Source organism: Armigeres subalbatus, chromosome 3 (genome assembly GCF_024139115.2).
Source record: "Armigeres subalbatus isolate Guangzhou_Male chromosome 3, GZ_Asu_2, whole genome shotgun sequence".
NCBI lineage: Eukaryota > Metazoa > Arthropoda > Insecta > Diptera > Culicidae > Armigeres > Armigeres subalbatus.
In genome coordinates, this window is record NC_085141.1 from 32,235,008 (window position 1) to 32,379,186 (window position 144,179).

General features: G+C 42.0%; 4 protein-coding genes across 10 annotated transcripts in view; all 4 read right to left on the reverse strand.

The window, feature by feature from the left end:
• LOC134227521 (cdc42 homolog) overlaps positions 1-20,408 on the reverse strand; it is a 56,082-nt gene extending 35,674 nt beyond the window's left edge. Inside the window, exons 1-2 of one of the 2 annotated variants that reach the window (XM_062709077.1) lie at positions 20,199-20,408; positions 5,965-6,242 (exon numbers count right to left, since the gene is read on the reverse strand). In XM_062709077.1, the coding sequence (XP_062565061.1) occupies positions 5,965-6,142 (178 nt within the window). In that variant the 5' untranslated portion in view covers positions 6,143-6,242; positions 20,199-20,408. Of the gene's footprint in view, positions 1-5,964; positions 6,248-20,198 lie in introns of both variants that reach the window. The other variant, XM_062709076.1, reaches the window with a different exon arrangement.
• Positions 20,409-31,139: 10,731 nt separating this feature from the next.
• Positions 31,140-40,513, reverse strand: LOC134219777 (neprilysin-4-like). The gene is made up of 10 exons (XM_062698646.1): positions 40,374-40,513; positions 33,976-34,021; positions 33,187-33,904; positions 32,903-33,125; positions 32,269-32,850; positions 32,051-32,210; positions 31,943-31,991; positions 31,684-31,882; positions 31,457-31,621; positions 31,140-31,400 (listed from the first exon to the last, which is right to left on the reverse strand). Exons 1-10 carry the CDS (start codon positions 40,374-40,376, stop codon positions 31,227-31,229), a joined length of 2,319 nt encoding a protein of 772 aa, XP_062554630.1. The 5' UTR covers positions 40,377-40,513; the 3' UTR covers positions 31,140-31,226.
• A 362-nt stretch (positions 40,514-40,875) lies between these two features.
• On the reverse strand, positions 40,876-66,303 carry LOC134227559 (endothelin-converting enzyme 1-like). Of its 6 annotated transcripts, none has more exons than XM_062709138.1 (11): positions 66,107-66,303; positions 44,471-44,650; positions 43,748-43,817; positions 43,036-43,686; positions 42,688-42,973; positions 42,050-42,634; positions 41,828-41,987; positions 41,723-41,771; positions 41,466-41,664; positions 41,236-41,400; positions 40,876-41,172 (listed from the first exon to the last, which is right to left on the reverse strand). In XM_062709138.1, the coding sequence occupies exons 2-11, from the start codon at positions 44,565-44,567 to the stop codon at positions 40,999-41,001; spliced, it is 2,436 nt and encodes an 811-aa protein (XP_062565122.1). In that variant the 5' UTR covers positions 44,568-44,650; positions 66,107-66,303; the 3' UTR covers positions 40,876-40,998. The 6 variants fall into 6 exon arrangements, with proteins under 6 accessions (XP_062565122.1, XP_062565120.1, XP_062565121.1 ...); XM_062709136.1 differs by having other exon boundaries at positions 44,465-44,650; XM_062709137.1 differs by lacking the exon at positions 66,107-66,303 and adding an exon at positions 55,624-55,826 and having other exon boundaries at positions 44,465-44,650.
• A 1,002-nt stretch (positions 66,304-67,305) lies between these two features.
• On the reverse strand, positions 67,306-120,007 carry LOC134220894 (neprilysin-like). Its single transcript, XM_062700057.1, has 11 exons — positions 119,753-120,007; positions 103,745-103,844; positions 103,376-103,470; positions 85,857-86,409; positions 84,869-85,796; positions 84,654-84,813; positions 84,526-84,574; positions 84,230-84,297; positions 84,038-84,168; positions 67,628-67,792; positions 67,306-67,554 (listed from the first exon to the last, which is right to left on the reverse strand). The coding sequence occupies exons 1-11, from the start codon at positions 119,796-119,798 to the stop codon at positions 67,378-67,380; spliced, it is 2,472 nt and encodes an 823-aa protein (XP_062556041.1). The 5' UTR covers positions 119,799-120,007; the 3' UTR covers positions 67,306-67,377.
• Positions 120,008-144,179: the final 24,172 nt, after the last annotated feature.

The window sequence follows — 144,179 nt, forward strand, 5'->3', positions numbered from 1 at the left end:
CACCGGCTGAAGAACGAAAACGGCCTACGACTAATTGATTTCGCCGCCTCCAAGAATATGGCCATTCTCAGCACCTACTTCCAACGCAGCCTCCCGTATCGGTACACCTGGAGATCACCACTGCAGACAAAATCACAAATCGACCGATTGATGGACGGCACTTCTCCGACATTATCGACGTCAGGACATATCGTGGCACTAACATCGACCACTATCTGGTGATGGTTAAACTGCGCCCAAAACTATCCGTCATCAACAATGTTCGGTACCGACGACCGCCGCGGTACGACCTAGAGCGACTGAAGCAACCTGATGTCGCCACTGCATACGCGCAGCATCTCGAGGCAGCGTTGCCGGAAGAGGGTGAGCTCAATGGGGCCCCTTTTGAGGACTGGGTCGAAGTCGACGGAACGATTGGTTCGACGAAGAGTGCAGACAGATTCTGGAGGAGAAGGACGCAGCGCGGGCGGTCGCGCTGCAGCAAGGTACCCGGCAGAACGTGGAACGTTATAGACGAAAGCGGAGACAGCAGACCCGCCTTTTTCAGGAGAAGAAACGCCGCCTGGAAGAAGCGGAGTGCGAGGAGATGGAACAGCTGTGCCGTTCTCAAGATACACGCAAGTTCTATCAGAAGCTCAACGCATCCCGCAAAGGCTTCGTGCCGCGAGCCGAAATGTGCCGGGATAAGGATGGGAGCATCTTGACGGACGAACGTGTGGTAATCGAAAGGTGGAAGCAGCACTACGAGGAACATCTGAATGGCGCTGAGAGTAAAAGCAGTGAAAGTCAAGGCAGCGGAGGAGATGACTACGTCAGTTCAGCGGACGATGGAAGCCAACCAGCCCCCACCTTGAGGGAAGTTAAGGATGCCATTCAACAGCTAAAGACCAATAAAGCAGCTGGTAAGGATGGTATCGGAGCTGAGCTCATCAAGATGGGCCCGGAAAAGCTGGCCACTTGCCTGCACAAACTGATAGTCAGAATCTGGGAAACCGAACAGCTTCCGGAGGAGTGGAAGGAAGGGGTTATATGCCCCATCTACAAAAAAGGCGACAAACTGGAGTGTGAGAACTTTCGAGCGATCACCATCCTTAATGCCGCCTACAAAGTGATATCCCAGATCATCTTCCGTCGTCTGTCACCATTAGTGAACGAGTTCGTGGGAAGTTATCAAGCCGGCTTCGTTGACGGCCGCTCGACAACGGACCAGATCTTTACTGTAAGGTAAATCCTTCAAAAATGCCGTGAATACCAGGTCCCAACGCACCATCTGTTCGTTGATTTCAAGGCGGCATACGACAGTATAGACCGCTTAGAGCTATGGAAAATTATGGACAAGAACAGCTTCCCTGGGATGCTTACCAGGCTGATCAAAGCAAGAAGGATGGTGTGCAAAACTGTGTGAAGATTTCGGGCGAACACTCCAGTTCGTTCGAATCGCGCCGAGGACTAAGACAAGGTGATGGATTTTCGTGCCTGTTGTTCAACATTGCGCTAGAAGGTGTCGTGCGGAGAGCCGGGTGTAACAGCCGGGGTACGATTTTCAACAGATCCAGTCAATTTATTTGCTTCGCGGATGACATGGACATTGTCGGCCGAACATTTGCAAAGGTGGCAGAACTGTACACCCGCCTGAAACGTGAAGCAACAAAAGTTGGACTGGTGATGAATGCGTCAAAGACAAAGTACATGCTTGTGGGCGGAACCGAGCGCGACAGGGCCCGCCTGGGAAGCAGTGTTACGATAGACGGGGATACCTTCGAGGTGGTCGAGGAATTCGTCTACCTCGGATCCTTGCTAACGGCTGACAACAACGTTAGTCGTGAAATACGAAGGCGCATCATCTGTGGAAGTCGGGCCTACTACGGGCTCCAGAGGAAACTGCGGTCGAAAAAGATTCGCCACCGCACCAAATGTGTCATGTACAAGACGCTTATAAGACCGGTTGTCCTCTACGGACATGAAACATGGACAATGCTCGAGGAGGACTTGCAAGCACTCGGAGTATTCGAGAGACGGGTGCTTAGAACCATCTTTGGCAGTGTGCAAGAAGACGGTGTGTGGCGGCGAAGAAAGAACCACGAGCTCGCCTAACTCTACGGCGAACCCAGTATCCAGAAGGTAGCTAAAGCCGGAAGGGTACGATGGGCAGGGCATGTTGCAAGAATGCCGGACAGCAACCCTGCAAAGATGGTGTTCGCTTCCGATCCGGCAGGTACGAGACGGTGTGGAACGCAGCGAGCGAGGTGGGCAGACCAGGTGCAAAACGACTTGGCGAGCGTGGGGCGTATCCGAGGATGGAGAGATGCGGCCTCGAACCGTGTATTGTGGCGTCAAATTGTTGATTCAGTGTTATCCGTTTAGATGTAAACTAAATAAATGAATGAACCAGAGCTCATATTTAACATGAATTTTACCATACCATAGTTTCAAGTTTCGTAAAATGTGATCCAAAATCTTGAATTTGAAAAAAATTTGCGAAAATTTTAGCGGAAGTTGACTTTCTGTGGAAAACTTTGTAAAAATTTCTAGGAACTGCACGTCAATTATTGTAAAAACTTCTCTGCGATATATTGGATAATGGTAGATATTGTTTGGCGAATTCTTAAGAAAAACCTTCCGAAAATTATTTCCCAAACTCAAGGCGGACTTTTTATGGAATTTTACAAAAAGATTTATGCGGTCAATGCTACAGAAATTACAGTGAAAGTTCCTCCAAGAGAAACAAAGTTAGGGAGCTTTTCATAACGAAGGTGGATTTTTCTCCAGATACAGCCAACTTACCCAACTCAGGAAGTAGTGCGCTGGGTTCGCCTAAAGATGCGCTGAACAACGCATCTATTAGTTTGTCAGATAAAACTTCGGAAGAAAGTTCGGTTCGGAAGTCCCGACTTCCGAATTCTAATGTGGTGCTGCGCTGACAATATCATGATGTGTGGTTCGCCGTAGAGAGGTTAATTAATCAGAAACTAAGAAGTATCTCGGAATTATGTCAAAATTGACGTGACAAAAATGGATATTCAGAATCGATGAAAAATGACAACAAGTGAAGTTCTTACCCTTATAATGCTTGTTAAACGAGTGCTCAAGAGTGTAATGCATTTAATAATGACTTGGAAATATCCAAAAAATTGGGTAAGCATAGACATCAAATGTGGAATCCCTTCTCAACGACATTTTGCTATCGAAAACAAAGCCCTTCGCTCCTTATTTATTAAATTTCCACCCAAAACTAAATCCGCGTGAAGCCTCAAAAACGGATCAAATCCGCGAGTACAGCAAAACCACGAAAATTGCGAAAACCGTGTAGTCGTAACAATCCTGCGCTTTGCTGTGTAGTCTGCATACAGGCCTCTCGATCCCGAAGTCCATGGTTCGAACCCACTCTACCTTTCATAAAACGGTCTTAAAGCAATTTCTCGAACATTATATATTTTGCTAACAGATTTACATTTCATTTGGTTGATGATAATGGTAGGTAAGGTACAAATGATTTTTATTTTGAACTTTTTTTAAAAAAAAAGGCAGGGCGAAAATAGTGACTTTAGTGAACGCAGCTTCACAGTTTTCTAAAATATGACCCTTGGATTTCAGGAACTCGACTCGACTCGACCCCAAACTTCTCCCTTTTTGCTTTTCTCGTACAACAAAGCTGTACCAAATCATTTCACTCCAAAATTGAACTTTTTATAGAAGTCTCAGTGACCCATAATGTTCTTCTTCTTCTTCTTATTGCATTTGCTCTGCACTTCTCCGGGCCAACGAAAGGGACTCCACCCCACCCCTTGGAAGAGCCGTTCAGATCCCAACTACGAATCGCACTCTACGGTCTTGAAGGAAATCCTCTCCGGATATACAAGATCCCGAGCACACCAGGTAACCCCACGTCGAAACCACTTGTACGCCGAGTGATGACCCGCGAGTTGTGACGTTTCATATTTCCCTGTCGAGGAAACCGCCTGGTGGCGAAACGCTGAGTGAGTCGAGACACCGATATTTCGACGAGAACCGGTGTGTAACGATTGGGCCACGGCTCGACAAATGAAGGGAACGCTACGAATCGGAAAGACACAAATCGTTGGGGGCCCCTAGAAGCCAAATCGACTAACATCGTAAGGAATTCCAGGTGCCGCTATCCAAAAGCAAAAGCAGGACAGACGAGTCAAGTACGAGACACTGAAGACGACCTTACTGTTGAGGTCGAAATACGTATCTGTCAAGGTACAATCAAGTGGTGGAATTAAATAGGATGGTACAAACTCGTCTTATGACAAGTGACATTGTATATTTAGCCGCATTTGGCCCCGTGACGCTAATTACCGTTACAACTTTTTCCAAAGATTTCAAATAGTAAAGAATCATCTTTGAGATAAATGCTCGAGCAAAAGTTATTATTTTTAATACAACATGACAATCACACGCGACTTTATATAATACGCATTGATTTTACTGATGTTAGATCTTAAAATTCTTTAATTTAATCTTTTTGCGAATCGACGTTTGTAGAATTTTCTATTTTTGATGTCTCACTGTTACATACGTCGCTTCAACATATGGGAACTAAGAGCGACCTATGTACCAAAAAAGTAAAACAAAACAAAAATGCAGTTGCGTCAATCGTGCACTATGGAAAACCGATCAATGTACAGCGACGTATGTACAGCATACCGGTGTACGTATAATTTTATCGTTTTTCACAGGGAATTCGAATTAACTGAGCTATGACGTGAAGCACGCTTATTAAGTGCCATGTATTGATGCATGCCAGCGGAAAAAAAATATTGAAAAAAGATTTAGTTTTTAAACAATTTTAGAAAAAGTTTTGTCAACTTTCTGCAAAGGATTTCTCGAATCCTCTTAATTGTTACATACGTCGTTATGAAAAAATATGCTTGAATTGATTGTTTTCGATAGTTTAACTATTTCTACTCAAAATTGATTATATTTGCACTTTAATGGTACTATAAAGATGTGCCAAATATTGCTTTTTTTTGTTGAAACAATTCGATGAAGGTTAGAAGGTGCAAAATTTGATGGTGCTCTACAGACAACCAAGGGTTAAAGAAGGTATCATCTCTGTTCGCCTTATATCGGGCAGAGGATTTTTTTTATTAACATGCGTGCCCACAAGAAAAAACAAACAAATCAAATTATTTTTTCTTTAGGTAAACATAGAAGCTATGAGATGAAGTGCCGAATAGTTCCCCTAATTAAACAGTTAACCGTTCCCTTTGTTAAAAAAAAACATCTAACGGTGATGGTGCTTTTCTCGAGCATTATAAAATGTAAACGAGAAAAGCACATAAAAGAGGTCCAAATTGCACTTTTCATAACTACGGAATGCATTGGCTGATTTGGTCCATTTTCAATAGCAAAAAATTAGGCAGGATTCCGCGTCGAAAGTAACCTGTTGTAAATCGGTTAAGACTAAGTACAAAAAAGTGCCTCACATTTTTTTTTGTACACGCACATACATACATCAGCTCAATTCGTCGAGCTGAGACGATTGGTATATAACACTATGGTCTTCGAGCCTTCTATAAAAAGTTCGGTTTTGAAGTGATCCTACAGCCTTTATGTATTACTTAAGTATTTTATAAAAAATATAAAATGTTTTTTATAAGTTGCGTTTAGAGCATTGTTAATACAAATTCAACTTTGCCATAACAATTTTATTTTTTTCTATTCCTGCGAAAATGATATCGCGATATTTTTAGCTTGAATGAATACCTTCTGATTCATGATTCACCACGATCGGCGCGATAATAATTTCTCAAAACAACAGACTGTAGACTGGCATGACCACTTTTGTTTACAATTCCACTCCCAGTTCCGCCGCCGATCCGTGGTAAATGCCATTTGCAAATGTTTTGACTTAACTTATATGATAGAGTTTTCCCAATATTTAGAACACCTGAAAACCAATCACCCGATAATGAAGAGCAAAAAATGTGGAATACTCACCGGCAGTATCGAACAGTCCCAGCGTGTAGGGCTCTCCGCCGATCATGACCGTGACGGCATAGTTGTCGAACACGGTTGGCACGTACTCCGAGGGGAACTTGTTGGTCGTGTAGGAGATCAGCAGGCAGGTCTTACCGACGGCACCGTCGCCCACCACGACGCACTTTATCGTTTGCATTCCGGACGACAATGGTTATGATGATGATGATGACGATGGCTGTGCTCCTTCTGTTGAATTTATCTACCCGGCAGTCACACCGAACGGATTCAAAGTGGTTCTGCACTGGTAATGGAGAGAACGGTTTGAGGTTGTTTTGTCACAAAAAAAAAAAACTTGGAATCGATTCCGCTGATCGGATAATAATTTTGGGCGAGCGACGAAAGGTTTGCCGACGACGCGAACGTTGTTGCGACCTGGTCTGACAAGCAGAACAACCACCGACGACGGACGATGGCTGATACGGCTGATGAGTCATCAGACTGGCGGTCGACTCGCGTTGCACTTTCTGATGGCGAATGTGCGGAATCCGATGTATGGGGAAGCGAGCGAGAGTGCGGTGCACACGATTTGCATTTTATTATGATGCATTCGCACGGTTTATGTGCACTGATAAAAACTTCGAAGGGTTGAATCCAGAAGACATGTTTTGTTTTATAATATGATGTATTAAATGTTAAGTAGGTAGGCATTTAGTACAATCTAATTTCATAAAAACTATGTGAAGGGACCTTGGGATCTGAGACTTGGGATCAACTAAAGTATAAGATTCAAGAAGATCGGTATGACAGAGATCGGTTTGCTACAGTAGCTTATGGAACATTTTCAAATAACCGAAACTACCGTGGCGAATCATTGCATTAATTTAATTCGCAGAATTGTCAGCGATTTATTAGGGTCTGTTTCAGCTACGAGGTCCTAGGAATGGCTGGTGCTTCCCAGTAATTCTAATAATTCTTCTTCTTCTTCTTATTGGCATTACATCCCCACACTGGGATAAAGCCGCCTCGTAGCTTAGTGTTCATTAAGCACTTCAACAGTTATTAACTGCGAGGTTTCTAAGGGAAGATCCATTAATTACGTAACGCAAAAATTGGGCATTTTCAACCCCCCCTCCCCCCTATGTCACACTTTTTGTATGAAACATCTGAAATTTTTGTATGGACCGTCACACTTTGCTCAACCCCCCCTCCCCCCTCTGAGCGTTACGTAATTTGTGGACGTTCCCTAAGGCAAGTTAGCATTTTAGCATTCGTATATCATGAGGCTAACACGATGATACTTTAATGCCCAGGGAAGTCGAGACAATTTCCAATCCGAAAATTGCCTAGACCGGTACCGGGAATCGAACCCAGCCACCCTCAGCATGGTCTTGCTTCGTAGCTGCGCGTCTTACCGCACGGCTAAGGAGGGCTAATTTTAATAATACATCGATTAAAAGTGATTCAATATCTGTCAAACGTAATCTTGCTGTGCGAGAAGGGTTATTCGATGATAATTATTGAAATGTCACTTTAAATCTTGCCTTTAATGTCACTTTTAATCTGACGTCTGTTCGTAAGGGCTTTTAAAATTAAAACAGCTGTAAAAACCATTCCAATTTTTTAGCGAAATTGATTCACTGGCAACCGAAATCTAGAGCTCCAAAGCTCAGCTCAATGATGCCTAATGGGCAAAAGAATTTTTTAAATAGATAACAATTGAATAAAGCAAACAGTTTGTTGAATTAACAAATTGATCATTTTGCGATTCTGGATTGCCGCAACGCCAAATTGTGTTTAGAACTTGGTCTATGTTTTTGATAGTGGTTCAAAAATGTAGTTGCGAAAATCGTGGATTATCATTACGAACGACACTTCGCTGATCTTGCTCTCCAAAGAACTCAACAGTCGGGTTTTATCAACTCTGTCCACTTGGTAGAGCGATAGAGAGGGTCTTCAACACTCAGACCAGGCCTTGCGCTGTCGATTATTCACATCATATCTTTGTTAGGCTAGATGTACCAGTTGTGGCTATAGCACCAGTTGTCGCACTAGTGCTTCATATGCCAAATGGCCAATTAAACCACCGCAAACCAAGTTCATATCGATAAAGCATATTCATATGATACGATAAAACCTTTGATCTCCTCCAAAACAAGCAAAGCATAAATGTAAAAAATGATTTTGCTTAATTTTGGACGTCCTTTGCGCCAGTTGTCGCACGAGTGGTCCCTATTTGGCCAGTCCCATAACAAAACAATGGGATTTGCCAAATAAGGAACCAAAATTAAGAATAGTGCCACAACTGGTGCATGCGTTCCTATTATGGATTAATAAATTTTGATGATTATAACAAATTTTATTGTGGTTTTCACAGCTGTTCTAAGGAGCAGGAAGTAAAACCTTTCGCTTGATATATAAAGTCGACCTGCATGCCTCTTACTTATTAAAAAAAACAGTTGTTCTTATGTATGACGACAATTGGTACACCCACCCTAGCTATTTTCATCTGTTCTTAACGTCTCTGCCATTTCATGGCTCAAAATTTCACAATTTTTTTTCATTTGCTCGTTCCTGGTGGGACATCACATCCGACGATGCACTGCTCGCGATAGACGATTACCACACTACAGGATTTCTATGATTTCCAAGATATTATTTAATATGTTAAGCCCTTGTAAAATCAAAACCAGAGGCAATTTTGTTGAACCAGCGCTCCACGTTGTCCGTAATTCGTTCTACAAAAAGGTATCCCCAGCGTTCCGTTATTCCGCAGTGCCCTAGGTTGAACGTTCAAGTTTACTGATTCCAGAAGTTCAAAGCAGTCAATGCTGCCTTGGAGAGTATCAGCAACAACCATTGCCCGTGCAATGTACCTCCGCAGTTGTAGACTTTCGAGATTAATCAATTGACAACGTATGCTGTAACTGAGAGTCCGGAATGGGTCTCGTCCAGGCATTGAAAAAAATCAGATCATGAGTAAAAATCGGCTAAATTCATGCCAACATGATGCTCTACTGCGGACTAATCGCTGATGCTTTCTAAAATTTGGTGTTCGTTGATTCAATGTTTAAAAATCTTCATCGCTCACCAATGGGAGACAACTGAGCGAGGCTAATCACTTGGTAACCTAACAATGAGTGTTGTTACCACACGCTGTTAGAAAAATCTTTTCAGCCATTAGGAAAATTAAGTCCGATACGAGAATGGAACTCTTATACACTGCATGGGAGACTTTGATACTTTCTCTCCTCCATCCCAGCTACTTGAAAGCAGAGTGAAAAAAGCAGAACACCTGATGTGTTTTGGTTTTATTCTAGTAGAGCGAGCGTAACACAAAAGCTCCAATCGTAGCTTCCCTGGATACCATACCATGTTTGGCTTGGCGAACTCTGTTGCTCGTTGTTTAAACAGCAACGATCGCTCATAATCGTTGTTTGGTATCCATCTGAGCAAGGCTGTTCACTCACTGGCATAGGAAGCTATGATTCAATTAGATCAATGCTCGTCCACTTCACTCACGCTTTCAATGCCTGGTCTCGTCATGGAAGCAACCGAAGAGCAAAACGAATGAAGCGGCGTTGAACGGATTCAATTCTGGTGACTAGGATGCCAGATAGCGGAACAATATTCAACTGTAGATCGAACCAGCGAACAGTACAGTGACTTCGGTGAAGCCCTTGGCGATGCGAAAGATGAATCCCAATGTTCTAGAGGCCTTCTCAATCGCATAAGAGACATGATGTTTGAATGTTAGCTGCGTATCCAGAATAACGCCAAGATTCTTTATGCAGCCCACACGTTGCATCACAGTTCCGTTGAGCTCGTAGTTGTAAATTATTGACTGACGAACTCGAGTAGAAGAGATCACTGAGCATTTGCTAGGATTGACAATTACCCGGTTCAATTGGCACCTAGCGGCAAATGAATTAATATCTTGTTGTAGGTCCATTGCGTCAGAGATTGACCGGAGCTTCAAATCATCCGCATAAGATAGTCGCGATTTTCGGAGCACATTGTTGACATCGTTGAAATACCTACAAGAGGAATATCAAGGGACCAAGATGGTTTCCTTGAGGAATGCCTGAGCAGGGACGGGAACGGTTGACATTTCTTTTTATCATTCGTTCTGCCACGCATTCAAAAAAAAAAACAAAACCACGGCAGCCGCAGCAGCAGCCACGACCAAGCAGACGACAGTCAGAACATGATTTTATTATTTTCTCTCCCCACAATTAATGTTTCTGTACGCTCATTTCACGACGTATGACCGTTTTTGGTGGTAAATGATTATTTTATTACTCCTTGCTCATTTTAGAGGCTAGAACTGATGAATTAGTACCAACGGCTAACATTCTTTCTAGGCTTTGCGCCACAGGCAATTTCACTCGATTCTGTTCTGTTTGCGCTGTGCACGAACCGAAACAAGAAATCTCATGCAAATGCTGACCGCACCGACGGCTCGACTCTCACGCAGCAGCAGGCAGCAGCAAACAAACAGTTTGCCTCATCAGCAAAAAAAATGTCACAATTAGGCGTACATTTTTTTTTGAAATCTATTTCGGTTTGTGCGGTGCGTGAAATTTGACCGGATAAAATGTAAACATTTGCATAATCACAGTGTTTTACTGTACGTTTCCCAACACTGTGCCTGAGGTTGGCAAAAATTCGGTGGATTGGAAATCACCCACCGCAACAGAGAGTTTGCGTCCAGTAAGATATGAATGGAATCAGCGCAAAAGATAACCTGCAATACCAAGTCTTTTCAATTTCGCAACCATTATTACATATTGATGATGTTATTAGAGTAACGCATTTAAACGACTTGCTCGTATGGTGGTTGATAACAGAATGAATTGAGTCTATTATTTATCATTAGTGTCACAAATTAACGGTTTACAATGATTAATTTCACAACACTCCTCCTTAAGCCGATTATTGGGAAACTCCCATAGCTTGTCGATTTCCATTCAGTCCATTCAGTTGTAAAGCTTTCGTCAATCCATCTTCCACCTGTTCGTCAGTTTTAACATAGTTGATGCTAACTATCTTTTGATCCAGAGCATTATGAACATAATGCTGTTGAATGTCGATGTGCTTTGTTCTTGGAGTGTATTTCTTGCAATACATATAATAGTACCTTGATTATCGCAAAACAAATATATTGACTGTTTTGGGGCCGAACTGTGATATGAGTCCTTGCCACCATGATGCTTCCTGTACCGCTGCAGACAACGCCATATACTCTGCTTCGCAAGTTGATAATGCTACGGTTGACTGCCTTTTACAAGACCAAGACACCGCTCCACCTTGTAGCAGGAAAATATATCCCCCCAGTTCAGCGGTTCTCAACCTTTTTCTGGAGAGGTACCCCTTCGAACTTTTTTATGATTTGAGGTACCCCCTCTTGAAAGTAGGTTTTCAATCCTCTTAAAAACATAATTCCGAGCCCTTTTGAAGGGAAGCTCCTTTAAGCTTTTGAGTCCCTTTAGAGGAGAATTCCGCGCCTCTTTATTAGAGGCTTCTGAACCTCTTGTAGAGAGGCTTCCGATCCTCTTGAAGGCGGTTTTCGAGCCACTTAAAAGGAAGCTTCCGTTGCATCTTGAAAGAACGCTTCTGATTCTTCCAAGCGTTCCAAGGCTTCCAAGTCTATTGAAAGAAGAATTCTGAGCTTCTTGAAACGATGCTTCCGAGCCTCTTGAAAGGAGGCTTCCGAGCATCTTGAAAGGATTCCGAACCACTTGAAAGTAGACTTCCGAGTCTCTTGAAAGCAGGCTTACGAGCCTCTTGAAAGGAAGCAACCTAACCACTTCAAAGGAGGCTTCCGAACGTCTTGGAAAGAGGCTTCGGAGCCTCTTGAAAGGAGGCTTTTGAGCCTCTTGAAAAAAGGCTTTCAAGCCTCTAGAAAGGTTCTTGAAAGGAGGCTTCCGAGCCTCTTGAAAGAAGGCAGCCTAACCACTTGAAACGAGGCTTCCGAGCCTCTGAAAGCCTGCTTGGAAGAATGCTTCCGAGAGGCGTAAAAGGATGCTTCTAATCCTCTTGCAACGAAGCAACCGAGTTTAAGTGAAAAAAAAAATCATTTTGTTCATTCGGGTCTGGGTCATTTGGCATAACGTCATTTGGCATAACGGACATTTGGCATAATTTCGAACTGTGAAAGTGAATGGGATATTTCATGTATTATTTACCGTAAATAAAGTAGGTCGACGCTGTTTTCTGATAAATTTAGACTTATGGTAGACATTTTCCGGAAGAACGAAATAACAAAACAGCAGAATCACTTCCGAGAGAGTGATCACATCCATCATTGACTTATTCCGGCCACATTCCTACTTTTAAAGTAGGGATTACATCCTCCATTGCCATAATCCATGCAAGCGCCTTCTTTTAAAGAAGGGATCGCATCCACCATGACCTTAGTCGCGGCGAGCGCCTTCTTTTAAAGAAGGAATCACATCCACCATTGTCATAATCCGGGCAAGCGCCTACTCTTATAGAAGCGATCACATCCTCCATTTCCATAATCCATGCAAGCGCCTACATTTAAACAAGGAATCGCATCCCAAATGGTCTTAATCGGGCATGCGCCTACTTTTAAAGAAGGGGTCACATCCACCATAGTCTCAATCCGGGCAAGCGACTTCTTTTAACCCTTAAAGGCGCAAGGCGATTTTTTTAGAAATCGTCGGAAATATTTTTAACGTAAATAACCATTGAAATTATTAACATTAAACGTATTTTCGGTTTGTTGTTTTAAAACAACATTGCGCATTTAAGGGTTAAAGAAGGAATCACATCCGCCATTGTCATTATCCGGGCATGCGCCTAATTTTAAATAAGGGGTCACATCCTCCATTGCCAAATCCATGCAAGCGCCTACTTTTAAAGAAGGGATTGCATCCACCATGGCCTTAATCCGGGCATGCGCCTAATTTTGAAGAAGGGATCACATCCACCCTAGCCTCAATCCGGGCAAGTACCCACTTTTAAAGAGGGATCACATCCACCATTGCCATAATAAGCCACACGCCTACTTTAAAGAAGGTATCATATCTTCCATTACCATAATTCGGCATTACCATAATTGCTCTAATCCGGGCATGCGCTTACTTTAGCATTGCATTGCAAATGCATCATTTCCACGACGGATAATGTCTTTTTAATAGCGTTATCGACGGATGTCATATTTACTATTCCGGGGTGTTCCCCGCACCACTTAGTCACCATTTAGCCAACGCAAAGAAAAATTATGCCAAATGTCCGTTATGCCAAAAGACCCTCACTTTTGACACTGGTCACAATTATGCCAAATGTCCGTTATGCCAAATGACCGATATGCCAAATGGCCTTTATGCCAAATGACGTTATGACAAATGGCCCGTTCCGGTTCATTCGACGTTTTGTTCGTTTGATCTTTTGATCCGCAGCCGTTCATACATTGTGCTTGTTGTGTCAATTGGGATTTATTGATCGCATTACATATTATGTACAATATAAATTTTTGAAATAGAAAATACACAATTATCAAAACTTTATCAATGAATTTTGATTGAAATTGTAATATGTCCGCCATTACGCATTTTTGTCCGAGGTACCCCCCAGGGCCAGCGAAGATACCCCCAGGGGTACATATACCTCAGGTTGAGAACTGCTGCCCTAGTTGAATTCCGGTCATCTGTGTCGGCGGCCAAATCTGCGTCAGAAAAACCAATGATCTTCTTGTTTCCTGATGCTGAATACTGAAGTTTCATCTTTTAAGTTCCTCTGAGGTAGCGTATCAAGTGTTTCACCGACTACCAATGATTAGGTCCAGGATTTATATTGTATCTGTTGTGGTGACTTTTGAATCTTGCATGTTGAAACAGCGCAGCGTCTCTTGAAGATGGCTGGAGAGATATTCGATCCGCCCTTGGTAGCACAGCAACCGCTGCACTTGGCACAGTGCCCCCGGATCAGAGAAACGACTGGTATGACGGCGATTGTGAGCAGTTAGTAGAAGAGAAGAATGCAGCATGGGCGAGATTGCTGCAACACCGCACGAGGGCGAGCGAGGCACGATATAAACGCGGAACGGCCAAAACTCGATTTTCAGGAGGAAAAAGCGTAAGAAGATCGAGACCGTGAAGAGACGGAGCAATTGTACCGCGAAAGTTCTATGAGAAGTTGAACCGTTCACGTAAGGGCCACGTGTCACAGCCTGATATGTGTAAGGACATAAACGGGAACCTTCTTACGAACGAGCGTGAGGTGATCCAAAGGTGGCGGCAGCACTACGAAGAGCACCTGAATGGCGATGTGGCAGACGAAGATGGCGGTATGGTGATGGACCTGGGGGAACGCGTGCAGGACACAATTCTACCGGCTCTGGATCTCCAGGAAATCCAGGAGGAGATTGGCCGGCTGAAGAACAACAAAGCCCCTGGGGTCGACCAACTACCAGGAGAGCTATTTAAACACGGTGATGAGGCACTGGCTAGAGCGCTGCACTGGGTCATTACCAACATTTGGGAGGAGGAAGTTTTGTCGCAGGAGTGGATGGAAGGTGTCGTGTGTCCATCTACAAAAAGGGCGATAAGCTGGATTGTAGCAACTACCGCGCAATCACATTGCTGAACGACGCCTACAAGGTACTCTTCCAAATTTTATGCCGTCGACTAGCACCAATTGCAAGGGAGTTACTGGGGCAGTAACAGGCGAGTTTTATGGGCAAACGCTCCACCACGGACCAGGTGTTCGCTATTCGCCAAGTACTGCAGAAATGTCCCAAATACAACGTGCCAACACATTACCTATTCATCGACTTCAAAGCCGCATATGATACAATCGATCGGGACCAGCTATGGCAGCTAATGCACGAACACGGATTTCCGGATAAACTGACACAATGCGACGATGGATCGGGTGATGTGCGTAGTTCGAGTTTCAGGGGCATTCTCGAGTCCCTTCGAAACCCGCAGAGGGTTACGACAAGGTGATGGTTTTTCGTGTCTGCTATTCAACATCGCTTTGGAAGGGGTAATACGAAGAGCAGGGAATAACACTAGTGGTACAATTTTCAATAAGTCCATCCAGCTATTTGGTTTCGCCGACAACATAGATATTATGGCATGTAACTTTGAGAAGATGGAGGAAGCCTACATCAGACTGAAGAGGGAAGCCAAGCGGATCGGACTAGTCATCAACGCGTCGAAGACGAAGTACATGATAGGAAGAGGTTAAGGAAAAGACAATGTGAGCCACCCACCGCGAGTTTGTATCGGTGGTGACGAAATCGAGGTGGTAGAAGAATTTGTGTACTTGGGCTCACTGGTGACCGCCGAAAATGATACCAGCAGAGAAATTCGGAGACGCATAGTGGCTGGAAATCATACATACTTTGGACTCCGCAAGACGCTCCGATCGAATAGAGTTCGCCGCCGTACCAAACTGACAATCTACAAAACGCTAATTAGCCCGGTCACGAGACCTGGACGATGCTCATGGAGGACTAACGCGCACTTGAAGTTTTCGAAAGGAAAGTGCTGCGTACCATCTATGGTGGGGTGCAGATTGCGGACGGTACGTGGAGGAGGCGAATGAACCACGAGTTGCATCAGCTGTTGGGAGAACCATCCATCGTTCACACCGCGAAAATCGGACGACTGCGGTGGGCCGGGCACGTAACCAGAATGTCGGACAGTAACCCGGTAAAAATGGTTCTCGATAACGATCCGACGGGCACAAGAAGGCGAGATTCGCAGCGGGAAAGGTGGATCGATCAGGTGGAAGATGACTTGCGGACCCTCCGTAGACTGCGTGGTTGGCGACGTGTAGCCATGGACCGAGCTGAATGGAGAAGACTTTTATGTGCAGCCCAGACCACTCCGGCCTTAGTCTGGTAATCAGTGGTGCGAAGTCTCAATCTCAGTGACTGAAATTTGTAGGATATTGATACCATTGCCTCTTCACATTCACTTTCTAGCAGTGAAAACTGAAAATGGTTAGCAACAACAATCAAAGATAAAGTAAACAAAAGACCTCTTCTCATTGCACACGCAGCCCGCAGTGACAGTCCATTCAGTTCACTCGCTGCTGCGTGAATGTGTCGGCCCTATATAAATGCATGGGTGAATACTATCACTTGAAAGACAAAGACAGGAAATTTGTACCGAATGATCATCAACTTCAGCCTGCTGTTGGCAAACCGAATTGGCTAAGCTACTCCTGCTTTGTCTTTCTGACAGAAAGGCACCATCCTAGGAGAAGAGGAGCAGAGAAAAATACAAAACAAAAGAATCACATTCAGTAGGTGTGTGGTATGGATCACCTGTAACATGAATCAGTCTATTGAAGTGTTAACTTGCATACACTGCAGGCACGGTACGTCGGTACATCCACTCATATCGTCAGTCGCTACAGAGATTCCAAGGTGTTAGGTCGAGTGGCGAGGCATCGACGTGTTGGGTGATTCTCTGTGGGAGTCCGGACTACACAGTAGGCATTGTTGATAAATTGCACCACTGCTGGTAATAAATAAATAAATACGTCCGATGGTTGCTACGATGTAATTGTGTTGGCTGAAACCTGGCTTGATTCCCATACCGTATCTAGCCAGATCTTTGGACCTGATAAGGAGGTTTTTGAATGAACAAAGGAAACAAGGACGAGGACGAGGAAGTGGCCTCAACGCACCAATCCATCTCTGATGTCATAATCGCGGAGGCTGCCAACAACGTTCCTCCAGCCGGGATCACTTAGGCCACGCTTTTCGTAGATGCAGATATGATCCGAAGAGCCAACTCACAATGAATCCTGGTCCGGACGGCATTCCGTCCGCGTTTTTGGACAGAAACATTGAACTTCTGCTCGCTCCCGTTCAACTGATTCAACTGACAGTGAGCTAGTGATAACAGCACCATTCATATCTCAATGTAAGCAACATCTGAGTGCCGATCAACATGGGCTTATTTCAGGCAGATCGACGACTACTAATCTCTTGTGCCTAACTTCGAGCATTCCCGACAGCTTTGTGCAGAAATCACAAACGGATGTTGCTTATACGGACCTATCTGCAGCTTTCGATAAAATTAACCACGCTATAGTGAGCGTAGGTAAAGGCTTCTGCTACAGCTGTTGATGATTTTGCGTGGGAGTGCTATCAGATTCGTCAAATCGTTGTTTGAATCTTTGTTTACAAAAGCAGATAAGTCGTTTTGATAATTTGGCATTGAAATTATGCGTTCTGTCTGTTTTGGTTTTGAAATGTGTTATGCCAAATGGCATTGGGCAATATGGGCTTCTTTCTCCACGGTTCTATTCTTGAAATTATTTAAACAACTTTAAGCAGGCCTATGCTAAGAGCTCATGTTTAGCGTAGCCAACACCAACGCCGAGCAACGTACGTCAAATCTAAAAAAGCTTAACATCATAAAACATCCAAATTCAGCTTTCTTCAATATGCAACTTTAATCGGGAATATTCATTAAATATGACTAATGAGTTTAATTGATTCAAAACTTATCTACATGATCAATTTTGATTTTACTCATGGAGAACAACAATTTGTCTTTTATTTCACCGTAAAAAGCTTGAGCAGAATTTAAAAATAAATCCTGCTCTTTTATTGTTGTGGATATTTTTAATTATCAAGCTACAATCATTGGTGTTGTTGACGATTGTTGACATCTCATGCAACTGACAGCGGTCTATCTGCACACTGTGCCCGGGACATGGTGGCTATTTTTAGGCTAAGGGAGTTAGATAGGGATGTCTATAACCTGACTTTAAGGGTACAGCATTGGCTGAACAGAAGTATGCTGTTTTAGAACATATTAACAGGGCTTTAAAACCCGATATGGTCTACATTAAAAAAAATTTAATTATCAATTCAATATGGCTCCTTTGGATTTTATATTGAAGCGGTAAGGTAAAAGCTAATATATACCAGGAAATACCTGTTTCTAAAGTTCATAAGTTATGGTCATAATTAAATTTGCTAGAATGGAAACAAAACAACCAAAATTGTAATTTTGGTGACTTCACCTCATCATTCTAGGAGATGATTGCCCGTAACGCTGGGTAGACACCTTTACGTGGTGTGTTACGGGGTAAGATCTACCACGGTTACATTGCCAGCTACAGGCAAATCCTGACCCAACGAATACCTTCCTCATTATCCAACTCCGTGGTATTTATGAGGGTGTCGCTAAGTCGGTGGCCTCTCGTTAAGTAAGTACCACATCAACACTTCCTTCCTGTCCCTAGTTACGGTGAAGATGGGCGTGGCCAGGAGTAGTAATCCTCATGCTTTTGTTATTTTTGTTTAAGACTGGAATCAAGGACCACTCCCCTTCTTGATTTCTGATAGCATTCTAGATAAGGATCTCAAAAGTAAAACATGAGTATCGCTAGTGTCCAATCTACGAATTACACCGTAACAATGCTAATGCTAATGCTTCACCTCATCATTCTAGGAGACCGTCCGACCATCGTGCTATCTTGTTATCTGGCTGTTCGGCAGACGAACCCAACTACATACGAAGACCAGCGCACCGAGCAAAACTGGTTATCAACGCTGCGTCATCTTCCAGCAGACTTCTACACTGAGCCCCAGAGCACGCAGTACGCAGCTAAGCAAACGCAGATAACGGTGAATCTGGTAATGCGGTTGTTTTTCATGCATTTGGCATAATGTGGGTAAAATAATTTTGAAGCAAATGAATGCGACAGCTACAAATCAAAAAGGTTTGCTGTTTTGTCAGCGATTGACTGCTGATTATTGATAGTAAACAATGAAGTAGCGCATTAATAGGCATCACGATATATGAACAGGATATACATTAAAATACAAATAATTTTTTGTTCAAAATTTAAACAATAGGCGAGTTTGTTGATTGGAATTTGATAGTATTTCGTGCTTACTATCATAGCGGCCCAACTGCATTGATATTAATAGTCGTCGCTTTGTCGATGTTTTCATTTCATCAATGCGACGAAATGCGGCAGATTGCCGAAGATTTTAAGCTTTGGGGCAATTCAAATATGATGTCCACTACTTTTTGGGATTTTTAGACCCCCCTCACGCTTTTTTGAATATCTAGTATATGTTCTGTCACAAAAACTTAGACCTCTCTCCCTAAAACCTGTGACGTCATTTTTGAATGGCCCCTTTGGTGAATGATTGCATCTTAAGTTAGAAACAACAATCACAGTTATAATTGATTGATCTGGTCTCTCATAGTTGAGTCTTAAAGGAAAAAATGAAAAGATATTGATTGTAGTTAGGTTACATGGTACTAACGCAAGATAGATTTTAAGACCCCGTGACCCTTTTTTAAATGTCATATTTACAAAGTCTTGCTCAGTCCTACATTTGCCAACGATTAGAAACAATAGCTTAGATAACACAATAAAAACGTTTTCATGATTACGATTCGACTAAGAGAACGATACTATTCAATGGATTACTGTTGACCAAAAAGGAATAAAGTTGAAAAGCATTAAATACAATCATTTCATTTAAATCTCGCTGGTTCAACCAGTTTTTGATTAATAATCAATAACGTCGCAGTCTTAGTAGCCATTGACCTTTCTGCGTATGTTTTCTTCTCATTTTGCCAAATTTAACTGCGGCTTTGATTGTTGTGTCTTTGTTTTTGTTGATGCTGCATATTTTCCAGGAACCGAAGGATTCAGTAGGGAAGATAATTCCCAGCAGACGAAGAGAACTCATTCCAGACGATTGATTGCTTACATAACAACGCTGATGCTGTTCCGATCGGCAATCTAGGTACCTCAATTCGACACGGGGAAACGACGTCAGGCAGGAAAGAGAAATTGGTGTCCTGCCACGGAAGCAGCTGGTCCGATTTCTCCCGAATTGACCATCCGAAATAATCAAATTGCAGCCGGAAACCGGTTCCAGCTTCCCATCCCTCCAAACAGACGTCACAAAACTGCATAAACTCCCGATTCTCAGGTTTCACTTCGAAAAAGAAAAACATTCATAAAAATTCATCAAATTCCACAAACGCCATTTTGCTCGGTGCCTTCTCGCTCACTCCCACACGAATTGCGGTCACTTTGTCACGACGGACCACTAATTTGCCTGGCGCCATCTCGCTCACTCCCACACACGAGATATCCGTTCACAATCGTCTTCGTCGGCTGCGATTTGGTCATCGTCTCTTTCGTCGTCGTCGTTCGGCAAGGAATTTCATTCCCGTTGCACCCAGAACCAGACCGAATCGGAATTATATCCTTCCATCTGCACTTACGCCACTTGTTTATTCCTATATTTTCACACTCCCGATCGTATCCGCCCTTGTTTTACGTTATTTTCAGATTTTTGTCACGTCCGAGTATTTAATTTCCACAAAAATGCAAATTTCCTGGGTAGGGCTGCAAGCACAAAAACAGCGAGCCGCGCGACGAACGACCAATCCGAAACTCGCTTTCCTCGCACAAACGATTCGACTGACTGACTTCTTGCGGGGTGACGGATCACGAAACCGACCTAAACCGACGAATGCGACCGACGATGATGACGTTTGGTGACGATGATGATCATTCGCTGTCATCGCCTGCACAGTTACAAAAAAGTATCTAGTTTTAGGTATTTTTTTTGTCTTTCCTTTACACACCCGTTTCAAACTATTCAGAGACTGAGTGAAATTGAATACAGTACACTGACAAAAATCCAATCATATCCATTATGTGTGGCACACATAAATTTTGACTATAGCATTTCCCACATAACGGCTATGTGAATTCGCATAGCATGTATGTGGAAACACACATAACCGTTATTAACTAATAACCTTTATGTGGATTCACCTATAGCGGGTGGTTATTAACGCACACATAAAATTTATTTGTAAATTTCTTTAGATTTTTGCCATTAAAAATGTGTGGATTTTTATTAGTGTAGACGTTCGATAACTGCAAGTCATTTAACTGCAATGCTTTTTTAACTGCAATTCGATAGTTGCAACAGTTTTGCAGTTATCGGACCGCTAAACTTCAAACTGGTGTCAAACTCAGTGACAGCTGCATTCCCAAGTAACCACTAGGCCGTTAAAAATGGCATTAATAATAATGGCATAATAATTAATTATTCGATTCTATAGTCGCATTAACGACATGGCAACATTGCTGATAAGATCTAAATTGCACTTGAGTGCTGCTCAAAAGCCGCTTTTGGCGAATTATTCGGCTGATATAGACGAATCCAAGTAAAAATAAGAAGAAGGCACACGACGGTGTTAACTTTGACAGATCCTACAGCGCAGCATAGGAAGATCATTTTAAAATGCTTATAATAAATTCTAGACAAATTGTAATTAAAATCTGATTGATGTAGGGTACGGAAAAAGTTCTGAATTACATATTTGGAAGCTTATCTCAATTTTTTGTATATTTTCCAAAAATGTATCTATCATACAGTTCGGAACTTTTTCCGTATCATACATCAATCAGATTTTAATTAAATTTTGTCTAGAATTTATTATAAGCATTTTAAAATGATCTTCCTATGCTGTGCTGTAGGATCTGTCAAAGTTAACACCGTCGTTTGTCTTCTTCTTATTTTTACTTGGATTCGTCTATAGTGCATGCCCCTACTATTTTTCCACGCTTATGCGAAAATGTCAAAATATTTATACGAGTTGGAAAACGAGAAAAAAAATGAAACGTAAAATCTAGACCAACATTTGAAAAGGGCGGAATTCCATTAACATGAAACCGAGTAAATCGCTTGCCAAGTTTTAAACTTATAATTCAATTCCTATTTAGTGAATATTCAACAAAAAATGAATTTTTTGCATATTATAGATGAAAACCACCTTTCTCTTCGATGTGCTGTGCCAAAATATGCAGCTAAGTGTACACGCAAAAAAATATTGCAGTCGAAACTACTATTCCGAGGGTTATTTTAAAAATATGCACCGACGATTTTCAGCAGATAACAAACCCGTTTGATTTTACCATGCGCGCAGTAAAAATCAACTGTGGCCCATGCGGTATGTTGTCACATGAACTGAAACAGTGGTGAGTTTCTCTGAAACCATGGTAATATTTACTGAAATTTGATGGTAGTTTTAAAAACAGAGCGTAGTCTACAAAATAGTAGTTTTTACAACGGATTTTTTTTCTGTGTACACTCAGGAATAAAACTAATCCGAGAATGGTTTTAAATTAAACTTTTCCGTCATTTCTGAAAGTTATACTAAGCTAGTGTGAAAATGTATACTATCAATGATTATAATTTAAACTGAGCGGGATTAACGTAGAAATATATGTTGCTTGTATTCTGTCTTTTGCAGAATCTAATATTTTCTTCTAGCGCGTGGTCCCCATCATTCGTACCGTACAATTTTCAATTAATTACTTATTTAATTTAACAGCATTTGAGGCCGTCAAAGAGGTGAGAAAGTGAGCAATATTGTAAAATATGTGTATACTCATTTAAATTGACTTTTTCTTTTAGATCGGCTGTGAAAAATGAAATACCAAATCACGCATTTCCAGAGGACGCTTTACGGCTGCAATTCACGACGCTCGACACTGTAGCTTACCATCAGCTTGGATGCTGCTTTCCACCGGGACGATATAACCTGTTTCATCGCCCGCTTCCCCCCTCAAGTGACTCAACCCTCAAACATGTTCCAGGCAAAGCTTCCGCCGAGTTACAAAGTGCTGGAGTACCAAATTAAGTATGAGCGTGGCGCTTGTGCTGCGTCATCTGTTCTCAAGCGATCCGGAATCATGTACGCAAAGTGCAGAACACACGAAAGTTCCACACTCAACAGGATCTCAAATCAACTTCATGGGGCAGCTGGCGTTACACCGAAAACATGGGTGGCAGCCTAAGACAGGCGCAAAACGACCACGCATTTTCGGAAATCATCAATACGGATTCGGAGAACGCACCGGAGGTGAGCTGCCAAATAGATGCGGTTAAGCTGGGGAGTGACGGTAACAAAAGGATGGTAACGAAATTAATGATCCGGTCGAACGCATTTGGGCTTCCAGTGATGACGTGCTTGGAGTATGCTGCGATGGTTCTGCTGAAACGGTGAAGGATTCTGGTAAGCTTGATGTCGTACAACAACGCCTAAATTTCCACGATAAAGAGACGGCTCTAAAGCTAGCCAGAGAATGGCTCGAAATATGTACCTATTGTATATTACATTACCGAAAATGAATAAAAAGATAAATATATTTTTTTGCTTTGATTTTTATTTAAATCATTTTATAAGTGAATTAAGAACAACAACATAACCTATAAATTTTGGATCTAAAACTATACGGCAGTATAATCTTTATAACAATAAATCCTATTTATACTAATTCACGATTTTTTCAAAGTTATACTATCCCGGTATTGTTGAATCAAATACGAGTATGGGGTCAACCAGGCGAATAGCCATTTAGTATGACTTTTAACCTATTTAGTTTAAATATATTTCTGAGTGTATATTGGCTTCCACTGTTAGATGACTTTACTCATTAATGGGTACTATGTTATTGTTGATATTATTCCCACCGTGAAAAATTCACCCATTTTCTTTAAAAAGCGCCACTACTCATTAAAATGGGTAGTGGCACTTTTTCAAGAAAATGGGTGAAATTTTCACGGTTGGAATAATATCAACAATAACATAGTACCCATTAATGGGTAAAGTCATCTAACCGTGTCAGAAATAGAAATTACATGCACTACGCCCAAAATCAAATACACACTGGAAATACGCCATGGAAATTAGTCTTGTTACCAACTGCCTGTGTTGTTCCGCCCAACGTTTCACCGATAAATTGCCTACTTTTAGGTATTTTCTGTACCGCTCGAATTGCGTGGCAAGTTATTCTCATGAAATAAACTAATTAATTTCACAGCTTTTCATCAAAGATCAGAAGAAAACAGTTTTGATTTGGGACCACGTCTGTATTTTCTATATTGGGGTACATTTTACGAGTGCGAAAAATCGAAAAACTTCACGAAAATATGATAGACTTGAACGTTAATATCTCAGCCGATTCTCGATGGATTTTCTATTTTCTTGGACCATTCGATCAAGGAAGAGTTAATGCTTTGTATCCAATGCATTAAATAATATCTATTCATAATTATTTACAATTGATAATTTTCTAAAAGTTTCGCAGTTGGTTTCGGTGAATCGACCAAACCTTGAAGTCAAATTAATTCAACAAGTTTAGTTCTAATCCTCAGTTTGCAGCCGTAAACCTTCAGCATCGATTACGGTTGTTCAAAGTGGTTGCTGTAGAAAATTCAAACGCAACGATACCGGGGGATTATACTGAGATTTTGAGAAGAGTAAAATATCATTGTACTAAAGACACACAAACTAAAATTACAAATACATAATATCCATTACATATAACTACGTGGTTCTGCACACCCTTTGCGTATAACTTTGAGTTTTTATATCGTTATACAATCGATTTTACTAATTCAAATAAACAAAAACAAAAACCATATGATGATTCACTTCTGAGGGTGACTGATTCTTAACGTCTCTCAAATAATTGATCGTAAAGCATGCCTTAACTCGGTATAGGTACTGATCCACTCACTGAAAGGCATTAATGATGTTAATGTTCCATTTTACCTGTTCTTCCTGAAGTAGATCTGTTTCCAAATAATTTCATGTCACGTGTGCGCAAAACAGCTATTAATATACATTTTTAAGGTTTCATAACGAAAATGCGCTTTTGTTAGGTTTCCAGTAAGGAACCAAAAAGAAAATAATAAAATCTATTTTATTATGATTTTTATGCATTATTAAAGTTTAATAGAAACAAACGTGGTATCTAATCACTTCTATGCTATTCCAGTGTACACATTGAACAAAAATTTATGCATCTGATTATTTTCGAAAGGCGTATTTCCACTATAAACCTTTCAACGGGCTGATGTACGTGCCGTAACAGCAACAGCTCCAGTAAAAGGTAGGAAATCCTTGTTTCGTATTTCTCATAAAAATTAAATTTAATATGCATTATTACAGCAAATATCAGTGAAAATGCAATACATATTGACTCAATATGAAGGATAAAGTGAAAACTACCTTATCCACGCAAATTTCGTTAAGTTCCTATGCTTCCGAAAGAATAGCGTAAGAACCACGTTTGGTGAATAGAACCAGGGTGGAAATACGCCATTTTTTCAAGTATCTCAAAATAACTTTTACTGATAGAAAATATTATTTTTTTCATTACTATGGGCTAGTTTACACCATATTCTATGCATTCAAACGAAAAACTGCTATGTTTACATTTTGGTTGTTCCGCCCTTTTCAAATGTTGGTCTAGAAATATTCATTTACATTCTGATGCGTTCTATCCTTTTTGCTCCAGTTGGGACTCGATGATTTTTTGTTAATTTTATTAAACTCCGGTCTTGAACTGTGTTCATTACAATGGATTTGGTTTTAGTTGGTCGCTGAGTTAGCCATCTGATCCATCTCCGATCTGAGTAGGTAGATCTATTGCTGGAAGAGGTTAATGAACAGAAAGATTCTGTCTTCTTCCATATCGATGAAGGCCATGGCGAGAAAAATGCACAAAAAATATAATCCGTATACGAATCATTTATTATTATTCATAATAATCCACACGACACTTTTAGAAAGTCTACTTGAAAGGTTCCTTTCAGCGAGTCTTTCAGGCGATTAATATCGCTAAATATAGAATTAATTCACAGCTCATGAGGCATGATCATCATGCATTTTATATACAAATGTTTAACATTATCCATAATATTATTACTGCAGGTTCCAAAAGCATCTCTTTCAAATACGAGTGAAAGAGATAGCTTCAAAATTATGAGTGTTATTGATTATGATTTCACGCAAATGTCATAGCTGATAGCCACATAACATATAGGCATCTTTGCCGTGAAATGTGGTCCTTCTCTGATTTTGAAACGCTAGCGAACCTAGCGGTGGAAGTCAAGCTTTACTCAAGAACGAGCATAAGGCAGAGCAGCAGCGCATGCTTTTCTGTTTCTTTCTATCGCCTTGGATACACGGGAGGGCCGTTCGTTGTTTGTTGATACACAAAGAGTTCACTTTGAATTTTGCTGTTTGTTCTATGATGTCTATCTGTTTTGTGTGATAGCTCTAAATTGACAATGAAGGTTACCTTATTCGGCTTGTATCCACAGAGCTGATCAGCTTTACATCCAAGCGTTATATACCGATATACGGCTTCTTTCGCTGCTTGAGGTTTATACTGCCAATAAGCATTTGAAAAACATATATAGAACTTATAAGCACTGAAAAGCTGTTATATGGTATAAATAAGGCTTATTGCAGTGCTTAATGGTTTCCTGGGTTGCGCTGCACATTTAGATGCACTTTTATTGCATCTGACGTCGATTGACACCCGTTTGACGTCTAGAATGCGTTGCAGTTATCGAACGGCATTCGTTAACTGAAAAGTAAACATTTTGCAGTTATCGAACGACTACTGTAGTTCCACTTTTTACGAAAAATGAGTGAGATTTCCGTGAGAAAAAAAGAAACGGCAATACAATTTCGCTCAATCTCTGAGTGATTTGAAACGAGCGTGTATACGAGAAGATCTATCCAGTTTTCCGCGAGCGGTAATGGCCGCCAGCTTGCCTGCGGGTTAGTCTCTGATTTGACGTTTCTGGAGGTCAACTGCACCCACCGCTCCGAACATTCTGACCAATGTTGCATATAAGAAGGTGCTGATTCAGTGAATTCAAGCCTTCTTATATACCACATTGATCAAAATGCTGGAATGGTGGGTGCAGTTGACCTCCAGAAACGTCAAATCAGAGACTAACCCGCAGGCAAGCTGGCGGCCATTACCGCTCGCGGAAAACTGGATTAAACTATCCAGTTTTCCGCGAGCGGTAATGGCCGCCAGCTTGCCTGCGGGTCAGTCTCTGATTTGACGTTTCTAGAGGTCAACTGCACCCACCGCTCCGAGCATTTTGACCAATGTTGCATATAAGAAGGTGCTGATTCAGTGAATTCAAGCCTTCTTATATACCACATTGATCAAAATGATCGAATGGTGGGTGCAGTTGACCTCCAGAAACGTCAAATCAGAGACTGACCCGCAGGCAAGCTGGAGGCTATTACACTACTAAAAATCCACACATATTTATTGGCAAAAATCCATAGATTTAACTTATGATCTATATCAGCGCACACATAACCATTCTCCACGCGAACTACTAATAAAATATATATCCAAATACATTTTATGTGTGGTCTCGAATTAGCAATTATTTAATTTATGTGTGGCTCTGTATCGATTATATTAGGGTGGAGCTATTGCAAAAATTTATAACGGCGACACATATATCTTATATAGTTATTTTTGGCAGTGTAAGGCTACCTCACACCTCGGGAAAATTTTCCAGCGGATTTTGAGCCCCGTGTATTTTAAATGGGGCCGGGATTTTGATTTTCCGTGTCCAAATTCCGAAAACATCGCATATGCAAAAATGCATGGGGAAAAAATCCGCGAACCAAATTCCCGAGGTGTGAGGCTACCTTTACCGCTCGCGGAAAACTGGATACAGTTGGAATTCGCTGGTTGGGATCTTAATAAATACTTGGGTCACTTTTTAGCTGGGCCTCCGCTGGTTGGGCCATGGCCCAACTAAAAAGCAACCGTACGTCAAAATTCAATGTAAACACGAAAAACGGGATTGGGCGTCACTGGACATCATTTGTGATGTTCAAGTCGAAATACACGTGTTCAAATGGCTGTCAGTTGGTCCAACTAAAAAACCGAATTCGTTTCAGTTCAGTTTCAGTTTCAGTTCAGTTTCAGTTCAGTTTCAGTTCAGTTTCAGTTCAGTTTCAGTTCAGTTTCAGTTCAGTTTCAGTTCAGTTCAGTTTCAGTTCAGTTTCAGTTCAGTTTCAGTTCAGTTTCAGTTCAGTTTCAGTTCAGTTTCAGTTCAGTTTCAGTTCAGTTTCAGTTCAGTTTCAGTTCAGTTTCAGTTCAGTTTCAGTTCAGTTTCAGCTCAGTTTCAGTTCAGTTTCAGTTCAGTTTCAGTTCAGTTTCAGTTCAGTTTCAGTTCAGTTTCAGTTCAGTTTCAGTTCAGTTTCAGTTCAGTTTCAGTTCAGTTTCAGTTCAGTTTCAGTTCGTTTTCAGTTCGGTTTCAGTTTCAGTTCAGTTTCAGTTCAGTTTCAGTTCAGTTTCAGTTCAGTTTCAGTTCAGTTTCAGTTCAGTTTCAGTTCAGTTTCAGTTCAGTTTCAGTTCAGTTTTAGTTCAGTTTCAGTTCAGTTTCAGTTCAGTTTCAGTTCAGTTTCAGTTCAGTTCAGTTTCAGTTCAGTTTCAGTTCAGTTTCAGTTCAGATTCAGTTCAGATTCAGTTCAGTTTCAGTTCAGTTTCAGTTCAGTTTCAGTTCAGTTTCAGTTCAGTTTCAGTTCAGTTTCTGTTCAGTTTCAGTACAGTTTCAGTTTCAGTTCAGTTTCAGTACAGTTTCAGTTCAGTTCAGTTTCTACGATGAATTACATCCCCGCAACTTCCACGTCGTAGCGCTGCAGGAAATCTGCTGGACATTACAAAAAGTGTGGAAAAACGGGCATCGAGCATCTACCAAAGCTGTGGCACCACCAACGAGCTGGGAACCGACTTCATAGTGCTGGAAAAGAAGCGCCAACGCGTGATTGGGCGGCAGCCAATCAACGCAAGAATGTGCAAGCTGAGGATAAAAGGCCGTTTCCTCAACTATAGCATCATCAACGTGCACTGCCCATACGAAGGGAGACCCGACGACGAGAAAGAAGCGTTCTACGCACAGCTGGAGCAGACATACGATGGATGCCCACAGCAGGACGTCAAAATCATCATCGGTGACATGAACGCTCAGGTAGGAAGGGAGGAATTGTATAGACCGGTCATCGGACCGGATAGTCTGCATACCGTATCGACAACGGCCAACGATGCATAAACTTTGCAGCCTCCCGCGAAATGGTAGTCCGAAGCACTTTCTTCCCCCGCAAGAATATCCACAAGGCCACATGGAAATCACCTAATCAAGTAACGGAAAACCAAATCGACCACGTTCTAATCGACGGTAAATTCTTCTCCGACATCACGAACATCCGCACTTACCGCAGTGCGAATAATTAATCCAACCACTACCTCGTTGCAGTACGTCTGCGCTCAAAACTCTCGACGGTGTACAACACGCATCGGAGTCGTCCGCCACGGTTAAACATTGGGCGGCTACAACACGGTAGACTAGCCCAAGACTACGCGCAGCAGCTGGAAGTGGCACTCCCAACGGAAGAGCAGCTAGGCGCAGCATCTCTTGAAGATGGCTGAAGAGATATTCGATCCACCATTGGAAGCACCGCAACCGCTGCACTAGGCACGGTGGCTCCGGATCAGAGAAACGACTGGTATGACGGCGAATGTAAGCAGTTAGATGAGGAGAAGAATGCAGCATGGGCGAGATTTCAGCAACACCGCACGGAACAGACAAAACTCGATTTTCCGGAGGAAAAAGCGCCAGCAGAAAGATCGCGACCGTGAAGAGACGGAGGAACTGTACCACGCTAATAACGCACGAAAGTTCTATGAGAAGTTGAACCGTTCACGTAAGGGCCACGTAAGGGTCAAGCTCCTGGAGTTGACCAACTATCAGGAGAGCTATTTAAACACGGTGGTGAGGCACTGGCTAGAGCGCTGCACTGGGTGATTACCAAGGTTTGGGAGGATGAGGTTCCGCCGCAGGAGTGGATGGAAGATGTCGTGTATCCCATCTACAAAAAGGACGATAAGCTGGATTGTAGCAACTTCCGCGCAATCACAATGCTCCCAAATTTTATGCCGTCGACTAACACCAATTGCAAGAGAGTTCGTGGGGCAGTACCAGGCGGGATTTATAGGTGAACGCTCTACCACAGACCAGGTGTTCGCCATACGTCAGGTATTGCAGAAAGGCCGCGAATACAACGTGTCCATACATCATCTATTTATCAACTTCAAAGCCGCATATGATACAATCGATCGGGACCAGCTATGGCAACTAATGCACGAAAACGTATTACTGATACGGATAAACTAATACGGTTGATCAAGGCGACGATGGATCGGGTGATGTGCGTAGTTCGAGTTTCAGGGGCATTCTCGAGTCCCTTCGAAACGCGTAGAGGATTACGGCCTCGATTACGGCAAGGTGGTGGTCTTTCTTGTCTGCTATTCAACATCGCTTTGAAGGGAGTAATACGAAGAGCAGGGATTGACACGAGTGGTACAATTTTCATGAAGTCCGTCCAGTTATTTGGTTTCGTCGACGAAATTGATATCATGGCACGTAACTTTGAGAGGAAGCCTACATCAGACTGAAAAGCGAAGCTAAACGGATTGGACTAGTCATCAACACGTCGAAGACGAAGTACATGGTAGGAAGAGGCTCAAGAGAGGTCAATGTAAGCCATCCACCACGAGTGTCTATCGGTGGTGACGAAATCGAGGTGGTTGAAGAAATTGTGCACTTGGGCTCACTGGTGACCGCCGAAAGCGATACCAGCAGAGAAATTCGGAGACGCGTAGTGGCTGCAAATCGTACGTACCATGGACTCCGCAAGACGCTACCAAACTGACTATCTACAAAACGCTTATTAGACTGGTAGTTCGCTACAGACACGAGACCTGGACGATGCTCGTGGAGAACCAACGCGCACTGGGAGTTTTCGAAAGGAAAGTGCTGCGTACCATCTTATGGTGGGGTGCAGATGGCGGACGGTACGTGGAGAAGGCGAATGAACCACGAGTTGCATCAGCTGTTGAGAGAACCATCAATCGTTCACACCGCGAAAATCTGAAGACTGCGGTGGGCCGGGCACGTAGCCAGAATATCGGACAGTAATCCGGTGAAAATAATAGTTTTCGACAACGATCCGACGGGAACAAGAAGGCGAGGTTCACAGCGGGCAAGGTGGATCGATCAGGTGGAGGACGATTTGCGGACCCTCCGCAGACTGCGTGGTTGGCAAAGTGCAGCCATTGACCGAGCTGAATGGAGAAGACTTTTATGTATTTATGATCTGTGATGCAATAAATAATGCTTGGTGGTTATTTGAGGAGCTATATTCTTTATACTATATTTGCCTGAACTCAGGCAGTCGTTAAAGTGAGACTTGTTTAACGTTTTTTCGTTCAATATTTGATATATGTATGTATTTATGAAATGTCTGTTTTCTGAGGTAAAACATCAATTGAATATTCTGTTTTATTCATGGTTAATAAATATAACAATATAATGCAAAAAACACGTTTCCGATAATTCACCAAACCCGACACTTCTGTACTGGGTTCATTTTGCTACCGGCTGGACAGTGGAATGCTTCACTGAATTCCACCAAATTACTTAGAACCCCCAGGACTCGGAATTTGGAAGGGCAGTGTTCGTCAGCAAGTAGGGATTTGGCAACCGATGGTCTAATACTTTCGCAGTATTGCTAGGAAAAATAGCGGAATAGACAATCTCGTACTTTTTCGTAATCAATCAACTCACGTTCCCATAGGAGATGAACAGTAACTGCTTATGTGTGAAATCTTCGAATCCTGGCAACACTGCTTCAGGACCATTGCGAGCAACGTGCATCCGATAGGCCCTCAATGCTTCCCGGAGTCCACCATGGTCGGCAATGTTCTCTCCTAGGGTTAATGTCCCGTTGATCTGTTAGCAGAAAAATTAGAGTTTGTAAACACCCATATGAGGTTATTACAGCACTTAAATACAAAAGCCTTAGCCTCCGGAACATAGTATGAACTGTATAGATCTACTAAGCATTGAGCACGTTTATCATACTCCAGTATCGTATCATTGGACCACCAGTGCTTTTCGTCTCCGTATTTGTCGTAGAAACGACCCGAGTTGTCAAATCCATGGGTGATCTCGTGACCCACGGTCTCACCCAGAGCACCGTAGTTGAGAGCCCTGGAAATTTTAGAATAAGAATGTTGACAGGGGTGAGCACACGTATAGGCATAGGCTTACTCCAAACCAAGATGGTAGAACGGGTATTGGATGATGGCGACTGGGATAACTGAAAGAAACTCTTTGGTTTATTCCTAATGTGCAATGTTTAAAGTACCGATAGCAAACCGATTACGTTGCGCTCCATAAAATTGAAAGCATTGACATCCGAAGGATCAGTGTCCCACATAATGCTGCTGTTCAGTTGCCACGATCGTAGCGTTGCTTCCGTCAGAAACTGTAGACCGTTGATCCAATTCTGAAGATGATCGGTTCGGCTAATCTGCAACTATTCAATCAATGATTAGGAGAAGGTTTAAATGTTATTCCAAAATATCTATCATTACTCCTTTATAGTGCTCTTCCAGTTTTTGAACATTCAGAATCCATTCCGGAAATCCAATCAGTGACTTTATGGCCTTGGACTTCTCTAGAGATGCGTACTTGGTGTAGGCATCCATCCAGTCCGTTTCCAGCACCATCTGATCGAACTCCAACCGTATGTTGGTGACCATCTGCTCTATGCGCGGTTTAGTCTGCTCCAGGAAGCTTCTATCTGCAATTGTGTAGCTCACGGCTAGCCCCATCAGTTTGTGGCAGATTTTAGCGCAGTCCTCTTCCGTGTCTACATTGTTGAACTCATGATCTATCAGAAACGAGACAACAACTGTCCAAATGTATAGTTCGACTAAAAGCGGGGGTTGAGACGAGACTACGCCGATTAGTTTCCCAAGGAATTCCACATTTTCCGGAGTTTGTTGAAGTTGCTCACTGAGGGATGGCTTCACATCGGGCAGGTTGGCAAACAGGACATCCATGTAGTGTTGCCAGATGGGGCACGGTTTCCTCGGTTTGATGTAGTTGTCCGTGAAGTTTTGCAACTCTTGGACAGTATAGTATACGAAATCATCGTCCTCCGACTCTGAAAACTGAATTATAGCCTAGTGGTTGATTCTTGTTGCTAACCTATTTGTTACAAACCTCAGGTAGAGATTGTTTTATATTTTCATAATGCTCTACTAGCTTTAAAGTTTTGTCATTCATTTCTGCATTTTCCATATTTGGGTTGAACAAAGCCAATAGTTTCGAAAAATGTTTAGCCAACTTTCGTGTATCGTTATTATCCGTATTTCCATTGACTTTATCGGATAGCAATATTTTTCTACTGTAAACTGGGTTCTTCGTCTTGGCCCACTGGTAGGCTCTGTTGAGAAAAAAAACTGATTGAGGAGCGTCCGCGTGCGATAAATAACACATCAACTAACGCAAACGTAAACTCATCTGGGCTGTAGTCGTACTCCAAGGTAATGCGATTTCGACTCTTGTCACGATGATCCGGCTCAATTGACAAACCTATAATAACGTTCAATCCCAATGTGCGTTGTATTTTGGCAACTGAAGTGATCCAATCGAAGGTGTGATTCCGGTCTAAGGATGTATTGGAGATCAACGTTGGAGTCAATGGAAGGTCGAACTCCTTCAGGAGAAGTTTGATGGCCGTGTAATCGCGACGTTTACCCTTGGTTTTGATTAAACACGCTTTGTACATGGACTTGGCCTGAGCGACCGGTCTGGGATCCGATTCGGTAACATTGGTTTCCAGATGGTTTCGGATGATTCGGTAGATTTTGGTTTGCCGTTCGTGAAACCAACTGTAGGTACCGTGTCGGGATGGTCGCGGATGATCGTCGGCCCAACGGCCGCAAGCATAAGCGTAGAAGTCATCGCAGGGGTCTACGCTGATGTCCATGTTCTGCTTGAAGGCTGCCGCTGAACGGAGACACTGTTCACTGTTGCAGACGTCCGGTAGCTGGGACGCATAGTGGTAGATGGCATAGATGATCGAGGACAGGATGATTACGGCAATAGTCAGAATGCAGATGAAGAATCGGCTGCAGAAGACTTGACAGGAGCTTTGAGTAGTGGAATCTGTGAATCTTGGAACGGATATCTTGCCATTGCTGGTTGCCTCTATGTTGTCAGCTTGAAGTAATGACAGAAATCATAATCGGATTTAGGATGTGGTCAAATTTATTGAATTGTAATGATCCTACCTACGAACTTATCGTCTGTCTGTTTATTCATTATTCCTCTGAATATCTGGGAAAGCAGAACTCATATATTAAGCAAAGCCACAAAGTATTGGTAGCAATGAACTATTTTGAGGAATGCTTCAACACAATATTTATGATTTATTTTTGCTGCGTACAAAATGTAGAGAACTAATGGAAGTCTATATACGAGATATATTATCGTCATTTAATTTTATGGCAGATAATAAATGCAAATTATTTTTGCATGACAATGTTGCGATGTCTTGCCATTTAGATCTGGAAGAAGGAAATCACTGGATATATATATTTTGTGAGAATTTCTTATTAGGAAAATTATTTACAGCTTTTTAGCGGAAGTGGAGTAAGCGCATAAAAATGTTTCTGTGAGTCGGGTAAATTCAAATTTCCGCTCACCTCACAGCCACAGTTTAAGCTTAATTTGAGGTTTAGTTTAAGCTCAGCTTCAGATCAGTTCAGTTTCAGTTCAGTTTCAGTTCAGTTTTAGTTCAGTTTCAGTTTCAGTTCAGTTTCAGTTCAGTTTCAGTTCAATTTCAGTTTCAGTTCAGTTTCAGTTCAGTTTCAGTTCAGTTTCAGTTCAGTTTCAGTTCAGTTTCAGTTCAGTTTCAGTTCAGTTTCAGTTTCAGTTCAGTTTCAGTTCAGTTTCAGTTCTGTTTCAGTTCAGTTTCAGTTTAGTTTCAGTTCAGTTTCAGTTCAGTTCCAGTTCAGTTTCAGTTCAGTTTCAGTTCAGTTTCAGTTCAGTTTCAGTTCAATTTCAGTTTCAGTTTCAGTTCAATTTCATTTCAGTTTAGTTTCAGTTCAGTTTCAGTTTAGTTTCAGTTCTGTTTCAGTTCAGTTTCAGTTCAGTTTCAGTTCAGTTTCAGTTCAGTTTCAGTTCAGTTTCAGTTCAGTTTCAGTTCAAATTCAGTTCAGTTTCAGTTCAGTTTCAGTTCAGTTTCAGTTCAGTTTCTGTTCAGTTTCAGTTCAGTTTAGTTTTAGTTCAGTTTCAGTTCAGTTCAGTTTCAGTTTAATTTCAGTTTCAGTTCAATTTCATTTCAGTTTAGTTTCAGTTCAGTTTCAGTTCAGTTTCAGTTCAGTTTCAGTTCAGTTTCAGTTCAGTTTCAGTTCAGTTTCAGTTCAGTTCAGTTTCAGCTCAGTTTCAGTTCAGTTTCAGTTCAGTATCAGCCCAGTTTCAGCTCATTTTCAGTTCATTTTCAGTTCAGTTTCAGTTCAGTTTCAGTTCAGTTTCAGTTCAGTTTCAGTTCAGTTTCAGTTCAGTTTCAGTTCAGTTTCAGTTCAGTTCAGTTTCAATTCAGTTCAGTTTTAGTTCAGTTCAGTTTCAGTTCAGTTTCAGTTCAGTTTCAGTTCAGTTTCAGTTCAGTTCAGTTTCAGCTCAGTTTCAGTTCAGTTTCAGTTCAGTTTCAGTTCAGTTTCAGTTCAGTTTCAGTTCAGTTTCAGTTCAGTTTTAGTTCAGTTTCAGTTCAGTTCAGTTTCAGTTTCAGTACAGTTTCAGTTCAGTTTCAGTTCAGTTTCAGCTCAGTTTCAGCTCATTTTCAGTTCAGTTTCAGTTTAGTTTCAGTTCAGTTTCATATCAGTTTCAGTTCAGTTTCAGTTCGGTTTCAGATCGGTTTCAGTTCGGTTTCAGTTCGGTTTGGTTCGGTTTCAGTTCGGTTTCGGTTTCAGATTCAGTACGGTTTCAGTTCGGTTTCAGTTCGGTTTCAGTTCGGTTTCGGTTCGGTTTCAGTTCGGTTTCAGTTCGGTTTCAGTTCGGTTTCAGTTCGGTTTCAAATCGGTTTCAGTTCGGTTTCAGTTCAGTTCGGTTTCGGTTTAGTTTCAGTTCGGTTTCAGTTCGGTTTCAGTTCAGTTTCAGTTCAGTTTCAGTTCGGTTTCAGTTCGGTTTCAGTTCGGTTTCAGTTCAGTTTCAGTTCGGTTTCAGTTCAGTTTCAGTTCAGTTTCAGTTCGGTTTCAGTTCGGTTTCAGTTCGGTTTCAGTTCAGTTTCAGTTCGGTTTCAGTTCGGTTTCGGTTCAGTTCAGTTTCAGTTCGGTTTCAGTTCGGTTTCAGTTCAGTTTCAGTTCAGTTTCAGTTCAGTTTCAGTTCAGTTTCAGTTCAGTTTTAGTTCAGTTTCAGTTCTGTTTCAGTTCAGTTTCAGTTCAGTTTCAGTTCAGTTTCAGTTCAGTTTCAGTTCAGTTTCAGTTCAGTTTCAGTTCAGTTTCAGTTCAGTTCAGTTCAGTTTCAGCCCAGTTTCAGCTCATTTTCAGCTCATTTTCAGTTCAGTTTCAGTTCAGTTTCAGTTCTGTTTCAGTCCAGTTTCAATTCAGTTTCAGTTCAGTTTCAGTTCAGTTTCAGTTCAGTTTAGTTTCAGTTCAGTTTCAGCCCAGTTTCAGCTCATTTTCAGCTCATTTTCAGTTCAGTTTCAGTTCAGTTTCAGTTTAGTTTCAGCTCTGTTTCAGTTCAGTTTCAGTTCAGTTTCAGTTTCAGTTCAGTTCAGTTTCAGTTCAGTTCAGTTTCAGTTCAGTTCAGTTTCAGTTCAGTTTCAGTTCAGTTCAGTTTCAGCTCATTTTCAGCTCATTTTCAGTTCAGTTTCAGTTCAGTTTCAGTTCAGTTTCAGTTTCAGTTCAGTTTCAGTTCAGTTTTAGTTCAGTTTCAGTTCAGTTTCAGCTTATTTTCAGTTCAGTTTCAGTTCAGTTTCAGTTCAGTTTTGGTTCAGTTTCAGTTCAGTTCAGTTTCAGTTTCAGTACAGTTTCAGTTCAGTTTCAGCTCAGTTTCAGCTCATTTTCAGTTCAGTTTCAGCTCAGTTTCAGTTCAGTTTCAGTTCAGATTCAGTTCAGTTTCAGTTCAGTTTTAGTTCAGTTTCATTTCAGTTTCAGTTCAGTTTCAGTTCAGTTTCAGTTCAGTTTCAGTTCAGTTTCAGTTCAGTTTCAGTTCAGTTTCAGTTCAGTTTCAGTTCAGTTTCAGTTCAGTTTCAGTTCAGTTTCAGTTCGGTTTCAGTTCGGTTTCAGTTCGGTTTCAGCTCGGTTTCAGTTCAGTTTCGGTTCAGTTACAGTTCGGTTTCAGTTCGGTTTCAGTTCAGTTTCAGTTCAGTTTCAGTTCGGTTTTGGTTCGGTTTCAGTTCAGTTCGGTTTCGGTTTCGGTACGGTTTCAGTTCAGTTTGGTTTCAGCTCAGTTTCGGCTTATTTTCGGTTCAGTTTCAGTTCGGTTTCAGTTCGGTTTCAGTTCGGTTTCAGTTCGGTTTCGGTTTCGGTTTCAGCTCGGTTTCAGTTTGGTTTCAGTTCGGTTTCAGTTCGGTTTCAGTTCGGTTTCGGTTCGGTTTCAGTTCAGTTTCAGTTCGGTTTCAGTTCGGTTTCAGTTCGGTTTCGGTTCGGTTTCAGTGCAGTTTCAGTTCAGTTTCAGTTCAGTTTCAGTTCAGTTTCAGTTCAGTTTCAGTTCAGTTTCAGTTCAGTTTCAGTTCAGTTTCAGTTCAATTTCAGTTCAGTTTCAGTTCAGTTTCAGTTCAGTTTCAGTTCAGTTTCAGTTCAGTTCAGTTCAGTTTCAGCCCAGTTTCAGCTCATTTTCAGTTCAGTTTCAGTTCTGTTTCAGTTCAGTTTCTATTCAGTTTCAGTTCATTTTCAGTTCAGTTTCAGTTCAGTTTAGTTTCAGTTCAGTTTCAGTTCAGTTTCAGCCCAGTTTCAGCTCATTTTCAGTTCAGTTTCAGCTCAGTTTCAGTTCAGTTTCAGTTCAGATTCAGTTCAGTTTCAGTTCAGTTTTAGTTCAGTTTCAATTCAGTTTCAGTTCAGTTTCAGTTCAGTTTCAGTTCAGTTTCAGTTCAGTTTCAGCTCAGTTTCAGTTCAGTTTCAGTTCAGTTACAGTTCAGTTTCAGTTCAGTTTCAGTTCAGTTTCAGTTCAGTTTCAGTTCAGTTTTAGTTCGGTTTCAGTTCAGTTCGGTTTCGGTTTCAGTTCACGGTTTCGGTTCGAGTTTCAGTTCGGTTTCAGCTCAGTTTCAGCTTATTTTCAGTTCGGTTTCGGTTCAGTTTCGGTTCGGTTTCAGTTCGGTTTCAGTTCAGTTTCGGTTCAGTTTCAGTTCAGTTCAGTTCGGTTTCAGTTCAGTTTCAGTTCGGTTTCAGTTCGGTTTCAGTTCAGTTTCAGTTCAGTTTCAGTTCGGTTTCAGTTCGGTTTCGGTTCGGTTTCAGTTCAGTTTCAGTTCAGTTTCAGTTCAGTTTCAGTTCAGTTTCAGTTCAGTTTCAGTTCAATTTCAGTTCAGTTTCAGTTCAGTTTCAGCTCAGTTTCAGTTCAGTTTCAGTTCAGTTACAGTTCAGTTTCAGTTCAGTTACAGTTCAGTTTCAGTTCAGTTTCAGTTCAGTTTTAGTTCAGTTTCAGTTCAGTTCAGTTTCAGTTTCAGTACAGTTTCAGTTCAGTTTCAGTTCAGTTTCAGCTCAGTTTCAGCTTATTTTCAGTTCAGTTTCAGCTCAGTTTCAGTTCAGTTTCAGTTCAGTTTCAGTTTCAGTTCAGTTTCAGTTCATTTTCAGTTCAGTTCAGTTCAGTTTCAGCCCAGTTTCAGCTCATTTTCATTTCAGTTTCAGTTCTGTTTCAGTTCAGTTTCAATTCAGTTTCAGTTCATTTTCAGTTCAGTTTCAGTTCAGTTTAGTTTCAGTTCAGTTTCAGTTCAGTTTCAGCCCAGTTTCAGCTCATTTTCAGCTCATTTTCAGTTCAGTTTCAGTTTAGTTTCAGTTCAGTTTCAGTTCAGTTTCAGTTCAGTTCAGTTTCAGTTTCAGTTCAGTTCAGTTTCAGTTCAGTTCAGTTTCAGTTCAGTTTTAGTTCAGTTTCAGTTCAGTTTCAGTTCAGTTCAGTTCAGTTCAGTTTCAGCTCATTTTCAGCTCATTTTCAGTTCAGTTTCAATTCAGTTTCAGTTCAGTTTCAGTTCAGTTTCAGTTCAGTTTCAGTTCAGTTTCAGTTCAGTTCAGTTCAGTTTCAGCCCAGTTTCAGCTCATTTTCAGTTCAGTTTCAGTTCTGTTTCAGTTCAGTTTCAATTCAGTTTCAGTTCATTTTCAGTTCAGTTTCAGTTCAGTTTAGTTTCAGTTCAGTTTCAGTTCAGTTTCAGCCCAGTTTCAGCTCATTTTCAGCTCATTTTCAGTTCAGTTCAGTTTCAGTTCAGTTTCAGTTCAGTTCAGTTTAAGTTTCAGTTCAGTTCAGTTTCAGTTCAGTTCAGTTTCAGTTCAGTTTCAGTTCAGTTTCAGTTCAGTTCAGTTCAGTTCAGTTTCAGCTCATTTTCAGCTCATTTTCAGTTCAGTTTCAATTCAGTTTCAGTTCAGTTTCAGTTCAGTTTCAGTTCAGTTTCAGTTCAGTTTCAGTTCAGTTTTAGTTCAGTTTCAGTTCAGTTCAGTTTCAGTTTCAGTACAGTTTCAGTTCAGTTTCAGTTCAGTTTCAGCTCAGTTTCAGCTCAGTTTCAGTTCAGTTTCAGTTCAGTTTCAGTTCAGTTTCAGTTCAGTTTCAGTTCAGTTTCAGTTCAGTTTCAGTTCAGTTTCAGTTCAGTTTCAGTTCAGTTTCAGTTCAGTTTCAGTTCAGTTTCAGTTCAGTTTCAGTTCAGTTTCAGCTCAGTTTCAGTTCAGTTTCAGTTCAGTTACAGTTCAGTTTCAGTTCAGTTTCAGTTCAGTTTCAGTTCAGTTTCAGTTCAGTTTCAGTTCAGTTTTAGTTCAGTTTCAGTTCAGTTCAGTTTCAGTTTCAGTACAGTTTCAGTTCAGTTTCAGTTCAGTTTCAGCTCAGTTTCAGCTTATTTTCAGTTCAGTTTCAGTTCAGTTTCAGTTCAGTTTCAGTTCAGTTTCAGCCCAGTTTCAGCTCATTTTCAGCTCATTTTCAGTTCAGTTTCAGTTCAGTTTCAGTTCAGTTTCAGTTCAGTTTCAGTTTCAGTTCAGTTTCAGTTCAGTTTCAGTTCAGTTTCAGCCCAATTTCAGCTCATTTTCAGCTCATTTGTAGTTCAGTTTCAGTTCAGTTTCAGTTCAGTTTCAGTTCAGTTTCAGTTCAGTTTCAGTTCAGTTTCAGTTCAGTTTCAGTCCAGTTTCAGTCCAGTTTCAGTTCAGTTTTAGCTTAGTTTCAGCTCAGTTTCAGCTCAGTTTCAGCTCAGTTTCAGTTCAGTTTCAGTTCTGTTGCAGTTTCAGCTAGGTAGAACGATCAAGTGGAAGACGATTTGCGGATAAAGATAAGGGCGGTTTGCCTCCATAAAGCCTGAGTAAATAATAATAATTCATCGCCCAATTCTCGTTGGATGTTCGCTTCGAAGTATCCAGATCGTAGGCTTACGGAGTGGGTAAAAGTCCTGCCATAATTATCTGCGAAAACTTTCCCGGTTCTTTTGGCATGACAGTTGTATAGAATTGATCTCTGATATTTTGTTAGTTTTTAAAGGACGAACGGAATAGTTGTGACTCACCATAGAAATCTTTTCAATCTTACTAGCACGGACCAGACAAGTGTTATCCCTTACTCATAAAGATCCAAGAAATTCACTGTTGCCACTACCTTTAGTTCAATCTATAACTGGTACGACCATTCTGACCCGGTGGCAGTTAGTCGCCTATGCAAATAACAACGGCATTCAGCAATTCTGGTACGTGTCGAATTAATTTCATACTCTAGAGCAATTTGTTTACTGGTAATTAAAGTTGTTTTCCGTTTGACTAAAACCATGGCGATATTACGGCTTGTTATTATTGAGACAAGAAAGTAGCAAGTGAGTAAAGGCATTGTTAAGCGTAATACCAGAGGAATCTGGGAAGACAAACATACATTTGCAATAACGACGAACTGTGAATGCGGTGCGAAATATTTCCTCAGATTGTAGAATGCAAAGTAATCCACTTCTGCTTGTAATATTATCCGTATTTTAATTAAAATAACTTCCAATGACATTTGCTGAAATCATCTAAGACATTATCTACGCCTAGAGCTGTAATGGAGGTTTTCGTATCTATTTCCGGCACTAACGACATTCTTTAAGCATGAAACATTTATTTCATATTTTCACTGTTAGGGCTGAAGAACTTAGTTCTAACGTCTTACCACACTCGACATTTTTGCTTCGGATTCATCCTGCTACCAGCCGGACATTGGAATGCCTCACTGAATTCCGGCATATTACTCAGAACTCCCAGAACACGGAACTTGGACGGGCTGTGTTCGTCTTCTACCAGATACTTGGCTACCGCTGGACTAACAGTTTCGCAGTATTGCTGAAAGAGAGCATCCGTTTTGACCTCCTTCAAATATAACATCACCCGTAACCCAACACTCACATTCCCAAACGATATGAACAACAACTGCTCGTGTGTAAAGTCGTCGAATCCTGGCAGCACTTCTTCAGGACCATTGCGTCTGACATACGCCCGATAGGCACGAAAAGCTTCCCGAAGTCCCCCGTTATCGGCAATGTTCTCACCCAGTGTCAGTGTTCCATTGATCTAAGAAAAAAGGGAAATCTATCACCAATGTTTGCTTTTGCAGATCATTATCGAAGGAATCATACGAAGGCCTTCGCCTCTTGAACGTAGTACGAGCTGTATTGATCCTCCAGACAGCGAGCCCGCTTGTCGTATTCTTGCAGGGTATGGTTGGACCACCATCGCTTTTCGTTGCCGTATTTGTCATAGTGGCGGCCTGCGTTATCAAATCCATGGGTAAGCTCATGACCCAAAACCTCTCCAAGAGCTCCATAGTTTAATGCACTGTGAGTAAAGAGATGTGTTAATCAGGTTCCCAAATATTTTCGTAAGCAGTACTTACTCTAACCCAAGGTAGTAGAATGGGTACTGAATTATAGCTACAGGAATATCTGCGAAAACATCAAAAATTGTAATGAGCAATAAAATCAGATCACCATTGACTCACTAATAGCATTCCGATCGAAAATATTGTACGCATTGACCACCGTGGGATCCATGTCCCACACTTTATTATTTTTGACCCGCCATGACCGCAGCCACCCCATATTCATGAACTCCAAAGCGGTAACCCAATTCTCCAAATGATGAGCTGGACTGATCCGCAACTGCAATTGTAATTACTCAGATCAATATTAGTACACAGGTGCCCAAACCATCGCAGTCTCACCCCACGATAGTGTTCCTCCAGTTTCTCGACATCCAAAATCCACTCCGGAAAGCCGATCAGCGACTTCATGGCCATGGATTTCTCCAGCGATGCGTATTTGGTGTAAGCGTCCATCCAATCCGTTTCCAGCACCATCTGGTCGAACTCGTTTCGTATGTCAGCCAACATCTGCTCTATACGGGGCTTGGTTTGTTCCAGGAAACTCTTATCCGCTATCGCATAGCTGACGGCCAATCCCATCAGCTTGTGGACGACCTGGGCGCAGTCCTCCTCCAGTCTGGCGTCGTTAAACTCGTGCTCCACCAGAAACGAAGCTACCGTTCCCCAAATGTACAGTTCGATCAGAACCGGAGGCTGCTCGGAGACTACGTCGATCAGCTTTCCGAGGAATTCAACGTTCTCCGGAGTCAGTTGCAAATGTTCATCGATAGCAGGTTTGGCGTCGCTTTCATTGGCAAACAGTTCGTCCAAATAGTGTTGCCAAACTGGATAGGGTTTCTTGGGTTTTATGAGTGTATCTGTCAACGTTTGAAGCTGTTTAACAGTATAGTACTTGGGTTTGCTCTCATCTTCTGAATCTAGGGGCTATAAATGAATGTGAATGCACTGTATTCCAGTAGATTAAAATTTGTTCAAACCTTAGGCAGTGATCGATGAAACTCTGTAAATTGTTCTGCCAAAATGTTCATCTTATCGTCCATCTCGCTGGTGTCGATACTTGGATTGATGGCTGCAATAATTTTTGCGAAGGACTCTGCCAGATCGCTGATATCTATTCCATCTTCATCGTCCGCATCATCATCTTCGTCTTCATCTTCATCCTCGGTGGATTCGTTATCCGATTCGTCTGTATCTTCAGAGCTAGAATGCTGCGCTGTACGTCGATTGTGAGCCGGTGTCTTCAGCTTGGACCATTCGTAGGCGCTATTAAAATACATCAAGAAATATGAACTTTCAAGCGATTATAAACATTGCTCGAAACTCACGGAAATCGCAATTCATTAGGTCTGTAGTGGTATTCCAAAGTCAATCGGTTCCGATTCTTGTCCTGATGGTCCTGCTCAATATCAAAACCCACTATCACGTTCAGACCCAGTTTTCGCTGGATCTTCGCAACCGAGCTGATCCAATCGAATTTATATTTCCGAAAGGAGGTCTTGGTCCGGTTCAGCAACGTCGGAGTCAACGGAAGATCGAACTCGCGCAGATATCGCTGAACGGCGGTGTAACCGTAGCGTTCCCGATTTGCTTCGCTGAGGCATGCCTTGTACATAGATTTGGCTTGTGCGACCGGTTTCGGATCCGAACGGCTGATGTTGGTCTCCAGCTGGGTTCGAATGTTTCGGTAGATTTTGGTTTGCCGCTCGTCATACCAGCTGTACGCCCCGTGCCGTTCCGGGCGTGGATGATCGTCGGCCCAATTTCCGCAGACATAGGAGTAGAAGTCATCGCACGGATCAACGCTGAGGTCCATGTTCTGCTTGAAGGCGGCTGCCGAACGGAGGCATTCTTTACTGTGACAGACGTCCGCCACATTAGACGCATAGCTGTAGATGGCGTATACGATCGACGACAAGACAACTACGGCGATGATAAGAATACAGATGAAGAACCGCCTGCAGAAGACCTGACAGGAGCTAAAATTGAGGGTCGTTTTTGATAAATGTGGTAATAGTCTTTTGAACAGTTAATACGCACCTCTGTTTAGTTATGGTCATTACCGCTGGACGGATGGTATTAAACTGAGCGGCAGCTTGGACATTGACGGCTATAAAGAATAAAGTTAACAAAGGTATTCAATGATCACGTTACGCGATGTTGAAATCGGTTTAATCTCGTTTGATCCTACCCATAAACTTATCCTCAAATTGTGTTGCCATTTTATGTTTGAGAAGCTTTTCAGTAACATGCAGCAAAGTTCCGTTAGGACTGGAGATTTTCAGCAGCTATTGAAGCTTCAGCGTTATACTGGCTTACATCAAGATTGTTAGAATAAACTGTGAAAGGTAAACAGATCTGCATAGCGTTAGTGAGCACATTAAATAGATAAACACAATAAAATAGATAAGTGATTGAAAACATTGAACAAATGGAAAACCATTTTAAGAAAACAGGAAAGAATGTCGACATATCGAAATAATATAGAGAAATTGTTTAATCAGCGCTGGTAGTAACAATTAGTAAACAATAATCACAAATTTAAGTCATTTAAAAGCTGCATAAGTTTGAAATAGCAAGATAAGTTATTCAAATATAGAGAACAAAGCTGAAATTGCGATTGAATAAACGAATATTTAAATAGTTTAAGCAAACGCAAATGGTCACGCGTGTAAACAGATCTGTTTTTATTATCAATAAAAGCGTCATTAAGTATTTGCAACATTAAATAGATAGATAGCGGATCATGGCCTTTACCTCTACCTTTACGATCCGGCCGGCACACCATATGTGACCATATGGGAGACATAGTAAACGTTGAAAGCGTGGTCTTGGTTTTCTTCGGAGAGTGCCACATCATTCTGGTGTCCGGTAAAATTCCTTATAATGTCTATACACTATGGTAAATCAGTAGGACAGGAGTTTGGTGATCTAATAAATGACCTGTAAAATAAAAATCATTGCAAACAATGTCAAAGGAAATCCTGAATAATGTTAGAAAGAACTGACGGCTTTGGTAGGTCTAGTTTTGCCACTGACGAGGGGGTTTTAGAAATCAACAAAATCTTGTACTACTCGAAACAATTGGTACAGACTCATACTGTATCGTTTTAGATTTATTTTAGTATTAGTTTGATAGAAAAAAAAATAATGAGAGTCGCGGGTTCGAGTCCAATCGAAGAGAAAGTGGTTACTGTCCGATCACGGACGGGTAGCGGGGAACTGTCGGTATCTTAACCTCGACAGCGGCACCTTCCCTCTGAAGGATGCCTGGAATGAGCCACCCAGTTGGCTCGATTGGGGATGTGGACTGTATCAACGCCCTTCGGCTGAAGGGCCTCCAAATCCGTACGATAGCGACAAACGAAAATTATCCTTTAACTCTAGAAGCCTTGAGAAAGGCTGTTTGGTTCGGCTTGTCCAAGAAAAAATAAAGCGGTTAAATCAAAAACAAAGATTACGACTGAGTCAGAACCAGGAAGAACTTTCATGATTCGACCTAACTTCCAGGTTTGCGGAGGAACATTATCTTCCTTGAGCAGAACAACAACTCCAGGCATAGCTTCGATTTGCGTCAGTACTGTGTAATACTCCTCGAATGCTAGAGAAGCATCACGAAGAATCTTTTTAAGGTGCAATATACAACAATTCCTTATGCATTGCTCTTATTATCGACTCAATTACAGGATTTTTAATTGGTATCAAAATTTGGTGTTTTGCACCGTATGGTAGAGAAGTATTGCGTAGTCTTCCACCAACTCTCAGAATACCGTCCTTCGTCATAACATCCTAAGACGGCGCAATGGTTCGTTTGATTCGAGACGTGCGATTTTATCGGCAAACTCAGATCTTTGAACATATTTGATAATGGTATTCAAAGATTCATGCATCTCCTGCACTGTCAGATACTTCGAAGTAATACGTTGTGATTTGGATCCCGAATTTTTAATAAATAGTCGAACATATCCAATTACACGTTGCAGCTTCCAAAAGGAACAGAAAGCAGTCATCACAGGGAGAGGCTCTGGCACCAAAACAGCAAAGGTAGAAGCAATTGGTTTCCATTCCGGTAGTTCCTCATCGGAGACAGGCTCGGGTTCGTCAATTTGAAAGGTACAACCTCGCAAAAACAATGGTCCCCTCCACCAGAGGTCATTTGAGACTAGTAATTGGGTTGTTTGTCCGCGGCTGACGACGTCAGCTGGATTTTCGGCTGATTTGACATAGTTCCAAGTAACGTTCGATGAATTTTCAACGATTTCTGATACACGATTACGGACAAACAGTGTCATCTGAGCTAGAGGTTCCTTTAACCATGCAAGAACAATCTGAATGTCGGACCAAAGATGAATGGACCGAAAATCCATCTTAGGTGCCGGTAGAACCTTCAACAATAATCTTATTAGCAATAAGGCGGCACAAAGTTCGCTCGTGGAATAGTCAGTTCTTTGATCGGAGTGACCTTAGACTTACTGCATACAAGCACAAAATACAAGTGACACCTTCTCTCCATCCTGAGTGATAGCACCACCCTACTGTCATCGCCTATCTCTTCAATGCACCCTACTGTCATCGCCTATCTCTTCAATGGGAAAAAATGGTGGCTAACATCTCTGGGGTTAGCGCGCGGTGGGCCCCACTGACAATTCAAAATTAGTAAACAAAAACATCATTTCAGGACTAGTTTTTTGTGATGGAGTAATTGTTGTTAAGCGATTTGAATGAATATTTATTACTATTATCGTTATGTACCATGTATTCGTGCCGTGAAAAATGTGTTCGATTTTCAATTTAATTGTAATAAGACCGTCATTCAACACAACACGGTTAGTACGGTGCAAAACAAATTTGAATATTTGGTAACAATATTGTATCAGAAAATAACGTCCACAGCAAAAAAATAACGTGAATTTTATGCTGGAGACAGAAGCATAGCTGTGTGTCATCCGGCTGCTTCAATGGGAAAAAATGGTGGCTAACATCTCTGGGGTTAGCGCGCGGTGGGCCCCACTGACAATTCAAAATTAGTAAACAAAAACATCATTTCAGGACTAGTTTTTTGTGATGGAGTAATTGTTGTTAAGCGATTTGAATGAATATTTATTACTATTATCGTTATGTACCATGTATTCGTGCCGTGAAAAATGTGTTCGATTTTCAATTTAATTGTAATAAGACCGTCATTCAACACAACACGGTTAGTACGGTGCAAAACAAATTTGAATATTTGGTAACAATATTGTATCAGAAAATAACGTCCACAGCAAAAAAATAACGTGAATTTTATGCTGGAGACAGAAGCATAGCTGTGTGTCATCCGGCTGGATAGCACAGATATATAGACATGCTCCATAAGCAGAAATAGACGCATCGGCAAAACCATGTATCTCGTAATACTCCGCATTAAGCGCAGCAAAGAATCTTGGAATCTCGATCTCATTAATGAATTTCAGGGTGTCACGAAACATGGTCCAAGACTGCAGTAGTTTATCCTCCAAAACATCATCCCAATTCAGCTTGTTCACCCAAATTTGTTGCATAATAATCTTTGCGGAAACGACAACAGGTGACACCAGTCCAAGAAGGTCAAAGATTTTTGCTATTTGGGACAGAACATTTCGTTTGGTTGGTGGAGAGTTGTCTATATTTGGAAGTTCCAAGTAGAAACGATACACATCCTCTGAAGGATCCCATAGTAAACCCAAGGTTTTGATAACTTGGTTGATATCTGAATCTTCGAACGTCAAAAATCCCTCTCTATCCTTTTCTGGAACTGTCTCCAGAATGGCAGCTTCATTGGCTCACCATTTATGGATTGGAAATCCTTCAGAAGCGAGCAGCTGAAGGGCTCTCGTTGCCAAAAATGGAGCCGAAGATGTACCGTAAGTAACAGTCGTTAGTTCGAGAACTTCTAATGGATCGGCGGGGGTTTCTCTCCAGAAAATGTAGAGCAAAGGAGTATGGGTTCGATCTACTCTAATTTGTCTGTACATATTACTAACATCAGTTGCAAACACATCAGACCGCATCGTGCTTTCGTGCTGTGCGGTTTTTTCTCTCTTTGCGGAAGGAAGTTTTTAATACTACCCGAAGCTATTTTAATTTCAACGGTGCTTCTTAGCGCTATTTGTACCCACTGATCCCGTTACGATCTTTGCAAGGACCCGTGCCTTCGTTTTACGTTGGACCCGTTTGCGGAAGTAAAATTCCGACAAGCGGTGGTAATCCTGCAGGGACACCGTTCTGGGAAAAAACCTCTTAGAAGGTCACGTCTCCACGCTCAGCCATGAGCATTAATAAAACAAGAGGAAGGGGAGTCTCTGAATTCTCCACTTCCTTCAAAGAAACAAGGTTTCAAGACCGTCCTGCCTAAGCGCGGAAAAAATAGAAGGAAGCTGGAGAATTCAGATATTCCTTCTAACTCTAATATCGGAAATAATTCTTCTCCAATCGAACTGAGCAATCAGTTCGATTTGATTAATGATGAAATTGAGCAAATCGAATATACCTCTAGCCCAGGTGATTCGATTCATGCGAAAAAGCAAAGGATACCGCCAATTGTGGTATCTGTTGCCGAGTTTTCTGACTTCCGGAATGAGATTTTAAGTAACCTTCAGGGGATCAAGGTTTCATTTCAGATTGCTAGGAAGGGTGACTGCCGCGTTTTGCCGGGATCCTTTGACGATCGCAAACGTCTTCTTCAATATTTAACTGAGAAGCGCCATAAATTCTTCACATACGACGACAAAACTGAGCGATTGTTCAAAGTCGTCTTGAAAGGTCTCCCCAGTGATGATAAATCACTGGATGAGATTAAAATTGAAATTTCTCAATTACTTGGATTTTCACCAGTCCAAATAAATTAAGATGAAAAAGAAATCCCACTCTGGTACTTCCCAGAGGGCATTTCCAAGAATTTTATTTAGTTCATTTTAACAAAAGTGAACTAAATAATATGAAAAGTTTGGAAAAGGCCTGTATTATGTCCCATGTCCATGTTACATGGGAACATTTCCGCAGGCCTGGGGGAAATTTCCAAAACCCCACCCAGTGCCGTAAGTGCCAAAAGTGGGGTCATGGAACCAAACATTGTCACATGGATGCTAAATGCATGATTTGTGGTGGAACCTCTCACGCCAAGGACGCATGTCCTGTGAGAGAAGATTCCAATAAATTGAAATGTGCAAATTGTGGGGGCAATCATAAATCCAATTTCTAGGAATGCCCTTCACGCAAAAAAGTTTTGAATTCCCGTGCAAAATTGATGACGGGAAATTCCAATCGGATCCCAGATTCGACGGGTAGAAATTTTTCAAACGCTCAAATTTCAAAACCGGTTACCGGTCGAGCAATTCATACCCACCACAATTCACAAACAAATTTTGCCGCTCGTCAACGGGTAGCAAGCACTTCAGTAAATTCCAATTTTTCCAATGTACCTACGTATGCAAACATCGCTGCTGGTAGACAAAATTTCTCTTCTCAAAATGAGGTTTATACCCATGTCCCAACGGAAAATAACGGTCATATTGCCGATTCAGGTAGCATGACTGCTTCCGATTTTGATTTTTTAACTGAACAATTGCATCACATGATTGATGCAATGTTCAAAGCAAATACCATTCCAGAAGCTGTTCAGGTTGGTATAAAGTACACACAAAAAATTGTTATCGGACTCCGTTTTAATGGATCTAAATAATTTTGTGAAAGTTCTAAATTGGAATGCCCGCTCTCTAAAGGGTAAGGAAGATGAATTATTCAACTTCCTAACAGTTCATAATGTGCATATTGCCATTATAACTGAAACTTATTTAAAGCCCGGTCTCTCCATTAAAAGAGATCCAAATTATTTTATTTACAGAAATGATCGTCTTGACAGCGCCTGTGGTGGGGTCGCCATTGTCATTAATAGACGTATCAAACATAAATTATTTTCTTCGTTTGAAACCAAAGTTTTTAAAACCTTGGGAGTTTCTGTTGAAACAAATTTTGGACAATTTTCCTTCATTGCATCCTACTTGTCTTTTCAATACAATGGGCAGCAAAAGAATTTGTTGAAAGCTGATCTTCAAATACTGACTCGCAACAAATCAAAATTCTTTGTAATTGGTGACTTCAATGCCAAACACCGTTCATGGAATAATGCTCAAAGCAATTCCAACGGCAAAATTTTATTTGAAGATTGTTCTGCGGGATATTATACTATTCATTATCCCAATGGCCCTACTTGTTTTTCTTCCAGTCGAAATCCTTCTACAATTGATTTAGTTTTAACGGATTCAAGTCAGCTGTGTGGCCAATTGGTAACTCATGCTGACTTTGACTCTGATCACCTTCCTGTGACATTTGAAATCTCACAAGAAGCCATTTATAATCCAATCAGCTCTACTTTTAATTATCATAGAGCTGATTGGGATTTATATAAAGCATATATCGATAGGAATTTTGATGTTAATATTCCGTTGGATACCAATGATATGATATTGACAATGCGCTCGTATCTTTGACAAATTTAATTGTCGAAGCCAGAGGCATTGCAATTCCTAAATGTGAAACTAAATTCAACTCCATTATTATTGACGACGATCTTCAGCTACTGATCCGTCTTAAAAATGTGAGGCGAAGGCAATACCAAACAACTCGCGATCCCGCGTTGAAAGTTATTTGGCGAGATTTGCAAAATAAAATTTAAAACGTTTCGCTATTCTGAGAAATACCAACTTTGAGAATAATGTCTCGCAGTTGGATCCCAGTTCGAAACCCTTTGGAAATTAACAAAATTCTTAAAAACCTCAAAAGCCAATTCCAGCGCTTAAAGAGGGAAATAAAATTTTATTAACAAATGGCGAAAAGGCTCAAAAACTTGCTCAGCAGTTCGAGAGTGCCCATAATTTTAGTCTAGGTCTCACTAGTCCAATTGAGGATCAGGTTACACGGAGCTTCGAAGACATTCTCAACCAAGATAATGTTTTTGACCCTTCGTTGGGAACTAATTTGGATGAAGTGAGATCTATTACTAGAAAATTTAAAAATATGAAAGCCCCGGGTGATGATGGTATTTTCTACATACTTATCAAAAAAATCCTGAGAGCTCTTTATCCTTTTTGGTTAATTTATTTAACAAATGTTTTCAATTGGCATACTTCCCAGATAAATGGAAAACGCCAAAGTTGTTCCAATTTTGAAGCCGGACAAAAATCCAGCTGAGGCTTCTAGTTATCGCCCAATCAGTTTGCTTTCTTCAATAAGCAAACTGTTTGAAAAGATTATTTTAAATAGAATGATGGTTCATATTAATGACAATTCTATTTTTGCTGATGAGCAATTTGGTTTTCGCCTTGGGCATTCAACCACTCATCAGTTATTAAGAGTTACGAACTTAATTCGGCTCAACAAATCTGAAGGATATTCGACTGGAGTTGCTCTTCTTGATATAGAGAAAGCATTTGACAGTGTTTGGCATGAAGGTTTGATTGTAAAATTGATGAATTTCAATTTTCCTCTGTACATTATTAAACTGATCCAAAATTATTTATCAGATCGCTCACTGCAGGTAAACTATCAGAATTCTAAATCTGATAGATTACCTGTAAGGGCTGGTGTCCCCCAAGGCAGCATACTGGGGCCCATATTAGTGCTGTCCAATGAGCAGCTCGAAGTAGCTCGAAGTTGTTCCCGTGCTGCTCGTTCTTTTTTGTCAACAAATGGGCATGAGCAGGACAGGGAGAAACTTCGAGCTACTTCAAGCTCTCATTGGACAGCACTATTGTATAACATTTTTACTTCTGACTTACCTGATTTACCACCAGGGTGTCAAAAATCTTTGTTTGCAGATGACACAGGTCTCTCAGCCAAAGGGCGTAGCCTTCGTGTCATTTGTAGTAGATTGCAAAAAAGTTTGGATATCTTCTCCACTTACTTGCAAAAATGGAAAATTTCCCCGAATGCTTCCAAAACTCAGCTTATAATTTTCCCACATAAGCCGAGAGCTTCTTATTTGAAACCTTCTAGCAGACATATTGTCACTATGAATGGGGTTCCAATTAATTGGTCTAGCGAAGCTAAATATTTAGGACTTCTGCTAGATCAAAAATTAACTTTTAAAAATCACATTGAAGGCCTTAAAGCCAAATGTAACAAATATATTAAGTGTCTATATCCACTTATAAACAGAAAATCAAAACATTGTCTTAAGAACAAACTTTTGATTTACAAACAAATTTTTAGACCTGCCATGTTGTATGCTGTGCCAATATGGATTAGTTGCTGCAATACCAGAAAGAAGGCACTTCAGAGGATTCAAAACAAAATTCTGAAAATGATTCTGAAGTTGTAACCTGTGGTTTCATTTTTTGTATTTGCTGGCTCCACCACAAGTAATATTTTCCCTCCACCAAGCCTGTACATCTCACCTTTCAATCGGTAATGGGTGTCACCTTGCCGATGAGAAAAGTGAATACCAATTTGTCACTCACACCACCGACACGAATGTGTTTACAGCGGTTTGAGTGCAAGGAAAAAACAGTAAAACTTGCCAGACGTTAAATGCTTGCCCACAGGGACCGCCAGTTGGAAGGGTTGCCAAACTGAATAGGAACCATTAGGGTTCGGTTATTGTCGGGTTGGTCGGATTCCAGATAAAATGGCTTAGCTACACGATCAAGCGGTTTATTCGTTTCTTGATTTCACCAAGAATAGAAGTGCGCGACGGAATAAAGTTAAAGTTAACTGTAACCAAAAATTTGTACATTAAAATAGTGAAAGTGACTAGTTGATTTATCTAGATCGAGAGGTGCACCAAGTAGAAGAAGTTGCCCTAAAAGTAAGAATCCGCAGTGCGGTTAATAGTGAAACAGTAGTGTTCTTTGTATAATTTATTGTACTTATTGTATGTAGATCCATTGTGTAAGTGTAACAAGCATCTCGAGGAACAAAGAAACAATTGTAGTTCATTAAGAAGAACAAGAAGAAAAAAGGTAAATTATTATTTGTACTTGCGGTTGTGGAGTTAAGATAATACAAGTGACGTCACCAGGGAACTAATGCTAGGGGTAGGTCCAGCAAGTGGGCCTTTTTTCTGTGTTTTTTTGCTTTTCTCGAATAGCAGAGCCGGGGCAAGGTAGTACGGTGGTGCGTAAGGCCGATTCCCAGTGGTTCCCGAACTAGTTACAGTCCGGCATCAACTCGTTTGTCGAGCAGTGCTTTTGGTGAATGCCAGCGTAATCGGTGGATATTGTTTGGAGTCAGGGACCGCCCCGCATTCCCGACGGAATCGTCAAGCCATCTGACGTCTTTCGGCCATCGCCATAGTCGCCGGAGACGCGAAGTTAAGCACGCCATCGCCACGCCATCGCCATCGTCGCCGAAGACGCGTTTGCAAACCACGCCATCGCCCACCTTTCTGCCACCACCATCGTCGCCGAAGACGCTATCGCGAGCAAGCACGTCACCGGTCGAGCCCTAGAACAGCCATCGCCACCTGAGACGAGACCTGCAAAGACGGCTTCTTTTTCCTTGTTTTGACAATTGTTCTTCTTTTCATCACAGTTGATCATCGATTCTCAACTGTTTCCTTGAGTGTTTCACCTAAATCCCGGGTAGAATCTTCTGAGCACAATAAAAGTGTTTATGATTTACGGATTTGTAAACTTATTTTTATAAAGATTTTCCTATCGGATATAATACACGTATTCATAACAGTTCAATATTAAGCTGTCCGGCTTTTCTAGAATACTTTTCAAAGTGAAAAAGTACTCGTAAAACAAAATCATTCGGAATACTTTTTGAGGGATACCAATACTTTTACACAAAAAGGTGCTGGTTGCATCTGACAATTCGTGACAGCGCTTGCTGGTTGCAGATGAAGTTACATTTTTTCCTCTTTGCAAGTCCCGTCCCAGATCGCCACCACACCACCATCTATCGCTAACATCGCATGTACCGAGATCGCACCCGTGTCAACGTCCTGAACCTCGAGTGGCCATCGCTATTGTTCATCTGAGTTCAACCACTGACATCGCCAAGTGGGTTCACGATTCCGCCAGTGCCGGCGGTTAGCTTTCAGCAGTCATCGTGGGTCAAGTCCACGCAACGTCGATCATCGCACGCTCATCAAGAACCGGTGGCGAACGGTGGTTCTCAACTACCATCAGACGGCCCGCAACGAACCGCACGGTAGGACCTCCGTCGATGCATCGTGGCACTGAGAGAAAATCATCCGGACTGAGAGAGAATGTCAAGAAAAACCGCAAGTACCCTACCCCTAAATGACGTCACTATGAAAACTTTAAATAAATTAGCATGCTAAGATGAAGTACGGTGTCGAGTACATTAATTGAGAGCTAGGCCTTGATTGATTAGTCTTTTTCACTATATTTTGTAATTTCACCTCGTTTTCGGGCTCACAAAGGAGCCGCCAGTCCTCGCTTGTTGGGGTCCAGGGTGAATACACTGCTTGATCAGCTTTTGAGCATATTGAATACGACCCAGTTTGCCGATCGTCCCACCATAGCACGCCGGTGGGCACGTGTCGTGATACACACGTGCGTGTATAACTCCTGCTGCAGGTAAGTTCGGTCGTGGGTGTGTAGTGGCAAGAGAAGGTAAACGACCCTGTTTTTGTCTCCCCATCCTAGCTTCAGTGTAGCTAGCGGGTAACAAAGTTGCCTCCGTGGTATAGTACCAATGAACTTCATAGAATTTCTAATATTGAGACATTGCAACAAATGTTCAACAAAATAATTTCCAATTTTAGACAAAAATCGTTGCAATCTTCTATTGCAACGATTAACTCCTTGTACCCTTAATATAAAATAGGTTAAGATTAGTTTAAGTTGAAAACATTGTAATTCCTACATGGTTCAATTCAACCAGAGGAAAAATTCTTACTGCCAGAGGCAATTAAAATGTATTAATAATAACTAAAAATATAACATAGCAAATAAGGATGATAGTGTTAAGAAAACACGGAACACCTAGTCTAAGAGATGAATGCATGTATTAGATAATTAGCAAATAAAATCAGTTAAAAAAAAAAAAAAAAAGTTGCAAACACATAACGATGCTTGCGGAAGCGAAGGTTTATTGAAAATAGGTAATTTTGTACCACTGGACCTATCATCAGAGAGTCATTCAGGGATGGTCCTCTACCCTTCGAAGAAGCATTGAAAACGATTCTCAGCTTCGTTGAAGAACTGCTTGGCTTCAAAACCGCATGGTGAGGAAGATAATATTTCAGAAGATTGGGAGGATCACTGGATTCGTCAATCTGTTCGCAATGATTGAGTGTCTTATATTCATTAATGAACGCTACATAAATTCTGGGTCCTTTCGGAACCGCTGTTCCAGCATCAGAAAACGACGTAGGGCGGTAGAACGATTGCTTTCCATTTCAAATACCATATTCTTCAAGGGTAATTGATCAACATAACGGCCGCTTAGATCGCGACGCGTAGTAGAAGAGAACCTTTCTTCACATAGCTATTCCTCACTGGTGAGTGGATTGCAATACTCCACTGATTCAAGGGCCCAAAACTTTTCCATAGTGTTAGTAAGGCCTTGCAGACCTACAGCGTAACAATGTTGTATATGTTGGGGTTGATAACTTCAACGGAACCGGCGACAACCCATCCTAGACGCGTCTCTTGTAGAACAGGGAAATTTTCCTGCAATCAGGCATTGTAACTGTCCCCGGAAATCAGCATAACTTGAACGCATTTCGAGAGTGACCATTTCCGAAATAGTAGACTGCTGACCATTAGCTCCAACCACGTCCACTTTGGTAGAAAAACGAGGTAGATTCGAAAATTCAACCAGACGAGTTTAGCTTGGCATTTGGAACACGTATACGCCGAAGAACATGCACTACTCTGGTGGCCCACCCTAGGACAATTGAAACAAGCTTTGATATTTCTTACCTTGGCTTGGCGTTGAGCGATGGTCATCTTCCGGAAGGCGTCGCACTTGAATACTGGATGGATTCCGGATCCGCAGAGCTTGCATGTACGTTCCTTGGTGGTGATAGCACAGGCCTTCGCTACATTCTTCGGTTGTTGTCCGGGGCCCCTCATCGGCAACGATGTTTTCACTATAGATGCTGGCTTGTGTAACGATTCTTTCCAACGTTCCAAAACTGCGCACCGTTTCCTCAGGAACTCGACAGTGTCTTTATATGTAGGCAATTGCTTGTGGGGAAGCCTCCCACTGAAGTCGGATGTCCTTGTCAAGAGCCGTCTCTAATAGGTTGACGACGAACCATTCAGAAAAACCTAACACGTCAGATTAGCGACAGGGAACGGTGGTGTGGGCTGGCCGCAATCATCAGATTGCCAGCACTCAGCCTGTTGCGGGTGTAACACACAGGATGCGGATCGCTCGTGGATCCGGTTCGAAGGACCAAAATGTCCAATCACGGACGGGTAGCGGGGAACTGTCGGTATCTTAACCTCGACAGCGGCACCTTCCCTCTGAAGGATGCCTGGAATGAGCCACCCAGTTGGCTCGATTGGGGATGTGGACTGAAGGGCCTCCAAATCCGTACGATAGCGACAAACGAAAATTATCCTTTAACTCTAGAAGCCTTGAGAAAGGCTGTTTGGTTCGGCTTGTCCAAGAAAAAATAAAGCGGTTAAATAAAAAACAACGATGTATTTCGCGGAATGGTTTACAAGGAATTGAATGCTCTTGAGCGAATGCACATTTCTTATATACCAGATATTGAATCCTATCTGCCTCCTGATTGGTCGGCCAATCAGCGAGCGGCATGTTGCCAAGTCGTCATTGCTGTCGGTGCTCTCGTCTTAGGCTTCTTCTTTTTTTCTTCCTCGCTGCTGGCGTCCAATTCATAACGGTACTTTTCACTCGGCACACAGCAGCAAGCCAAGAAAGTAAGTTCAATTATCATTCGAGTTGGAAGTGCGTGTTCATTTAGATAATGTTATTGTGGATTTACTCGCTATCAAGATTTTCCCGATTACTTTTACGGCTGCACAGAGTAAGCGCAAAAAATCGAGGGGAACGGCAATGGTAATGTCTTATAAAACTTATTTTAATGATTACAAATATTTCTAAATTCTTCGATATTACAGTCGCAGAACTTTATGAAATAATGTAGGTATTTTTTTCGCGGTTTTTTGGGGCAAGTATTATAAATTCAGTAGAAAACCGAATTATAGCCGCTATCGAAATTGGATTTTTCTCATAATCCATACGTTAAACCTAAATTCGGAAGTAGTGCGCTGTATAGCACAACACCAAATGAAAACAGCGCACCACTTCCGAAGTTAGGTTTAACGTGTGAATTGTGAGAAAAATCCATCTTCATTAGCGGCTATATTTCGGATTTGCACTGAATTGATAATATTAAGCATTTTATATCTCACGATCAAGTTATAAATATCATATACATCTAACTACCTTTCACCTACTGGGACACGTGCTCATTCTTTTGTCCGCCAAAAATGCAAATGCCAAAAAGCACGTGGTTTCCGGTAAACAAATATTCGCTCTTTCACTCAGATTGCTATAGTTGAAATTTTTTTGACGTTTACTTTGTCTCGCTCAAACCAACAGCGAATACTCTAGCCAGAGTGTATGTATTTAAGAGTGGCGACACTGTCAGAATTGGAACAGAATTCATCTGTCATTCCCATACAAATTCGTGTTCCAAACGAGCAGGAGACCTGTCAAATGCGGCACATGTCGCCACTCTTAATTACATACACTCTGACTCTAGCGACTACTTTAACGAACACTTGGTGGAACGGCTACTCTAAGCGACCGTGTCCACCTAGCAAGTAAACGTACAATAGCAAAACTAGCAGGAGGGCGACTTAAAAACCAGCGGCCGACTCGGGGTTAGTAGGATGGGAAATGGGATTTTGGGTTTATAATTTGTAGGAAATGGTTAGTTAGGAAAAAACATTTAACTACATTCGCCTTGTGCGCGAACAGTTACTTCCCATACACTTTTCAAATCAAAATCTTCCACATAATGTACATATTCACATCTGAGTTTTCAGAGCATTGTAAATTAATGTCCAAGTCGGGTGGTTTAATATTCTGAACAAAAGCAATAAATTAATAAAACAAAATAATAATTTATTCAGTAAAATATCTATTATATAAACGACCCAGCAAGTACATACACTGAACGAAATAAAAATAGTAACGCCAAATTTTTTTTCACTAATGTTTTCTTAAATTATGAACAGATGATGATAATTTCAGTTCAGAATGTAACTAAATTCTGTTTTCAATGAGTTGACTTTTCTGTTGAAACCATTGAAATTCCTACACGGCGCAATTCAGCCAGTGGCCTCAGCCTAACTGCCAGAGGCAATTGATTAAGACTCCTCCGACCGAGATAGGTTTTACTTACACGAACGACCAAGCCTCGAAAAAAAGTCGTAACGCTATTTTCAAATCGCTGTATCTCAGTCGTTAGTGAATCGATTAAGAGACTCACAGGTTTTGTCAATTGCTGGACAGGACAGAAAGTGTGGAAAAGCGGGCATCAAGCGGCTACCTTCTACCAAAGCTGTAGCACGAGCACCACCAACGAGCTGGGAACCGGCTGGTTAAGATGCGCCAACGCGTGATTGGGTGGCAGCCAATCAACGCAAGGATGTGCAAGCTGAGGATTAAAGGCCGTTTCTTCAACTATAGCATCATCAACGTGCACTGTCCACACGAAGGGAGACCCGACGACGAGAAAGAAGCGTTCTACGCACAGCTGGAGCAGACATACGATGGATGCCCACTGCGGGACGTCAAAATCGTCATCGGTGACATGAACGCACAGCTAGGAAGGGAGGAAATATATAGACCGGTCATCGGACCGGATAGTCTGCACACCGTATCAAATGACAACGGCCAACGATGCATAAACTTCGCAGCCTCCCGCGGAATGGTAGTCCGAAGCACCTTCTATCCCCGCAAAAATATCCACAAGGCCACATGGAGATCACCTAACCAAGAAACGGAAAACCAAATGGACCACGTTCTAATCGACGATAAATTCTTCTCCGACATCACGAACGTCCGCACTTACCGCAGTGCGAATATTGAATCCGACCACTACCTCGTTGCAGTATGCCTGCGGTCAAAACTCTCGATGGTGTACAACACGCGTCGAAGTGGGACGCCGCGGCTTAACATTGGGCGGCTACAAGACGGTAGACTAGCCCATGAATACGCGCAGCAGCTGGAAGTGGCACTCCCAACGGAAGAGCAGCTAGGCGCAGCGTCTCTTGAAGATGGCTGGAGAGATACTCGATCCGCCATTGGTAGCACAGCAACCACTGCAGTTGGCACGGTGCCCCGGATCAGAGAAACGACTGGTATGACGGCGAATGTGAGTAGTTAGTAGAAGAGAAGAATGCAGCATGGGTGAGATTGCTGCAAGACCGCACGAGGGCGAACGAGGCACGTTATAAACAGGCGCGGAACAGACAAAACTCGATTTTCCGGAGGAAAAAGCGTCAGCAGAAGATCGAGACCGTGAAGAGACGGAGCAACTGTACCGCGCTAATAACACACGAAAGTTCTATGAGAAGTTAAACCGTTCACGTAAGGGCCACGTGCTACAGCCTGATATGTGTAAGGACATAAACGGGAACCTTCTTACGAACGAGCGTGAGGTGATCCAAAGGTGGCGGCAGCACTACGAAGAGCACCTGAATGGCGATGTGGCAGACGAAGATGGCGGTATGGTGATGGACCTGGTGGTGAGGCGATGGACGATGGTGAGGCACTGGCTAGAGCGCTGCATTGGGTCATTACAAAGGTTTGGGAGGATGAAGTTTTGCCGCAGGAGTGGATGGAAGGTGTCGTATGTACCATCTACAAAAAGGGCGATAAGCTGGATTGTAGCAACTTACTACCGCGCAATCACATTGCTGAACGCCGCCTACAAGGTACGAGGGAGTTCGTGGGGCAGTAGCCGGCGGGTTTTATGGGCGAACGCTCCACCACGGATCAGGTGTTCGCCATTCGCCAAGTAGGGGAGAACGGTCCAAAATGCACCCCTTTTTTCGATGTTTTCGTCCATATAAACAAAAATACCCAACGATTTCAACGCATAGGTGCAAAATTTACAAACCCAGCTACATTTCACAATGATCTTCTATTCAAAACAATGAGGTTTTCATGACTTTCTAACGCATTTAAAAAATGTTTTAAAAATAGACCTGGGGCAAAACGCCCGAATGGTGGTCTAAAATGACTCAATTGCATGTAAAATGATGGTGAACGTATGGTTGTTTGTTTTTTCTTAATGCATTGAACTAAAATCTTACGGATGTGGTTATTATTACCGGCACATGAAATATAAATGCGAACAATGAAAAACTTATTTTGTCAGATATCAAAATGGCTGCCTGGAGCCGGCTCGAAAAAACGGTCGATCCGTGGAAAAAAACAAGGTAAGCTGGATAGTTTCATCATTAATAATATCATGGCCTTTCGCTTTCATTTTTAATTGAATTTCTTCAACAGAAGTGTATTTACCGAGGCTATCTTCAAAACGTTGAATGCCATTCAGATCCAGTAAAAAGATACACGAGAAAGCGCTATTCAAATGGTTAACCGGGTGGCGAACATTTTCCCTTGCTTCGTATGCGTATCGGAAGTAGATCGGTTTCCAATTTCGCTGCTTTATTAGGCGGAGATCTGTTGCCGGGAACGTCTTTGGACTTATCTGGGAATCATCTTCCAGTTTCAACGCAATGTACAGACGCCCAAAGCAGCTCCGCACAACAACAGTGCCGCACCTTGAAGTGCATACAAATGTTTCTCGGATCGGACAGTTGCACTGTACTGAAGGACGTGCGTAAGTTTAGCTCGAGTTTTCGCATTCTTATTTTTTTTTATCCAGAATTATGTTTAAACCATTAAATAAATGTAATATGAGTGATAGCAAATTTATGTGTTTTTTTATTCGCGGTTAAACAAGAAAATCAATAAACGAAATCCATCTAGATAATAAAAGGAAGGCATTTATATAATATCTGTAGCCGCGCAAATAAAATATATTGGAAGGATCATTCATTTTGTATGAATATTGCATATATAATTGAAAGGTTAAATCATTTCTAGTTTTAGGTGCAGAACTAATAAATATCATTTGCAAAGCTTGATTACAAAACTACATGTACATTGCACATACAATTTAGATGGATAATCAGCTCAGTGCACACGCGGTTATTTTGGTTACCCCCATCCGATGCAGGTTATCTCGCTGGTTGTGCTTTGAAATAATGATGACATCAAACCCGGGAGATTACATTGAAAGCGGCGTGTGTGCAGTATCGCATAGGGAAGATCCATTAATTACGTAACGCAAAAATTAGCAATTTTCAACCCCCTCCCCTTATGTCACACTTTTTGTATGAATCATTTAATTTTTTGTATGGATTGTCACACCTCGGGCAACCCCCATCCCCATCTAAGCGTTACGTAATTTATGGATGCTCCCATATTCGTATCTTCGTATACGTTTTTCAGGATCAAATTATATAATAATTATTTTATTATAATTATAATTTATATATAGAATAAATGTAATATGTGTAACAGCAAGTTTTTGTTTGCAAATGATGTTTTATTTTTGTCTAATTTCCAGTTTAAAACAAATAATCAGTATCCATTTAGGTTAAATAAATGCATATAAATAATATCTGCAGCCGCACATAAAAAGTATTGAAGGAACTCATTTGAAATACATTAACTGTACAATTATTTTGTGTGTGCATTGCACATGAATTCAAGAGGAAAAATAATATCCAGTTTTATGTGCAGAATCAATAAAAAATATGTGCAAAGCTTGATTGCAAAAATATATGTGCATTGCACATAAAATTTAGATGGTTAATCAGTTTAGTGTACTTTAGTGTACTAATCAGCATGAATTCATAAGCAGATCCCATACGAGGCATATATTGACAATACTTGTCTCATCAAACTTTTCTTCAATATTTTCACTAACTAGCCGACATGGCTGTAGCTGAAGAAAAACTCATTTTTTCTTGAACTAATGCGAATCAAATAGCGGTATAACGCACAAAACACGCACACACTTCAATATTTTGGGTTTGCACTCCCACCATCAATCTTTTTCTTCAATATGTAAGAGTTTGTCAAACTTTTTCCGTCGTATGGGGTCGGCTATACGACTACTTTCGCCTGTCAGGGCAGGGCAAGACTGAAAACTGTGTCCCATCCCAAGACGTCTAGGACTCAAGAAGTGACTATTAATCATCTTAGCTAAGTCACTCCCAACGATTCAATAACCATCACCTCATAATGCAAACGGAACGGTCGGTACGAGATGTCCCCGTTATATGGCTTACATGTGAAATCAAGTTGAGAATTGATTTTCACAGTTATATTAAACAACGCTGCACAGTAGGCCTGGCCGCCTTTATGTTTGAACTACATTTACGATGTGCCCAAACGTAAATAATGACAAGAAAAGTGATAGACGTAGTCGAGTCTAATGCAACGTACACACCAGTCAAGCAGTTTGACGAACATTGACTCCGGCCCCAAGATAACGCTTCGGTTGTTGCTTTGTTTGAACGTGTGTGAAGTTGTTCGAACAACTATTTGACAGTTGGCGGCTCGGTTGGAAAAAATTAAAACGGTTTGATTTTGGTTTGAGTTGTCGGGGGTGGAGTCAAAGTTCGCCGAACATGTTTGAGCATTTGTAGTGAAGTTGCACAAACCCCCATATATTTTGTGATGGTTGGTGCTCAAGTTGGCGCTTCGGTCGTTCGTGTGTGATATTGTTGGTCGAATAAATTGATTGTTCGTGTCGCTGTTGGTGAAACTTGACGAATGTTTGAATAAACGAGAGGTGGAGTCAATGTTGGTCAAACTGCTTGACCGTGTGTACGTTCCATAATGCAACGTACACACCAGTCAAGCAGTTCGACGAACATTGACTCCGCCCCCACGAAAACGCTTCGGTTGCTGCTTTGTTTGAACGTGTGTGAAGTTGTTCGAACAACCATTTGACAGTTGGCGGCTCGGTTGGAAAAAATTAAAACGGTTTGATTTTGGTTTGAGTTGTCGGGGGTGGAGTCAAGGTTCGCCGAACATGTATGAGCATTTGTAGTGAAGTTGCACAAACCCCCATATATTTTTTGATGGTTGGTGCTCGAGCTGGTGCTTCAGTCGTTCGTGTGTGATAGGTAATAGGGTAATAGGTGTGATAGGGTAAGGGAGGTATTTTGGACCACTTTAGGAGATGCCCGAACAATTTTGTCGAATAAAAGTTAGATTTTGTAATAATGTTTGATCAATTTCCTATGCAACTAAAAAGTGGTGAATGCTAAGTAGGATTTGTAGGTAAAAATGTTGGAAATCCCACCGAAAGAACCAAACTATCATAAATTCTGAAGATATGTAAGATTTAATTTTGGACCACCTGTTTTTATTTTGGACCACCTGTTGAACATATTTTGGACCACTCGAACAATTTTGTATTGCTTGCAAAGTTATGTTTCTATTGGATTAAATTAGTGATCTCCAGCATTTTCGGCGTTTTCATCCTGAAAGTACTTGTTAAGCAATACATTTTTATAGGCATTCAAAGCTTAGAACAATATATACAAGCTTAGGGTATTGAAACTAATATCAATTTTAGTACCACTCGGTACAGCATCATCAAAGCAAAACAAACTTGTGGCCCAATGCCGTGATGTATGCACCTGCATACATACCCTGCATATTTTTTATGTAGTTTGTTAGATCTGTTCCATTTGCGCCATTGATAGTAGTAGGTTGCCCGGTTCTTCCTTGCTCCTTGCATATTTTTTTTTTCAAAACGAAACATAATCGTAAAACGCGGAACTCTGTTGCATTGGCAAACAGCACGGATGGAGAGCTCTAGCAAAGATTGGTTCTTGTCGAAGAGATTTCTCAACTATTTTGCTCAAAATCGCATATTTGTCCCATATGGATAGGAATTACAGCAAATGTGGCACTGATATGCGATCATAGGCAGTATTTTTGTATGGAAATAATAAAAACAGTTACATGCTGGGTTAATAGACATTTTTCTAGGGCTTACATCAATAAACGGTAATTTATAAATGCGGTATGAACAGTAATTTATGAATGGTTTGATACTAGAGAAACAAATGGTTGGTAAAAACAAAAGTTAAGAGATCTAGAACTTAAAAAGAAGATATGTCGAAAATATGTTCGGTTTAATAAAAAATGAACCTATTTTGGACATGCCTCAGAATACTGTTTTTAAACTTACAATGTTTCGCTCGAGATATGAAACTGCTTCAATTAGGTTTTAATGAGGCAACAACATCATTCACGTGTTTTAAATCTATGTACAAATAAACTTACAGCTTTTGAAAGTTGACTTCAATTTTACAATGTCGTCTTAATTTTGGTCTAATCCAGCCGGCATGGGTAAATACGTGAAAACATTCTTAATAATTGCAATATTTTATAAGAAACAAATGTAGGAAATACCTTATGGATAGTTTCTTTGTGCAATAAAATTTAAATATTGCATGTTTTATTTAGTTTTGTGTGCTATAAATACAAAATTCAGCTAGGTGGTCCAAAATAAGAACCCGGTCCAAAATACAGCCGTTACCCTATTGTTGGTCGAATAAATTGATTGTTCGTGTCGCTGTTGGTAAAACTGGATGGATGTTTGAATAAACGAGAGGTGGAGTTAATGTTAGTCAAACTGCTTGACCGTGTGTACGTTCCATAACACTTTCCAGGATTCTTTCACGAACTGGCTGTGTATGTGTAGACTAGACTAGACTAGACTGGGTGGTTTAGACTGTGTATGTTTGCAATTGTTGCCAGAAAATTATTTGTGAATGCTTTTTACGTGCAACTGGATTGAAAAATACATATATTGTTATACTCGAATTGTATGAGGTAATTGATGAATTTATTTGGTGTCTTAAATCTCCTTGACGCAGTGTAATACCTCTGTGATTTGAAGATGATAATCAATTCCACTTATGAAGACACCTGCGTCTTGTTTTATACATTCAGTATTTTTTTCAATTGCAAGCAGGTTTTCACAGCAGGTGGCTTTCTCACGTAACGTAGTTTTCAAATCTTCTGCGAAAACTTTAACTCTTCACCATGCTTTACGACAAACTAATACTACAGAAGGAGGCTTTCCCTAAGACAGACGATATCATCAACAGACGAGATGCATTTCCTAACAAGTTCTCTGTCATGGAAAGGTATATCCGTATTGCCAAAATCTCATTAACAGCAAAACTGGCCGTATTGCATTATCCGACTTCATGCTTGCCAAGATTTATTTTTCAATCAGTAGTAACCTACAGAATTTATTAATCTAGCTTACCCCGTCGAACTTCGCCTTGCTCAAAATGAATTAGCACAACCCTTGGCACAAACATTTATTTTGTATTTACAAATTATGCAAACGCTTCTCTGCGTTTCAATTTTATTTGGCAGAGCAACGTCAAAACTTTTTTCACAAGCCAAATTGGGTTCCATTTGCTTGATCAGTTATCGAGTTATGCAGAAGTGTGTTTCATTTGTATGGTAGCCCCCCCTTCAAGAACCGGGTGGGGTCTCGAATCATCTTCCCCGGCTCCTAAGCCCCCTGCATATGAATTTTCACGCCGATCGGTTCAGTTGCTTCCGAGTCTTTACTGCCCATAATCGCATATTTGTAACATTTGCATTTTGGTTGATTTTGTAAATCGTTTGTAAATCCTCCTCACAAACTAATAAAGCAAGATATTAAAGACTATTTTACCATTGTGGAATTAGATGCAGTAAATTGATCTTTCTAGACCATAGGCTTTTTTACAAAATGACCAAAAATACGAGTGTTACAAATATGCGATCATGGGCAGTATAGCTATCCGGCCCGCGGGCCATACGTTGGGCAGTCGTGAGTAGATAGTCGAAAGATAATTGAAAATCAACCGATTGAAATCCGTTCACTAGGGCGCGAACGCGTATGAAGCGATAAAGGGTGAAAGGGAGGCATGAAGACCATCTATTGATCAGCATATAATCGAAGAGTGAATCTTCTAGCCTAACTAACGTCCTGGTTCTTGATATGGAAACCACCGTGCCAAGACAGGCAAAAAGATCCAGGCAAGGATCTCCCCATGTGCTGTTCTATTTTACAGAACTGTAATCGTAGTAGGGTAACGACTTTTATTACAAGATGTGATATTCTACGAATATGTCAAGGATACTCCGACCTTCTATCACTTCACACATATCGGCACCAAGCACTACTTCAGCCCTCCTAGAGCATACATTTCACTGAGCTTCCCCAGTTTCTGCATGTTACCATGTATATCTTGGGTAATTCCACTGTTGTTAACTGTAAAGTCATCTACATAATGAAACACAGAGCTTCCTCACATGTGTGTATGCAGCTATCACCAACTGACGCCAAGAAGACTCCGCCTGGATGTTTTCTAAACTTCGGTTCACAAGTTACTTGCACCAAATCGGCATTCCAAGCGTAGAGCAAACGACAAACGATATCACAATTGATCACCGAAAACTGCGGCAAATCTCGACGATCGAATCTTTCGGCGGCTACTCCGAACGCGCCTCCACGGGTGACTGATTCCGATGAATTGCAATAACTGACACCGGAACACAAGTTATCGACAAGTGTGACGATTATGGGCATATTTAAATTGCAAAGCGACTCGCTTTGTCAATATTATTCTGGATGTGTTGAGATTGAGTTACGCGCGCACACCTTCCATATGTTCAGATCAGGCATGGAATTCTACGGAAAGCAACGGATATGGATCGGATCTCGGCGATGCGGGGAGGCTGATAACGCGATACGTAGTGGATGTCGCCGCCGGCACTGACAAATAACAACCTGCGGCGGCTAGGGAAACCGGTTTCGGATGGGTAATTTGGCAAATCTGGTCGCACGGTGCCTTATCGCGCAAAGGTTTTGTGGGGTTTTCCTCTGGAATCTCATCGACATAGCGAGCATGATTAAATGAAAGAATGAAAGGTCGAATTTCCGTTTAAGCTTTAAGAGAAATAGGCCTTGCTTCGGTACGTCGAGAGGTGAAAAATGCTTTCAAAGGAATCTGGTTGCTACCTGAGAGTTGCTACCACGCGCTTGTATCACTTTGGTTTCGATAGATGCTTGACCGAAAGTAAACATCATAAAACGGACATTTATCTTTCACTTAGCAGTTAAAATTCCACCGTATATAATACTGACGACAATGAGAACATGGTTTGCTTTGAATCACACCGCTGGACTGTTCGAGTACGGTGCAAAGCGTGCCGCTCCGGTCGATCGTGACATAACCCTAAAATTACGAACCAATTATTCAAAGAGAATGCGACGATTGTTTGCAAGGCGCAGGTGATGCTGGCATGAGCCTAAACCTGTTTGAGTTGAGCTTCATGATTTCATTTTGCGGTAGTTTTTTACAAACACGTGATAACCGAACGATTGCATTGATGATGGAAATAATGAAGACACCGAAGAACATAAATGTAAACCGTGAACAGCTGGGAACAAACAATTTATTGCACTTCAATATATCACACCTGTTGCAAGATTAAAATTGGTCAGAAAATTCACCTATATCTAAAATCACACAGTTTGATTGCTCTGCTATCGAGAACGGGAAGAACCGTTCCCTTTGAATTCACCAAATTCTACATTTTTCAGTGGTCGGGTTCATACCACTCCCCGCTTTGCAGCCAAACGTTTGACTGAATTCCGGCGAATTGCTCAGCACACCTTTGAGCCTAATCCAGCCCGGGCAGTGGGTGTCGTCTAAGGCGGCCTTGGCTGAGGACGCCGTATGTGATTCGCACCATAGCTACGGAAGGAGAGTTTAGTTTTATTGTTAGGCAATGATATGGGCGGGTATCACAGAAGTCGGTAACACTCACATTGCCATAGGAAATGAAGAACAGTTGCTCGTGAGTGAAGTCTTCGAACCCTGGCAAAAGCGGCTCCTTTCCATTGTGCTTCTGGTAGATTTTGTATGCTTCGAATGCCTCTCGGACGCCTCCATTATCGGCGATGTTCTCCCCTAGAGTTTGCAGGCCATCGATCTGTGAGTAGAATAATAGAATAGGTGCATGAGTATTTTCTAAATGGGTTAATAGCGTTATAAAACGAAATAGGTATTTTTAAGTGATATTTATAAGACGTTAGAGATATTTTTGCAATTCCTGATCATAATACCTGGTTTACAGTTGGCGTTTGAGTGATAAAACGGCCTACTTTTCTATACCAACGAAATAAGTGCTTTAATGAACATTATGCAACTCAAATGGGTTGCATAATATTCATTATAATACTCATCAGAACATCAGAAAAGTAGTTACATGACCACATTTTGCTGAATTAGCTTGGATGAGTGTTCAAATAGTCTCTTCTCTTCTCTGTGTCGCGTAATAAATGTAATAGTTTAAGGGACATGACATCAAAAAATCCAACGGCAAGTACATCTATCGCTTCACGGCATATCGAACTATGTAATGTGGCACGGTAACATGGAATCTGATTATTCTCTGCAGTAACATAATTTATTGGCAAGAATGATCATGTGGAGTAAATAAGTCTGTACAATATTGGTACAGGTTTATCAAATTGAAGTTCATTTTTCGTCATTGCAAAAAATAGCGTTAGCAATTCGTTGCCAAACTTGATTTTTCCAGCACTCTTAGTATTTATCCAACTCGGCAAGCCTCGATGGATAAACGTACAACTCGTGCTTAAAAAATATCTTTTTGCAACTTGTTGCAAAAACTACTATTATGCAACTCATTTGAATGCTATAATGGTTATTAAAGCAATCATTTTATTGATATGGGAAAGTAGGCGTATTTTCACTTAAAAATGAACTATAAAACCAGATATTATGATCCGGAATTGCAAAACTTCTTTTTACAATTTGCAGTGAATCGTGAATAACTTTTAAACGGATAGAGATAGAAGATTGCTATTTTAGCGAAATTTTTGTTAAGAAATTCCTCATCTTTCTATGTATATTTAGTTTTAAATGCATTATTATGGATTCCCATTTTGGATGCATTAATAGAAAAATATGATGAAAAATTCATCATTTCAAGGCATTCAAAGCATCAGTGAAAAATATATAGACCTGAAAGAAGACGTATCAATGTTTTACCATAAAGTTAAATGTAAAAAAAAAAAATAAATATGAAGAACAGCTTGAAGGCAATGGAATGTATAATAATATGTGATTTTTCTGAGAACTTTTCTAGACCAACATTTGAAAAGGGCGTAACAGCCAAAATTTATTCCTTCTGATTCCTCGTCTATATATATAGCTGTATATATATTCATAAGTAAACGAATAACGAACCCATTAACCGCTTTTCACAAAATTGGGAATGTCAACCTTCCGCGCTTCTTGAAAGGAGGCGTCCAGGCCACTTAAAACGAAGCTTCCGCGTTTCTTGAAAGGAGGCTTTCGAACTTCTTGAAAGGAGGCTTCCGAACCTCTTGGAAGGAGTCTTCCGGGCCTCTTGAAAGCAGTCTTCCGAGCCTCTTGAAAGAGGTTTCCAAGCCTCTTCAAAGGAAGCTTCCAAGCCTCTTGAATAGGCTTCCAGGCTTCTTAGAAGGAGGCTTCCGGGCCTCTTGACTGGAGGCTACCGGGCCTCTTGAAAGGAGGCTTCCGGACCTTTTGAAAGGAGGCTTCCGGGCCTCTTGTAAGGAGGCTTCCGGGCCTCTTGAAAGGAGGCTTCCGGGCCTCTTGAAAGGAGGCTTCCGGGCCTCTTGAAAGGAGGCTTCCGGGCCTCTTGAAAGGAGGCTTCCGGGCCTCTTGAAAGGAGGCTTCCGGGCCTCTTGAAAGGAGGCTTCCGGGCCTCTTGTAAGGAGGTTTCCGGGCCTCTTGTAAGGAGGCTTCCGGGCCTCTTGTAAGGAGGCTTCCGGGCCTCTTGTAAGGAGGCTTCCGGGCCTCTTGTAAGGAGGCTTCCGCGCTTCTTGAAAGAAGGCGTCCAGGCCACTTAAAACCAGGGCTTCCAGGCCTCTTAGAAGGAGGCTTCCGGGCCTCTTGACTGGAGGCTACCGGGCCTCTTGAAAGGAGGCTCCCGGTGCTTTTGAAAGGAGGCTTCCGGACCTTTTGAAAGGAGGCTTCCGGGCCTCTTGAAAGGAGGCTTCCGGGCTTCTTGAAAGGAGGCGTCCAGGCCACTTAAAACGAAGCTTCCGCGCTTCTTGAAAGGAGGCTTCCGAACTTCTTGAAAGGAGGCTTCCGGGCCTCTTGAAAGCAGTCCTCCAGGCCTCTTGAAAGGAGGCTTCCGAGCAACTTCAAGAAGGCTTCCGAGCAACTTCAAGAAGGCTTTCGAGCCTCTTGAAGGGAGGCTTCTGAGCCTCTTCAAAGGAAGCTTCCAAGCCTCATGAAAGGGCTTTCGGGCCTCTTGAAAGGAGGCTTCCGGGCCTCTTGAAAGGAGGCTTCCGGTCCTCTTGAAAGGAGGCTTCCGGACCTCTTGAAAGGAGGCTTCCGGGCCTCCTGAAAGGAGGCTTCCCACGCCTCTTAGAAGGAGGCTTCCGGGCCACTTGACTGGAGGCTACCGGGCCTCTTGAAAGGAGGCTTCCGGGCCTCTTGTAAGGAGGCTTCCGCGCTTCTTGAAAGGAGGCTTCCGAACTTCTTGAAAGGAGGCTTCCGGGCCTGTTGGAAGGAGTCTCCCGGGCCTATTGAAAGCAGTCTTCTGAGCCTCTTGAAAGAGGTTTCCAAGCCTCTTCAAAGGAAGCTTCCAAGCCTCTTGAAAAGGCTTCCAGGCTTCTTAGAAGGAGGCTTCCGGGCCTTTTGACTGTAGGCTACCTGGCCTTTTTAAAGAGGCTTCCGGACCTTTTGAAAGGAGGTTTCCGGGCCTCTTGTAAGGAGGCTTCCGGGCCTCTTGAAAGCAGGTTTCCGGGCTTCTTGAAAGGAAGTTTCCGGGCCTCAAGAAAGGAGGCTTCCGGGCCTCTTGTAAGGAGGCTTCCGGGCCTCTTGTAAGGAGGCTCCCGGGCCTCTTGTAAGGAGGCGTCCAGGCCACTTAAAACCAGGGCTTCCAGGCCTCTTAGAAGGAGGCTTCCGGGCCTCTTGACTGGAGGCTACCGGGCCTCTTGAAAGGAGGCTCCCGGTGCTTTTGAAAGGAGGCTTCCGGACCTTTTGAAAGGAGGCTTCCGGGCCTCTTGAAAGGAGGCTTCCGGGCTTCTTGAAAGGAGGCGTCCAGGCCACTTAAAACGAGGCTTCCGCGCTTCTTGAAAGGAGGCTTCCGGGCCTCTTGAAAGCAGTCCTCCAGGCCTCTTGAAAGGAGGCTTCCGAGCAACTTCAAGAAGGCTTCCGAGCAACTTCAAGAAGGCTTTCGAGCCTCTTGAAGGGAGGCTTCTGAGCCTCTTCAAAGGAAGCTTCCAAGCCTCATGAAAGGGCTTTCGGGCCTCTTGAAAGGAGGCTTCCGGGCCTCTTGAAAGGAGGCTTCCGGTCCTCTTGAAAGGAGGCTTCCGGACCTCTTGAAAGGAGGCTTCCGGGCCTCCTGAAAGGAGGCTTCCCAGGCCTCTTAGAAGGAGGCTTCCGGGCCACTTGACTGGAGGCTACCGGGCCTCTTGAAAGGAGGCTTCCGGGCCTCTTGTAAGAAGGCTTCCGGGCCTTTTGTAAAGAGGCTTCCGGGTCTCTTGTAAGGAGGCTTCCGGGCCTCTTGTAAGGAGGCTTCCGGGCCTCTTGTAAGGAGGCTTCCGCGCTTCTTGAAAGGAGGCTTCCGAACTTCTTGAAAGGAGGCTTCCGGGCCTGTTGGAAGGAGTCTCCCGGGCCTATTGAAAGCAGTCTTCTGAGCCTCTTGAAAGAGGTTTCCAAGCCTCTTCAAAGGAAGCTTCCAAGCCTCTTGAAAAGGCTTCCAGGCTTCTTAGAAGGAGGCTTCCGGGCCTTTTGACTGTAGGCTACCTGGCCTTTTTAAAGAGGCTTCCGGACCTTTTGAAAGGAGGTTTCCGGGCCTCTTGTAAGGAGGCTTCCGGGCCTCTTGAAAGCAGGTTTCCGGGCTTCTTGAAAGGAAGTTTCCGGGCCTCAAGAAAGGAGGCTTCCGGGCCTCTTGTAAGGAGGCTTCCGGGCCTCTTGTAAGGAGGCTCCCGGGCCTCTTGTAAGGAGGCTTCCGGGCATCTTGTAAGGAGGCTTCCGGGCCTCTTGTAAGGAGGCTTCCGCGCTTCTTGAAAGGAGGCGTCCAGGCCACTTAAAACCAGGGCTTCCATGCCTCTTAGAAGGAGGCTTCCGGACCTTTTGAAAGGAGGCTTCCGGACCTTTTGAAAGAAGGCTTTCGGGCCCCTTGAAAGGAGGCTTCAAAGCTTCTTGAAAGGAGGCGTCCAGGCCACTTCAAACGAAGCTTCCGCGCTTCTTGAAAGGAGGCTTCCGAACTTCTTGAAAGGAGGCTTCCGAGCCTCTTGGAAGGAGTCTTCCGGGCCTCTTGGAAGCAGTCTTCCGCGTTTCTTGAAAGGAGGCTCCCGGGCCACTTTAAGAAGGCTTCCGAGCATCTTGAAGGGAGGCTTCTGAGCCTCTTGAAGGAAGCCTTGCGAGCCTCTTGAAAGAGGTTTCCAAGCCTATTCAAAGGAAGCTTCCAAACCTCTTGAAAGGGCTTTCGGGCCTCTTGAAAGGAGGCTTCCGAGCCTCTTGAAAGGAGGCTTCCGAGGCCTTTTAGAAGGAGGCTCTGAGGGCCTCTTAGAAGGAGGCTTCCGGGTCACTTGACTGGAGGCTATCGGGCCTCTTGAAAGGCGGCTTCCGGGCCTCTTGAAAGGAGGCTTCCGGGCCTCTTGTAAGGGGGCTTCCGGGCCTTTTGTAAAGAGGCTTCCGGGCCTCTTGTAAGGAGGCTTCCGGGCCCCTTGTAAGGAGGCTTCCGGGCCTCTTGTAAGAAGGCTTCCGAGCCTTTTGTAAGGAGGCTTCCGGGCCTCTTGTAAGGAGGCTTTCGCGCTTCTTGAAAGGAGGCTTGTGGGCCTCTTGGAAGGAGTCTTCCGGGCCTCTTGGAAGCAGTCTTCTGAGCCTTTTGAAAGAGGTTTCCAAGCCTCTTCAAAGGAAGCTTCCAAGTCTCTTGAAAATGCTTCCAGGCTTCTTAGAAGGAGGCTTCCGGGCCTTTTGACTGGAGGCTACCGGGCCACTTTAAAGAGGCTTTCGGACCTTTTGAAAGGAGGCTTCCGGGCCTCTTGAAAGGAGGCTTCCGGGCCTCTTGAAGGCAGGCTTCCGGGCCTCATGAAAGGAGGCTTCCGGGCCTCTTGTAAGGAAACTTCCGGGCCTCTTGTAAGGAGGCTTCCGGGCCTCTTGTAAGGAGGCTTCCGCGCTTCTTGAAAGGAGGCGCCCAGGCCACGTAACCAGGGCTTCCATGCCTCTTAGAAGGAGGCTTCCGTGCTTCTTGACTGGAGGCTACCGGGCCTCTTGAAAGGAGGCTTCCGGACCACTTTAAGAAGGCTTCCGAGCATCTTGAAGGGAGGCTTCTGAGCCTCTTGAAGGAAGCCTTGCGAGCCTCTTGAAAGAGGTTTCCAAGCCTATTCAAAGGAAGCTTCCAAACCTCTTGAAAGGGCTTTCGGGCCTCTTGAAAGGAGGCTTCCGAGCCTCTTGAAAGGAGGCTTCCGAGGCCTTTTAGAAGGAGGCTTCCGAGGCCTCTTAGAAGGAGGCTTCCGGGTCACTTGACTGGAGGCTATCGGGCCTCTTGAAAGGCGGCTTCCGGGCCTCTTGAAAGGAGGCTTCCGGGCCTCTTGTAAGGGGGCTTCCGGGCCTTTTGTAAAGAGGCTTCCGGGCCTCTTGTAAGGAGGCTTCCGGGCCCCTTGTAAGGAGGCTTCCGGGCCCCTTGTAAGGGGGCTTCCGGGCCTCTTGTAAGAAGGCTTCCGAGCCTTTTGTAAGGAGGCTTTCGCGCTTCTTGAAAGGAGGCTTGTGGGCCTCTTGGAAGGAGTCTTCCGGGCCTCTTGGAAGCAGTCTTCTGAGCCTTTTGAAAGAGGTTTTCAAGCCTCTTCAAAGGAAGCTTCCAAGCCTCTTGAAAATGCTTCCAGGCTTCTTTTAAGGAGGCTTCCGGGCCTTTTGACTGGAGGCTACCGGGCCACTTTAAAGAGGCTTTCGGACCTTTTGAAAGGAGGCTTCCGGGCCTCTTGAAGGCAGGCTTCCGGGCCTCATGAAAGGAGGCTTCCGGGCCTCTTGTAAGGAAACTTCCGGGCCTCTTGTAAGGAGGCTTCCGGGCCTCTTGTAAGGAGGCTTCCGCGCTTCTTGAAAGGAGGCGCCCAGGCCACGTAACCAGGGCTTCCATGCCTCTTAGAAGGAGGCTTCCGTGCTTCTTGACTGGAGGCTACCGGGCCTCTTGAAAGGAGGCTTCCGGACCACTTTAAGAAGGCTTCCGAGCCTCTTGAAGGAAGGCTTCTGAGCCTCTTGAAGGAAGCCTTGCGAGCCTCTTGAAAGAGGTTTCCAAGCCTATTCAAAGGAAGCTTCCAAGCCTCTTGAAAGGGCTTCCGGTCCTCTTGAAAGGAGGCTGACGGGCCTCTTGAAGGCAGGCTTTCGGGCCTCATGAAAGGAGGCTTCCGGGCCTCTTGTAAGGAAACTTCCGGGCCTCTTGTAAGGAGGCTTCCGGGCCTCTTGTAAGGAGGCTTCCGCGCTTCTTGAAAGGAGGCGTCCAGGCCACTTAAAACCAGGGCTTCCATGCCTCTTAGAAGGAGGCTTCCGGGCTTCTTGACTGGAGGCTACCGGGCCTCTTGAAAGGAGGCTTCCGGACCACTTTAAGAAGGCTTCCGAGCCTCTTGAAGGGAGGCTTCTGAGCCTCTTGAAGGAAGCCTTGCGAGCCTCTTGAAAGAGGTTTCCAAGCCTATTCAAAGGAAGCTTCCAAGCCTCTTGAAAGAGCTTCCGGTCCTCTTGAAAGGAGGCTTCCGGGCCTCTTGAAAGGAGGCTTCCGAGGCCTCTTAGAAGGAGGCTTACGGGTCACTTGACTGGAGGCTACCGGGCCTCTTGAAAGGAGGCTTCCGGGCATCTTGTAAGGAGGCTTCCGGGCCTCTTGAAGGCAGGCTTCCGGGCCTCATGAAAGGAGGCTTCCGGGCCTCTTGTAAGGAGGCTTACGGGCCTCTTGTAGAGCGGCTTACGGGCCTCTTGTAAGGAGGCTTCCGGACCTCTTGGAAGGAGGCTTCCGGGCCTTTTGAAAGAAGGCTCTTAGATGTAGACTTAAGTACGCGTTTCTTAAAAGTGGCCTTCCGAGCCGAATTTTAATACGTCCACCATTACGCTTTTTTTGGTCGAGGTACCACCTGGAGCCAGCGAAGGTACCCTTAGGGGTACATGTACCCCAGGCTGAGAACCGCTGTCTTATCTCCTTAATAATTGAGAGGATGTGATGATGGGAGAGCCACTGGAAGAGGGAGGAGCATACAGGGAGGCAGTGGCGTAGCCACGGGGGTGGTTTTGGACATAAAACCTCCCCCAGGGACAACATTTTTAGAAGAAAGTTTTTTTTTCGAACTTTCTCGAATTGAAAAAATGTTCAGAAACCCGCCCCAGAGTGATTTTTTGGCTACGCCACTGGAGGGAGGGGTATTGATTAGTTATCGATCAACTTAGTAAGAGTAACTTTTAAACCTGTTTAGAACACACATTCTTTAACTTAAGGAATGGGGTGTTATTAAAAAACAACAATGTAGTTTGACTTTTCAACCCGTTGACCGATTTCAACCAAACTAAGAACACTTATTCTCTGTATTAAAGAGATGATTTTAGTGGATATGGGATATTTCCTGTCTTGAGAAGATATTTGTAGGGGGATGTGAGCGTCATTGGAAAAGAGAGAATAAGGGGTATTGATTAGTTATCGATCAACTTAGAGTAACTTTTGAACCTGCTGACCGATTTCAATCAAATTTGGAATACATGTTCAACACGGGAAATATTGTTGTATTTGTTGTACAAGACGATGTTCGAGGATTTCATTGGGCAAACGCACAGTGCACTATTCACCCATTTGCTATTTATTATAAGGATGGTCATTAGACCTCTTCATGTTTTAAAAAAGTATCCAAAATTCAACCGGTCAGCCCAGAATCACAATTCTTGTGCTAAAATAAGCCCCCTTTCAAATTTTCAGCTAATTCGGATAAAATTTCGAGGTGGCTCAAGTCGATTTAGTTGGGCTATTTTCAATTTTGAAAAAAATCTAACGAGAGATATAAACGCTGAAAACCATCGTAACAACCTCTATATGGAAGATTTTGGTGTGCTCTACAAGTCTTGTGAACATTGCGATTTTTTTCCGTTCATGTCTTGACCATGTTAAAGTGATTTTTAAGCTTATAAGTGCATAAAAACACTGTTTCCATTAAAAGCCGTTGTTCTACAAAATTCTTGAATTTATAACAATTCATTGCTAATTTAAAATATTTATTTTCCTCTTTTTTCCCTGGACATTTGAGTAATATAACTTCTAATGTCCGATTTACCGTTAAATTCTTAAAAATCAGAAGCTGAACATTAATCATAAATTTGCACGTTGAGATTTCTTCAAACAAGTTGTTCGAACAAAGAAGCTTCAATTTCACTTGTTACTACGACGCACTAAATGGTAAAAGCAAACAGACATATGGTGAAATGAACCAAATTTGGAAGTCGTTTGTTGCAAGCATCAAATATCATATGATTTGATTTAAGTTTTGTCGAATAATTTGTTTAAGGAAATACTAGCGTGCAAATTTATGACAAATGTTCAGCTTCTGATTTTTAAGAATTTAACGGTAAATCGAACATTAGCAATTTATAATACTCAAATGTCCAGGGAAAAAAGAGCAAAATAAATATAATAAATTAGCAATGATTTGTCATAAATTCAAGAATTTTATAGAACAACGACTTTAAGGGGGAGGAGTGTTTTTATGTACTTTAAAGCTTGAAAATCACTTTAAAATGGCCAGAACATGAACAGAACGAAACGCAATATTCACACGACTTGTAGAGCACACCAAAAGCTTCCATATAGAGGTTGTTACGATGGTTTTCGGCGTTTATATCTGTCGTTGGATTTTTTTCAAAACTGAAAATAGTCCAAAAACACTAAATCGACTTGAGCCACCTCGAAATTTTATGCGAATTAGCTGAAAATTTGACAGGAGGCTTATTTTAGCATAAGAATTGTAATTCTGGGCTGACCGGTTGAGTTTTTGATACTTTTTGAAAACATGAAGAGGTCTAATGGTCATACTTCAGATTTAAAACTTAGGGGAAGGTAGTCGGTTGCCGGCACTGGTCGGTTGTCGACACCCCTACCTAACTTTTGACAGACAATAGATATGTACATTTTACCATACACTGAAAATATTCCAAACGTTTAAATGATGTTCAATTTCACGTGAATCTAACGTGTTTAACAAATCTGCAATTTCTCTAACAAATCACGTTAAATCGACAAGGAATAAACTTAAATTGACACCAGTTGAAAAAAATGGTGATTATAACGTGTTTTCCACATTATTCGATAGAGCACTCATTTGTGACGGTAGCAACATGGCGCTCGGATTGAAAGTAAGCCAACAAGTTATCAATGTTTCTGCATTTTTTATTTTGCATTACACAGTGAAACACGAAATCATCGGATTGAAAAGGTGAGTCCATGCTTATAATTTATATAAAAATAATATAAGTGCAATAAACAGTTTTCAGATGATCTACATAATGAAAACGTTCGCCGTTCAAAAAAATATGGATCCGCTAGCCGATACTGTATTTGTGTGGTTCAACGGTTATGATCGATTCCTCCACTTTCGCTTCCCCGCTGGAAGAAATACCCGGCGCTCTGCATCCCTCGAGCCTCAACTCCGGCCGATAATTACCTAAACTATGGAAACTGTTATTTACTTTAATATTTTCAATTTATTATTTGCAAAATTGATGACAATATGAATAAACATATTTCAATCAGTAGTTTGTATGACTTCGTTAATAAATTGTTTATTTATTATTATATACAATATAATCAATAATCCGGTTAAATACATTCTAGCGTAATTCACTCGAAAAAGAATATCAATCCTTGACAATTCAACGTGTTTTTCCTTTTCATTTGCCGTGCATTTCGATTTTTTCGAACGTGTTGTATTGTGACACTTGAGACTGGATTTACACGTTATTTTGATATTCTTATCAACTAGTGAAAAATCACGTGTAAAACCAATAGCATGATCGTGTAGAATATTGTCAGTGTATGTCTTGAATGCGCTATATAGGCACGATCTGTTTGAAAGCTTAATAAAATATGTATAATGTATTTTAATGTTATTATTTTCATTACCATTTACATAGTAAATCTTGATATTTTCAGCCATAATGGCCACAGTTAATATTTTTTCGATTTTTGGGGGTGCCGACAACCGACCACCTTTTTATAAACGGCATAAAATCAACTCATAACGAAACTATTTTTTTTAGATTTTCTGAAAGATCAAATTAATCAAATTTCTTCACCAAATATCACCACTTTGTTGAATTGGACGAAAGTCATGAACCAAAAACAAAAGGGTGCCGACAACCGACCACCTGCCCCTACTAGTTTCACTGCAATCGCCGAGTTTACCAAACAATACCACGTTGCAGTTCGTTTATTCGCAGTTAATTGTGTAAACCTTAAGAAAGTTTACTTTTTTTATGGATCAGGCAGTTAGTAGAGTAGGGGGTGGTGTGATCTTTGGAAAAGGTAGAGGGGGCGGGGGAGGTGTATGCATAACTAAACGAACAATTTAGCTCAACTGTTGAATCCCTTAACCGATTTTCACCGAATTTGGAATACATATTCCCTGTTTTAAGGAGATAGTTGGGAGGATGTGAGAGTCATTGGAAGAAGGAGGGACGTGGGAGAGGGGTATTGATAAGTTATTGATCAATTTAGAGTAACTTTTAAACCTGTTGACCTATTTCAACCAAATTTGGAACACACATTCTCTATCTTAAGAAGGGGGATGTTTGGGGAGGGGGAGTTTGCGGGAGGAAGAGCTATTTATTAAAAAACCAACAATTTAGTTTGAATTTACAGTTCCTTGACCGATTTCCACTAAACTCGGAACAATTACTCTCTGTATCAAGGAGATGATTTTAGTGGACATGGGAAATTTCTCGTCTTGAGGAGACATTTGTAGGGGGATAGGAGAGTCATTGGAAAAGATAGAGAGAGGCGTGGAAAGAGGGGTATTGATTAGTTACCGATCAACTTAGAGTAACTTTTGAACCTGTTGACCGATTTCATTCAAATTTGGAATGCTTATTCGATGTCCAGTGGCGATGATTATGGTAAGGATGGAAGGGTCATTGGAAAGGGGGAGAAGTTTTTTTGTTGTTGTCGATCAATGCAGTGTAGCTTCTGAACCGCTTGACTGATTTCCACCAAATTCGGAACACATATTCTCTGTCTACAGAAGACGATATCAAACTGGGTGGCAGGATCAAAGATGAAATTGAGGGGATAGCGGGTGTGGGAGGGTCATTTGGAATGCTGGAGGTTGTTGTTTAGAAAAGAACAATTCAATTTTCACCTAAATTGATGCACACATCCTAAGCAGATGCTTATAGCGGAAGTTTCTCAAAAATAGCATATAGGGGAAATGACGGCTTTGGCAGATTTTGTTCTTCAAATTTGGCCTAAACATTCTTTACATATCAAAGAATATTGTGGCCCAATTTCATAAAATTTGATCAACAAAAACCCCCCTGACGCCAGAAAAGAACATTTCTCCGAAAACAACATTTACTTAATTAATGTATTCTAAAGCGCACTTTGCCTTCTTTTAATAATTGGGTGTTCTTCAACCTATCTTTTGCCCTTCTTTATTTTGCGGAATTATTGCATTTAAAAGTGAAATCTTCTTTCTTTCTACCACTATCTGATCTTTAAACTATATGTGGTGCTTTCATTCTCATGTGTTGAAATATTAGTAACGCAATAACCACGTTAACCAATCAGTTTCATCATTTTCCAATTGACCTTTCCTGTCAAAAAGTTTTATTCGCTCAATCGATTCTTTGGCTTATTTAAGGTCAACTTTCCCAAAGAACCCATATCGGGACTGATTTGCGATTTGGGCGTAACTTATTTTGTAAACAAACATTGCTTTATGAATTCCGAAGAATGCAAGCGTTTTCATCCTAAACTAATTCCCTTATCTGGTAGAGGAATGCCTAATCTGGCGGATCCATACCGTGGTTTCCTCATGAAATGCTTGTTTTAGCAGGAATTCGCCTTCCAATGTTTGTTTACAAAATAAGTTACGCCCAAATCGCAAAGCGGTCCTGATATTTTTGACGTCTCTAACTATTTTTAAAATCGAAAACAAAAACCTAAAAAGTGCTGCACGTGTGAACCGGCCTGAAAAATTCACCCGATGTACGTTTAAAATCGGGCAATCTAATAAAAAACACCACATTTTTGATTTTTGTTTGAAATTTTAAAAATACTTAGAGGCGTTGACCTAAAATAAGCCAAAGAATCGATTAAGCGAAAAAAAAAAAATTGACGGGAAAGGTCAATTGTATCAGCAACTACCAAATCAACCCGGCAACTCCGTGCAAGGCCGGGTACATACAGCTAGTGAACACCTGAGATGTGAACACTAAACTGCAAGGTGGCAATGTTCCAGCGAGAACTGTGATGCCAATAAGAAGAAGAAGAATGTAAAAATCGCCAATATTCTAAAAAGACTAAAAACCAAACTGAGTTTTTGCTTGCCACGACTCAACCTGCGTCTTGACTCGTCTCGCTTCAATCACTGGCTGCCGACGGGGGGCACGCCGGCCGGCAAAGTCCGCAGCGTCGTCTTGCTTCGCTCAAGTCACACAGTGGTGCCAACAGAAAGAAGTTGACGTAGTGTTACATTGACGAGGGCAAAGAAACTGGTGAAATAAGTTTGGTATGCACCTCACATTCCCCTTCTTCTCTAAAAAAATGATAAATCACTTTACCTTGCTGCTCAGCAATGACACAATCAAGCTAACACACTAACACACTATTGTTGTTGTTTTATCAGTATACTTTTAGTCAGTTTCCAGAGACTCAATAATTTCCGTACACTTTGAGAATGCATTTTGTTGGTTCTACTCATCGTGATTTGAATCGTTAGAGTCTCGAAACTTTTTTGTGCATGGTGCTAAGTAGAGGAATTCTTTCACCTTTCGTCAAATGGAGGCAAATTCATTCCATATATCAATAAGGAATTAAGCAACAATTTATTCTGTTTGTTTCGCTAACATGCATGCTCGCTTGGCTGTGGGGATGTTCTGTAGCCTGAATCAGTGATTATGAACCGGGACAATTAATCTTTACGTAACTTTGCATATTTTCCCACGTAGTAAACTGCCAAAGCTGCATCCATGTTATTAACTGACGTCTTTTTGAGATTTGGAGATTTCGTATTTGCCCGTTCTCTCTTGGGTGAATAGGTGAGATAGGTGATTAAAATGCGGTTCACATTTTTCCTTTTTTTTGTTTCACCGTTTCGTTTGCTCTCGACTTTTTCCGACTATATTTGCGACACTAAAACCAAAATTTTCAAAGAAAAATGCTGTCGCACTGGCAACATAATAGATATGAAAATTTTATTTGCATCACTTGAACTTTTTACATGTTTTCAATACATAAAAACTTAAGCATTGTTAGAATGGAACCACTTTTGTTAGATCAATGCTGATATTGACGGTTCATTTCGAATCAAAATGTCGCCTTTGCCTATCCCTTATTCTTAAGAAAAATATTAAGTTTTTTTGTGGAATGTCTTCATAAGATTGTCTCCTTTTTTTGTTTTGTGCACACTGCACTATCTTGGAAGAACCAGTATCTCAAACTACACGCACAACAACGTTTTCAGCAACGACAATATCACTACATCATTAATGCATTATTGTCTCACTGCGCTCTTTGACACGCTATCATGACAGAAAATAATGCAATGTCGAACGTGTCATTTCTCACCCTTTTTTGCTGATTGTCACGGATGACACGCTAGGAGCAGATTCGTTTGTCACGACAATCGCTCACAGCTGCTTGTAGAGAAATCTGCACTCTGCATTTGGAAAACATATAGTGTGCGTCTAAATTTCCTATAGGTAATGCGCATTTGTTTTGCATCATTCCAGCAATGTACACATTGCATCACACTTGTGCTAGAGAAAACCTAGAACGGTGTGTAGAAAAAAGGGTTTCCTTTTTTTTTGTGGAAGGGTATCAATGTAGTCGGAAGGTAATCTTGAACTGGCAAGTTGCAGCGGGTTAAGTCTCCCAGTACTTACACGATTTATATATTGATGACTTAGTTGGAATACAGGCTAAACATGACAAGTATACAGTCATAATTCGTAAGCAAAAACTCAATTCAACATATAAATTCAATTAATCAATTAGAGTTATTTACAGCGTTGCCCAATACTCCACTTCAACGCCCAATTTGTGGAATGAGTTGAATGAGAATGTTAGAGAATATTAGAGTGCATTTTAATTGAACTTTGTTACAAACAAAGCATCAATTCGGAGGCTCAATGAATGTTCTTTTACCGGACGCCTTACTCATATGGGTTTTTCTTTGGCTCTTCTTCACTCTGTCTGCTTATGCCAAGGCATATATACGTCAGGTCAAACTACTTCGTCAGTACATGGAAAAAACTAGCGTAGGTGCAAAAAGTTCATTTTCAGTGTAAAACGTAAACAAGCTCGGTATTCGTTCATTCCATACAATCCAAGACGGCTAAAATTGACAGATCAGAACACCTATTTGTATATATAAAAACTAGATGGGCTGTGTTCGTATCCGCATAATTTGAGAACGGCTGAATGGATTTGCGTTATTCCTTGAGTAAATATGTTGCACATAATCTCCAACCGATTTATAGAAGAGTAAATCTTAAGAAACTGACATTGAGATTTGTGTGGGGTTTTAGCACAGTCATTTCACAATGCATATTCATGCCTTCTATGTAGAACAACGTCTGCCGGGTCAACTAGTATATAATATATGTATTCGCCTTGGTTTAGGCCACTGCTTTCTTTATACGTTCCACACATTCGTGAGGATGCGAACGCAGCATTTCGCTGATGATGATTTTATTTAACTATAGCGAGCTTGAGGAGTTCTGTCAAGGCTACCAATGATTTGTTTTTTTTACATATTTTTCACAAAAAAACGTTAATTCAAATCGTTCTTTCCTTGGCATCAATGCTGCCCGACTTTCCGATTGACAGCCTTTGATACGCCTTTTACCATACAACGCGACAAATACGATGTCGAAAATCTACCCAATACCTACAGGAAAACCAACTATCGGAAAACCTTTTCGCTGTTAGGCGATGTTCACTTGGTTGGCCCCAACGTTGGTGCCAAATCTATTGTTGCGAATGGACTCTACAGGATGAGAAACCAGCAAGTGGTAACCATGGTCCTATATCACGTTATGACGGCTCCAGATCTTAACAAAACGAACTACTAAGCTTTACAGAATACCGTCTGGTAGGACCCTCCACCTGCACCATAGTACTCTCGCAGCAAGCAGCACACTTGTCATAAAGAAGTTGCTGTCACTTATGTACGACCAAATCCGGTCATATTTGAGTTGTTGCAACCCAATCGGTCTAGATTGTGCTACTCGGGTGAGCTTCTCAAATAGATGAAAAAACATGTTTGATCAACAATCGGTTGTAATTGCCAAATGAGGTTTTCACTACCTCACAAATGGTTTCATTTTCATTTAATGTGTTCTTGCATCGGTTTTCTTTACCGATCGAGAGGTTTTCTTTACCCCATGAATGGTTTTCATTACCACTTAATGTGTTCTTGCATCGGTTTTCTTTACCGATCAAGAGGTGTTCTTTATCTCATAAATGGTTTTCATTACCATTTAATCAGTTCTTGCATCGGTTTTCCTTACCGATCGAGAGGTTTTCCTTACCCCTTAAATGGTTTTCATTACCATTTGAAACAATTTTTGTGTCGGTTTTCATTACCGAACGTGAGATTTTCTTTACCTCACAAATTATTCACACTTTTCCGGGATCTTACCTTATCCTTTGAATGCATCCTGCCTTTTATTTTATTAAACTGGCAGTGATCGCCAATGTAAAAATCGCCAATATTCTAAAAAGACTAAAAACCAAACTGAGTTTTTGCTTGCCACGACTCAACCTGCGTCTTGACTCGTCTCGCTTCAATCACTGGCTGCCGACGGAGGGCACGCCGGCCGGCAAAGTCCCCAGCGTCGTCTTGCTTCGCTCAAGTCACACAGTGGTGCCAACAGAAAGAAGTTGACGTAGTGTTACATTGACGAGGGCAAAGAAACTGGTGAAATAAGTTTGGTATGCACCTCACAAAGAAGTATACATTTTACTTACGTAGTCGTCAGCTTCCTTGACGTAGTAACCGCTGTACTGCCGGACAAAGCACGCTGTCCGGTTAATGTACTCTCGTACTGTATTGTTTGTCCACCACTGTTTCAGATTTCCGTTTTTATCAAACTGCCGACCTGCAACAAGCACATACACGCATTTACTCAGCATACTATCCGAAAGTCCAGCAAAACTCACCGCTATCATCGAACCCGTGGGTTAACTCGTGTCCTAGCACCGTTCCAATCGCACCATAGTTCAGCGCCCTGAAATTTAAAACATTCCTTCAGCAGCGCATCCTTTCGAGTCCGTAATCAAACCGGCAATGAAAGCGTTCAGCAGTGACATTCGTGCTCACAGCGCGGCAATCTCGAAGCGCAGTGCTTGTGCTTGGCTCACTCTCGTTTTAGTGCCGTGGAGAAAAAAAAACAGTGTTTGTTCAAGACCAGAAAAATGCAATCCAATACCCAAAACAAACCAACAAACTCGCTTACTCTAGACCCAGGTGGTAAAACGGAAATTGCAGGATGGCAATCGGTATCGCTGCATTCCATGGTTTGGATATATGATGGTCACGTGAGCATACAAAACAAACACAGCGAATCGCAAGGCGCATACTTACTGATTGCATTGTCCTGAAAGGCGTGGAAGGCATTCACGTTCGTCGGGTAGGTGTCCCAGCTCAAAACGTTCTTTAACCTCCATCGACGAAGGTATTTCACATTCCGCAGTTCAATTAACTGAACCATGTTCTGCAAATGCCGTGTATCACTCAAGTCAATCTGAAATTTTAAAACCAGCGTTTCAATCTTCTCTAATTTCTTTACATTCACTTACCGGAGCGTAGACTTGTTCCAACTTTCCATCCTCGAGTATCCACTCGGGGAATCCGATCAAACTGCGCATCGCTTGCGACTTTTCCAGTGTCGAACTTTTCGTTGTCCAGTCCATCCAGTTGGTGTCTCTAACCAATCGTTCGAACGCGCTTCTTATGTACCACAGCATTTGCTGCACTTTGGGTTTGGTATTTTTGAGAAAATCGTGATCAGTGATAGCGTAGCTAACCGCCATTCCCATCAGCTTGTTCACTGCGCCGGTGCAGTACAGCGATCGGGGTGTGTAGCCCTTCGTCACAATCATCGCCTTGTAGTACTCGTAGTGCAGCTTTCTAATTTCGGTTGTTGTGTGGAGTATCAGTTCCTCTACAACCGTCCACCAGATGAACAATTCTATATGGACCAGGGGCGTTTGTGAGAGGTAGTCCGCAAGCAAGCGCAAATATAGAATATCTGCGTTGCTGGTTAGAATTTGGTCAAGGTTCAAATCGAGGTGCGCTTCTGGAATACCTTCGAAGACTTCGTTCAGATAGCTTTCCCAAACAGGGAACGGCTCCTTGGGGAAGATGTACTGATCGGTCATGTTCTGCAGCTCGACAACGGTGACGTAAACTGTATCTTGTAGATTGAGTCGATCTTCAGTGTTGTTGGATTTGGAAGCATTTTCCGCTTGTTTTTCCATCTTCATGATTGCCTTGGACATCTTGATGTAAATGTCCGCTGCTTTTTGGAAGTTATCCGCATAAGATTCGATCTCAATGTTCGGATTTGTATTGTTTACCAGAATCTTCATAGCACCGATCATAAAGTTTTTGTACGCATTCATGTGCTTGGAATCTACTGGATCATCTGCGTATTCCTCATCCTCATCATCGTAAACTATAATTTTGTGCTTTGCTTTTGAAATATGCTTTAGGATGTCGATGTTGCTAAAAAAATGTCCACCATTATTCAATGTTTTTGTACAACTCCTACGTATCACAACTTACAATGGCAAGTCCGAACCTAGCTCCGGTGTTCCTAGGACCAGCCGATTTGAGTCTCGGTTCTTGGGATCAGGAAACACGTCGAAACCGATCAAAATGTCCAAACCTAGCATTTGTTTTATCTTCGCCAACGTTCGGATCCACTCGAATTTGTAGCTTTCGTAGTCCACCTGTGTCACGTTCAGCACAGTCGGGTAGTTCGGTAGGAAATACTCACCCAGCAGTTTGAATAGCGGTGCGTACCCCAATGCGTCCATGGCCGTCACATTCATGCAACCGCGGTACATGGCCCGCGCTTGCTTGACTGGGTTCGGTTCGTCGGAGCTGTCGTTCCGCTGCAGATATTGGCGGATGTTCCGCAGGATGCGTGCCTGTCGTTCGCTGAACCAGTCGTAGCTGGTGTAGCTGTCCGGCCGAGGATGGTCATCGGCCCAGTTGCCACAGCTGAACGCGTAGAAATCCTCGCAAGGGTCAACTCGTAGGTCCATGCTCTGCTGCAGGGTGCTGGCCGCACGGAGACAATCCGGGCTGTGACACACATCCGGCGGGAAGTGGACTGTTGAGAAAAATGTTAGGAAATGCTTGATAGGTAAAACATATTGGTGTTGCTCAGAGCTCAAAGGTCTCATACATGATGTGTGCACCGAAGTCGAACATCATAAACTGTATCGGTCATCATCAATCCATTTAATCGTTATTTCGGTGCGTTTTAATCGTAAACTTTTTTGAATTTCCGCGAGGAATTGTTTCGAATTTTGAAGAGAAATTCCTCATTTCGAGAATTTTAAGGCTTGTTGACTGTTTAAGATGACTCGGGGAGGATAAACGAGAAACGCAACTCATAGGGCAATGGAAACGCATGGTATATGGTACCTCGAATCCTTCATTTCGGGGACAAAAAGATTTGTGCGGTAGAAGAACGAAGCGACTTGTGCGGTAGAAGAACGAAGGTCGATGGTCAGTTTGGCCACTCTTGTGACACCCGGAATGCCCCCAGGGAACCTGTAAAGGGGACAATTTCGATTTTGCTCCGAAACATGTCGTGTGACGGCTCTTTTTTCACAATTTTTCATGAATATACTCGCTGTTGTTATAAAAGTGGTCTATCATTTTTACGAACTTTGGAAAGTCGCTTTGTTGACCACTTAAAATCTCCTGATTTGTTAAAAAATGTCGTTTCATCCTCTTCGTATGCAAACGGATGCTCTTCAAAAAGCTCTTCGTCGCTGTTCAGATCACGAAATTCGTCGCTGTTCAGATCACGAATTCGTCGACATCAGAATGCACGTTGACTAGATCCAACTCCGATGAGCTCTACATATTTACAACAGGTCAATCTCAATATCGCTTGACAACTGGATTTGAAAATTTTATCGATACGAAGAAAAGTAAGATTTAAAATTCAGATAAAAACAAGACCTTTTTGCATCTAAATACTGTCGCAACCGGCTTATATTTGCAAAAGGCTGTAAATGATGTATCACCGAATACTTTGTGTTTCATCGATGCCCACATAATATAATACAATGGGATTATAGAATTCCAAGAATTTTTACGATGACAGTCATTGATTTTGATGCGGCACCAGTCAAAAGAGGAACAAAAAGAAACAGGCTTCGCCATAATTCACGCTTGACATCATGAACATAGGGTAAGGGAGGTATTTTGGACCACTTTAGGAGATAGCTAAACAATTTTTCGAATAAAAGTTGGATTTTGTAATAATGCTTGATCATTTCCCTATGCAACTAAAAAGTGGTGAATGCTAAGTAAGATTTGTAGGTAAAAATGTTGTAAATCCCACCGAAAGAACCAAACTATCATAAATTCTGAAGATATGTAAGATTTAATTTTGGACCACCTGTTTTTATTTTCGACCACCTATTGAACATATTTTGGACCACTCGAATAATGTTGTATTGCTTGCAAAGTTATGTAACTATTAGATTAAATAAGTGATCTCCAGCATTTTCGGCGATTTCACCCTTAAAGTTCTTGTAAGAAATGCATTTTTTAAGCACTTGAAGGATTAGAACAATATCTGCCAGCTAAGGGTATTGAAGCTAATATCAAATTCAGTACCACTCGGTGCAGCATCATCGAAGCAAAACAAACGTGTGGCCCATGGCCGTGATGTATGCACCTGATCACTCTAACCCTGCCATATCTTTTTATATAGTTTCCCAGATTTGTTCCATTTGCGTCATTGATAGTTTGTTACCCGGTTCTTCCTTGCTCATTGCACATTCTTATTATTATAATTATTATAATCTTTATTAAAGAGGTTTTTAGCCCAAGGCTAGTTCACCTCCAAGATTGCACATTCTTTTGCAAAGGATCGTATGGAAATAATGAAAACAGTTACATGTTGGTTTGATAGACATTTTTCTAGGGCTTACATCAATTATCGGTAATTTATAAATGCGGTATGAACAGTAATTTATGAATGTTTTGATACTAGAGAAACAAATGGTTGGTAAAAACAAAAGTTTAAGAGATCTAGATCTTAAAAAGAAGATATGTCGAAAATATGTTCAGTTCAATTAAAATGAACCTATTTTGGACATGCCTCAGAATACTGTTTTAAACTTATAATGTTTTGTTCGAGATATGAAACTGCTTCAATAAGGTTTTAATAAGTCAACAACATCATTGCCATGTTTTAAATCTATGTACAAATAAATTTACAGCTTTCGAAAGGTGACTTCAATTTTACAATGTCGTCTTGATTTTGGTCTAATCCAGCAGGAATGATTAAATTCTTGACAATATTTTTCATAATTGCTATATTTTATATAAAACAAATGTAGGAGATACCTTATGGATAGTTTCTTTTTGCAATAAAATGTATATGTTGCATGTTTTATTAAGTTTTGTGTGATATAAATGCAAAATTTAGCAAGGTGGTCCAAAATATAAGCCCGGTCCAAAATACAGCCGTTACCTTATATGAAAGCATTCGGTATTCGTTAGAATTTTTAGCTCTATTGCTGGGAGGTTCGAATAAAATCGATTTGTCGAGTAAGGTACACCGGGGCAAGTTGAAATGCGGGGTAAGTTGAAACGGGAGCTGCAATTTGGATCGGAAATGACCGAATGCCCTGATTATTTTTTACAACAAACTACTCGCCTGAACGCACCTTCTGACTGTCATTCCCAGAAAATTGCAGCTACAAAAAGCAATCCCTGCCCATGTTTATTTTTCCCCCTTTGCAAAATTTTAACCAACTTTTTGACGTGCCAATAAAACAGCTCTCAAAATGATGTTTGGAAGATTGTTTTCATCAAATTTTCACGGTAGGTAATCATTCAATGTTGAACAAACATAATGATTATGAACAATCGATGGGAGATCCGTTTTAATTTTTGTATTCCGATCGTTTGAAATTGCTCCGCAATTCAAACCCATCGGGGCAAATAGAAATGTGTGGTGCGGGGCAAGTTGAAACAACGATTCAAAACGTCACTCTCGCATTTTTTTTTTCTAAAATTCAATATGGTCCGTAAATACATACAACATAAATTTATAAAAAGGTCCAAACTGCTAAAAATAAATTTAATAAGTTTCCGCCCATCCCGTCATGAGTGCAACCCTCCTACAATCTCGACTGAAGAATAAAATGAAAAGGGGTCAGGTTTAAACTACATGGTCTAGTTTTGAGATTCTTAATCTACTTTTCCTCGTAGTGAGCACTGGCTCTCAAAAAATAAAACAAAGAGTATGTAAACCTTTCGTTAACTCCACCTTTCACTTCTTCAGCCCCCTCTTTCTCCAATCGAGGAGTTTATGAGAGATCCGCTGGTTAATTACTGTGAATTTATTAAGAAGCCACAACCGAATTTATCAAGCGCACAATTCAAGTGAACCAAATAATGAACTATCCTGAAAAGTAATCCGAGTGGTCACTAGTAGGAGGTAATCAATATGATAAATTTCCAGCGTAGTGCGTTCTCTAGAATTTGGTCCCTGAGAATTACCCTTGTGACTTTGTTGTATACTGCCCTTATTCGCAAAAGAGTCTCATGTCAGTTTTCTCCGCTTGACTAATTTGCCGTTGAATTTTCCAAACATGTTTTGCATGAAGTAATACAAAAAAATCTAATAAATTGAAAAACGAAATGCAATCTTTCCATAAATTTTACATAATATTCTTTATTTGTATATATTGATATGAGACAATTAAATTGACCATATTTATGTTTATTTTTTGAGTGAAAGAGTATCAATATCTGGAATGTGACTTTTATGCGAGTAAATATTAAAATGAGGCAACACAATTTGGGATTTGATTTTAAAGTTTTTAGATCAAAGCCTACTATTTTATCAGTTTTTCTTAAACAGGCGACAATTATTAGCTAATTCCTAGAAAAAAAAATTAAAAAAAAATTACATTGGACTCTTATGCGAATTTAGTCACCTTTACAACCTCGTGCATCTCGAGTCTCACTTAGAACATATATTGTGATTTTAATACGGAAAAATTAGCTTATGTCTGTATGTAGCGCAGTGTTTCAACTTGCCCCGATACACGGGGCAAGTTGAAACGATGCATGTAAAAAAGTAATTTCAGTATACAAAATATTTATGAAAAAGTTTAATGAGGTTGCTTATTTTGTATGTATAATCTTTGGCCCGAACTAGCAAACACCGCAAGCGGATTCAAAATTTATCAAAAGGCGATTTTTTAATAGCACTTCAAAGTTCAACTTTGAAAAAACCGTTTCAACTTGCCCCGGTGTACCTTATCGCGCACTCATGCAGCATGACAAGATAAATCTTAAGAGCGAGAAATTTTTGACAACTAAGTAACTGCAAAATATTTTTGCTCATGGGAATATTTTCAAAATACCCCTTCACTCGCTTGAGATCAAAAAGACGACTCTTTCAGCAGCACCCAGGTCTATAGTACATTTTTTGCAGTAGCAGACTTGACACGAGAAATTGTTTTTTTCGCCATAGCACCTTTCGCCTCAGTTGATCATATGCTGACCGATTCTGTAGTTTCGATCTTATGTTTTTATGCTCGAGGCTTAGTGAACAATAACTTGTCGTAAAAAATTACGGTGAAGTTCTGAGAAAAACCCTATTGGGATCCTGATTAGCATCGACTCTAGATTCTAAGAAGCATCCACTCAGGATTATGAGCAAAATTCGTTCGAAATTCTAAACTAAATCCGTCTGGAATTCTAAACAGACTCTATTTGAGATTCTGAAATGAATCTGTTCGAGATTCAAAATTTCAAACAGAATCCGTTTGGATTGGAGTTCTAAAGAGAATACGTTCGTAATTCTGAACATAATTTCGGTTGAGATTTGGAGAGGAATTACAGAATTCTGAACAGAGTCCGTTTAGGATTCTGAAAAGAATTTGTTTGAGATTCGGAACATAATTTGTTTGGAATTCGGATCCCAATCCGTTTGAGATTCTGACTAGAGCCCGTTGAAGGTTCCAAACAGAATCAAATGGTTTTCTGGAACAGAATTTATTTAGGATTCTGAAAAGAATACGTTAGCGATTCTGAACAAAGTGGCAAACTGACCAATGGCCACTTTTATATGAATTGCGAATCTATTTATAACATATTGTGAAGAAAGAGCCATCACACGACATGTTTCAGAGCAAGATCGATATTGTCCCATTTAAATGTTCCTTGGGAGCATTCCGGGTGTCCCAAGAGTGGCCAAACTGTCCAATGACCATTTTTGTAAGAACAGCGAGTTTATTCATAACAAATTGTGAAGAAAGAGCCGTCGCGTGTTATGTTTAGGAGAAAATCGAAATTGTCCCCTTTACAGGTTCCCTGGGGGCATTCCGGGTGTCACAAGAGTGGCCAAACTGACCATCGACCCCCTTTATAACAACAGCGAGTATATTCATGAAAAATTGTGAAGAATGAGCCGTCACACGACATGTTTCGGAGCAAAATCGAAATCGTCCCCTTTACAGGTTCCCTGGGGGCATTCCGGGCGTCACGAGAGCGGCCAAACTGACCAATGACCACTTTTATAACAACAGCGAGTATACTCATGAAAAATTGTAAAGAAAGAGACGTCGCACGACATTTTTCGGAGCAAAATCGAAATTGTCCCCTTTACAGGTTCCCTGAGGGCATTCCGGGCGTCACAAGAGTGGCCAAACAGACCAATGACCACTTTTATAACAACGGCGAGTATATTCATGAAAAATTGTGAAAAAAGAGCAGTCACACGACATGTTTCGGAGTAAAATCGAAATTGTCCCCTCTACAGGTTCCCTGGGGGCATTCCGGGCGTCACGAGAGCGGCCAAACTGACCAATGACCACTTTTATAACAACAGCGAGTATACTCATGAAAAATTATAAAAAAGAGACGTCGCACGACATGTTTCGGAGCAAAATCGAAATTGTCCCCTTTACAGGTTCCCTGGGGGCATTTGGAAGCTTCCTGGGGATGTCCGTATGGAAGACTAACTTTCGGAAAAATCGCTATGAAACTCGTTATTAGTGTGGCAATATTGTTTTATACTGTTTGATATGGGTTCCATGGAGAAAAATTGAGTAACTGGCGAAATACCCCAAACACCAGTTTGCTGGTACCCCAAGGAAATCTGGAATAATTCCGGAACCATCCAGAAATTCCGAAAAACTCAATGTGCAGCCAAAATTAGAATAAAAATTGGTCCTTGTGTCAAAATTTCATCAATATTGGACAAAAAATAAAAAAGTTATGATTTTTTCAAAATCAAAAATCGCTTTCTGAAATAGCTTGGCCTTTTGGGTGTTAATATTCTGCGATTCCATGAAAAAAGAATAGAGTCGAAAAAAAAGTTCTCTAATTTTACTCAAAATATGTATGAATGATCTCTACTGAAAATAATTAAACCCGTATTTTTTTTGTTTCGCTCTTAGGGTGGCCATTTTCAGAATCGGGTAGTTTTTTGCTTGTATACGCATGGAATGGCTTGTTTCTCCATCACTTCAAAATGCCTATCAGTTAATTAAAAGTTGTCGAGCTTGTAACTGACCAAACATAATAAAATACTTCAAGAATGGATGATTGGTCTCATGTTCAAGTCGAGTCAAGTACGAGACACTGATGACGGCCTTACTGTTGGGGTCGAAATACGTATTTGTCAAGGTACAATTAAGTGGTGGAATTCAATGGGATTGTACAAACTCGTCTTATGACAACTCATGTTCAATGTTCATTTTATGATAATGTGTCCGTTGAAAGTATGTTGAGATGTTGGATATTTAATCTCTGAGCAAAACTTTTACAAGTTCATTTTCTTAGTTCCCCGTAAAATATATTTACCCGCAGCGTAGATGCACATTCAACTAATGCTCTGCGATACGAGATTTTCCTACAAGGCACGAAACAAACCGAAATATTGATTTTTTGTCGAATACCTTAACGAAACATAATAAATAAATCGATATAAATCGAAACATAATTGTAGTAAATCTTGTATATGTTTAATGAGCCATCTTTATCTGCAGAAGATAGCTTATTATTTAAACTGTCTCTATTAATCATCAAAACTAAAATAAAATGCTTTTTATGGGTTAGAAATTTAATTTATGGGCTATTTTAAAAATATATTCCGAAATAAACTTTAATCTTTTCTCGGAAAAAGATTATAAATCGAAGGAAAAAAATAACCCGTTATACTAAGCTAAAGCAAACACTTGGGACACAATCATTTCATCTCTTTAAACCTCTGAATGAGCATTTACATTATCGTGAAACGGTTTTCGTTTCCGGATGAAGAAAAGTGCGTTAAATTTGAAGAACTTTTTTGTACGAATAAAATTATTGACAAAACCAAATATTGACCATTATTTCATGGAAAACTGAGAAAATCTGGACTTGTAAAAGTATAGCTTAGAGATAAAATATCCAACTCCTCGACGTATTTTTGACGGTCATTTTATCATAAAATCAACAGTGAAAACTTTATTATGTTTGGTCAGTTACAACCCTAGCAGTTCCACATGGGTTACGACAACTCATATGTGACCAGATTAAGTCACTATAAAGCTGCTGCTACATTTTTTCCCTGATATGTGGTGCTCGGGAAGGTCAACAACTTTAATAAATTGATTCAGTTTCACCATTTTGAAATGATGGAGACGCATGACTGAGATCGTAGTGGGCCGTGCGCCAATAAAGACGTCAATTTTAGGTGCTTGATTTTTGGCTCAGCTCGTTTGCATCTTTAAAAAAGTTTCGGCTGGTGGTAAGTCGGCGCCACCCGGTGTTAAAAAATGTGGTGTGGTAATTAACTTCATTCGCGAGTGCTTCATTTTTCCCTTCCATATGAGCCAATCAAAAAAACGTTTTGCTATATTTTGGGTTGAGTGTTGTGTTTTTCAGCAGTTTAGTGAGGATCTTCCATGGAGGCGTAGAAGGATAAAATCCGGTGAGAGCTTTCCTTTTACTTACTTTTATATGAAGTTTCTATGTATTTATGCGAATTCTCGAACAATTGATTAATATATTCACATCAATTTAAACCAATTCATTTTGAATTCACACTCAAGATTGTAAATATTGCCTAGCCTAGCAAAAAATCCTGCCCTTTGATTTTGCACCATCTAAACGGTTTCATGATCCTAATTTAGTAAGTGCAGTTAATAGAAGGATATTTGAGCAAACGTGAAAAATAAAATCTCGTGTCATGTTACCGTGATTTTTTTTCCTCCACCGAAAAACTCAATAGACGCTTGGATCAAATTCTTTGGTCTGTTTCATCAAAATTGAAGTAAGAGTAGATGAAAATTTTATACAATGAATCACCTTTGGAATCTATAAGTAAATGACAATATTATTTTGACAAATTGTGTAACAGCAAATTTGTCGATTTAGAATGATGCACCGATGCAATATTTAGTGTATTCTTGTTCAGAAAATTCACCAAACATAATTTTCGTATACTCAAACTTTTTGTACATGACTTCTATATTTAATGACACTCCTCGAGTATGCCATAACTTGTTTGCAAAAATCTTATGTGCGTAACAAAAACAAAATACGAAACAGATAAAATGAATAGAAAAGTATATATTTATAGAGTTTGTGTAGTAAAATGTATTCAGAACAGGTACATCATCACATAATTGAACCTATCAAACAGCATACCTAAACTGCCTTGGATGTGCATTCTGTGCATTCTTATTTAACCTCTAATTGAGATAAAATAAGAGTTGCTGATTGACATTAGCTTTCCGATTACCACCAATGTGGTTGAACAGCCGTGAATATCTCTTTATTTTCAATTTTAATCTCGTTTCTTTTCTACTTTCCTTACGCTGAAGAAATTATGATGCGGGCTCTTAATCCAAATTGAACAAATGAACAATCGCTCACTTTGAGCGATTGATCGTGTATCCTCGCGACGGATGAACAATTGAACAAGAATAGGAAGTGTTTATACTGTTCTATAGAAGTTGCATGGTCACATCACTTTCACTTGTGAATCCCGATCTTTTTTCTGATTACCCCACCCAACTAACACAAATTCCTACCCGTGGTAATTGTGGCGATGCAGAGGTATTTTCGGTATCTAGTAGCAACAATAATCACACATTACCCTTCCCTCCCTTTCCCAACTGACTGTAAGGACTTGGCCGGCGCGAAATTCGAGAGCTGCTTGAACGTGCGCTTACACCATAGATGGTTAATCCCAACCACTATTCACTTCGATCGAAGTGCAATTCGCACCAGCTCCGATCAATCACGGAGTAGCAACCATTGCTAATCTTTAAAATTATGGAGACGCATGACCATTCCTTGCGTATGTAAGCAAAAAGCTGAAATAAAAATAAAAATGTTGCTCAAAATCGGCTAGGTGAACTCGGTAAATCAGTTTACCGGTTCCAATCGGTTCAAACACGGTCCAGGAAGTACAAAACTATCTTAGAATACCATAACTTTTGAAATTATGAAGTTTGATGGGTCGCATAATGGTATTCGCCTATTTCCGTAAAGTGACCCCGTAACAGGTTCCGGCGGAACGTCCAGATTCCGGAATATTTCGGACCGATCAAATTCCTTATCAAATTTGGTATAGTTTATGCGTCGTTTCTATTCAAAATATCTATAATAATCATTTCCGAATATGGCCTTCGAAAATAGAGCCCTTGAAACTTGAATAAATTCCGCTTCTTTTGGTGAAAGTTGCGAAAAATAATGTCTAAAGACAAAAAAGTTACAGCTAAAAAGATTTTTATTTTCGTTTTCAAAAGGGGGGTTGGTAACGGAAGGGTTAATATTTAGATTTTTTTGGAATGCGCAATCGTTATGAAATTCAATAGTGATCAACTACGCTTTATTCTCCGTCGAATGTAACTTGTTGTGAGAGAATCGGGTTTGAATTACTATGTGAAAAATTGGCTAATGTTTTTATGCCACATGTGCACGCACACACACATACACACGGACAGACAGACATTTACTCAGTTCGTCGAGCTAAGTCGATTGGTATATAACACTATGGGTCTCTGAGCCTTCTATAAAAAGTTCGATATTGGAGTGAAATGATAGCCTTTCGGTACAGCTTTGTTGCACGAGGAAGGCAAAAAATTAAAAAATATATGGTCGTTATGGTCCAAAAGGTTGGAAATAAAAGAATCAGACATTCATTCGTGCCATAAGGTTGCAAATCAGTTTATTGGTTCAAAAGTTGTGTAGGTATTTTTTAAAACACCGTTTTCATGTATGTATTTTCGATGGACACATTATCCGTAACGCTGGGTAGACACTTTTACGTGATGCGTTACGGGATGAGATCTACCACTGTCGCATTGCCAGATACAGGCAAATCCTGACCCAACGAATACATTCCTCATTATCCAACACCGTTATACTTTTGAGGGTGTCGTGAGTACCACATCATCACTTTCTTCCTCTCCCTTGTTACGATGAAGATAGGCGTAGAGTAGTAATCCTAATGCTTTTGTTATTGTTGTCTAAAACTGGAATCAAGGATTTCAAGGTCGTCTCATTTCTTACTCCTCATTTCTCACTTCTCGCTGTCAAGAGTGAGAAGTGATAAATGAGGAGTGATAAATAAGACGTCTCATTTCTCAATCCTCATTTCTCACTTCTCACTGTTAAAAAGAGGAACGCGTAGTCAGTAGTGAGTAGTGAGACGTCTCACTGCTCACTTTGCGCTTCTGTGAGACTTCTTACTTCTCACTCTTCATTTTTCTCTTCTCACTGTAAAAAGTGAGAAGCGCGAAGTGAGTAGTGAGATACTTGCACGACATCCTGTCTTTGAACAAGGCCTGTGCTTTGAGCCTGGATTGCAGATTCCATGTAGCTGATAAGCTCGCAGAAGAGGGCAGCCCGAACGAGAGCCCTCTAGCCTCGACACACGCTACAACCGCTAGTGTTAACGGGAGGTGTCCAGAGACGATCCTAACAGCTCGACTGTACGTGGGAGCTGGGATTGGGAGGCAGTTGTCCAGGTTCAAGCTTACTAATTCCCCAAACTGTAAAGAAGTCGACTGTTGACGACAGCGTCAGCCATTCGGAGTTGTGTGGGATTGTCGCAATTAACGCAATCGGATGATCTGTGACTTTCAGGTTTTCCACGGTTTGGGGAGGGCTCCGGACATCCACTCCTTATTTATACATTGGTGCGGTATTCTGACGGCATTCATTCCAGGCTATCTGATAAGCCGAAAGAAAGTCAGCAAGCTTAGGGCTGTCAGAAAGAAGAAACTTCTAAACCCTTTTAGGGCACGAGGCGCTTTGCGTCTGGATTTTACGGCTAGCTTGGTCGTGTCCCTCCATCGCTGGAAGGCTCTCCTCCCCGATATATATCTGCTGTTAGGGATGTTGGTGTTTGCTGCCCGGAGTTCAGTGTCAGACAACTCTAATACTGTAGTCGGGCGCTTAAGTTGTCCAACTCACTATCTTATGGAGGCGGTTTTATTCACCGCACGAAGCAACAGCGGAGATATTGAGCTCATTTTAACTTATTTTTGTAAATTAATCGCCTGGAAAACGATAGAGAAAAGCTACTTAGTAGTAAAATTTTCAGAAAATTCGAATGTGTATGGTTTCAACGACCGCACTCCTCAACAGAATATGACTCATTTTACTCCATTTTTCTCCACCGAACGACGATAAGAATGAATGTATGACCCAGAGTACCCCTATTCTTCTCTCCATTAGAAAGTATGTATCAATATCTTCACTCAAAGCATTTGTAAATCAACAGAAAAGGCCTATTTTACCTGTATTTTTTGGAATTATTTGTTGATATCTTTGCTTGGAGTACGCCAAGATCACCAGCTCAGTCATCTTCTGTAAAATTTTCCGTAGAATAAAAAAAAAAATGGTTTCGCCGCATGACATTTTTACAGAAGACGTGCCCAATTTTGTTGATCCTAGCGTGCTCCGAGCAATATCTTCAAATATTTTTTTTCAAAAAATAAGGGGGGGGGGTAAAATGGGCCATAAGCCATATCTTGTTTTACCGTGAAATCGATTCTCGGTAAAATTTAATATCGAACTGGCCTTTTTCTGTCAATTTTTATGTGCTCCGAGAGAAGATTCTGATTAATAATTAACAAAACTGAAGGGAATGAGCACGATACCCCCACTGTTAGCTTTGCGAATTATCTCCATTCGATTAGATTATTGAGAGAAAGTGAAAATTGGTTCCTTGTCCAGTGTTGATTCTCCAGCAAGCAGAGCGATCGGCCGATCGCCTAAATTTCGTTCTACTATGTGCGGGTGAGTAAGTTAATCAGAAAGTGAAAATTTAGTGTGTAGTGCGGTCGACAATTAATAATTAGCGTTCGTTCGATTGTTTTTGTTTTAAATCAAACTACACGCCATACACGGCAGACTGTTTACCAAAACGAAACCTGCCAAACTCCCTACCCCATATATCCAACATCCCAGTGATTTCTCGTGGATGTGCAGATGACACGTTGGCTTCTATCAAAGCGAGTATCACGTCAGCAATTTGCAACCTATTCCTCAATTGACCTGCATTCGGACACGGCCGGCGCTGGTATTGCTTATTTTTGTCTGGTGAGTCTTACACATTGAAGATGATGTTAGTCCCAAACTTCTTCTGTTGGTTCGCTGTGTAATAACAGATGACCTGGCAATAACGGAGTAGCAACCGTGGGCGGTCAATCATGCTCATGCTCATGCTATCTTCATTCGATTCGATTGTTGAATTTTTTTGGTTGTCTGATTCGACTCTAGCTGAAAGACCGGGCCTTTTTTTCCACAGTGCGGTGGACCAGGATGAATGGAGGCGTTCGGACAATACGTGCGTTTCGAACAGGAATATGTTGAATGTTGAAAGTTGAATCTTTGCTGTCACTGAATTCCTTGCATGTATGTATTCCTTTGAGCGGCCTCCATATCCAGTCCAAATCCATACGGTCCGACTAGCCTGAAGAATCGCTAAGTAGTAGAGGAAGTCTTCTTCTTCGTTTTTTTATGTTGGATTTCACCTCGAAGACGAACTTTTCATAGAAGGCTCAGAGACTCATAGTGTTATATACCAATCAATTCCGCTCGATGAACTGAGCAAATGTCCGTAACCATTTTATTTATTTATCATCAGACTAAGGCCGGAGTGGCCTGTGCTGCACATAAAAGACTTCTCCATTCAGCTCGGTTCATGGCTGCACTTCGCCAACCACGCAGTCTGCGGAGGGTCCGCAAGTCGTCCTCCACCTGATCGATCCACCTTGCCCGCTGTGCACCTCGCCTTCTTGTTCCCGTCGGATCGTTGTCGAGAACCATTTTCACCGGATTACTGTCCGACATTCTGGCTACGTGCCCGGCCCACCGCAGTCTTCCGATTTTCGCGGTGTGAACGATGGATGGTTCTCCCAACAGCTGATGCAACTCGTGGTTCATTCGCCTCCTCCACGTACCGTCCGCCATCTGCAACCCACCATAGATGGTACGCAACACTTTCCTTTCGAAAACTCCCAGTGCGCGTTGGTCCTCCACGAGCATCGTCCAGGTCTCGTGTCCGTAGAGAACTACCGGTCTTATAAGCGTTTTGTAGATAGTCAGTTTGGTACGGCGGCGAACTCTATTCGATCGAAGCGTCTTGCGGAGTCCAAAGTACGTACGATTTCCAGCCACTATGCGTCTCCGAATTTCTCTGCTGGTATCGTTATCGGCGGTCACCAGTGAGCCCAAGTACACGAATTCTTCAACCACCTCGATTTCGTCACCACCGATAGAAACTCGTGGTGGGTGGCTCACATTGACCTCTCTTGAGCCTCTTCCTATCATGTACTTCGTCTTAGACGTGTTGATGACTAGTCCAATCCGTTTAGCTTCGCTTTTCAGTCTGATGTAGGCTTCCTCCATCCTCTCAAAGTTACGTGCCATGATATCAATGTCGTCGGCGAAACCAAATAACTGGACGGGCTTCGTGAAAATCGTACCACTCGTGTCAATCCCTGCCCTTCGTATTACTCCCTCCAAAGCGATGTTGAATAGCAGACACGAAAGACCATCACCTTGCCGTAACCCTCTACGCGTTTCGAAGGGACTCGAGAATGCCCCTGAAACTCGAACTACGCACATCACCCGATCCATCGTCGCCTTGATCAACCGTATCAGTTTATTCGGAAATCCGTTTTCGTGCATTAGCTGCCATAGCTGGTCCCGATCGATTGTATCATATGCGGCTTTGAAGTCGATAAATATATGATGTGTGGGCACGTTGTATTCGCGGCATTTCTGCAATACCTGACGTATGGCGAACACCTGGTCTGTGGTAGAGCGTTCACCCATAAATCCCGCCTGGTACTGCCCCACGAACTCTCTTGCAATTGGTGTTAGTCGACGGCATAAAATTTGGGAGAGTACCTTGTAGGCGGCGTTCAGCAATGTGATTGCGCGGTAGTTGCTACAATCCAGCTTATCGCCCTTTTTGTAGATGGGACACACGACACCTTCCATCCACTCCTGCGGCAGAACCTCATCCTCCCAAACCTTGGTAATCACCCAATGCTGCGCTCTAGCCAGTGCTTCACCACCGTGTTTAAACAGCTCTCCTGGTAGTTGGTCAACTCCAGGGGCTTTGTTGTTTTTCAGCCGGCCGATCTCCTCCTGGATTTCCTGGAGATTCGGAGCCGGAAGTCGCATGTCCTGCGCGCGTGCTCCTAGGTTCATTACCATACCGCCACCGTTGTCTGCCATATCGCCATTCAGGTGCTCTTCGTAGTGCTGCTGCCACCTTTGGATCACCTCACGCTCTTTCGTAAGAAGGTTCCCGTTTATGTCCTTACACATATCGGGCTGTGGCACGTGGCCCTTACGTGAACGGTTCAACTTCTCATAGAACTTTCGTGCGTTATTAGCGCGGTACAGTTCCTCCGTCTCTTCACGGTCTCGATCTTCCTGCTGGCGCTTTTCCTCCGGAAAATCGAGTTTTGTCTGTTCCGCGCCCGTTTGTATCGTGCCTCGTTCGCCCTCGTGCGGTGTTGCAGCAATCTCGCCCATGCTGCATTCTTCTCCTCAACTAACTGCTCACATTCGCCGTCATACCAGTCGTTTCTCTGATCCGGAGCCACCGTGCCTAGTGCAGCGGTTGCGGTGCTTCCAATGGCGGATAGAATATCTCTCCAGCCATCTTCAAGAGATGCTGCGCCTAGCTGCTCTTCCGTTAGGAGTACCACTTCCAGCTGCTGCGCGTAGTCTTGGGCTAGTCTACCGTCTTGTAGCCGCCCAATGTTAAGCCGCGGCGGACGACTCCGACGCGTGTTGATCACCGTCGAGAGTTTTGAGCGCAGACATACTGCGACGAGGTAGTGGTCGGATTCAATATTCGCACTGCGGTAAGTGCGTACGTTCGTGATGTCGGAGAAGAATTTACCGTCGATTAGAACGTGGTCGATTTGGTTTTCCGTTACTTGATTAGGTGATTTCCATGTGGCCTTGTGGATATTCTTACGGGGGAAGAAAGTGCTTCGGACTACCATTCCGCGGGAGGCTGCAAAGTTTATGCATCGTTGGCCGTTGTCGTTCGATACGGTATGCAGACTATCCGGTCCGATGACCGGTCTATACATTTCCTCCTTCCTACCTGAGCGTTCATGTCACCGATGACGATTTTGACGTCCCGCAGTGGGCATCCATCGTATGTCTGCTCCAGCTGCGCATAGAACGCTTCTTTCTCGTCGTCGGATCTCCCTTCGTGTGGGCAGTGCACGTTGATGATGCTATAGTTGAAGAAACGGCCTTTTATCCTCAGCTTGCACATTCTTGCGTTGATTGGCTGCCACCCAATCACGCGTTGGCGCATCTTTCCCAGCACTATGAAGCCGGTTCCCAGCTCGTTGGTGGTGCCACAGCTTTGGTAGAAGGTAGCCGCTCGATGCCCGCTTTTCCACACTTTCTGTCCTGTCCAGCAGATTTCCTGCAGCGCTACGACATCGAAGTTGCGGGGATCTAATTCATCGTAGATTATCCTATCGCAACCGGCGAAGCCTAGCGACTTGCAGTTCCATGTTCCAAGCTTCCAATCGTGATCCTTTATTCGTCGCCTAGGTCGTTGCCGATTGTATCGAGTCGTATTATCTTCTATGTCGTTCGTAATAGTTGTTTTTAAAGGCGGCTTATTGGGCCTGCGCAAACCTCCTGTCTCGTCGGAGGGCCGTCGTGTCAGGGCTGTTTAGCGTCCCACCTAACACCAGGACTTGGGCTTGTGCGCTTTGAGCGGCACACGGTCGCTTTGTCCGTAACCAACTATTCCTATAACAATCCTTAACCGATTTTCTCGCAACAAGTTGCATACCGGTTTGCGTTTGGTTTGCGTCAGAAACAAGGCCAAACCCCATTTTGGGTTGAGTGTAGAGAATGGGATGGGTTACGATGGATGGATAATTCTTTCGAATTTCGACAGGAAGTTTACCGAATTTCCACGGGAAAGTCTTCCAAATTTCCAAGAGAAATTCTCCCGATTTTCCAAGGGAAATTATTCCGCATCTCCTCGGGATTTTCTTCCGATTCTCGATGGGAAATTCTTCATAATTTCCTCGGAAATTTCTTCCGAAGTTCATCGGAAGAATCTTCTAAACTTCCTCGAGAAATTCTTCCAAATTCACTAGGGAAGTTCTTCCAAGTTTCCTCGATTTCTCGATCTCCCGAGTTTCCTCGGGAAATTCTTCGGATTTTCGTCGGGAAATTTTTCCAAACATTCACGAGAAATTCTTCCAAATTTTTAAAAAGAAAATTTCCAAAGACAAACGCGGATTTTAATCCAATTTCCACAGGAAAAGGCTTGCAATTTACACAAAAAATTCTTCCGAATTTCCACGGGAGCTTTTTTTCAAATTATCAGCGATAGGTCTACAGAATTTCCTCGAGAATTTTTTCAGAATAAATACAAGTCTATGTTCAATAGACTCCGTGACGTTCGACATAACGGACGTTACACATTTAATTTGTTTAATGGAACTTTGGGTATTCTATTTTATTATTAGTTTGATAAACTTACAACATCTTGTTGATCAACACAGGAAAGGTTCTTTTATACTCACGCAGGCAGGCAATTACAATGATAGCAATCAACAGGATGATGATGATAACGATCAGCGCAACGAAAATAGATTTGTGGAAGTAACGCCGGCGAAATCTGAAACGATAACGATGTCCATCATTCTGAGAAAATGTATATGTTACAAAGTGTTTCCTCAGGTGTGAAAAGGTGATTCAATGTTTCGAACATAATGATGGAAGTAAATTATGTATACAAAAGCCAACTGTTTTAGTCGTGAACCATACAGTCCGTATTCGTCGTTTTTAAGAAAATTGAAACCTAATCAATAAGTATCACATTTTGCACCCGGGGGGACACAGTGTGTTTCGGCAGCATTGGAAGCATTCTCGGTTCCGTCACCACTTCTTACCTGGACTGCACTCCAACCAGATAGGGATTGGCTGTCGCATCGCCGGAAGCTGAGTTTGCGTTGCCATTGTTGTTGCTATTGATTTTACCGGACATGTGATCTGCAAACAGCGGTCAACGGAAGAGAGGAAAACAAAGCGATTGTCAAAATGTTTGCTCAAATGTTTCAGTGGAAATTTTTGCGATTGAATATTATTCAAACATAGATAGTATTTGTGATAGTGGTTGACCGAATTATTGATAGAGCTAAGTGCATTGATATAAGGGGGGGGGGGGAGCTTGCCTCCTCCCAGAAAATTTGAATAATGAATTTAGATGCAGGGAGCTAATTGGAATTCTCCGACCTTAATGTCGTTGCTTTCAAATATCATTTTAATTCATTTGAGTTTCTTCAGTATTGATTGATTACGATCATATGAAAGTTTAAAGAAGGCCCGTAAGAAAAATATTCATCTTTTTGAAAATAAAAATGAAGAAGCAGACGTAACAGTACAGAAATTTCCATCAGCCACAAATTCATCAATTGAAACGAAACATATAGGGTGGGTGTACCAATTGCCGCCATACATAAGAACCACATAAGAACAACTATTTTTAAAAAAATAAGCAAAAGGCATGTTGGTGGACTTTATATATCAAGCGAAAGATTTTACTTCCTGCTTCTTAGAACAGCTATGAAAACCACAATACAATTTTTTATTATCCTCAAAATTGATTAATCCATAATAGGAACGCATGCACCAGTTGTGGCACTATTCTTAATTTTGATTCCTTATTTGGCAAATCTCATTGTTTTCTTATGGGATTGGTCAAATTGGGACTACTAGTGCGACAACTGGTGCAAAGGATGTCAAAAATTAAGCAAAATCAATTTTTACAATTATGCTTTGCTTGTTTTGGAGGGAATCAAAGGTTTTATCGTATCATATGGATATGCTTTATCGATATGAACTTGCTTTGTGGTGATTTGATTGGCCATTTGGCATATAAAGCACTAGTGCGACAATTGGGGCTATAGCCACAATGGGTACATCTAGTCTATTCTTTCGAGGTTTCGATACGAGGATTGCATCTTCATTAGGGAAACAAAATTATGTTTGTTTTTGTCGTACAAGACTTTGAGAACAGTTTTCAAACAATTAACATTTACATATACCAGAAACAAAATCCAGTTATCCTCAGACTTACATTTGTTCATGCATTGCAATCTTTCTTCCCTGCTGAAGACACGGCCGAAGAAAACGTGCAAAAATTATCAAGGTTATAATTATTTTCTTTAAATCAGCATGGCTTAAAAATCCAATAAATTTATTGTTTGGTATATGTTTGGGCTTATGTAGAATCCTAATCATAAGCAAACGCCGATTAAAAAAATTCAAAAATCATCAAAGTCATGTTATGTAAGTGATAACGAGGACTCGACGTTTATTTTATGTTTTTCGGAGCATCTCGCTGTGAATTTCAAATGGCTCCAATTTTTCTTCGGTTACAATATTTTAAGTCTTAATATCTATAATGCCTGGTGAATTAGTATAAGGAACATATACAATGGATTTTGTGTGGATATCAATGACATGTTTGAAGAAATTGCTTGAAAATGTATTGTGCAAATTAATTCACTCGTATTCTAAATCTTGTGCTCGTTATTCCAATGAAAGTTCCTTTCTCATGTTCTTTGTTGTAAGGAGTCGATTACAGAAAGTAGGAGTCTTTCCAAGAGGCTCGGAAGCCTCCTTTTAAGAGGCTCGGAAGCCTCCTTTCAAGAGGCTCGGAAGCCTCCTTTCAAGAGGCTCGGAAGCCTCCTTTCAAGAGGCTCGGAAGCCTCCTTTCAAGAGGCTCGGAAGCCTCCTTTCAAGAGGCTCGGAAGCCTCCTTTCAAGAGGCTCGGAAGCCTCCTTTCAAGAGGCTCAGAAGCCTCCTTTCAGAGGCTCGGAAGCCTACTTTCAAGATGCTCAGGAAGCCTCCTTTCAAGAGGCTCAGAAGCCTCCTTTCAAGAGGCTCAGAAGCCTCCTTTCAAGAGGCCTGGAAGCCTCCTTCAAGAGGCTCAGAGCCTCCTTTCAAGAGGCCCGGAAGCCTCCTTTCAAGAGGCTCAAGCCTCCTTTCAAGAGGCTCAGAAGCCTCCTTTCAAGAGGCTCAGAAGCCTCCTTTCAAGAGGCCCGGAAGCCTCCTTTCAAGAGGCTCAGGAAGCCTCCTTTCAAGAGGCTCAGAGCCTCCTTTCAAGAGGCTCAGGAAGCCTCCTTTCAAGAGGCTCAGAAGCCTCCTTTCAAGAGAGCTCGGAAGCCTCCTTTCAAGAGGCTCGGAAGCCTCCTTTCAAGAGGCTCGGAAGCCTCCTTTCAAGAGGCTCGGAAGCCTCCTTTCAAGAGGCTCGGAAGCCTCCTTTCAAGAGGCTCCGAAGCCACCTTTCAAGAGGCTCCGAAGCCCCCTTTCAAGCGGCTCGGAGGCATCCTTTCAAGAGGCTCGGAAGCCTCCTTTCAAGAGGCTCGGAAGCCTCCTTTCAAGAGGCTCAGAGCCTCCTTTCAAGAGGCTCGGAAGCCTCCTTTCAAGAGGCTCGGAAGCCTCCTTTCAAGAGGCTCGGAAGCCTCCTTTCAAGAGGCTCAAGCCTCCTTTCAAGAGGCTCGGAAGCCTCCTTTCAAGAGGCTCAGGCCTCCTTTCAAGAGGCTCAGAAGCCTCCTTTCAAGAGGCTCGAAGCCTCCTTTCAAGAGGCTCAGGAAGCCTCCTTTCAAGAGGCTCAGAAGCCTCCTTCAAGAGGCTCAGAGCCTCCTTTCAAGAGGCTCGGAAGCCTCCTTTCAAGAGGCCTGGAAGCCTCCTTTCAAGAGGCTCAGAGCCTCCTTTCAAGAGGCCTCAGAAGCCTCCTTTCAAGAGGCTCAGGCCTCCTTCAAGAGGCTCAGAAGCCTCCTTTCAAGAGGCTCAGGAAGCCTCCTTTCAAGAGGCTCAGGAAGCCTCCTTTCAAGAGGCTCAGGAAGCCTCCTTTCAAGAGGCTCGGAAGCCTCCTTTCAAGAGGCTCAGAGCCTCCTTTCAAGAGGCTCGGAAGCCTCCTTTCAAGAGCTCAGAAGCCTCCTTTCAAGAGGCTCAGGCCTCCTTTCAAGAGGCTCAGAGCCTCCTTTCAAGAGGCTCGGAAGCCTCCTTTCAAGAGGCTCAGAAGCCTCCTTTCAAGAGGCTCAGAAGCCTCCTTTCAAGAGGCTCAGGCCTCCTTTCAAGAGGCTCAGAAGCCTCCTTTCAAGAGGCTCAGAAGCCTCCTTTCAAGAGGCTCAGGCCTCCTTTCAAGAGGCTCAGAAGCCTCCTTTCAAGAGGCTCAGAAGCCTCCTTTCAAGAGGCTCAGAAGCCTCCTTTCAAGAGGCTCAGAAGCCTCCTTTCAAGAGAGCTCAGAAGCCTCATTTCAAGAGGCTTAGAAACCACCTTTCAAGAGGCTCGGAAGCCTCCTTTCAAGAGGCCCGGAAGCCTCCTTTCAAGAGGCTCGGAAGCCTCCTTTCAAGAGGCTCAGAAGCCTCCTTTCAAGAGGCTCAGGCCTCCTTTCAAGAGGCTCGGAAGCCTCCTTTCAAGAGGCTCAGAAGCCTCCTTTCAAGAGGCTCAGAAGCCTCCTTTCAAGAGGCTCAGAAGCCTCCTTTCAAAGAGGCTCCAGAAGCCTCCTTTCAAGAGGCTCAGAAGCCTCCTTTCAAGAGGCTCAGGAAGCCTCCTTTCAAGAGGCTCGGAAGCCTCCTTTCAAGAGGCTCGGAAGCCTCCTTTCAAGAGGCTCAAGCCTCCTTTCAAGAGGCTCAAGCCTCCTTTCAAGAGGCTCAGGAAGCCTCCTTTCAAGAGGCTCAGGAAGCCTCCTTTCAAGAGGCTCAGAAGCCTCCTTTCAAGAGGCTCGGAAGCCTCCTTTCAAGAGGCTCAGGCCTCCTTTCAAGAGGCCTCAGAAGCCTCCTTTCAAGAGGCTCAAGCCTCCTTTCAAGAGGCTCGGAAGCCTCCTTTCAAGAGGCTCAGAGCCTCCTTTCAAGAGGCTCAAGCCTCCTTTCAAGAGGCCTCAGAGCCTCCTTTCAAGAGGGCTCAGGCCTCCTTTCAAGAGGCTCAAGCCTCCTTTCAAGAGAGGCTCAGAGCCTCCTTTCAAGAGGCTCAGAAGCCTCCTTTCAAGAGGCTCAGAGCCTCCTTTCAAGAGGCTCAGAAGCCTCCTTTCAAGAGGCCTCGGAAGCCTCCTTTCAAGAGGCTGGAAGCCTCCTTTCAAGAGAGCTCAGAAGCCTCCCTTCAAGAGGCTCGGAGGCCGCTTTTCAAGAGGCTCGGAAGCCCCCTTTCAAGGGGCTCGGAAGCCCCCTTCAAGAGGCTCGAAAGCCTCCTTCAAGAGGCTCGGAAGCCTCCTTTCAAGAGGCTCGGAAGCCTCCTTTCAAGAGGCTCGGAAGCCTCCTTTCAAGAGGCCTCCAGCCTCCTTTCAAGAGGCCTCAGAAGCCTCCTTTCAAGAGGCTCGGAAGCCTCCTTTCAAGAGGCTCAGAAGCCTCCTTTCAAGAGGCTCAGAAGCCTCCTTTCAAGAGGCCTGGAAGCCTCCTTTCAAGAGGCTCAGAAGCCTCCTTTCAAGAGGCTCAAGCCTCCTTTCAAGAGGCTCAGGAAGCCTCCTTTCAAGAGGCTCAGAAGCCTCCTTTCAAGAGGCTCAGAAGCCTCCTTTCAAGAGGCTCAGAAGCCTCCTTTCAAGAGGCTCAGAAGCCTCCTTTCAAGAGGCTCAGAAGCCTCCTTTCAAGAGGCTCGGAAGCCTCCTTTCAAGAGGCTCGGAAGCCTCCTTTCAAGAGGCTCGGAAGCCTCCTTTCAAGAGGCTCGGAAGCCTCCTTTCAAGAGGCTCGGAAGCCTCCTTTCAAGAGGCTCGGAAGCCACCTTTCAAGAGGCTTTTTTTTAAAGATAGGAACACCGTCTTCGACCAGAGGCCATACAGACTGAACACTTAACACCTTGACAACGGACAGGACATATAACACCCAGTGGACCGGTGGAGAATTTTTCGATCACGAAAAGTTTCCTACTTACCGGGGCGGGAATCGAACCCACACTCCATAGCCCATGCGTCTAGAAGATTGACGTCGCTAACCGCACAGCCACGAAGCCCACAAAAGCTTGGAAGCCTCCTTTCAATAGGCTCAGAAGCCTTCTTTTGAGAGGTGTTGTATGAAAGTTGTTATAAGACGTCTATGAATTAATTCTCCAAGATAAATGTGAGAATTTTGCTTTTTATGGCAAAATTAAAAAAATAGGCTCTTAAAAGAAGGTAATAAATAATTTAATAAGTATTAGAAAATAAATACAATTAGGAAAAACTTTAAAAAGCAATAGAATAATTAAAACCTTTCTATATAGTAGACCCTGTTTAAATATAAGGTACACTGGGGGAAGTGGAAAAAGGGTGTAAGTGTAAAAATTGACTCGAAAAATTTAAATTGTACATACTTTACAGTTTTTACCACATCATAGCATCACGCAATGTTATACTTTGATGCTCACACTAATACTATGTTGAAATTTGTATAACACATACACTAACACGGTTATCGCTTGAACTGTAATTTTAGGTTTCGCGAAAAATTGATATTTGCATTCATAAAATTAATTCTTATTTGCACCAATTGTTCTTTTTTCAAGTGAATTAATATCACAGGTGACCATTACAATACAATTAAACTAATCACATTCAATTTGGTTTGTACCATGGAAGCAAATAATTCAAAGATTTTACACTTACCCCAGGTATCAAACACTGCGGGGGAAGTGGATAATGTTCTAATTACGCAATTTTTTTCTTCCCTCCAGGGTTTATTTCGATAGCTGTGAATCTGAATATGTACCTTCTTTGTTATCATTGTGATTCCAGTCGTGATTGGACTCATATAAATGAGAAAATGCCTGAATAATCCACCTATCGGTACTGATGCCTTTCACATGTTTTCCATATGAAAAAAAATTATAAGAAAGTAAAAAATAGCACTGATAGGTAAATATATTGTATAATTCACATTAATTTTTATTCCTAACAAGTTTCGCCGTTGAATGCAATTTTTTTACGAACAAATCGGTTAAGGACAAGTGCTTAAGAATAGCTGATAATTTTGTATGTGTTTTGCGCACACACATACATACAAATACGCACATACAGACATCATCTCAATTCATTAAACTAAGTTGATTGGTTTATAACCCTGTAAGTCCCATTTTTCTTTAAAATGTTCATCTTTGGAGCGAACATATAGACTTTACGAACACTTAGTGTCCGAGAAGGCAAAATCAGCCCTCCCCTAGCTATTACGAGAATTCCTTGAGGATCTATTCCGTTAAGGTAATGAAATTATTCCACAAAAGATATTCAGAGCAATTATCGGATTGATTTTAGTTATATGTAACTACTCATCACTATTGAAGGTCAAGGCAACATGGGTTTTCCACTTACCCCATCCCACTAGGGTAAGTGGAAAAACAACTCCTAATTTTAAAATCAATTTCCATAAATTTCAAGCGGCCAAAATGGTATGAATTACCGCACAGTTGGTGCAAAATTGACTGTTTTTGATAGTCCATTTTGATTGAACGCATTTAAATCATTTAAACTGGTTTTACACTAATTCAAACATGCACTATCGATTTTTCCTTTCCCATTTCCCCCAGTGTACCTTAAATAAAAAACTACAAAGTACCGTAATCGGGGGTGAAAATGGGTCATCGCACTTACCGGCATTCTGGAGGTCGGAAAACAAGATCGTTTAAAAAAAAACTCTTATAATTTAGTTGTCTTGGTCTCAGATATATTCAATCCTTTGTCCAAGCATTCTAAGTAGTTAAAACAGTGACCCATTCTCACCCCTATTTGATCCATTGTCACCACGGTGGTGACGGTATATCTTCTCTATCTTCTCTATATAATAAAAATGAAATGGTCTTTGCTCGTATCCGCATAACTCGAAAACGGCTGGATGGATTTTCTTCATTCCTTCAGCTGAAACGTTCATTATAGTTTCCGACGGGTTTATATGATATTTCCCCATGCGAAAACCATTAGTAGGGTTGTGTATATCGTGAAAAACTAAAATGAGGATTCGTATGGAAAATTAGCTTCAACAGTTCACAACAGCTATTTCGCCTACTATGCAGGACAACGTCTGCCAGGTCGACTAGTTAGAAGAATAAAAATGACGACAATAACGAAAGGTATTCCGTAAATTCGAACTAAAATTCGGACATTGTATTTTACCAAAACAAACAATCAGCTGTTGAATGCAAGCCTCTCGGTATAGTGCTAGTCAATGAAGAAGCCACCTAAAGAGGTCGGGTAGCACATGGGTCATTGCTCTACTTCGCTAACATCATTAGATAGGCTACACGTAGAATCAACATAGGCGATATGTAGATAGTTTGATGCAGATTAGAAATGATTGACTGCTAATGCCTGTAGAGAAGTCGTAAATCAGATCAATCATATTGATTGGGGAGCCGAGGGGTCATTCACAGCTTCGGCATGACATGTGTCACTACCAGAAGGGGCTCCGTGTGGTGAACCCCTTGAGTTTTATTTGTTTGCAGGGCAGTCCACTCGCTATGGGCATTGTACGGTGCACTGTGCGCGACATAAATAATGCAAAGATCTCGCTCGTCGGTTGTGGAAATATGGACATGTACCAAAGTCAGCCGGGCGGTAGCTGTCTGTTTTTTGTCGGTGCCATTTTCAACCCCCTCACCGATGGGCGAGTCGGCTTGCTTTGTTCCAGCAGAGCGGTGTGGTGGGAGATACGTGCCGGCCTGTCCGAGCTGCTACAATCTCTGATAGCGAGCGGTCAAATTTGTAGGGCTGTGGAATATGTTGGCTATGCATACACACTCGAAGTCACATTACCGCTGGGTGTAAATGTGTTTGTGGTTATGAGAGAACGGTGGTCCATTACAGGGGTTCCTAACTCATAAGATAAGATGACAAAAAAATGCGTGTGCGGTTCAAAGATCAGAGAAATTGAGTAGATTATTTTCGTATTGCTAATGGACTAGACATAGTGAACAGAACAAGGGACAAGGACAGGACAAGGACAGGACAAGGACAGGACAAGGACAGGACAAGGACAGGACAAGGACAGGACAAGGACAGGACAAGGACAGGACAAGGACAGGACAAGGACAGGACAAGGACAGGACAAGGACAGGACAAGGACAGGACAAGGACAGGACAAGGACAGGACAAGGACAGGACAAGGACAGGACAAGGACAAGGACAGGACAAGGACAGGACAAGGACAGGACAAGGACAGGACAAGGACAGGACAAGGACAGGACAAGGACAGGACAAGGACAGGACAAGGACAGGACGAGGACAGGACGAGGACAGGACGAGGACAGGACAAGGACAGGACAAGGACAGGATAAGGACAGGACTATCGTTTCTGAAATATTCTTATTATGCTTTTGGTAGGGACGTGTTATCGCTTATCAACAGTTTCAAAGTAAAAGACCTACGTTTGCAAATTCATTGCAACGATTTATGTGAATAAGCAACAGATTTGAGACCTACTGTTCTACATTGTATAAAATAGTACTCTGGTGCTCGAGATCGGAATCCTTCCGAATGTAGCTAGACTGGGGTTATAAGGATTGAAGGAATTCACTCGCGTCACTCATCCGCGAATGTTGCTAGGCTGGTTGCTAACAACGAACCATAATTATAATGCGTTAGGAATACAGCGTAGAAATGTACCGAATGGTGATATGAATAATGATGCTCCGCACTGCATCTGCGGTTCCCATTCTAGCGACCGCGCGGATGTTGGTTGTCGGAATGCATTAATGATGGAGCGCCTGCACACCAATTCGGAACTTTAACGGAGTTCCTTTCGGGGCAGCAGATTTCTATAAGGCAAATATTGATGCAATGTGAGGTTGAGGAAATATGATTTATCGGGTGATTAGGGGTTATGGTGAAGGAAGTTTACATATCTGGTAATTCATCGTTGGACTTGTTAAATGTAATACTTTAGACGTATACGAGAAAACTCGGCCAGGTGTATTTCTGAAAACGTTTTATTGTTGTTTGAATTTCAAATGGAGCAACGATATGAGCTTCACAAGCTAAAAACTAATTCCCAGCAGTTCATCCGAATCCACATAAGTAGAAGACCATTAGCTTCGCAGAAAGGCAACCATGAAGAAATTTCAACTCACTTCGTTATTATGTCCACATGGGAAAAGTTTTCCTGACCGAAGCCACCTTTTCGGGTGAAATTAATTAAACGCATCCGGTCCAAGGTCACTGAGTTTCATCGGTAGGTAAAGGACTGGACAAACTTTTTCATTGGCTAACTTGGCATAGCATCGCCACTAATACTTATTCAGGTAAGATCATCCACAAGTTGTTCTCAGTTGCCAGAATTGCACGTTTCATTTTTTTTTTAGATTCCAGTACGTACATTGGCTTACATTTTTCAAATTTCAAACGGAGCAAACTAAATTGAATCCAAAATTATGACACTTGTGCCTGGAACATTCCCTTCGAAACACCACACGTTTGATGTCATTCACACATCGTATAAATACTTTTCACACATGACTGTGGCGTCACGACTGAATTGCAACATGTGTGAAAATGTTGTGTGAGACATGTTCAGTCGCTGTTTATTGCCTGTCATACACATGACATGTGTAAGTGATTTCAAATCAACCTATTTCGGCGACCTTTTCTGCAGGAGTTGCAAGTGAGGAACCATTGTTGTCTAAAGGGATCAAAGATAGAATGGGCCGAGGCTTGGATTTTAGTATTTTGGTCATTTTCCAGAACGATTTAGCACAGTCTGAGGGACTTACTTACTTACTTACGGATCCTGTACACCTCCGGTGGTGCAAAGGGCCGACTTGAAAGATCTTCATCCTGAGCGTTGCCCGGCTATCGCTTTAACCTGTTACCAGGTTAGATTTCGGTCGACTTCTTTTATTTCTTTATTGAGGCTTCGCCGCCATGAGCCTCTGGGTCTGCCTCTGCTGCGATGTCCCGCTGGGTTCCAGTCTAATGCTTGTTTACAGATTTCGTTTCCGCCCCTACGTAGAGTGTGGCCGACTCAGCCCCACTTTCGATCCCGAATTTCTGTTGCTATCGGCCTCTGGTGACAACGACGATGGAGCTCATTGTTTGAGATCCAGTTGTGAGGCCACCAGGCCCGAAGTATATACCGCAGGCATCTGTTAATGAACACCTGCAGCCGTTGAGTGTTCTCCACTGATACACACCATGTTTCGCTAGCGTATAACAGCACAGATTTCACGTTAGAGTTGAAAATTCGTATTTTGGTGCGTTCACTTATCTGCCTGTTTTTTCAGATATTTCTTGAACTCGCAAAGGCCCTTGCTTTCTTGATCCGTGCGCCTATGTCGATCTTGGTACCGCCGTCTGACGCCATTTGGCTACCAAGATATTGGAAGCTTTCAACATTCTCCACTGGTTGCCCGGCTACTGTAAAACTGGAAGGAGTCGCCGTGTTTATATCCAACGATTTGGTTTTGTTGACGTTGATGACAAAACCTGCCGAAGAGGAGCGCTCGGCAAGGTCGTTGAGCTTACTCTGCATATCAGAGCGCCGTTGCGCGAGGAGTACAACGTCATCAGCCAATTCGAAGTCGTTTAGGTGCTCCATGGTTATAGGCTGCCATAACAGCCCGCGGTTTGGTTCACGGTCAATCGCATCTACCAGAATCTCATCGATTACGATGAGGAACAGTAACGGTGATAGGATACATCCTTGCCTCACACCAGCTACGACCCGGATAGGGTCGGACAGGACCCCATTGTGCAGCACTCTACACGAAAAGGCCTCGTACTGTGCTTCGATGAGGCCGATGATTTTCTCAGGAACTCCCTTGCGTCTCAGGGCGCCCCACATATTCTCGTGATTGAGACGGTCGAAAGCTTTTTTGTAGTCAATGAATACCAAGTAAAGGGACTCTTGGAATTCGTTGACCTGCTCCAGAATGATGCGGAGCGTGACAATATGGTCCACACAGGATCTTCCGGCACGGAATCCGGCTTGCTGCCGCCGGAGAGTCGCATCGATCTTCTCCTGAATCCGGGCTAGGATAATTTGCACAGAACTTTGAGAACGGTACACAGCAACATAATGCCTCGCCAGTTATCGCATACAGTCAGGTCACCCTTTTTGGGCACCTTTACTAAGATACCTTGCATCCAGTCAACCGGGAAAGTTGCGGTGTCCCAGATATTATGAAATAAACGATGCAGTAGTTGAGCTGTTTGAATCTCTAGCAGTGATGGAGCTTCGGTATTGACGCGTGTTATACGTCGGATCCTAGGCAGATCATGCCGAGGTGGTGATGGCCTGGCTGGCACTTGAAAAAGTTGTTCGAAGTGCTCGAACCAGCGTTTCAGCTGGTCAGTTTGGTCGGTCAATAACTGATCATTCGCGTCTTTCACAGGCATCGTTGCATTCATCTTCGCCCCGCTTAAGCGTCGTGAGATATCGTAGAGGAGGCGAATGTCCCCGGTTGCGGCGGCTCTCTCTCCTTCGTCGGCCAGAGAGTCTGCCCACGCTCGCTTGTCCCGTCGACATGAGCGTTTTACTTCCTTCTCAAGAGCCGCGTATCGTTGGCGGGCTATGACTTTGGCTCCTCTGGTTTTCGATCGCTCTATCGCGGCTTTGGCTTCTCTTCGCTCCTCTATCTTCCTCCAGGTCTCATCGGTGATCCATTGTTTTCTCTGGGTGCGTAGTTCGCCCAGATTGTTCTCGCTGGTGGCGATGAAGGCATTCTTGATGGCGGTCCATTGGTCTTCCACGCTGCCACCTTCCGGAATATCTGCAGCACGCGTCTCCAGTTCTTAAACGAAGGACCGTTTCACCGTGGCATCTTCCAGTCGGCGTGTGTTGAATCGTCGTCCAACTCTTTCCTCCTGCCGACGAATCCGCGCAATGCGCAGGCGTATTTCGCCGATGAGGAGGTGATGATCAGACGCGATATCGGCACTACGTTTATTCCGTACATCAAGAAGGCTCCGTTTCCATTTTCGGCTGATGCAGATGTGGTCGATTTGATTTTCTGTAAAGCCGTCACGGGAGACCCACGTGACCTTGTGAACCGGTCGATGAGGGAAGAGCGATCCCCCGATCACCATGTCGTTATTACCACAAAATTCTGCGAACAGCTCTCCGTTTTCGCTCATTTCTCCGAGACCATGGCGTCCCATAATGCGCTCATGGTTCGAGTTGCCGGATCCGATCTTCGCATTGAAGTCGCCCAAACAGATCTTGATATCACCCTTCGGAATTCTATCTACGACGGCATTGAGTTGACTGTAAAAGTTCTCTTTGTCTTGCAGATCGGCAGCATCGGTTGGCGCATAACATTGGATTATAGTAAGGTTTCGGACCCGTGTTTTAAATCTGGCAACGATTATCCTTTCACTTATAGGTTCCCACTTCATAAGCACAGAGTGTGCCTGAGTGCTTAGTAGGAAGCCAACTCCGCGTTGCCGGGGAGCGTGTTCACCTCGTAAACCAGAGTATAGCAGAACTTGTCCCGACGGCGTTCTGTGTTCTCCAAAGTTTGGCCAACGGACTTCACTCAGTCCCAGGATCTCAAGCTTCATGCGGCGTGCCTCATTGGCAAGTTGTGCCAATTTACCCTGCTGGGCTAGGGTTAAAACGTTCCATGTTCGTATTCGTTTCCGTTGTTTCGCGCTAAGAGTCGTCGCCGTAAAATCAGTCCGTATTCTTTCATTATCGGATTCTCGAACAAATTGATGTTTCGGGAACAGTAGGTTGTTGGCCCAAGGTTCCCTATCCACCGGGATGGGGCTGCCATCTTAGGTATAGCTTCCGGGGAATAGCATTTCATACTCAGCCGCTGGATGCCAGAACAGACGCTGTTGGAGCCGCACCTCCTTGGTGGACAGACGCTCGATCAGTCGGGTCAAATTTGTTTAAAGTCCTACCCAACACCAGGACTAGGCTAGTGCGCTTTGAGCGGCACACGGTCGCTTTGATAGGGCCTGCTTGGGGACACATGCAGCTTTTATAGAAGTTCAACAGAGCCCACTGTCGAACCCCACCACATCCTAGGCAGACCCCACAGGACGCACCCTCTCACTCTAGCTGATGTCAGAAGGACAACAGTGCCCAGGCTGCACTACCAGCTAAGTACGCAACCCTTAGCTGGCGGTCAATTGTCATCGGAAGACCCGTGGAAGCGTGAGTATTGGAACTTGTGAGGACCAGAGCTATATTAGGCGCCCCTTCCCGGATGTCAACTCACCATTTCGCAGCACGCCACGGAGGTCTGACCAGAAGAGGCCGAGTCATGGCTTGCTGCGCACTGATCGACACGCTAAGGTGTCAATGTATAATCACACGCTGATGGTAACTTACTCAAACCCCACAAGTACGACCCAAGCAACCAGAAGTTCGGATAAGAAGGGCTATTTTGGCTTAATCAGCTCTCATTTTAAGTAATTTTTTGTATGGTGGGAGAGTAAAAGTGAACTTTAAAGTTCCGTTAAGGATGCTTGGAGCTTGATGTGAAACATAGTGAACCAATTAGTTCGGTTAAGAGTAAATTTAAGTAAAATCTGAACTTCTGGTTGCTTTGGGAGGCCTTTTCGTGTAGAGTGTTACACAATGGGGTCTTGTCTGACCCTATCCGGGTCATAGCTGATGTGAGGCAAGGATGTATTCTATCACCGTTACTGTTCCTCATCGTAATCGACGATGACGACGCGGGCTGTTATGGCAGCCTATAATCATTGGGCACCTAAACGACTTCGAATTGGCTAATGACGTTGCACTCCTCGCTTAATGGCGCTCTGACATGCAGAGTAAGCTCAACGACCTTGCCGAGCGCTCCTCTTCGGCAGGCTTAGTCATCAATGTCAACAAAACCAAATCGTTGGATGTAAACACGGTGACCCCTTCAGTAGCCGGGCAACCAGTGGGGAATATAGAAAGCTTCCAATATCTTGGTAACCAAGTGGCGTCAGACGGCGGTACCAAGATCGACATAGGCGCACGGATCAAGAAAGCAAGAGCTGCCTTTGCGAGTTTAAGAAATATCTGGAAAAACAGGCAGATAAGTGAACGCACCAAAATACAAATTTTCTATTCTAACGTGAAATCTGTGCTGCGTTGCTGTGCTAGCGAAACATGGTGTGTGTCAGTGGAGAACACTCAACGGCTGCAGGTGTTCATTAACAGATGCCTGCGGTATATAATTCGGGTCTGGTGGCCTCACAACTGGATCTCAATCAACGAGCTCCATCGTCGTTGTCACCAGAGGCCGATAGCAACAGAAATTCGGGATCGGAAGTGGGGCTGGGTCGGCCACGAAATCTGTAAACAAGCATTAGACTGGAACCCAGCGGGACATCACAGCAGAGGCAGACCCAGAAGCTCATGGTGGCGAAGCCTCAATAAAGAAATAAAAGAAGTCGACCGAATTCTAACCTGGCAACAGGTTAAAGCGATAGGTGGATAACGCTCAGGACGGAGATCTTTCAAGTCGGCTCTTTGCACCACCGGAGGTGTACAGCATCCACAAGAAGATAAGAAATCATATCATGAATAAGGATCACCTGAAAACGGTTTCAGATCGAATCATGCTTGAAAATATTTTAAATACCCTCATTATTTATACCTATATTGATTTTCTTTTTAAAAATTATAGAAAACCAAGAATAAAATGGTTTTTGATTCCCAAATAACTGTAAATGTTGGCAACTTTCTAAATCTCACAGATCCCGAGATATCGAACCAAACTGGTCTCTCATATATACAGTAGTGCCGTCTTGCTGATGAATTCTGACCTAAACAGTTTCTAGACATATTGGCTTCCAATCCTCGAACAGCTTTGAAGAAGAAGGCAACTTTCTAAATCTAACAGATCCCAAGAGTTACCCCTTGGATAAAAAAATAATTCAAAACCATTTTTTTTTTCAAAAACTGCTGCTAGCAATTGATGAATTGAAAAATGAAAAATTGAAAAATAACTGAACTCTAGGAAATGAAATTTCGACCTCTTTGACATTTTATAATACACGAGAAGGCATCATCACCGCTAGGTGGATTATTCTATATTTTTAGTGACAAATTTACTTAAGGTATTGAACTTCTTGCAATAATTTGTCTCACTATACCAAATATGACGATAGTCTGAGGAGTCATATATATGTATTAGGATGGCTCAAATTAGTATGGGAAAAACTTTTTTCAATTTTTTTGATGGGCCGCCCTCTTATTCGGTTCTATTTGGTGCCCTGATGCTCTGGACAAAATTTCAGCCAAATCGGTCAACGTTTGGGCGGTGCTAAACTCGTTGGAAGTTTATATGGAAAAATGTATGCAGAAACATCCAAAAACAGTGATTTGCAGTTGGAAGGCACAACTTACGCTCAAGAACCATGATACTCATTCAGATCTTGGAGAATTTAATACAGAATGTTATGTTGAAAACTGCGAGAAGATTAGAGTTTGCCCGGCTAAGTTATTAGCATTTCTCTGAAGTGGGGTTTGAGCAAATTTCGTTTCTTTTACCTTTGAAAAGAAATAAATTCACCCCTACAACACTCCAGTAAAATGCTAATATCTTTGCGTAATAAACTCTAATCTTCTCGCGGTTTTCAGCATAACATTCTGTATTTAATTCTACAAGAACTGAATGAGTATCATGGTTCTTGATCGTAACTTGTGCCTTCCAACTGCAAATCACTGTTTTTGGATGTTTCTGCATACATTTTTCCATATAAACTTCCAACGAGTTTAGCACCGCCCAAACGTTGACCGATTTGGCTGAAATTTTGTCCAGAGCATCAGGGCATCAAATAGAACCGAATAAGAGGGCGGCCCATCAAAAAAATTTGAAAAAGTGTTTTTTGAGCCACCCTAATATGTATACGTATTACCTTTTATGTGGAATTTCTACATCAGTATTTATTATCAATGCCATGGAAAAGCTTAGAAGCTAGCAAAGTAAACACCGGAATGAAGAATTACAAAATATGTAACGAGCAAACAGACAGGTGGTAGGTAGGTACGTACCATCGCTACCATGAACGTCGGTTGTCCAAATCCTTTGCGTTGCCATGGGGGCTGGTTGACCGTGATGCCTGCTACGATGGTGGTTACTCCAAGGATTTTGCTGTTCCCATTCGATGCTTTTCCGCTCGTCTGCGGGAGCTTATTGACACAACCGGGTGCGGTTCCACCTCCCTTCGCTAGATGGTGTGGCAAAAGTTGTGCCGTTTCCTTTCTGGTTCTAGGCTCCAGCCAGGTCAGACGGAGAGCCAGTCAAAAAGGAAGCGATGCCTGCTGGAGGAAAAATCTGTAATTCGAGAAAAGCAGTTGGAAAATGATGTTCTATTTGTTGATAGGGTTTAAGGTTGAAGATACCGTAAATTGGAATATCTTCGACATTTCAGTCATAATTCATCAACAGCTTGAAAAACTTGACATGTTGATTCCCTTAGTTTTAACCAAAACATTGTCCTAAGGATCAGATTAGGTCAAATCAATAATCGATAATTAATTTGAAGTTGCTTCTATATTATCAATTTCATATAGGATGTCACTCCAATTTACGGTACCATTCGTACCATGAGTTGTGAAACAACTTCGCTTTGTTATGGGAGGGGAATTTTAAGAGGATTTAACTAGCATTCCGCAAGGCATGACAAGGATTCGATGTTACTTACAAAGAAATAATGACATGGATTCGACATGTCAGAATGTTATAGGTATGTATAGCACTAGAGTGTGTAGAGATAGAATTTGTCAGTGGAATATAACAATTGCATAAAAGATTAATTTCCTCATCAACTACCCGTCTAACAAACTAGAAAGCATCATTTTCGTCATTCATTTAGAAACACCATGGAATTTCTGCTTTTTACGATAAAACTGAAAGAACTTTTATCAGCTATCGATACATTTTCAAAACAATCTAATTTATGTCTGATGGTGCTGCTGCTCATTAAAAAATTTAATAGGGTATTATGGATTGATGAAAGTTCGCAACATCAATTATGTTCCCAGGTCGAATATGGAAACTTGGACTGAAAGACTCAATAATAAAGAACAAAAAATATATATGGAAACATGTCTTATTTTTAATTATGTCGGGTCAAATGGTGAGAGTCGATTTCATGTTCCATTCACAGATTGGTAAGCAAGAATGAAACTCTGACCTATTCCATATTTCAAGAAAGAATTAGCCAATAACTTGACGAATAATGGATTATAATTCTATTTGGAAACAGAAGTAATCATACCTTTATTATGCATATTTATAAGCTTTCCATCCCCCTTTATAGCTTTGAATGCTACCTCACAAATGATTTTATCGCTTAGCTGGATAAAAACGCATAATACTGCCTTGATTTCTAGCATTGACGGTAAATTAATAGGAGTGATAAAATCAGATGCTCCATTAGTAGATACAATGGCATTGTGGTTGTTGGTTTGAAATTACTTTGACTTATTCACAGATAAAATGTGAGGGACAAGAAAGAATAAGTAATCGATATTATATACAGGGGCCCTCCTTAGCCGTGCGGTAAGACGTTATCATAAAAAATATCAATAAACTCATTTCTTTATTCCAAACAATGTTGGTATCCTCTTCATATACAAATTCTTAGATACATAATTATATATAAGGTGATATTTTGTGAGACATAACCACGAGGGGCCCTCCTTGGCATAGCGGTAAGACGTGCGGCTACTAAGCGAGACCATGCTGAGGGTGACTGGGTTCGATTCCCGGTGCCGGTCTAGATACTTTTCGGATTGGAAATTGTCCCGATTTCCCTGGGCATACAAATGTAAAAACTGGTTCCTTGGCTTGGCTTATAAAATCCTCGCAGTTAATAGCTGTGGTAGTCCAAATTAAAACTAAGCTGCGAGGCGGCAATGTCCCAGTGGGGGACGTGATATGCCAATAAGAAGAAGTAAGAAGAAGAACTTTGAGCTATTTTTGAAAGCAAAGCGATAATCTGGCTTTAAAGCATGGTCTGTAAAGGTGGCTGGTTCACCTCTTCGCTGAACCTGATACGTACCGGAATTCAATGATGTTCATTGTAGGATTTTTCTATTCTATGAAGTAACTGGAGATCCAACACTGAATATTCGCTAATTTGTAGCTAATGATGATTCCTCGAATGCATTATCTATGCTTGCTTCTATATTAGTAAGTACACATCTAAGTTTAAATTAAGTATTATGTTGCAGTTCCTCCGACGGCGATGACGATTACGAGTTGCATATAACTTTTACATCATCCTCACAAAAAAAACATTTAATGTTGTAGCAGTCGTCATTAACTTCAGCGGTGAATGCACGAGTTCTCGACAAGCAGGGTGGCTAATTAGTGTGAACAACCTGATTATAGCGGTATCATGGAAGTTTCCTTGGAAGTGCAGCGAATGGTTTATTTCGTGCCAATGGGTAAATAATTATTATACTAAATTGCATTCTTCGGATGCTGCTGAAATAGCTAAAGCATTTTTTTTCTTTTCCAAGGAAACCACTATGCTGCCAGTAGCACACATTTCAGAATAGTCATTATTTATGATAGTCGTTTAGAATTTGCGGACGTGAAAGATGTCTAAAACTTTGGTATTCAACAGCATTGGTAGATAGCTCGCTTTCTATCATTTATTATCTAGCAAACTTCATCTTGTAACAGCACTACGTTAAAATAACAAGAACTATTATCACCAGGATATCTATCATTTTTCGGAACATGGTAATCTTAATACAAATCGGCACCAACATTTCAAAAGGGCGAAACTGCTTTTGTAAACAAGAGCTTCTCACGTTTCTGGTGGGCTTATTTGTGCTCACCCACGCAATCCAGCAATATTAAATGAAAGAAGAGGATTCGATGCTTCCATCAGTGGTGTTGGATTGCGTGGGTGAACTCAAATTAACCCACCAGCGACGTGAGCAGCTTTTGTTTACAAAAGCAGTTACGCCCTTTTGAAATGTTGGTGCCGAAATATGCTCACGCGGATGACTTTTTTTATGTATTTATTATAGAGACTTGCAGCCTTAGGGCATCTTTAGTAGAGTTATAAATCGTATGGGAGTTAGGAAATAAAATTGAAACTGTAAAAATGCCATCTTCAACAGACGTTATAGTTTTAAAAATACAGTTTCGTCGGGAATTTTATAACTATTTTCGGCGTAGCACCAAGTTAGAATTCGGAAGTCGGGACTTCCGAACCGAACTTTCTTCCGAAGTTTTATTTGTCAAACTAATTGATGCGTTGTTTAGCGCATCTTTAGGAGAATCCAGCGCACTACTTCCGAAGTTGGGAAATTTGCCTGTATCTGGAGAAAAATCCAACTTCGGTATAAAAAGCGGTATAAATTTATTCCGGATAGACAATAGAATACTGCTCAGTTGTATTTTTGTACGAATTTGCAACAGAATTTACTCGAGTTTTATTTCGTTCAAAACAATAGAAGGTGATGGCATCAGCTACAAAAAATACTATTTCATCGACATCATAACAGTTTGACATTTGAATTGGCCTCGGAAGATTATTTTTTAGTTTTCCAGTTTAAAACATGTGCAGCTTATAACTGCTACTGAAGATGAATTTCTTATTTTATATCATTAACAGTTATAAACTGCAAAACTCGGGAAATAAATATAACTATAACTGTAGCATTACTAAAGATGCCCTTAGGTCTGCTCATCTCTTTGATGAAATATTTATTTCGGCGATTGAATAGTTGTGTCAAACTATAGGACACAGACCCACAGTGGTTTAAAAAGAGTACCTCCAGTCTCTTATGGTGCTAAGCCCCGTAGCAAGCATACTGCTCTAATGAACGATCATCCACCCATATCTTGTGCATGTAAAGCACTACCGGTCGTATGAGCGTTTTGTAAATAGTCAGTGTGGTACGGCGCCGGATTCTTTTCGATCAGAGCGTCTTACGGAGTCCAAAGTATGTATGATTTCCTACAACATAGGTTACTGCAACTTATATGCGACCAGCTTTAGTCACAATCAAGTTGCTGCAACCATTTTTGGCTAGCTTATGCTGCTCGGGAACCTGACCCATCGTCACTTTGACCAACTGTATCAGTTCATCCGGAAATCCGGGTTCGTGCATTAGTTGTTTTGGCAGATCTCAATCGATTGTATGCTAAGGTTGTCATGTTAAGTCGGTAATACCGGTATTTGTGGAAATTTCAGAAAAAAACTTGATTTAGACTTTTGGGTTAAAAGTAATATTTATTGACAAACTTCAAATGTGACCATCATTGCTTGTTGAGCTGGGAGAAGTGAAACTTAAGTAGACATAACATACTGAGTTTCATTTCCCAATCCGTAACGATTTTTGTTGGTAATGTTGCTGCTAAGAATGCCCTCTCTGGTTCAACCGAAGTTGAACGATTGGTTCTAAGAGCTTTGAAAATCAGTGTCAGTTATTTGCCCTTAATCCCTCCGGATTCCTAGTAGCATCCTGGCCTCAACGTAGTTGCCTAGGCAACGCAAGGGTTTTGTTTAGCTGCAGCCTCTACAACGATCGCATCAGGAATGATTAGACGCTTCAAGATCTCATCCGCTTGCTTAATCAAAGTAGTTTTTGATGGTCGTTTTCCCGCACCAAACGTTTCAGCCAAATTTAAAAAAAAATGGATGCAAAGGATCGGTGTATAAAGGCTCTTGAAGAATATGCCAACATCGGTTTTGATCTTTTGCTTTACGGCAGGATTAATTAAAAGCAAGAATATTGGCGTACATATTATGAATCATCTCTCTTGGATTCGTTCTTCCAGAGCATCGAATAAGTTGTTTGATAATTGCTCCAACATAAATTGGAGCGCCACGTCGGCCTTATATAGAGTGCAGAACTCACGTGCTTCCGTCCACACTGGGACGGGACTTGCAAAGAAGAAAAAATATAACTTCATCTGCTGCCAGTCAACTGCTGTCACGAAGTGTCAAATGCCAGCAACTTTTGTGTGAAAGTATTGGTATCTCAACTAAAATCTTGCGCATGATTTTTGTTTTACGAAGACTTTTTCACTTTAACGAGTATTCCAAATCATCCGGTTAGCTTATTATTAATCAGTTATATACGTGTGCTTAGTTCCCGGTATGAAAATCTTTATGAAAATGAATTGACTAATTCGCGAATTGGATACACTTTTATTTTGTTCAGAGGAGTCTAACCGGGGTCAGGTGAAACAGTCAAGGGAACAGTTGAAGCTCGATGGCCAACTGCGATTGAAAAACAGGTCTCGTCTCCGGTATTTTTCCGTCTCTAATACCGGTATTATCGGTACTAAAAATACCGGTACTACCGGTTAGACCACTCTGATAGTATCATATGCGGCTTTGAAATCGATGAATAAATGATGTGTGGCGTATGGCGTACGGCGAATATTACGAACTCTCTTGCATTTGGTGTTAGTCGACGGCATAAAATTTGAGAAAGTACCTTGTTCAACAATGTGAAATTGACGCAAATTAGTTCGGTCAATCTACTCAAGATATTCCAGTCATTCTCCTGTTTCCCATACAGTTCGTCGCTCACCAAACTAGCAAAGAGTCTATTCTATCTTAGATTAATATTAATATTCTATTATTAATTATCTAAGATTCTAAGCTGAAGAATCACTGATTTTGATCCAGTGATAGGTGGTTAGATGTATACGCCACTACACCGTTATCACCGACAATTTTGGAATCACGCAGCCGCCACTGTGGTTGGATATCACGAAATCATGGCATTTTTTTAATAATTCCTCAGGGTTGCCTCATAGAAGTATGGTGTCCTCCACAAAGTGGTTGCATGATAAGTATGCCTTCATATGGTGATAAAAAATAGTTCGGAACTCTGTCGTAAAAGCGGCGCTACAGCTAACTTTGTATATGAGCATGATAGGATGATGGTGTCTTTAGCAAAGTTGAAGAATTTAGTATTCTGATCAACTCTTACACTGCCAAAAATATCTATAACTAGTCGACCCGGCAGACGTTGTTCTGCGTAGTAGGCGAAAATGCTTATGTGAAATTTCCATACGAATCCTGATTTTAGTTTTTCACGATTTGCACAACCTTACTCGGAATTTTCGCATGAGGAAGTATTATATAAACCCGTCGGAAACGGTAACGAACATATTTGCCGAAGGAATGAAGAAAATCCATCCAGCCGTTTTCGAGTTATGCGGATACGAACACAGACCATTTCATTTTTAGATATATAGATATAATATGTGGATTTTTGTTAGTATACAAAGGAACAACCTTCTAAAAGTCTATTGCTTCTAAGATACAATGCATTTTTTATGAAAAATGTGGTTTTTTACTCAAAATTTGATTAATTTTTGGTTTATTGTGTATTTATTAGGGTGGCTCAAAAAACACTTTTTCAAATTTTTTGATGGGCCGCCCTTTTATTCGGTTCTATTTGATGCCCTGATGCTCTGGACAAAATTTCAGCCAAACCGGTCAACGTTTGGGCGGTGCTAAGCTCGTTGGAAGTTTATATGCAAAAAAAAAACAGTGGGTAATGTCTGTGACATAACCGCTAAGTGGACGTAGGACTTGACTTGACCATGCCTTTAAGATACATAATATGTCCAAATTTCTCACATCAACTATTTTGGATACATAATCGGCGTTGCATACCATTCCTTGGCCAAATCTTTTCATCAAACCGACACAGAAATCAAATCTACCTCGAACAAGAATCATCAAAAAAAATTCAGGAAGTATCAGTCCGGTCACGAAATATTAGCCTCGACAGTGGCAACCTTCCCACTGAAGGACTGCCTGAAATAAACCACAAGTTGGCTCAGCAGGGGATGTAGATTGTATCTCAGCCCTTCCACTGAAGGGCCTCCTAATCCGTGCGATAGCGACTGAAGGAGAACATTATTTTTAACTCTTAGAGTTTCGAAAAAGGCTTAGTGCAAAAAGTAAGAAAACGATCTTTTCAAATAACCGCGAGTTTCTAGTGATGGTATAAAAAAGACTGAATGCTCTGCAAGCGAATGCACTTTTCTTTTATACTACTTAATTTTGAATCTTCTGCTTCTGCCAATCAGCTAGTGTCTTGTATCCCGCTTCTTTGTCAGCGCCAAAGCGTCATCATCATCAACGCGTTCGAGAAGGGCTTCTTCTTTTTTACGCTTGTTGCTCGCTGCTGGCGTCTATTTCGTAACGGGACTTCGTTTGATACAGTCAATAAGCCGGGCAAGCGAGCTTAGAATTGCAGTTCAGGTGTGAAGTACTTGTTCTTTTTTGAGACAACATTGTTAGTAGTAGAAGGAAGAACACCCAGAGATGGGATTTCGGGTGATAAGATTTAGAATTGGTAACATGGGACGATCATCCAGTCACGTTCGCTTTGTGTGCGGTCAGTATCAAACAATGTTTATCTAGATATTTTTTTATCAATGCCAAAAAATCCAACATTTGATGAAAAATCGATTGATAGTTTATTAATGTTTGAGCTGTTATCGGTGTTTTTTTTTAATCCAAATAAGATTATGTGAGAGATTTGGACATCTCATGTTTTTTTAGGCATGGTCAAGCGAAGTCCTTCGTCCACTTCGCGGTTAAATCAGAAATATTATCCACTGTTAGTTTTGACGCTATTTATGAAAATCACGAATAAAGTTTTATCATTAGAATATTGGATTTGGCACCCAAGTACAATTTCTATCCCGAAGGGTATTGAAAGCTTTGATATTGATCTCTTTTATTGGCTCTCTGAAGAATCGTTTGTTTTTTGGATATACATGCTGCATCATGTGGCTTTTCGTCAGCCTGTCTCGGCTCATCACCGATGCCGGCCGGTCTCGGCTCGACTCTGCTGCTGCTGCCGGTATCTGCTCAGCATTGCTGCTTTGTCGGGTCTGTAGGGTGGACTGCTGCTGTACTGGCTAGGTTTCGGCTGATGGTGTCGAGCCGAAAAAGCGGTCGGTGCAGACTTCATTCCCTGCTAAAAGGTGTGAGTGCTGTTCAATCGATGATGCGGTTGCTTCGCTTGTCCCGGTCCGAATGAAAGGAAAAAATCGCGTTGACTTCTCGGCAGACCCAGCGGCTGCTCATTCGCTGGTGTCTGCACCAATGAGAACGTAGTAATGGAATGATGCAAGAATTATGCGGTACCCATATTTATAGGTTCCCTTTATCTCAATGTTTTTCATTGAAAACAGTTTCATGCCTATTGAAGCAAGTTTTTCGGGTCTTATCAAGCATGGACATGAAAGGCATACTTGAAATCTGTCGATTGAGGGGCTTACCGCAGAAATTCGTCCATTGAGACGAACGCTATTAAAGTTTAAAATCTTTCAACACAGCGTAACGCGGTCGATTTGAATATTTTGGAATGACACCCGGTATATTAAAGAGAGACGTAAGTCCTACGTCAAAATGTATGCAGAAACATTCAAAAACAGTGATTAGCAGTTGGACGGCACAATTTACGATCAAGAACCATGATACTCATTCAGTTCTTGTAGAATTAAATACAGAATGTTATGCTGAAAACCACGAGAAGATTAGAGCTTATTACGCAAAGATATTAGCATTTTACTGGAGTGTTGTAAGGGTGAATTTATTTCTTTTCAAAGGTAAAAGAAACGAAATTTCTCAAACCCCACTTCAGAGAAATACTAATAACTTAGCCGGGCAAACTCTAATCTTCTCGCGGTTTTCTGCATAACATTCTGTATCAAATTCTCCAAGATCTGAATGAGTATCATAGTTCTTCATCGTAAGTATTGCCGTCCAACTGCAATTTACTGTTTTTGGATGTTTCTGCATACATTTTTGCATATAAACTTCCAACGAGTTTAGCACCGCCCAAACGTTGACCGATTTGGCTGAAAATTTGTCCAGAGCATCAGGGCATCAAATATTTAAAAAATTGAAAAAAGTTTTTCCCATACTAATTTGAGCCACCCTAGTATTTATGTATAATATTTATATTCGCTTTTTATTTCTGTATCCCGGAGAATAATATACATATATGTAGAACTTTCTGAGCCGATCAAACCAAACAACAACTAAAAAACCCAGAATAATCCACCTAGCGGTGATGGTGCCTTTCTCGTGTGTTATAAAAATAGTATTATAGTATTTTGGCCATAACTGAGAGAAAACAATGGGAAAGGATTCCGCGTTGAATGCAATCTGTCGGTTAAGGATAAATGCCAAAAAAATAGTGAGCAAATTCTACGTGTTCGTTTTTGGTATAAAAAAATGTATTTTGGCCATAACTTCCGATCTGGCTAATTTTCAATGGGAAACAATGGGACAGGATTTTGTGTCGAATTCAACTTGTGGCGAGAAAATCGGTTAAGGATAAGTGCCAAAAAATGAGTGACATTTTTTTTGCGTAAATTTGGTGCCTGGTTTCGCGCACACATACACACATACATCACCTAAATTCGTCGAACTTATTTATAGTAGAAATACTACAATAAGAGATCGGCGCCATCTTTTTTCCAATCGAACCGTCAAAAGCTGTTCAAATTCGACTTGTTTACTTCTTGCATCCATAAGAAGCAAGCGAAAAGTTCAAGTGATGCCGGTATTATTTTCACTATTTCATGCATTTTCATACGTTGCCATTTCGACAGTTTTTCACTCCGCCGGTCTCTGGTTATAGGGTGGCTAATTTATAGCACGACCTACCCTACACGACGCATCAACTGAAACCATCGTAAAGTATAATAACGTTAAATCTCATTAAGGACAATCCTCAGGGAATCCAAATTTAAAATACTCGCGTTTTAAGGGACACATTACTCAATACGGAAGCAACGCACAACTGTCATTTTTATTATTCCACGCATGCTGCGACGCGGCAAAGCTGAAATAATAGGAATGATAGTTGTGCGTGACTTCCGTATTGAATGGTGTGTCCTTGAAAACGCGAGTACTCTTTAATTTGGATTCTGTGAAGATTGCCCTTAAAATCTTACTACCTCCACTATTGGTGCTACCTCTATTAAGGGCTTACCCGTTCGTAGCTTCAGCTCGATGTTTATTTATAACCGGTGGCTTAAGCGCCATCTCCGGGATCCGGAAGACCACCGGTCGGGCTGTTTTGCCCGACTAATTCTCGACTTTTCTCCTCAGGGGTCACCCGGACGGTCGCTGGCTGAAACCTAAAATTACGCTTTGCGCAAAGTGTTTTCCCCAATTTCGCCACCTCCCAAGTTACGTTACTCAAAATCTCAAACTCTTCCAACCCGCCAACAACTTCCAGGCACAACGGTTAATCGTCAAAATAATGGATACGCTGATAGCTTCTGGGTACTGTACTCTTTGCTGATCTTACCGAGTATGAACATATCACAGAAATAGTTTTGATAAATGCATTTAACAGCAAGCACACCTCAATAAACTAATCCTCATTAACGCTAAATAGTTTTTTCATCTTTGAATCGTCCTAATTGTGCAGATTGTGAACCATGTAGAATTTATTCGTTTTACAGTATAATAACGATACGGTTTCCTGAGATATACGCCCCAACCCCGTTGCCCATACTTGAAGGCTTCAGCTAAAACGTATGGAACTGCTACAGTCAGAATCCTAAATTATTATATCTACTGATCGCACATGTATATAGTTAGATTCTTTTAACGAGTTAATGTCTGAAGCAAATAACATGCGTCGCGTTTTCCTTGTGAATCAAATATTCCATAACCGTAGGTTGAATAATGGAAACTCGCCGACTGAATGAACACTCGCTTCAACGCACGCGAGACGCGACGGCGAGTTATTCTAATATAATTTATGAAGCTTGTTCGTAACCAGCGACAATAATACGGCCACAGGTGCACCCATTTCCCACAACCTCACGGAAACAGAGGTGTGAGGGTCATTAAGCATTCGTCAGGATAATGCATCGACCCGTAGGGTCCGCTCTAGGTAAGTGCACTACCCGCCTAACTGATGTTCCAATTACGGATCGCTGGGAATCAAAACCGGAGTGTGAGTTCAAACAAATGGAGTGTAATACAAGTCCAATTTTGTCTGCTCAAGGAATGTCACACATTTGGAATATCACCAGCCCCGATTGTCGTACGACGCAACGTGCTCATTGTTCTGTTGGTTCTCGGGAAGGTGTTTGCCATGGCAGAATAAAGACTTACGTAGCTCTGAGAAGTGTGCTTATCCTGGGAAAGACATTTGCCGTGAAGCTCGGCAAGGGAAGGGGTAACGAGAGAAGACAAAGACGGTTCCCAAGAACTCTTGTGCAGCGATGGATGATTTTACTACAATGAAACAAATTGTTTTCGTTCTGGATCGTAATTCCTGATTCTGCTGAAATCCAGTAATGTGAAAGAAAATCTAAATGTGCAATGATTTATGCAGCGTGGTATATGATAAGGAACTATTTGACATGCAATAATGTTACATAATTTAAGACTACGAGAAATACATTTGATTCCTGTTTGTAGTGGGTTTGTAGTGAGCACGTTGCTGATAGTAATAAAAAACGACACAGTCAAGCCGAAATCGACTCTTTTGATATAAGAGCATGTTTATCTTCATCTATATTTATGAGAATGAGTTGGCATTTTCTTTGAGGCAATATAAATCACGAACGGATGGACCGATTTGCAATATTTTCTCACCAATCGATTCGTCTCGGGACCAGCTGTGTTTATATACATGAAAAGATAGAACATTTCGCTGGAAAAGTTAAAAAAATGTAGAAATACTACGTTTTTATGAATTTTGAAGAAAACCATCAAGTTCGAACTGAAGTGCAACGCTACAATCAACTAAACGTTTGACAACAAAAATTGAATAAAAATAGCCCTAGCATACGATCAAATGGCTTGATACCCTAAAACATCAATGTAGACAGCGATGAAAATAACCATCCAATTAGTTGCCTAGAATACCCGGTAAACATCATTTACTCATTAATGGGTACTTTTTCTCTGCTGTCTCTTTCTCTCTGCTGAAAACATTACACGCTTAAAATCAATAACATAGAGATATGTTTGCTTCACACAAAACGGACCTAATGCAGAACAACACCTAGATGAGCGACAGTTACACAGCCACAAAAATAGCTCGTGTGGTTTCATTGAAGCTTGGATTTCAATATTTTCAACAGTATTTGGTTCCTTATGAAACAAGGATGTATAAACGTTTACATGTTAAAAAAGAACGTTATCACGACCGTTCAAGGCATTTTTGTGCCTGTGTAACTGTCGCTCATCTAGGTGTTGTTCTGCATTAGGGCCGTTTTGTGTGAAGCAAACACATTTCTGTGTTATTGATTTTAAGCGTGTAGTCAGTTTGGGAGAATAAATGGATTTACTCATTTAAATGAGTAGATCCACTTATTCTCCAAAAATGGGTAAATTTTTCAGCAGAGAGAAAGAGATAGCAAAAAAAATACCCAGTGATGAGTAAACGTGTTTCTCCGTGTAAGGGCACAGTATCTTTGCCTAAAGAGATCTATTATCAAAAAAAAATATCTCGGAAACACCCACAACACGATGTTATAGGTTTTCTCTTTCACATAAGTGCAATTATATCATTCCACGTCGAGCATCCGTGCGAGACGGTTGTAAGTCCGCGTACGGTCTGCTTCTCATTCGGTTTTTTTCCTGAAGTACAGGTAGTGGTTTTTTTTTCCGAAAGTGTTTTGAAGCATAGTGCTTGAGTGGAAGTGGTGCTTAGCTGTAGCAGTTAAGTAGCCATTTCGTTGGTTTTGCAACTACGCAAAACTTTGCAGTTTATTCGGCGTCCATCGCAGGCGCAGGCATCATCGTCCCACGCCGACAGTCATCATCCATCGTGCGTCTCCACCAACACAGACGTGCCGTCCTGCCACCATCCATCCACCCATTTGCAGTGTTGGGTGCGGCGAGAACACCAACAATAGCGTGGTTCGCTTCGACCGCACCACCGGCGAGTGTCCATCGAGCTAGTGTGTGCTGCCAGAACTGTTAGCCGGCAACACAGCAGTGTGAACGCAAGTATTTAATTGAGCTCCCTCTCATTGTTTCCCCTCTCTTCTCAATCTTATAGGAATAGTTTTTTATTCACTCTATTTTACTCGTCTTCCCCTCTGTCCCCAAATCGTTATTTTGTTTGTGTGTGTGTTTTTTTCTGCCCTTGTGATAATTGTTTAGTTTTAAAAGAGATTGTGCCTCGCTGCAGCGGCGCATTTCGTGTCCGCAATGCGCGAAGGCGAAGTTGGCGGGGTACTTCGTATTCCATGTCAGATGTTTCGTTGCATTCAGGTGTTCCAAACCAAAACGAAATGGACACCAGCAACGCTAAAATTTCCTCTACGAGCCCCGTCCCAAGGTCTACCCTCACGACTCTAGTGGGCCGTATGTTGTTTTCTTTCGACCCAAAGGCAAACGTTTGAATATCAGCCAGATTAGCAAAGATCTGGAAAAGCGATTTTCGTCTGTCACGACCATTGACATGGTTGGGTCCAGTAAACTCCGTGTCACGGTCAGTGATCGCAAACAGGCCAACGAGATTGTCACCTGTGAGCTTTTCACTCTCGAATATAGGGTGTATTTACCGTCAGCAGTGTGTGAGATCGCGGGGGTGGTGACGGAGGAAGTATGACATGCGACGATTTGAAACAAGGTTTCGGTCGTTTCAAGAACGTTTCTTTGCCTCCTGTTGCGATACTGGATTGCAAACAAATGTATTCGGTGTCGCAGGAGGGAGAGAAGCGGAGTTATTCCCCGTCTGACTCTTTCTGCGTCACTTTTTCCGGGTCCGCACTGCCTGACTACGTAGTGATTGGCAAACTTCGTCTACCTGTTCGGCTGTATGTACCGAAGGTGATGAATTGTGTTAATTGCAAGCAGCTGGGCCACACCGCTCAGTACTGTTGCAATAAACCTCGCTGTGCATCATGCGGAGAGAAACATGTGGATGGCGCGTGCAAGACGGCACCGAAATGTGTCTATTGTAACGAAAGCCCTCCACATGCTCTTGAAGCTTGCCCAACGTACATACAGCAGCGAATCCATCAGAAGCGGTCTCTTCAGCAACGTTCTCGGCGAAGTTACGCCGAAATGTTGAGGAAGGCCGCTCCTCCACTCGTTTCTGACACCATCTACTCGTCTCTTCCTTTGGACGATCAAGGTAGCTCTGACTCCGAGGTTGGAAATGGGGTTCCTTTGTTTTCAATGGCTCAACGAGGAAGAGAATAAAACAGAGCCAGCGACCCTCGAAAAGCCTAGAAAACAGCCTCAAAGTGAGCCCCAATCCAACATGGTCAAATTCAAAGCGGGAGGAAATACTCAAAAACGATCAACTTTTGTGGTTTCACATCGGGATGATCGGGAGTTTCCACCGCTTCCGGGAACATCTAAAATCCCAGATACCCCATTTTTTGCGATTTCTCAGCCAGAAAGAGAGCATACAGAGCGAGCAGAAGAACTCCCGAGCGCTCCAATGTTCACACTTTCTGGCATCGTGGAGCTCATCCTCAACTTCTTTGATGCTTCCGACCCCGTGAAGAACATGGTCAAAACTATTCTTCCTATTCTGACTCCTCTCCTGAAGCAGCTGGCTTCGAAAATGCCCCTCCTCGAGTCATTTGTATCCTTCGATGGCTAACTTAGTCAATAAGGGTAACATGATTTCGATTCTACAGTGGAACTGTCGAAGTATTCTTCCAAAATTAGATATTTTTAAATTTTTAGTTAACAAATTACAATGCGATGCTTTTGCTTTATGTGAAACATGGCTTACACCAGATGTGAACCTTCATTTTCCTGATTTCAACATAATCCGCCGCGATCGGGCAAATCGATATGGAGGGGTGCTTTTAGGGATCAAAAAACAGCACTCCTTCTATAGAGTCGATCTTGCGCCGATGTCTGGCACCGAAGCTGTCGCATGTCAGGTGACTATTCGAGGAAAAGACCTCAGTATCGCCTCGATATATCTTCCTCCAAACACCGCGATATCTCGAAGAGATCTCTCGCACATCTGCTCGGTTATGCCCGAGCCACGGTTGCTCCTGGGAGATTTTAACTCCACGGAACAGGCTAGGGGAACTGTACGACGACAACCGTTCATCAATGATATACGACCTCTGCGACGACTTCAATATGTCAATTTTGAATACAGGAGAAGTTACACGAGTGGCTCCTCCAGCAAGAGATAGCCGTCTAGATCTTTCCATTTGTTCGAGCTCATTATCGTTGGACTGTACTTGGAAGGTGGTCCAAGATCCCCATGGTAGTGATCATTTGCCGATCGAAGTTTCGATTTCCAATGGACATAAGCAATCTGCTTCCATCGATCTTTCATATGACCTCACGAAGCACATCGATTGGGGCAAATATGCGGACGCCATCAGCGATGGCATACAGTCGATAGAAGCACTTCCCCGCAGGGAAGAGTACAAGTTTCTATCGCAGTTGATTCTTGAAAGCGCTCTTCAGGCACAACGTCGGCCGGTGCCAGGAGCTTCGGTTCGTAGGAAACCCTACAGTTCGTGGTGGGACATCGAGTGTACGCAACTTTATCGCGAGAAATCCACCGCGTTCAAAGAATTTCGGAAACACGGGGCGATCGTACTTCACAAACGATACACCGCGCTCGAAATCCAGTTCAAGAAACTGGTCAAAGTGAAGAAGCGCGGATATTGGCGCACTTTTGTTGAAGGTTTATCGCGCGAGACTTCAATGAAAACTCTGTGGACCGTCGGGAGAAGAATGCGCAACGCGTCGTCCGTAAACGAAGATCGTGAAAGCTCGTCGCGGTGGATACTTGACTTCGCAAAGAAAGTTTGTCCGGATTCGGTACCGGTGAGGCAAGAGCTACGTGATGCTTTGCAGACAGGGATGGTATGGATCGTCCCTTTACGATGATTGAATTCTCACTTGCTCTCCTTTCATGTAACAATTCCGCTCCAGGGATGGATAGAATCAGGTTCAATTTGCTCATAACCTTCCAGATGTCGCGAAGAGGCGCTTATTGAGCTCGTTCAATCAATTAGAGGAGTGCAACATTGTTCCGGATGATTGGAGGGAAGTGAGGGTGATAGCCATCCAGAAGCCCGGAAAACCCGCGTCGGATTATAATTCGTATCGCCCCATCGCGATGCTGTCATGTCTTCGGAAGTTGTTGGAGAAGATGATTCTCTTCCGGCTAGACAAATGGGTTGAATCGAATAGTTTGTTGTCAGATACACAATTTGGTTTCCGCAGGGGCAAGGGAACGAACGACTGTCTTGCGTTGCTTTCTTCAGAAATTCAGCTTACTTTCGCTAAAAAAGAGCAAATGGGCTCAGTGTTTTTGGACATTAAGGGGGCTTTTGATTCAGTTTGCGTCGATGTCTTATCTGACAAACTCCACGAGTGTGGACTTTCACCAATTTTGAACAACTATTTGTACAATTTGTTGTCAGAGAAGCGTATGAGTTTTTCTCATGGTGACTCGGCAACTTCACGAATTAGCCCCTTCTTTACATTTTTTACGTCAGAGACATTGATGAATGTCTCATGCCAAATTGCTCGTTGAGACAGCTTGCAGATGATTGTGTTGTATCCGTTTCGGGGCCAACATCGGTTGATCTGCAAGGACCGTTGCAAGATACTCTGGACAATTTGTCCACTTGGGCTACGAAGCTGGGTATCGAATTCTCTCCGGAGAAAACTGAGATGGTTGTCTTTTCAAAAAAACATAGGCCGGCAAAGTTCCCGCTCCAACTGATGGGTAAGACAATCACTCATAGCATGTCTTCTAAATACCTCGGGGTCTGGTTCGACTCGAAATGTACCTTCGGGAAGCACATTGTGTATCTGACACAAAAATGCCAGAAACGGATCAACTTCATGCGATCAATAACCGGAACATGGTGGGGAGCGCATCCCGAAGATCTTATGACGTTGTATAGAACAACCATTTTGTCTGTCCTCGAATACGGTAGTTTCTGCTTCCAGTCCGCGGCTAAAACACACATGCTGAAGCTTCAAAGGATTCAGTACCGCTGTCTCCGTATCGCGTTAGGATGTATGAATTCGACACATACAATGAGCTTGGAAGTACTTGCGGGAGTACTGCCACTAACAGATCGTTTCACGGAATTATCGCTCCGGTTCCTCACCCGCTGTGAGGTTCTCAATCCATTGGTCATTGATAACTTCGAGAAGCTGCTCGAACAAAACCCTCAATCTCGATTCATGAGTATTTACCACTGGTACATAACGCTGGAGGTAAGCCCTTCTTCGGTAGATACCAATCGTGCTAACTTCTTAGACTCTTACAGTTCCTCTGTTACTTTTGATCTGTCCATGAAGCAGGAGGTTCATGGAATACCAGACTTTCTGTGTGCGGAGGTCATACCTCCATTATTTGCAAGCAAATACGGGCACGCCAGTGAGGAGAGAAGCTTTTTTACAGACGGGTCAAAAATTGATGACTCCACTGGTTTCGGTGTTTTCAACGTTTCTCATAGCGCTTACTTTAAGCTCAAAGGCCTTTGTTCCGCGTATACTGCAGAGCTAGCAGAAATACCCTATTCTTTCGAGCAAACCGCAGCCCTACCTCCTGCCCACTTTTTCATCTTCACTGTCAGTCTAAGTTCCTTGGAGGCTGTTCGGTCAATGAAACCGGTTAAGCATTCAGCGTATCTTCTAGCTGGGATACGGTCGGCTTTGAGTGCCTTATCAGCAGGGTCTTACAGAGTCAGCATGGAATGCGTCCCTTCTCCTTGCTCGGTCTCGGGAAATGTGAAAGCGGGATCTTTGGCTAAGGTGGGCGCTATGGAAGGTGATATTTACGATCGGAAAATCACCTTTGATGAATTTTCACATTCGTTCGTCAGGAAACCTTGAGCAGCTGGCAACAGAAATGGACCAATGGGGAGTTGGGTAGATGGCTGTATTCAATTCGCCCGCAGGTGTCGAAGCGTCCATGGTTCAAAAATTGAATATGGGACGAGACTTCATTCGAACCATGTGTCGTCTAATGTCCAATCACTACACTCTAAATGCACATCTTTTCAGAGTGGGGCTCTCGGAAGGAAATCTCTGTGTTTGCGGCGAGGATTATCAGGACATCGATCATGTCGTGTGGGCGTGCGAGGAGCATCGTGGCCCCAGATCTGCGCTAACTGAACATCTCCGGGTCCGAGGAAAACAACCAAAGCCTATTAGGGAAGTGTTGTCGGGCCTTGATCTCGAGTACATGTCCCTGGTCCACCAATTTTTGAAAGTTGCTGATGTAAAACTGTAATCATTGTCTGCCCATTCCCTTGTCTGTCGTACCCCATATCGAATGTCTTCCTCTTGTTGTACATTTCCATGTCTGTCGTTAATCCCTTCCGTATGTCTTCCTCTCGTCGTTGTCTCCCAAAAAAAGTTTGTTTGTCCCGTTACAGATGTAAAAATGCGAGGAATGTCAACTTTGTGAACATCAGCATAGTAATTACTTAAGCACCCTAAAATCCTTTCCTTTCCTACTGTATTATTGTATTCCCTAACCTCGACTAAACCGCGAGTCTTTCGGTTCCCCAAAACTAACACTATGTATAAGAATCAAGAAATGTATTATTAAACTTGATTTCGGCTCCGTAACGCTTCACGGCAAATGAGCCTTCCAAATAAACGAAAGATAAAAAAAAAAAACAAGATAGCTAGTTGATGCTATCTCAAAAATTGTCGCAACTTTAACTGGTACGATAGAATTTAATGCGGTATACTTGCCAAAGGAAAACCGTGAGGTGTATCGCCTTTCAGCTGGCGGCTCCAGGGAACAAAGTACCAAGCGTCGGCGAATCGAAGCATTCTATGGATAGTCCGTGAGGTGCCTGAAGGCTGCCATCATAGGGTACTGCTTCCAAATTAGATGTTTCTTCAAATGTGGAAATTTTCGGGTTTTCTGACCGCACCATTTGAAACTTTCTTCGCCTATCCTACATAATTTTAGATCTATTTTGTTACGGACATATTAATGACGGTAATATGAGGGAAACCACAAAAGGCGTTTTGCATCGAAGCGCCAGTCTCTTCCTATGCCTGAAACTTAATGCATATGTAACAAATATGTGATAGATTTTGGTTCGAAAGGTATTGAGGGTTGTGTTTAATGTACAAAATACATTTGAGAGTTAGTTCTGGTACAGAGAGATCGGCTGGGTACCTGTTGGGAATTTGGTTTCACTGAAGTACCGCTAAGCTGGTGAATAATGGAGGTCCTTCGTAGCTTAGTAGGAAAGCACCTGTCATGCGAACTGGGGTCAATACCACCGAAAGCGGGCGGTTACCTCCAATACTTTTTTCTCCGAATCCAAACGCGTTATATGCATAATCAAGTTTCGCACAAAAAAGCTGAATTTCGCTCGTTATTCGAATAACTTCACAATTGATAGACACAAGGCCGAAAGGTGTTTGTCCGAATATGTCATTTGGTTGAACAAATCATTAGGCCAAACCCAATTTTATTTAGCTGAAATGGACCCATTGAAAATGTTGTTCGTAAGTTATTTACCGAAAATGGTCGTCTGAAGGAAGGCCATCTGAAGATTTGTGACAGGTCAAACGGTTTATATTTTTAACGGTCGGCATTTGGCTGTTGACCAACCTGCAACGCTGGTACACCACGTAAAAGCGGCGGTAAGATCTACCACGGTCATACTGCTAGTTACAGGGCAAATCCTGACACAACGAATACCTTCCTTTAACATCCAACTCCGTGGTACTCAGAAATGCCGAAATGAGGTATCTCTTGAAGTATCACATCAACATTTCCTTCCCCTCCCCTAGTTGTGGTACAAATAAACGTAGTCCGGAGTAGTAATCCTGGCACGTTTTTGTAATTTTTGTCCAAGATTGAAAACAAGGACTGCACCTATCTTGATTTCTGATAGCAATCTGGACAGAAGTTTCAAAAGAAACATGAGTTTGACTTCACTTTCATTTTTTTCATATATTTGTATTCAAATATTTTCTTATTGGCCACTCAAACCTTTTATTGGGGAAAATCAACGACGTAAAGAATTTTGCTAAAATTTCTAGTATTTTCACTTAATTTATTGGATAGTGAGGATACTTTCAAATACATTCACTTGCGTCTACATGAGGTATTGTAAGATCTTTCCGAATCCAGCAGATACAAAGATTCCAAATTGTCCTGAGTCAAATCAATGAATCAACTGCAAAGCCTTCAAAGATATCCTAAGTCGTGGTATCAACTCAATTGTGTACTCCGAGGATTTGTTTTCACTTGCGTCTCAAAACAAGACATATGAGGTGTTGTAAGATCTCCAAATTGTCCTGAAGTTTGAATCAAATGGTCCACCTGAATCAACCAAGGTCACATGTCCTGAGTCTCGGTGTTAAATCAACCCGTCCTCCGATTGTTTCACCAACGTCTTCACCCTTGCATGTATGAAGCTGTAAGATCTCCAAATCGTCCGGAGTTTGAATCAAAACGGTCTACCGAATTCACTGAGGTTTGTATGATGTCCCTCAGCGTATCTCAATCATTCTTCCGATATTTTACTCACCTTGTTGCCCCAAGTCCAGGTATATGAGATGTTTTAAGATCTAAATTGTCCTGTTTCTGAATCAAATGGTCTACAGACCCAAACAAGGCTGTCCTCTAAATCAAATAATCAATTTAGCCTTGAGTATTTGATCTTTACTAACGTCGCAACATTTGATAATAAGACTCCAAATTGTCCTGAGCGTAAATCAAATGGTAAATGAATCCATCGCTTCCATGGTGCCCCCAGCCACGTAACAATCCAATCGGTGCTCGCATTAGACTTTTACTATGTTTCAAATCCCAGATATAAGGAGATGTTTTAAGATCAAATTGTTCTAGAGTTGAATCGAATGGTTCACTAAATCTATTGAGGTCAGCGATGTCCTCAGCCGCGGTATCATCCCAATCATGCCCTACTATATTGTCTTCATTTGCATCTCAAGTCCAGGTAAAAGGCGAGATGTTGTAAGATCTCCAAATTGTCCTGGAGTTTGAATCAATGTCTGGCATCAACCAAGGCCACGATGTCCAGAGCCAATGATGTCAACCCAATTTGTCTTCTACATGGGTCTTTTTACTAACGTCTCAAGTCTGAAGAAGAAAATAAGATCTCCAAATGTCCTGAGTTTTAAAAATGGTACTACAGTCAACATATTTTGTTCACCGTGTTCTAGATATGATTTTTAAGATCCAATTTCCACTGAATCTACTGGAAGTCAAATATGTTCTCAGCTGCGTACCACCACCGCGCCCTCCTATATTTGCTCACCACGTCTCAAGTCCATGTATATGAGATGTTTTAAGATTTGCAAACGTCTGGAGCTGAATCAATGTCTACAGAATCAACCAAGGCTTCCACGATGTCTCCAGCCCTCGATGTCAACCCAACTTTCTTTGTCTTCTGAGTATTAGTCTTTACTAACGTCGCAAATACAGGCATATTCGATATTGTAAGTTGCTAAGATCTCAAATTGTCCTGAGGTTTGGATCAAATGGTCTATCGAATCAACCAAAGCCTTCACGATGTCTAAGCCGTGGTATCAACTCAATTATGTTCTCTGGTATTTGTCTTTACTTGCGTCTCAAAACAAGACATATGAGGTGTTGTAAGATCTCGAAATTGTCCTGGAGTTTGAATCAAATGGTGTAATGAATTAACCAAGGCTTTCATGTAGCCGCGATATCAAACCAATTATGTCCTCCGATTATTTGTCTTTCACTTACGTCTCAAATACGGGCATATGATACGTTTTAAGATCTCCAAATTGTTCTGGAGTTTGAATCAAATGTTCTGCCGAATCAAACAAGGCTTTCACGATGTCCCCAGCCCGGTGTCAACCAATTTTGTCTTCTGAGCCTGGTCTTTTACTAACGTCTCAAATACAGGTACATGAGATGTTCTAAGATCTCAAATTGTCCTGGAGCTTAAATCAAATGATCTATCAAGATCAACCAAAGATTTCATGATGTCCTAAGCCGTGGTATCAACTCCAATATGTTCTCTAAATATTTTTCTTTCGCATGCATCTCAAAACAAGACATATGAGGTGTTGTAAGACCTCTAAATTGTCCTGGAGTTTGAATCGAATGGTCTAATGAATCAACCAAGGCTATCATGGTTCCCCAACCGCGTGTCAACCCAATTTTGTCTTCTGATTATTAGTCTTTCACTTGAGTCAAATTTCAGCATGTAAGATGATAAGATCTTCAAATTGTCCTGGAGTTTGAATAAAATGGTCTACCAAATCAACCAAGGCTCTCGAGTTTCTTCACTCGGTTATCAACTCAATTATATTCCCCAGTGTTTGTCTTTCAGTCGTCTTAAATCAAGGCATATGAGGTATTGTAAGATCTCAAAGTTTTCCTGGAATTTGGAAAGTTTCCGAATTGCGTCTCAAATTCTGACATGTAACATGTTGTAAGATCTCCCAATTGTTCTGAGATTGAATCAAATGGTCTACGAAGCAATCAAGGCTTCCATTATGCCCCCGACACGAAGTCTAGCTTCAGATATTTCTTTGGTGACCTGGAGTGGAGTAATTGTTAAATGCGTATCTAATATGGATCTATGGATCAAAATGGGATGAACCATTTAAATATAATAATCCTGTAGACCTAAGGACCAGTACTCCATGACTTTCTTAAATTACCTGGAATGGAACAATAGTTGAAGAGGTATCCAATTTAGTCCTATGGATCAAAACGGGTATGAGCAAGTTTTTTAAAGAGATAAGAGGCTTTGGTTACGTGTTGACCATAAAGCTTATTTTCAGGGATGAATGATATTCATGGATGATCTGCAATGGAACAACAGTTGAAGCAGTATTCACTTTTGTTCTATGGATCAAGGGCATGGCCCATATGAATTGCCGAATTTATTCACAATCAAATTGCTAGAACCATCCTACAAACATTTTAGTTTATGCTGATTTACCGAAGTCATGTAGAGCAAATAATGGTTTTCATGACCGTTATAGAACCAATAATGTTCTTAGGGATGATTGTCTGACTTGTGCTGCGCAGGTTGATACTGGGGTTGCTGGGGACATCTGAAGGCCTTGGTTGATTCGGCAAACCATTTGATTCAAGCTCAGGACAATTTAGAGATCTTACACATCTCTTATGCCTGGAATTGAAACGCAAGTGAAAGCAAATACCCTGCAAACATAATTGTTCTGATACCACGGCATAGCATCATGAATCCTTGGTTGATCCGCAGACCATTTAATTCAAACTCCTGGACAATTTGGAATCTTAAAACATCTCATATGTCTGGATTTGAGACGCAAGTGAACGACAAATACTCGAATGACATAATTGGGTTGATACCCAGCTATGACTATCATGAACCTTGGTTGATTCGGCACACCATTTGATTCAAACTCCAGGACGTTTGGAGATCTTACTACATCTTATATGTCTGGATTTGAGACCCAAGTGAAAGATATAGAGGACATAATTGGGTCGATACACGGCTGACGACATCATGGAAGCCTCGGTTGATTCAGCCACTTTGATTCAAACTCCAGGTATTGGAGATCTTCTACATCTAATGTCTGGATTTGAGACGCAAGTGAAAAGAAATTACTCGAAGACATGGAGTTGATACCTACTTTTGACATCATGGAACCCTTGGTGGATTCGGCAGACCATTGATTAAACTCAGACGATTGAGATCTTCTTTCTTATATGTCTGGATTTGAGACCCAAGTGAAAGAAAATCTCGGAGAACATAATTGGGTTGATACCGCGGCTGAGGACGAAGCCTCGGTTGATTCACACACATTTGATTCAAACTCCAGGACGATTTGAGATCTTACTACATCTTATATGTCTGGATTTGAGACGCAAGTGAAAACAAATACTCGGAGGACATCACTCGGCTGAGAGACATCATGGAAGCCTCGTTGATGCGGCACACCATTTGATTCATACTCCAGGACGATTTGGAGTCTACTACATCTCTATGTCTGGATTCGAGACCCAATTGGAAAAAATACTCGGAAGACATAGAGGTTGATACCGTAGCTATCGACATTATGGAACCCTTGGTGGATTCGGCAACCATTTGATTCAAACTCCAGGACGATTTGATCTTACTACATCTTATATGTCTGATTTGAGACGCAAGTGCATATACTCGGAGGACATTGAGTTGATACCACTGAGGACATCGAAAGCCTCGTTGCTTCGCACCATTTGATTCAACTCCAGGACGATTTGGATCTTACTACATCTCATATGTCTGATTTGAGACGCAAGTGAAAAACAAATACTCGGAAGACATTGGGTTGATATCGTAGCTATCGACATCTGGCCTGGTGGATTCGGCAGACCATTTGATTCAAACTCAGGACGATTTGGGATCTAACTCATCTTATATGTGCGATTTGGAACGAAGTGAAAGACAAATACTCGGAGGACATATGGGCTGATCCGCGGCTGGGGAAATCATGGAAGCCTTGTAGTTCAGACCATTTGATTC

Excerpts from the sequence above, each read along its gene's own strand:
- LOC134219777 (XM_062698646.1), bottom strand. Across the intron at positions 32,211-32,268 it reads TGGAAGAGCACTATAAAGGA|TTGCAGATTAGCCGAACCGA; the intron begins GTAATGATAGAT and ends TTGATTGAATAG. Across the intron at positions 31,883-31,942 it reads TTCTACCATCTTGGTTTGGA|GGCTCTCAACTACGGTGCTC; the intron begins GTAAGCCTATGC and ends TAAAATTTCCAG.
- LOC134227559 (XM_062709136.1), bottom strand. The coding sequence starts at position 44,567 with ATGATGTGGCACTCTCCGAAGAAAACCAAGACCACGCTTTCAACGTTT. Across the intron at positions 41,988-42,049 it reads TGGAGGAACACTATCGTGGG|TTGCGGATCAGTCCAGCTCA; the intron begins GTGAGACTGCGA and ends TTACAATTGCAG. Across the intron at positions 41,665-41,722 it reads TTCTACTACCTTGGGTTAGA|TGCATTAAACTATGGAGCTC; the intron begins GTAAGTACTGCT and ends CTTTACTCACAG.
- LOC134220894 (XM_062700057.1), bottom strand. The coding sequence starts at position 119,798 with ATGGCAACGCAAAGGATTTGGACAACCGACGTTCATGGTAGCGATG. Across the intron at positions 85,797-85,856 it reads CTAGGTTCGGACTTGCCATT|CAACATCGACATCCTAAAGC; the intron begins GTAAGTTGTGAT and ends ACATTTTTTTAG. Across the intron at positions 84,298-84,525 it reads TTTTACCACCTGGGTCTAGA|GGCGCTGAACTATGGTGCGA; the intron begins GTAAGCGAGTTT and ends TTTAAATTTCAG.